General features: G+C 35.2%; 2 protein-coding genes across 4 annotated transcripts; both read right to left on the minus strand.

The window, feature by feature from the left end:
• Window positions 1-22,497: 22,497 nt before the first annotated feature.
• On the minus strand, window positions 22,498-79,910 carry AMK2 (adenosine monophosphate kinase). 3 transcript variants are annotated; one of them, XM_089821468.1, is made up of 7 exons: window positions 79,492-79,910; window positions 79,214-79,297; window positions 71,809-71,937; window positions 71,589-71,723; window positions 66,894-67,040; window positions 23,247-23,321; window positions 22,498-22,917 (listed from the first exon to the last, which is right to left on the minus strand). In XM_089821468.1, the coding sequence occupies exons 1-7, from the start codon at window positions 79,729-79,731 to the stop codon at window positions 22,804-22,806; spliced, it is 924 nt and encodes a 307-aa protein (XP_089677594.1). In that variant the 5' UTR covers window positions 79,732-79,910; the 3' UTR covers window positions 22,498-22,803. The 3 variants fall into 3 exon arrangements, with proteins under 3 accessions (XP_089677594.1, XP_089677596.1, XP_089677595.1); XM_089821470.1 differs by lacking the exons at window positions 22,498-22,917; window positions 23,247-23,321 and adding exons at window positions 24,390-24,755; window positions 24,941-25,154 and having other exon boundaries at window positions 79,492-79,862; XM_089821469.1 differs by lacking the exons at window positions 22,498-22,917; window positions 23,247-23,321 and adding an exon at window positions 24,390-25,154 and having other exon boundaries at window positions 79,492-79,862.
• On the minus strand, window positions 48,085-48,850 carry LOC149568573 (uncharacterized). The gene is made up of 2 exons (XM_089823414.1): window positions 48,599-48,850; window positions 48,085-48,465 (listed from the first exon to the last, which is right to left on the minus strand). The coding sequence occupies exons 1-2, from the start codon at window positions 48,848-48,850 to the stop codon at window positions 48,085-48,087; spliced, it is 633 nt and encodes a 210-aa protein (XP_089679540.1).
• Window positions 79,911-144,179: the final 64,269 nt, after the last annotated feature.

The following is a 144,179-nucleotide window of genomic DNA, read 5'->3' on the forward strand; positions in this document are numbered from 1 at the left end:
TCCATCCCTGCTCTAGCTTTGAAGTCATGATTGCCAATGGGGGCACTTTACCTTGTAAAGGGAAATGTCGCAATGTGCGTCTCTCTATTGGAGATTATAACATGCGCTCTGACATGTTTGCCTTACCCTTAGGTGGCTGTGATGTGGTTTTGGGTGCCCAATGGTTATGCACTCTTGGCCCCATTCTCTGGGATTTTGCTGAACTTTGGATGCAGTTTTCAGCCGAGGGGCACCAACACACTTTGAAAGGCTTACAACCAGGGTCTCTCAGCATCATCAGTTCACACCGTATGGAAAAACTTCTTAAGAAGAATTCACATGGTGTCATCGCTCAGCTCCATTCCATTCAGATGCAGCCATCAGCAGTCTCTAGCACTCCTGCCGATCTCCAACACATTTTGGACAAGTATTCTGGTGTATTTGCTGAACCTGTGGGATTACCTCCTTCTCGTCCAGAGGACCACCGTATTCAGCTCCTTCCTGGCAGTGTTCTGCCCAACATCAGGCCCTACCGCTACCCATTTCATCAGAAGACCGAAATCGAGATACTTGTCCGTGACTTACTGAAGCAAGGTATTATTCGCCCTAGTACCAGTTCCTTTTCTTCTCCAGTTCTGCTTGTTCGCAAAAAAGATGGGTCATGGCGACTCTGCATTGATTTTCGAGCACTTAATCATCTCACTATAAAGGACAAGTTTCCCATTCCAGTTGTTGATGAACTTCTTGATGAACTTCATGGGGCTCATTTTTTCTCCAAGTTAGATCTTCGTTCTGGGTATCATCAAATTCGGGTTAATGAGGAGGATATACCTAAAACTGCCTTCCGCACACATGATGGTCACTATGAATTTTTAGTCATGCCCTTTGGCCTCACGAATGCTCCTTCAACATTTCAGGCAGTGATGAATAACATATTTCGACCATACCTCCGAAAATTCATTCTGGTCTTCTTTGATGATATCCTCATATATAGCAAAACTTGGGCTGAGCATCTCCATCATCTGGAGCTTGTCTTGCAACTTCTTTCTGATCATCAACTCTGTGCAAAACTATCTAAATGTGTGTTTGGCCAGGAGGAAGTGGAGTATCTCGGGCATATTGTTGCACACCATGGAGTGCGGGTGGATCCTACAAAAATAGATGCCATGAAAACTTGGCCGCATCCTAAAACTCTCAAGAGCCTTCGGGGTTTTTTGGGGTTGACTGGCTACTACCGCAAGTTTGTCAAAGATTACGGGAAAATTGCAGCACCATTGACAGCTCTGTTAAAAAAGGATGCCTTCTCCTGGACCCCTGTTGTTGAGACTGCATTTGAACAACTAAAACAGGCTATGTGCAGTACACCTGTTCTCGCGATGCCAGATTTTTCCAAACCCTTCACTATTGAGAGTGATGCTTGCGGCAATGGATTGGGTGCTGTTCTCCTGCAAGATGACCATCCTATTGCGTTCACTAGCAAAGCCCTCTCTGGTAAGAATCTAGCCCTCTCTACTTATGAAAAAGAAATGATGGCTATTTTGCATGCTGTACAGAAGTGGCGGCCATACCTCTTAGGGAGTCATTTTTGCATCAGAACCGATCACCAAAGTCTGAAATACTTCCTGGAACAACGGGTATCCTCTCCTACACAACAGAAATGGGTCAGCAAACTCATGGGGTATGATTATGAGATCACCTACAAGAAGGGTAAGGAGAATATTGTGGCAGATGCTCTTTCTCGCACATTTGATAATCAAGCTTCCCTTTCCGCTATTTCTATGCCCATTCCCAATTGGTTAGCGTCTGTTCAGCAGGGCTATGACAGTGACTCTTCTTTATCTCAAATCATTCACCAGCTAGCCAATAATCCTTCTGCTATACCACATTACTCTTGGGATGGTGCTTCTCTTCGATACAAGGGTCGGCTAGTGCTTCCTCAGAACCCAGCTCTACATCAGGCTATTTTTTATGAACTCCATGCTTCTCCTTCAGTAGGGCACTCAGGCTTCCTCAAAACTTATGAGCACTCAGGAAGGAGAAACTTCTTTTGGAAAGGGATGAAACAGACGATTCAACAGATGGTGGCTGAATGTGATACTTGCCAACGCCATAAGGGTGAAACGACCCTCCTTCTTGGCTTGCTCGAACCATTGCCCATCCCTACACGGATTTGGACTGATATTTCTATGGATTTCATTGAAGGGCTTCCTAAATCCGGTGGCAAGACAGTGATCTTGGTTGTGGTTGATCGTCTCTCGAAATATAGTCATTTTTGTGCCCTCAGCCACCCCTATACTGCCTCCTCTGTTGCACAAGTCTTCATGGACCAGATATTTCGTCTTCATGGACTCCCTTCTTCCATTGTCTCTGATCGTGATGCAACTTTTACCAGTCATTTTTGGACTGAACTGTTTCAGAAAACTGGCACCAAACTGAAGATGAGTTCGGGCTATCACCCACAAACTGATGGTCAAACTGAAATTGTCAATAAATGCTTGGAAACTTATCTTCGTTGCTTCACTTCCGAACAACAACATCAGTGGGCCAAGTGGCTCCCTTTAGCTGAATGGTGGTACAATACCTCTTACCACACTGCCTCTAAAATGACTCCATATGAAGCAGTCTATGGTCAGGCACCTCCAGTGCTCCTTCCCTACACTCCCAACAACTCACCAGTCCAGGCAGTTGACATAGTTCTCCGCAGCAGGGATCAGATTCTTCGTACCTTACAGGATAATCTTCACATGGCCCGTAATCGGATGAAACAGCAAGCAGATCAACACCGTTCTGAGCGCTCATTTCAAGTTGGGGATATGGTTTTTCTTCGTCTACAGCCATACAAACAATCCTCCCTAAAGCTGAAAGGGCGTCATAAGCTGGCCCCAAAATTTTATGGGCCTTATAAGGTTCTGCAGAAGATTGGTTCAGTTGCTTATAAACTGGAACTTCCTCCTTCTTCCCGCATTCATCCAGTCTTTCATGTTTCTTGTCTAAAGAAAGTTCTGGGTACCACTGTCAGAGCACAAACTACTCTCCCTGAAATGGATACGGAAGGATCCATTATCCTGGAGCCGGTGGCAATCATTGACCAGCGCACTCGCCAGCTTCGCTCTCGCTCCATCTCTGAGGTCTTGATTCAGTGGCATGGCATGCAACCAGAGGATGCTACCTGGGAACCCCTTCTTCAGATTCAACAACAATTTCCACACCTTAAGCTTTGAGGACAAAGCTTTTTTCTAAGGGAGAAGGGATGTTAGGAACCTATGTGTTCCTTCTGTTTATTTTGTTAGAGTAGTGTTGTTGGACGCATATGCTTTGTAAGTCGTCCCGTGAGTATATTTTATGATCCCACATGCATAGGTAGTATTACTTTTCTAGATCGTACTCAGTATATAAGAATAGGTTGAGGCCCTTGATGGGCACGGACGAATTTATTGTATTGAGCTTGCTCAAAGGAGGTTACCCCCTCGAAGTGGTCTGCGATCAGTAGATTCATTCTGAGTTCTGCTATCACTTTGTATTCTGTTATTTCGAGCATTCTCACGATATTGCTATAAGGAGGTTCTTCACACCAAGAGAAAAAATTGTCACTTATTGGAGGTTGTGTGTGCTTCTTTGATAGAAGCCCATATGCCATTATCCTATTAGGGCGAAGCACTTACCTCTGCAGCATATTTGATCAACCGGGTACCCTCCAACACTATTGATTTCTAGACACCATCCCAAGCTCTCGCTGAGGTGGTTGTTGCTCTAGCTGTTCAAAATTTACCTCCTCACGTCTTTGGTTGTGTAGCTTTCGTACACCTCCATAAGCATCAGTGCAATAATTTATCTCCTCAAGCGTCGCGATGTGTCTTTCTAGGATATGCTGCTTATCAAAAGGGGTACCAATGCTATCATCCTCCAACCCAACGAATGTCTATTATGTTGGATGTAGTTTTTCATGAAGACTCGATGTATTTTTCCTTTGAGCTTGAACTTCAAGGGGAGTACTAGAAGGAAATTCAGACTCTAGACTATGATGGTCACATCTCTGAAGATGTGGATGTTCACGTCTCTGAAGATGTAGGTAGCTTGGACATCTCTGAAGATGTGGGTAGCTTGGACATCTCTGAAAAAGGGGAACTCTCTGAAACTATTAATCAAGAAGTAGGTGAAACTTTGGATCAAAGTAGTGATGAACACCTATAAACTGAAGCTGTGGGTCCACCTCCATCTGAGTCCCTCACACCAATCGCTTACCAAGGATGTTCTTGAACCATCTAGAAAACATCTACCTCAGTGTCTCACCAGAGGTATCCCTAAATCCACATATGAACCCGAACTTTCTAGTAAAGTTAAATATCCTATGAGTCATTATGTGTCTAACCATTGTTTGTCAGAATCAGATTAGTCATTTTTAAATCAATTATCTACTGTATCTATTCCTAACAATGTGCAGGAAGCCTTAGTTGATCCAAGGTGGAAAGCCGCTATGAATGAGGAGATGAAATCATTATAGGAAAATAATACCTGGGAACTTGTTGACCGTCCACCAGGAAAGAAACTAGTTGGATGTCAGTGGGTTTATACTGTTAAGTACAATGCATATGGTACAATTGAACGCTTTAAGGCGAGACTGGTAGCAAAAGGGTACACCCAAACCTATGGGATTGATTATATAGAGACATTTGCACCTATAGCTAAAATTAATATAGTACGAGTCTTGTTGTCTCCGACTGTGAACTTGGGTTGGCCATTACAACAGTTTGATGTGAAGAATGCCTTTCTACATGGAGTTGTCTAAAGAAGTCTACATGGAACTCCCACCCGATTGCATGATACCATAAATACATAGTCTGAAGGTTTGCAAATTAAAGAAGTCACTATATGGGTTGAAATAATCTTTGAGGACATGGTTGAAAAGATTCACAAAGTCAATGAAAGCCTTTGGTTACTATCAAAGCAATTCATACCATACTTTATTCATAAAGAATCAGCTGGGTAAGATCACTGCACTTATTGTGTATGTGGATGACATGATAGTTATAGGAAATGATCCTGAAGAAATGAGGGCTCTATAGGATCACTTGTTTAGAGAATTTGAAATGAAAGACCTCGATCCATTGAAATATTTCCTTGGGATTGAAGTATCTCGATCTGATAAAGGGATTTTTCTGTCTCAAAGAAAGTATGCCTTAGACTTGTCAGCATGTCAACCCGCTGATACACCCATGGAAGAAGGATTGAAGTTATGTATTGAGTCTAATCAGGTACCAGTTGACAAAGGTAGATTCTAGAGACTCGTAGGAAGATTGATGTACTTAACACACACAAGGCCAGACCTTGCCTATGCATTAAGTATTATTAGCTAGTTTATGCATAATCCTGGAGAGCAACATGTGAATGTAGTTATGCGCATTTTGAGGTATCTAAAGTTTGCTCTTGGAAAAGGAATTTTGTTCACTAAAAATGAGGATTATCAAAGTGTCGATGCATATACTGATGCTAACTGAGCTGGAACAATAGATGACAGGCGTTCTACTTCATGTTATTTCACCTTTGTAGGAAGTAATCTCGTTACATGGAGAAGCAAAAAATAGAATGTTGTTGCACGATCAAGTGCAGAGGCAGAATTTAGAGGTATGGCACTTGGAGAATGTGAAGTGTTGTGGCTAAGACTTCTCTTGAGAGATTTGGATTGTCCTCCTAGGCAGCCAATTCAACTATATTGTGACAATAAAACATGTGATGTTGCTCATAATCCGGTTCAACATGATCGTACAAAGCATGTGGAGGTAGACAGATTCTTTATTAAGGAGAAGTTGGATGAGAAGATTGTGGAGTTGCCTAAGATTTGATCAGAAGATCAGCTGGCCAATATTCTTACCAAAGTAGTTTCAAGTTGAGTGTTCTCGAAGTTTTTGGGCAAGTTGGGCATGCGGGATATCTATGCACCAACTTGAGGGAGAGTGTTGCAATATTGGATTGTTTCTAATATTGAACTGATTCTTTGAATTCTTTCCTAAATTGATTCTTTCCTTTTTTCTTGTAGTTGTTTCCTTTCTTGTAGCTTTATGTATTTGGCACACAACTATATATGTACCTGTACAGTTTTATGTAAATACATGAATGAAAAATATTTTTCTTGATTTCTGATTTTCAAGTCATTAAACATCGATTTTTATCTGGATGGAAGGCTGAGTTTGTGTATCAAAATTATTGATTAGAGAAATATAAGTCTGCTACCTTGTCATGAACAAAATTATGTGCTTAAATTAGCAACATTATCTAGGATTTATATAGTGAATTATTGGGAAATGACAAATACAAAATGAAAAATATTCTTCTTGATTTCTGATTTTCAAGTCATTAAACATCGATTTTTATCTGGATGGAAGACTGAGTTTGTTTATCGAAATTATTGATTAGAGAAATATAAGTCTGCTACCTTGTCATGAACAAAATTATGTGCGTAGATTAGCAACATTATTTATATCGTGAATTATTGAGGAAATGACAATACAATTCCTTGCTTCAATGACATTCCAAATTGGAGGCAATATATCTATTATTGTTTCTGATTTTGGTGAAAGAATTAATTTACCTTGGAAATCGCCTAAGACTGGAAGTTTAATTATTTCTTGAAAACTTCGGGTATCATTAAGATCGCCGATAAGGGAGTCTATATAAGTTACCGTCAAATATACTGGAAACATATGTATCGAAAAGAGACGATATAAATCGTGAAGTATAGAAATCAAATATAGTGGAAACATATGTATCGAAAAGAGACAATATAAATCGTGGAGTATAGAGATCAAATATAGTGGAAACATATGTATCGAAAAGAGACAATATAAATCGTGAAGTATAGAGGTTTGACTCTAATATTGATTAATCAGATACATTATTGAGTCGTGGGCCTAAGCTTTTTCTTTTACGGATCATATTCTAAAGTCTATTAATATTTTGAACGGCGTTTGTGGTGTGATCATATTGATGGCAATGGTAGTGAAGATTTAATATTGAAAACAACCAAATACTATTTTCACAAAGGCTTCACCAAACAATTCTTTTCTCAATGAGATGATTGGTGCAGAGAAGTTCGAGTGGGGAACTCGAATATAATACACCCGCAGGTGATTAATACCAGGTTTACATTGCCAGCGCATAGAGTAAGTACAAGTCAAAGGAATTTGAAAGAGAAAAGCTTCAACAAGTCATTTTAACAATATTGATGACCACTGTTTGACAAATCAATGTAGCCAAATCTTCTATATATGGAATAGCTTGAATGACAACAAGGATACAACTCGAACATTAGACTGGAGAATTAATGAAAACTCTCGGACTCAATATGAGAGTTGTTCGAAGACAAAGAGAAACAACTAGAGATAATTAAATCATGATACAAAACTGCAACTGCCATCGCACCAACATGAAAGAGATGTATACAAAACCTTGAACAAAAGAATATAAGAGATTAACATCATATTTGCAGAGAAGACTGCTCCCGAGCAAGAAGAGAAATGAGACCAAGGAAGAACAACCATATGAATTGCAAGGCCAGAATGATAATCACAGTCCATCATATCAGATGAATATCTGAGAGACTCAAGACAACACATCATATCAGATGAATATCTGAGAGACTCAAGATAATCACAGTCCAGTAAAATGAGCTCTCTCGACAATTATCAAACCAATAGTATCCGACTGTTATTCATTTTTGACATCTCTTTATACATACCGTATGGTGTTTCATATCTCTCAGAACAGAGTCGACTGTGTCTACAGAATTACCTTAGTGGATATAAACTTAGTTAGGTTCAACGAATAAGAGTGAGAATGATAATTATTTGCAATCACCAATTTAAGAGGCGGCAATCATAGGAAGATTTAACAAATAAATTAAGAATTCATACTTCTAATTGGCAGAGGCTACAGATGAAATAGATAGGCATTTTCAATTGGATGTCAGAATTGACAAGGAATCCATTTCTTGTTACCTGTAATTTGGAAAAGGCAGACATCATTGTGAAGACATTTGAGGATTAGATTGGTAAAGAATCTTTGAGAAGTCAACTTCCACATTGCATAATCAAGGTAGGTCAAACCAACTTCCATAGGATCTTTTTTTTTAACAGTTATGATAATTCGATTGCTGGCAATTCTACGTAGAGTTTTTCCAGTTTCAATTCAACTGTAGTATTGAACTTAAGTGTGTATATATATATATTTATTTATTTTATTGAACTGTAGTATTGACAATATACCTGAATTTGAACCTGGTGAATAATTGAAAACATGGTTTTCATTACAATTGTCTGATAAACTGCTCTAGAAGTTGTGGTTAAATTGGTGGGGAATTGATTCAGTTGCCAAGCATTTAGAGCAGGTTGCTATTCTATTATAGAAGAATACTTTAAACATCAGACCAGATCTTACTCGCCAATTGTTTGACAAATGCTTATGATTCAAAACGATTATCAAGGGGCAGCATATTACAATGGTTCAAATTTGCGTTATTGAAGGTTGGGAACTACAATCTAGAAAAACTAGAATGTTCAGACAACTATCAAAATTTATTCTCAAGGACAAGGAACAAATCCTTGAAAAATAACTCCTCGACATAGAAAGGAAATTTGCAGGTTTGTCTCAATCATAGTATAGACTACTGTATAATTTGGATGCAATTTAGAACTGTTTATCCACGATAAAACAACTAGACTCTAAAAGTAAGCAAGTGAACATCCTTCTTGTTCTGATTCCTTTGGTCAAATACTTATTGTTGAGACATCCCAATAGAGAGGTGAGACTTGCAATTACTGTATTATTCATGTTATGAGGATAACATCACCATATGATCCTTACAACAAGAAAGCTATGAAGGAGGTATTCCAATAGATCGTAGAAAGTTTTCAAAGATTGAATAATATCTATAATCCATCCTTTGGTAAGAGAGTCAACATTTTGGAAACATTTATAGAACTTAGAGCTTGTGTGATTAATATAAATCTTGGTTGTGAAGGTCTAATCCATGATATATTCCATTAGTTTTTGATTGCTACTAAAATGGACCACAAGCAAAATGTTTTATCTTTTATACAGTCTATTATGTCTTTGATCATTGAGGAAAGTAATGATGATTCACAACACTTCTTATCTACCATATTGGCTGATTTGAAACAAACACAGCACTTCTTATCTACCATATTGGCTGATTTGAAACAAACACATTTTACTTCCTTTGAAGCTTGTAGTTTCGTTAACAATGTTATCAAATGATGTGAACAAAAAATGAAGTCAACCTTGACAAGGGGCAAGGTTGAGGTTTATGGGAGAGAAAGGAAGGAAGATTTGTTTCAACTTATCAAGGGTCATGAACAGAAGGACAAAACTCATTCATATCGGCAGCTTGGCATTGATGAAGCTGATGGTATTATGAGGGATCACAAGACTCAAAAAAGATGCAATTATGGATCGACTACCTAGGAATTTGAAGGGGTCTCCTTGCATTTCGGCATTAGGTCTATTGGTTGATGACTTCAAGATTGATATCATGTCTATCAAGGAAGCCAATTGTATAGTAGCAATTGAGAGAAGACATGAGGATATTCATCTTTATGATGGTAATACCTTGGGCCAACACAATGTTGATTAGATGAAACATTGCAACTTACATTTTGAGATGGATGTTGACGCAATATTTGAGAGTCCATTATTTGAGTGGGATGGTGGAACACCTCTTGTAATTGATCAACAGTCCCAAATTGATACTGATTGCAGCTAGGATATGTCTACCTTAATACATTTGAGAGAGGGACATAATGTTGATTACAAATCAAATTTGGATAGAGACTGGGCTAGCAATAAGACCAAGAAGCATATAAGGAGAGAGGGTTGTGCAATTGCGTATCTATTGATTTATTTCTCTCCTCATACAAGTAAGACTCAACCACATTTATCCAGTGCCTATAGTTACTCCACCATCACAAATGTTGAGCATGATGATAGCACTTGGTTTGGTGCACTTCCCATTATGAAGGAGGAAGCCGAGTCTAGCAATGTTGCTAGATTGCTTCTTCAACACAAATTTCATTTTGGGATACTTGTTACAGGGGCAACTTTACGACAATTAAAATTTCTATATCACTCAGAGGGTGGATGACCTTTTTGTTTGTGGGACCCAAGAGGATCAGTGACATGGTCTGTATTGTTTTAGGGAACTTGTTGGCATAATGTTGAGCTCCCACCTTTATTTGAGTCTAGTGGTGCTTGTGTATCTCAATTGGATTGAGGTTCTCAGTTGGATCAAGGATTTTCTTGCATATGATAGGAGCACATGGAAGGTTGATTCGATAGATTATGCACATGGAGTGATCCAAGATTCTGGTATTAGTATGACTAGTGCATTACTATTGTGGGGAATTGATGAGTAGTTTTGCAATTCTAGACATGTTATTTGTATCAGAAATGTCCAATAGCTTGTTGGAGAAGCTTCCTTGAGATTGATATGGGATCTAGGCATTTTGGTTACACCATGCAGATATCAATTGCTAGAGGGCAAGCAATCTTTAGGGAGGGAGGAGTGTAATGTCCTCTTTTGCTAGCCTTTATTTCTAGATGAGTTGTGAGCCTTATTCACCATGATCATGCGGGCTATTCAGGATATTATAGAGTCAATTTGGGATTTGGCCCAAAGATTTCCAATTTTGGGCCAATTGTAGTTGTTTTGACAGGGTTTCCAAATACTTACTATTTATAGTAAGTCAATTGGGGTTCCTTTTTCCAACTTTTTAGTATTGGACTTTGAGTGTCTTGTCGAGAGCTTTCCAATAAGCTATTATACATGGCTTTGAGTTCAATAGGATATTTATTTTAATACTTGAAGATCAAATTATTTTAATAAAGTGACTTTTAAATAAATCTTTTATCGATCAAAAAATGACTTTTAAATAAAGGGGGAAATTAATAGTCACAAATATTAATTAGGTTATATTATTCTTGTGTGTTAAAAATGACTATAAAAAGGGAGTAGAGAATTAAAATGTAGAGATAGGCATGGGAATATGAGAAGTCAACCAGTTGTGCTTAAAAGAGGAAGAGGGAGCTTATTGACAATATGCCTAGTTATTGATTTTAGATTTCTTCTCTCTCTTGGAGATCTTTTGGAAAGCTACAACTTTTAGCAGGTGAGAGGATATAAACCCTCAAGCTTGGATAGTAGATGAAAACCCATTGTCGGTTGGAGACATCATGCAAGTATTTCACATTGTATTCTAGGTTTGTCTTTCCTGTTATCCAATCTTGACATAGTTTGATTTTGTTGAAGATTACAACATAATATTCATTGTAAAAGACAATATTTTCTACTGTCAATTTGTATTGTTGTTGGTTAATTAAAAGAGAATTACATGCTATTTTATCTGAAATACTATAGTGATACCTCTTACACTCCACAAGAGTCATGTCAATGTCTGTTTACCTAATAATCATCTTCAACAAATGTCTCCACTTTATCAATGTACATATAATGCTAATGAGAGACTAATCTACCCAAACCATTTTCCACCCTATCATATTTATTAATTGATTATTGTACTCCTTAATAGTACTTAGAATTGATCTAACATATATCATAATCTTCTCTACACATATCAACTTATATAAATGTTGAAAAGAAAAAAATCTTATATTCAATCATTTTCCTTTGTCAAGTGATCTTCCATTTATGTCATTCTTCCTTCCCTTTTTACCTTCTGTTTCGTTGAAGTTTATTTAGAGTGTTTTCAAATTGCTTTTCAAAAATATGTTTCTTTGAACTCATTATGTAATGATTAAAATAATATCTCCCAATACAATAAGTAGTACTTAGCAACACTTTTTTTTGAACCCGAGGTGTAATGCGGGAAACTTGAAAACAAAGACACGTTCATTTTATTAGTCCCTGCCTTATATAAGGTAGGGAACTAATATTTTTGTTTGACCCCCTCCAATTTGTTTTTTCCCAGCAAGCATGAAATTTCTAAAGGTTTTTCTAAAGTTTTAGATTGATTATTTTTAAATTTATTTATTAGAAGAGATAAAATCTTTTTTTTTGATTGGTCAAGTACTATTTTCCAGGGCATAAATTATATTTTTCTTGTTGAAAAATGTAGAGAAAATTCAGAGATAAGGATATAATTAATGCTCATGTCAGATTTTAGTTAATATTTTCGGAGACTGAACCATGTAACAAGGGTAAGACATGACTTACAAGATACCGATCATGCCTAGAATTTGACGGTCACCCTTGCTTGTCACATGAATTTCTTATGATGGTTTGATCATTTTAATGCTTTTCATTATACGTTTTATGAATAAAATTGATTGTCAAATTCATAGTTTAAATTAAACAAATATTTAAATATATTTTAAAAAATCTAAATATTTAATAATATATAATAAATATTTTGAAGAGATTAAATTGTTATGAATTTAAAATAATAGTTTTTTGTAATATTTTTATACAAACTATCAAATTAATTAAGCAAGTTTCCATGTTCATAACATGCTTTATTCTATCTTAATATTCTAAATTGTTATAAATAATATTAAAATTTTATAAAAATAAAAAAACATAATACTATCAAATAAAATATATATCATGCATATATATATATATAATTAAATAATATATTGTACTTGCTTATAATAAAATTTGACAATTTATTAGTAGATTTGAGTGTCATATTTATGGTTTTAGAAAAAAATAACTTTCCAATCTATACGGTCCATCAAATTTTCAGCCTATCATATACGGTTGAAAAGTTCAAAAATGACCAATATGACCATCAAATTTCAGGCCTAATACCGATGGAAGCAGAGATTAGCACAAACAAATAAGCGGTATTAAAACGAAGTTTCTGATCCTTCTCTCGGCCAACCATATCCTTACCATTGAGCGTATATTATTTTTGGCGAAAATATTAATAAAAGACATAGCAATGTTTGAGGCCTTTCAATCAATAAATTGTTCAATAATTGCTATTTTTTTAATAAAGTTTTTCATGTAACATTGATCTCTCAAAATTTAATGGAATCCAATTGTACTCTTCAATTGTCGCACAAGTTTATTATTTAAAAATAAAATATTATTAATTTTACTTTCAAGTATGAGATATTTAGATAATCTTTCAATTTATTTATTTCAACATCTATCTTCTTATTATTAAATTATTTACTTTAGCACCACTACGAGCAAGAAAAAATATATTTTTCTTTTAAATAATAAAAAATAATTTTCAATATAAATTTTATTTAATTTAAAGTTGGTTTGTAGTGTGTTGCACAGAAATATTAAACATTTTAAATAATTAAAGTTTCAATTAATTTTATGTGATATAAGTTCTAAAAAAATTACAATTTACATGCATAAATCTATTCTAATTTAATAATCAAAACATAATATAAGTGATAATAATGATAAAAAAAAAAAATATGATGAGATTAGTAAATCTAAATAAATTTAGTAATAGAAATTAGTTAAAGTAAAATACACATTATAAGAGAATGGAAAATTATAATTATAATTAAACATTGTATTATTTTTAAAAAAATTGCTATAAAGAATTCAATTATTAATTTCAACGTGTTGATTACTAAGCATTCATCCTCATCAAATTTTCTTAGTTTGTTTCTTCGTTCTTATATTCTTCATTCCCAAAAGATAGGGACTCTAGCTCCCAAAGAGCTCTTGTTTATGTAGTGTCAATTGAAATATTAGTATGTAAATCAAATATTCCGACTTCCTCTAAAATCTCAAGAGACATTCAATTATTATATGCAAGATGATACAATTGAATTTAAGATGAAAAGTTCACCTCTATTTTTTCTCAAACTTGGCTCGACTGCTGAAATGCAAGCGATTTTGGCAATGACAGACTAATCAATAGTGTACATAACTAACAAACCTTAAACCCTATGAAATTTAGAACAAAAATAGGGATAAGCATTCAAATGATTATAAAGACCCTTGTTTGACATATCAAAATTAGTTTCCCGATATTGTCAACCTAATATAAACAAGAGCTTTGAAAGAGCTACAGTCCCTACCTTTTGTAAGGAGAAGAAGATTGATTTTCATTTCCTTGGTTACAACGTAGTGATTGAATGTGAAAGAGGGAACATGAACCTTCACCGTTGCCACTGCCACCATGTGTAGCGATTCTCGATTTTAGAGAAAGATATGTGGTATGTGCCTGTCAAGGCATAGTTCAAAAGACATGACAAAATAGAAGAGTCTAGAGATAGGTAAATAATAGAAAACAAATCACCAAATTTGAAGAGTGTTGGTTTTCTATTGGAGGCTTTATATTGTAGACCTATTAGTCCGCAAAGTTAGAATATGCTAAGACATTGGTGCATGCTCATTTATATTATACAAAATATAATGTAGCATGATAGAATAAAAATTTCATATTAAATATTAGTGCTTCACCAAATGAGGTGCAATGGAATTATTATATCCATCATACTTGAGCCCACATGTTTCTTCTATGCATTCAGACTTTGTAGGCATATTGTCCTTCTAATTTACATTCTCTGTATTGAGAAATCTTGTCAAACAATTCAAATGCTTTCTATGCTCCATATTAGATGCATATATATACAAAAAATAATTAAGTACTTTGTCAAATAATTGATATGTAGTCGTGTTATATTTACTATTGCATATAAATCTTCCTGGAAAGATATTGTTGAACAATAATCATTCAACATTGTAAACTCTTTCCAATTTGCATTTATTTTCTCATCTTGCATATAATTTACAGCTCGTTCACTTTTCTAAAAATATTAAATTTTATTTACATATCAAAAAATATATTTAGCACCTAAAAAAATCATATATATTTAATAACACCCTAAAACATATTTCTCTCTATATTTTAAAATAGTGTTGCTAACAACTCAATATATTAAATTAACCAATCAATATTCATCAAAAAACTTTTAATAAAAATTATATTTTCAATATATTTAGAAGTAAAAGATTATAATATTTATCTTCAGATCATCTAAATAATTATTATAATAGAATATAACTATTTTAATATCATTTTAAATATAAATATATATTAATATATAATTATAACAATAATTCCATAGCTATTATTCTAAATAAAATTCTAAATTATAATTAACAACTTTAATATATGAAATTTAAATATAAATTTACATAAGGTTATAGACCTTGTCAATTTAAATTATATGCACTCAAGAACACCCCAAAAAACTATATTTGTGACAATGTTTCAAATATCAGATAGCTTAAGATCCATATGCATGTATGACATTTTGTAAACTTGTGTGAACATGGCACATTGCAGAGGAGGAAAATAAGGACTTGTGTGGTTGCTGAAGCCTCTCATTGATATTTTCATATCCTAAATCTCTAAGTGTAAATGCTCTGCAAATTTTCATTATTGCTCAGTATCTTAGTTCCATTTGGTGGAATCACTATGTGAATGCATTGATTTGGAAATATGCTTTTGGTGGGGTTACACATTATTGTGCATTTTTTAGCATGATTGATGACTAGCGTTCAGGGTACCAATTCACCATAATGCACGATTTTTCCCTTTTGGGTATGGTCTATGGAGGCTATGAATATCAATGGATACAAGGTGAAATGGGCAACGTGATCTTTGGTCCATAAGTTTGAAAAAGAGAAAAGGGGCATTTGGAATTTCAGCTGTGTAAGGTTTACACATGGACAATGAATTGCCTTCTGTAGAAATTGGGGCATTGACCAATACTAGCAATAAATTGATGGTCTTTGCAAGGGTTTTGATGATGGGAAAGGCCTTGACCAAAGGGATGTGTAAGTGGTTGTAAGCTCAAGTCATGTTCATGAAAGCTCTGCATCTTTTATGCCTTCTTCTAAGTTCCTCAAGAAGGTAGGTCTGGGATGTTTTGCCATTTGAAGTCCTTTCTTTGATGTTTTCTTGTTCTTGGCTAAGTATGAATAGTTGAGGCTTACCATATGCTAGTGCATTTATGCTATGAACTTGACCACAAAACCCTAACACAAAAAAATTAGCGAGAAATAAACAGAGCAAGACATTGTAGAAAATCATAGGAGAGGATTCTGGCAAACTGTTGTTAAAGATGTGAGAGAATGGATAGCAAACAATAGGTGGAATCGAAAGGAGTGGAGAATAGACAGAGGGTTGTAGGCGAGGGCATGCATTTTTTTATGAGGGGTTTGGTGCTGCAAATTGTGTTGCTAAAATGCGACAAAGGTTACAATGTTCTTAGGGCATAATTGATTGTGTTTTTACCCAGATTTTGTGTAGTTTCAAGGCGTACACATACTATTTCTGCACATATTTTCTTTAATCTGCATGGGTTGATTCTGTGAATTGTCTTCATTTACACCTACCAACTTACATTTTTTATCTGGAAGTTTCCAATTTGGGGAGCAATTAGAAAGGCTTGAATGCATAATCAAACAATGAAGGCATTCAACGTCTCCAAAGCATTGTCCCAACTGAAATCACTTTCAAGCTCTCATCTTTTCTAGATTGGATGATGCTTGATTTATTTTCACTGATAAAAAAATTGTAGAATCACAAGCTCCGCACAATAGCAGGCACATAGGGTTGTTGATCTCAGATCATGTTCTTCTTAACTTGTTAAGTTGTTGATACTCTGTTGCTTCTGTGATCTGTGTGTGAAAGTTAAAGTGTCCAGCTGAAAAGAATTGAAAGTCAGAAACTTTTTTTTCCTTGTTTTTGTTTTTTTCGTGAAAAAATCATTTTTACCTCTAGCATAATTGCTACCAGCAAATCATAAAAAAAGAATTCTTCATTAAAATTAATTAAAAAATAAACTTTGTTTTCAACCTTAGAAATTTATTAGCTTTGGTTGAAAAAATAAAATTAATGGTGATCACCACCAAAAACATTAGTACTCTGCCTTATACAAAGTAGGGACTAATAAACATTATTCACAACCTCTGTAGTGAAGTTGGTTATTCGACTAACTCAAAAGTGCCATCGAGTGAGTACATCTGTAGAATTTGTGGCACCAATAAATTTGAGGATGAGCAACATAATGTGAGAAATAACTTCATTGAACTTTGTTAGTTAGCTAGTCACATGAGTTCTTGGCATTAAGGAATCTAGACAACTTACTAAGAGACACTCTTTATTCCAGTGAAAAAATCTACCAAATTTGTACTATTGGAAAAGAGAATGGAAAACTTATTTACACTTGAAGATTTAAAAAGTGGACAAGATTTAGGAAGATTCTCTTAAAAAGTGCATCATTTACTTCTATGATTCCTCCCATTTTCCTAGCAGCTTCCAATTCTCTTTATGAACTTTTCTTATAAATTTTAGCACAAGATTGGACCATATGTACTCTTAGCAGCCTGTCAAGACCTCAAATAACATTTAGATCCTCTTAAGACATTACTAGAAAGCTCTATCTCATGGATCTCCAGTTCTTATGCTTAACAAATTTGTTTCTCCAAAAGGGATTGGTTTAAATATTCTGGTCATAGAAAAAACATAAATACTCTATGTATTTAACCAACCAAGTATCCAACTTCTTCCAGCTTCCTGAAACATAAATACTCTAGGTATTCAACTTACCAAGTATCTAACTACTTCCATTTGCCTATTTATCTGGACAGTGTAATAACTACCTTATAAAGTGGTCCATGTTTTATGAAAACTAACAATAAGTTTTTGAGTTTGATGGGCATGCCAATCAATTGTTTATTAGGTATGAATTGTCATTAGCAGTATTATATGTTGAATAGTGTCCATTAAAAAATTTGATTTGTTGGATAGGTAATAGGTCAAATAGTGTACTAATCTGGTATTTATAGGATGAGATTTTCATTATGAATGATGAATGAAGTGGGCTTCTGTTTTTTGTTTGGAATTTATAATTTGAATAATCTAAACTGATCGTTCTATGAAAATCCCCTGCAATATATAGAAATGTTGATTATTTAAAGGACTGATAACCTTATTTATATTATGCATTTATTTTGAAATGCAAAAGGTTGGCCTTGGTTTACATTTGAAACACAATATTTTCAATCTTCCCTTGACTAGCTAAATGCCATTTTTGAAATTCAAATTTCCACATTCCTCTTGGTATAGTGTGATAGATTATGATTCTTGGTTTCCATTTGAAACACAATACTTTCAATCTTCTCAATCTTGCCATTTTTGAAATTCAAATTTCTACATTCCTCTTGGTATAGTGTGATAGGTTATTATTTTCTTCAATCTCGAACTATATATCTTGCATGATATTATAAAAATAAATGACAATAGAGAGATTAGTGCTTCAAATTTATTGCTAAATAGGCAAAAAATTTGCAATGTTATTTGGGACAAGCATGGCAACAACACATATAGAAGGTGCGACAACTCTTGTGAAACAAAAATATTGAAATTTCAACCCAGCAGCCATTGGTTCAACACTATCCACCACTGCATTAGTCTATGACAAGCAATGATCACCAATTATGGCACAACATTTCTACAACAATCCTGATGTTGGTCTGACTCCAACCACCCCTTTTGACATGGGAAGTGGGTCTATGAATCCAACTGTTACTTTAAGATTGAGGACTGATCTTCAATGCAAGTACAATTCCAATTCAAAATAAATGCTATCTAATTTTGTGGTGCCTGTTCTCATGGCAGCTAAAAAACCCAATTTTACAATAGATCCTATTTTAGACACTTCTTAGCTCTTTCATTTCATTGGCAATGAATAGGATATTTAAATATTTTTCGTATTATTTCTTATAAGAGTTCAAATAGCAAGCATTGAAGAAAATCATGATATGCAGGAACTGACTTTCATTGATATAGTTAAATTCCAAGTTTTGATGATTATGTTGCATTCTTACGCAACATAAATGGGTCAACACCACCGATTCTCAATTACACCAGTTTTGTGTAAATTGAACACTTAGAGGGTTTTGATCTCAACATTCCTTCAATTACAGTGGCTACTTTGATTAATTCTTGTACCATTCAAAGGAGTTTTACCAACAATGAAAGCTACAAAGTTCTCTAGAGTGCACCATGGGGTGTATCCATTTTTATTATGCCATTGTCATTCAAAGCTGAATAGGGAGAGACAAAGAAGCTTATATTAATTCTTTGGCAACACTAATAGTACTAACCCAAGCTTTGGAAGAATTCTTTTAGTTGGGAATAATGGACACAATTTAGTAATTCATCTCTCAGTCATTACAAAGATTTTACATAACAGCTATAACTGATTGCATTTATTGGTTTGATTGATATGTTCATTCTAATTTCTCAAGCCTTTTGCTTTTTTCTCCTTTCCATGTTGATGCTGTACAGATCGATTTCTCTTCCATTTGGTCATATTATTTTGACTATAGCAACTTGTTGATGTATAAGCAATTTATATTGCAAAGGTATCTATTGTGTAATGTACGGATAAAAAAAGTAAATAATACACCATTTTTGCATCCAAATAGATACTATGGTTGACTCACAATATTCCAATATTGTAGGCTTTACGTTATGACCTACCAATATAGAAAATGAGAGAAGATATTCTTGTGAAAAGAGGACCATAGATAAAATTTAGTCTCCTCTTTGTTTCCTTCTTCCACAATGGTGCTGAGAAACTACAATTAAATCCTACAAGCCTAAGTGCTCCCTTAAAATAGCTTGGGGGGCATATGAAGAGAGTAGGTAAGTGAAATTATTAATAATCGGTAAGACTCAAATATTTATGTTAGACCTATAAAGGTAAATTTGTATTGTAGATTGTTAAAACACAAATCTTATATAATATTATTAAATAGTTTTTAAGTGGGCTATCACATTTATCAAATATTTTTGTTTTTTCATGCATGACTTAATTTTTTAAAGAAAATCTTAAAACATTGGTTTTTTTATAGAGTTATATGCATGAGCTCACACCAACCACATATATGAGCTTTAATAGAATAGGTTTGTAAGATATCTTATTCTACTATAGTAGAAAACCATTCACATTCATATTCATATTCATATTCCAATAACCTTCAAGATGTTTTGGCAATTAATGTGTGACCACATATTTCATCATTATAGAGAGAACACATAAGTGGAATTTAGATGCTCTTACTATGAGATTTAGGTATGTAAATGTCACATCTTCTAAAATGCATATTTAAAAGACTTCTTACATCTGGCAAGAAAATGTAGCATGAATGATATAGTGCACATCTAATACAAATTATTATTGTCATTTCTATTTTCATACATTCATGTCTTTCAAATTATGACAAGAAAAGGTACATCTAATGATTCCAATGCATCCATACATACAACTTCCAAGTTCTCCTATTAACATCATCCATGGTATATGAATAACAGTTCTTGATAGCTTCAATTGGGAACAACACAACTCATGTTGCACCTCAAAACATTGAGTTGCATGCTAGATAACTCAATTGCAATGCTAAGACTAGATACTTGTGCTTTGCTACTAACACTCTTGAATTGGCACTTGCACCTTACTGGCTCACTTCCAACAAGCTCACCTTGGATTTAATTCTACAAGAAACCTTGTAGCATACTCCTCAATTTTTGGATGCAACAATGTAACATAAATAAGAATATTGAAGAATTCAAATATACAACATACGGTGTTCAATCATGATGTGTACACCAAACATCCACAACACAAAGTCCACCTTATCAAGCACCATGTGTGTGGAGAAGACAACTTAAACCCTTAAATTAGAGGGAGCTTAATCCTCACCAACCATTAGAGTTCATGCCATGTCATGTTTATTTATTTTCGTATCTATTAGAAAATTATTACTTTATGAAGCATTTTTCTAAATTAGGGAAAAATATTTGTGCAAGTTTGCAAAATAATCATAATGCAAATATGAAAACATACCACAAGATTTGTACATTAGATATAATCTATAAAGCCCAACTTTCAAAAGAACCCATAGTTAATATATTATTCCCAATTACAACATTATTATAGACTTAATGTTGCTGTGAAAAGCTATGAAAGATCTAGTTTCTTTGATGCATCCTCCATGTGTTCAAGCATGCAACTACACACTCTATCCCATACTTCGTTGAATACAATGTCACACAATCCAACTATTCAATCATAACCACTAAACATGTTCTTACTTTTATGCGGTCAATAAGCCACAATATAATCAAATGGTAAGATAAAACCATATGCCTCAAAACCATAATTGCACAAAACTATTGAACCTAATAATCACTTTTTGGTACTACGTTTTCCCAATATTAGATACTTTTCCCATCTGCAACCCACACACATTATCCAATCAATGTTATTTACAACTTCATTCATGAACTGGAATACATATTTAATGTGACTAACACGCCTATTGAAGATGCATCATAAAAAGATTTCAAAAAGTTGCTTTCAATGGTCTACAACTGTGTTTGACACAACTATGCTAACCTTTACTAAAGTACTCCCCTGCCCCTAATAGAAAATAGATAATATTTGACTTTGGATTCTCTAATTATCATGGCAATAATTAGCTTTGTTTTTAATTTTTTTTCCCTAATAGGTACATTTAAGATTATTTGAAGAAGAAAGAATGAAACTTTGCAATATAATCAATTATCAAAGGCTTCCTTTTGAAGAAAATAATCTTCTTCTTCAAAATCCTCAATTTTCATCAATAATAGTTGAATAGGTTCACTATACTCAACAAGCCAAACTCATAGGCATGCTTGATAGCCTCTACAATAAATAATTATTCGCCTCTCATTTCATTGGTGACGTGAGGATATATATTCTCCGTGAAGAGTAATTAGTGACACTTCCTTTTATGTCATAAAGATTTGTTTATGCTTTCAAATTAAACACCTATCGGCGTATCCCTTGCACTTCTAATGGGTGCAAGCGCTAGTATATAAAACAATACAATAACGAATAGCTAGTCTCATCTAACGTTTATGTCTGATCAGTATACTATTTCTTTATTTCCCCTATTTGCCATGAATATCATATATTGTAGTAGTATTGATGGTCAATCGAGAAAGATAATGAATGTTAAATTGGCAATCTTTTAACGCTACACTTAATAAACAGACGGTCACGATGACCTAAATGACACAGGAAAATAAAAATATGAAAACATCATGCGTATTTGACTTCGGTATAAAGAACATCAAGTATTGTTATCATTATCCTCGGCAACAAAAAAACTACTGATCTTATGAGATCTAAAAATAGAGTTTAACGTTGCAGTATATATGTTTTAGAGTGCAGAAACATGAGTGGGTGCCAAATCAGAGAAATTGTTGGGATTCTTAGAGGCAACAATGTCTTTATTACCTTGGCAATATATCGATTCAGAAATTTGGTTCATTGAATGTGAAAACAAGAAAAATATATTTACAAGTATACAATTTTGCTGCACACTTAAGGTAAAGGTAAATACAATGATATGGCGCATGAGACCAATGCAAAGACGGATAAATGCTAATGTGATGGGCAACGTATAACATTGTTTGTTAGTTTTAGATTTTGACTGATTTTGATTGATCAATTACATAGATAAGAATCATATCCAGGCATTAATTTTGCTAAAATAAAGGGAATTTATTGGGAATTCCCAATTCAAAATTGTAAACATTTCACTCCTCTGGATTGTGCGATTCAGCTAGAATTGAGTAGAAAGAAAGCTCACATGACCTCACATCCGCGAATAAGCTAATTTTCTGGGTGCATTTTTTATTATTAACACGGTTATTGCTCAATGAAAACATGATAACAATGTTTTGATCACGTTCATCAGTTACCACTGAGAACGGATGTTGTTCTAGACTCTTTTTTCTGTTGAATGACTTCTGCTAATGCTTTATCAATCTCCTCAAACACTTGTTCTTTGGGACGATTCCCGTCAACCTACAAAATTAAAATGTTACAAACAAAAATATAGCTTTTGAAACCTCTTTGTAAAATTAATACTTGAAAAATTCTAGGCTCTCAACTGAAAAAAAGACGTAAATTGAATTTGACCTAAGACCTGACTAAGATCAAGGTTTAATGTGGTTAGTTCATAATTTACTATTTGGACTTTGGAGAATCCTACTAGTTGACTTTGGCTCAATAACTGCATGGGAGTTATATAGGGACAAATGTAAAGTTGTTTATCTGAGTTCATAACCCTAGCCAATCTGAGCATTTTAAAGTTGTAAGGGGAGAGAAAAGAACAGTACAGAAATAAACCATACCTTCATTGTGACATTTTCATAAATGGAAAGTACATCTTCCACATTTTTCTGATGTGTTCTCAAACGTAACTTTACCTGAAGCAATATAAAAAGAGGCCATGTTCAGCCAATGCCAAATCTAATCACATATGCATTTATGAGCAAAGCAGTAATGACCAAGAAAACAAACAAATACAAATTTTTCCTCCTGGAATAATGAAACTAAGAAAAACAATCAAATATGGATAATTACTAGCAGACAATATGTTCTTCAACTCCAGACAAATGCCTAAAGAGCTTGTTAACTATTCAAGACATCTAAGCACCTCCCCCATCTGATCTCAAACACATTAAGCTCTCATTGTTCCCAGGAGTAAGACCCAGTACTGGCATTGATATCAAACACTATTCAGGTGCAATCTTGAATTTCCTCAGTTATTTGTCAACAAACGTTGTATAGCTCACTATCAAGTCACTAGAGAATTCATTACTGTGTTGTTCAAGCAAATGAATTTGAATAGCATATGAAGTAGAAACAATGCAACAAGAAGTCTTATATAGTCTGAAATCTGTCGACCCTAAAAGGTAAGTTTCAAGTTTGTCTTCCATAATCACTAACCATACAAACATTTTTCCATTTCAAGGGATTGATAAAGAAAAAAATTAGTGGGGATAAAATTAGCTCATAACCTGGTTGTGAAATCAGATTGGACATCTGCTTGTGGTTTTGTTTCAGCTCATTCACTAGCGTATCCAACTGTTTCACAATACCCTGTATCTCAGATTCTCCAGCCTTAGGTGGAGAGGTACACCCTCTGCCTGTATAATATCTACCCGGAATGAATCCCGTATTACTATCCATGTCACTGAATCATTCTGATAACTGAGCCCAATTCTTGCAGGCTGGCAGAAAACTGCTCTGATACCACTGTAATAACCCTGACTAGATTATAACTTCAACAACTCCAATTTTTAAACAAAATTCACAAGTTTGGCATTTTGTCAAACACTTGTAGACATTCCCACTCTAAGCTATCTCCCTTTAACTATGGTGTTAATGTGACTTCCTTTGTGTTTTGATTTTTTATGCTTCCTTTGTTTTGGATTTTGAATATATATAATGACAAGAGAATGATAATGGTGAACAGATTTCTAATCAATCAGTTGAAAAACTAAAACTCTATTGCAATTTTATTTATAGGATTCCAATGAAAATTCTATATGAAAATTACAAAAATGGAACCTGTGAATCTCCTACATCAAATCGTTTTGCATAGTAATTCTTCAAAGCAGTTCTAGCAGTAGCTCATGTGTAGGCCTGAGATTACACGATTTAGCTATACTTATGAGCAGCCGCCTAAGATCCCAGATTGCAGCCTTAATTCAGACGTCAATAGTAGATAGAATGGACACCCAGAATCAGATGCAACAATATCCAAATGGAAGACATAAATTGCCCAATTAGGACACTGAAGTTCAGTCTGTCAGTCATCAATTAATCTGCTTCATGTGCCTTTAGAAAGTAAATACCTACAGCAGGGGTTCGACATTTAAATGCTGAAGAGCTTCATTCCAGATTGCAGCAAGAAATCATGCTAAACATGTGGGTATTTGAAGTGCCCAACAACACTAAGCAATCATGCCAAGACTAATGAACAATCACCCACGATAACTGAAGAATAAATTCCTGGCTGAAAGATAGAAATAGCGCTCACAATTAGATTCCACAGTCTTCAATTTACTTCACCTAATCGCCTTCCACAGTTACAGATAAACAATAGGGAAAGACGTCCTGATATGCAACTCAAGAAATACCCCAGCAACAGTGTGAAGTGGACACACAATTCCACAACCAATTTCTTCAACCTCAGCTCCCCAATTTGAAGATGTAGAATACTCATAGCTTTCAGCACCCAGAAGTCTTCCTAGCTACAGGAGAAACAGTAATGGAAGACAAAAATAAATCTCAAAATTGAATTCATAGTACCTCAGATATGAATTAGATGCTTCCTTAGAATCATAACCCTTATACTTCAGCAAGGGAAAAGAAATCAGAAAACTCTAAAAAACCTTCACAAAAACCAATAAAAAAAATATTATATCAATGCTTTTCCCTTCACAAAGAGCTCATATTTATAATCTCCAAATGCTCTTTTGTTTAAAAAATGTAACTTCACTTGTTTTTCTCCAACACAACATCACTTTATAACATTTGATACTTGGGTTTGGCATATAATTAATTAAATAAATGGCCCCTTCCAATGATGACCCAACCCACAATTTAAGTGAAATTATAAAGTTAAATTGTAACTCTATAATAAGCCATTTAATAACTTAATAATATTTTGGCCACTAAAAATATAATCACTCCCAAAATACTCATCATCTAAATATTACATCTGAAAGAGGAGCCAAACCTATTACTTCTACATGTGACCAAATGCACTTTTCAAAAATATAAAGGGGCCATCTCAATCAACACCCGACTTACCACAAATTGTAAGAACACAAAACTAAGGCCAAACAAAGTCTAATCTAATCCAAACGAAGATCAACTTGTAATATCTTAAATAGTGGAGAAGATAATACCCTCCCAAGCCAAGCCACTGCCTTAGAAGACCCTCTATCCACAATAATTAGCCTATGAGGATCACAATAATAAACTAATCTATGAAACTTTGATATTGACAAAAATGGGCACATTACAATCTGTCCTTCCCGAGATTTTTTGTCCTCAAGCAATTAGACAACACAATGAACTCCAATCTCCACCTAGATCCCAAATGAATAAGTATATGGCATCCCTATCAACATTGAACCAACTGTATGTCAATATCATCAAGACCATCAACATCGCCTGCAATATAGCACCCAGTATTTGTTTTGATGCTATAAAAGTCAGGCCATCACAAGAAGATAACTCCATAGGAGATCTCAGCATAATCTTCTTCCCTCTAGCCACCCATATAATATATATTGGACTGGAATCTTGATCATCACCAACAATTCCTAAAAAAAATGTAACTATAGGAGAACCATATGCACTCCTACCAACTGTATCAAAAATAGGTGTAGCCACGTCAAAATTTGTAGATACAAGAACATCACCAACTGTTGTAACAAAGAACTGAACCAAATTTACAACTGATGAAAACTAAGTCCAACTCCACTCAGGTAAGTGATCAACATCAATCTCAAATAGCGGATTGTCATAAGATAATGTTGCATCCATGTCAAACATAGGATTTTCCACAAAGTGAACCTCACCACTATGCTGATCTGAACTATAATATGACCCTTCCTCGACATCACTCACCTCATCATCAATGACATGTACAATCATCAGAAAACACATCAACAACCGCATTCATATCGCTAAACTCCTCCTTAGATGGCGCAATTGGCGCAAAAGTAGCTGCCGATATGGCTAAATCATTGCATGCTCCTACTCCCACTATTGTTGCATTGGCATTAGATGCATAATCTTGTCAACTCATGTCAACAATTGCATCATCCGACTCAATCTGACATGAATTCTCATCGTGCTTCACATCCACTGTGACCGACTCATGCGGTGTCTCATAAGAAATGTCCCGCACATTTGTAGCCACCACAGTATCATCACATTTTTTACTTTGAAGAAGTGATATCATGCTCTGCTCAAAACCTAGTTGTGAAATCAGATTGGACATCTATTTGTAGTTTTGTTTCAGCTCATTCACTAGCACATCCAACCATTTCACAATACCCCATATCTCAGAATCTCCAACCCTAAATAGAGAGGTACGCCCTCTGCATGTATAATATCTACTCGGAATGAATCTCCTATCACCATCCATGTCACTGAATCAATCTCATAATTGAGCCCAATTCTGGTAGGTAACCATTTTGATACCATTGTAATAACCCTAACTAGATTATAACTTCAATGTAATGTCCCCATTTTAGCAGTTGTCCAGTTGTGTGACCATTAGCTTTTTCTTTTCTTTTCTTTTATTTATCCCACATTGCTTGTGAAAAGTGGTCAACCCTATGAAGTAGGAATAAAAGGAGATCTTGTGGTTATTGTTAGGCAAGTTGGATATGAGAAGAAAATAGATGTGTGAGTTACAGATCTGTTTTGGGCATTACACGACGTCTATCCTCTCTTGTGACATTCTAGATGTCATTCCCTTGGGGTTTGGCCTTTGGAATTCATTGCTATCACTTTTATTAACAGACAGCGTGGGCGCATTTTCAACTATAGGCAGATTGGGTGTTCACTCATATCATTCTCACTCCTTGTTCGATACTTATGCCATTGTGGAGGGATGATTTTATGAAGGTCTTGGACTGATTGAAGGCAGTTTTTTACTCTAGCAGCACTGTAGTGCACCACTATTCATATTACTATAGTAGCAAGATGGGAAGTCATTATTGGAATATCATGTTATAATGCTGGAGTAATCAGTGAGTTTGCTATGTATTTAATTTTATTAGTTTGAAAACTAATATTATTTCAGCAGTAGTTCAATCTTTAGTTTGCATAAATTCCTTCTTGTTCATGTTATGTGGTTTCAAAATCTATGCAAAAACATTAAAATCTTTATCAGTAGTTGGTTCAGTTCTTGGGCATGTCTAGGGTACCCATTACAGTGGTATCAGAGCTATAAGTCCTACCATCCTATGGAGGTCTTATAGGGAATTTGGATCAATCGGATAGAGGGAAAAGTGTTTGACAAAATGTCAAGACACTAAAATCAGAAATTAAAAGAGCTAAGCATTTATGTTTGAGCATGCGACAGGGGCTTTATAATTTTCACAATACCAGAGCAAGACAAACTAAGAGTTCAGATTTGCAGAGTGAACAGTCTAGTTCATCCGTGCAGAGGGACATATAATCCAGTCATACAGGCACAAAGGAGATATTCTTTGAACAAGACAACAGTATGAGTGACTGAGATGACAGGAATACAGAACTAGGTGGAGGTAGGAATACCGGTCCAGATCAGTAGGAGGTAATGTTTAGACAGTTACTACGTACATTAGAGGAGGGGCAGCGTATGCAATAGGAGTAGAATAGGCGAATGGATATGATGTTGCAGTTAATGGCTAGACAGATGGGCGTCAATATTAGTCTAGGTGATGCCAACAATGGAAACAATAACAATGGGGGAAATGATAACAATAGGGGCAATGATAATAATGGAGGCTGAGGTAACAACAGTCTTGAGAATAACATTAATGGTAATAATGGACATGACAACAATGGAAATGAGGTTGATAACTTTAGATGCGTTGCACGCCCCAGCTTGAACAGCGAGCTCGAGATCTCTTCTAGCCACCTTCCCACCCAGGGATTTGGTTCAACCAGTAAACGAACTACAGATTACCAAGTTACAGGATCAGTTTAGGAGGGACTGGGAGGCTAGCCGACCAGAGTTTCAGGCGGACATTTCCCTTAGAGATTATATGGACTTGAGGATGAGACACATGCCTAGAGCAGGAGGGAGGAATCAAAACTTTGAGTTGAGAAAGAAAGTTGGAAAACTTTCTTTACCTTATTATGATGCTTCAGAAAAGATGACTACACGAGCTTGGGTGCAGAAGGTAGATACATACTTGCAGCTGAATCCTATGCCTGAGGAGGAGGCTATAAAGTACGCGGCTATTCATTTGGATGGATCAGCGCATGAGTGGTGGCACCATGGCATGATAACCTTGGGGCATAATTAGATCACATCTTACAAGGAGTTCACTAAGAAGCTCATCGAGAGATTTGATACCAGGGATCTCGAGTTACAGTTTAAGGAGTTGGCACAACTCAAGCAGTGGGGATCAGTTGAGACATATATTAGTGAATTTCAAAGGTTAGCTGTGTTGGTCATAGATATTTCAGAGAGGAGGTAGTAGTGTTGTTTATGGATGGACTCTTAGATCCCTTGAGGGGTTGGGGCAAGGGGCATGACCCAGCTACATTACACGAGGCTACTACGAAGGCTTGTGACTTAGCACCTTCTTTTAGGAGCAGATTTCAGCATAGGGATTCACATATGAAGAAGGACAAGGGGAATGACAAAAAAATCTTTTCAAAAGGATGCCAAGCCGAAAAGGGATAATAAGTTGGACAATGATAGCTTGAATGAGTTAAGGAGGAAGAAGCTATGTTTTCATTGCAGAGAGCATTGGGACTTATCTCATAGGTGTCCTCTTAAGGCTAAGGCAAATTAAATGGAGTATTTCTTAGTAGAGGAGTCACAATCAGAGAAGGAGGATTAGCACTCTAATTCAGATGAGGATAGCACTACAAAGGAGAGCAACATTCCTGAGGATGAGAAGTCATTGGCACGATTAACGGGGGCTCAGAAGGCAATCACATTTAAGGTTAGGGATACTATCTAGGGGCAGAAAGTGATCTCACTCATTGACACTAGGGCTACAAATAATTTCATAGATGCACAATTAGTAGCCAAGAGAGGTTTACAGAGCGACGAACATGCCAGGTTTAGAGTCATGGTAGCTAATGGTGACAAATTATTATGCACTCAGAAGATAACTAATCTTCACATCAGGTTTGGAGATGGCTATGAGTTGGAGGATGAGTTCTATGTAGTAGACATGGGAGACTATAATGTCATCCTTGGCATGACATGGATGGCCTCGCTAGTCAAGTTCAGACTCAACCTAGCAAAATTGAAGATGAGGTTTCAGCATGAGGGCAGAATTTTTGTACTTAGAGGACTTTCAAATGGGAGTTGCAGAGTAGCTCCCTAAGGAGAATGTAGAGACTTTTTCAGCATAATGACATAGAGTGGGCAGCAGAATGTTTCACTATGCCAACTTTACAAGAGCCACAGGTGAAGAGTCATCCACTAGATATCCAGGAGATACTTGACAGACACACTAAGGTATTTGGCGAGATTCCGTGTGGAGTTCCTCCTGACAAGGGGATAGAGCATGTTATTGAGCTCAAGGAGGGAGCCAAACCAATTATGATTACTCCCTATCGTCATCCTAAGAAGCACAAGGATGAGATAGAGAAGGCAATTAAGGAGTTGTTGGAGATGGGGCATATCAAACCTAGTAAGAGTCCCTTTGCTTCAGCAGTAGTATTGGTAAAGAAGAAGGATGGGACGATGCACACATGCATCAATTATAGGGCATTAAATAAGAAGACTATTAAGAACAAATATCCCATCCCATGGATAGATGAGCTGATTGATGAGCTGCATGGTGCATGCTTTTTTACGAAGATTGATTTACGGTCAGGGTATCATCAAATCAGGATGAGGGTGGAAGACATTGAGAAGATAGTTTTTCGGTGTCATTATGGCCACTTCGAGTTTTTGGTTATGCCATTTGGGCTAACCAATGCCCTTGCTACGTTCCAGAGTTGCATGAACCAGGTATTCAGGGGGCAGCTTAGGAGATTTGTCTTGATTTTCTTTGATGACATTTTGGTCTTCAGTAAGACTTGGGAGGAGCATTTACAACATCTTGAGATGGTGTTGTCCATTTTGGAGAAAGAGTCACTATATGCCAAGGAATCTAAGTGCGAGTTTGGGTTGACCAAGTTACTATACCTTGGTGTTACATCCCAATTTTTGACCTAGCTTGAAATATAGACGTTGAAGTTCACATGAAGTTAGTTGGTAGTTTAATTTGATATAATCTGGCGAAATGGTAAGATAGTTAGTCGTTATGATTTCAAGTGAAGATGACATGCTAGTTATTCGTTAATCGCGAATTCATGAAATTAAGATGAAAGGTTAACTAATATGATTATTTATAATTTATAATTTAGTTACAGAGAAATTCCTTGCAGGGAGCTTGTCGAAGGGGTGGAAGCATTGTCAGAAAAGAATTAGGCAGGGCATCACCATCATTGGACAAACAGGTAGAGGACCAAGCGATTTGTAACAGGACTCATCTCTAGAACTGCATGAGTTGTTAATAATTAATTAAATTTAATTAATTAAGTTTAAATATAAAACGTATTCTTAAAAGATTTTAAGAATCTTTCGTTGCATTATTTTTAATAATAATTTATACATGTGTATTTGAATATAAAAATATTTTGGCATCTTTATATGTTAATAAATTAATAGAGTGATGTTTTAAAAAGTACTTATAAGATTTTAATAAATTTTCGAATTATAATTATATTTATAAAACTTTTTCACCCCTTGTTCCAACGTTTCATATTTTCCAATCGATGGGAATTTCAATCGCATTTCAATCTTGTAACGGCAGAAGATGAAAAGCTGATCATTATCTTTTATATACTGCCTTGTCGTTTTCGAGAGGAGGTAACAACATTCCCGCCTGTTCATGCTTCCGCCATGGTCTCAAATATTTGTCTTTCTATAACCCAAGTTGGTGATAAATGAAAGTCTCTCAGCCGTAAGGTCAGATTTGATTGATTAAATATGTTGGCTTTGTCGCTTATGGGGGACATTGGATATCCGTCTCAGACTCTTCTTGCAACACGTTTACCACCCTGCGATACATTCATCACCCTGCTATACGTCTATTACCCTACTTAATCGCTGTGCATTTAACATCTGAACTTCCACGTTTTGCATATCTCTTGTCTTTTGTTCTAGCAGAACACTGAAGAAGCAAACACGCTAAGATACAATAACTCCTCTGTATAGCTGTAAGCCAATCGTATGGCATGTTATATATATCATAATGCCCAGTGAATGGTAAGATGTTCCCTGTCAATTCCGGGTAGGGAGGGCCTTTCTCGTTAAGAGATCATGTGGGGATATATATTGTGGTCCGAGGTTGGGTGGTAAAGCCCCTGGCAATGTTTCACCTCTCTCAAGATATCAGATATGCGTCAAACAGAGATAAGCCATGAAATCAATTGTCTATCGGAAACAAGTATTATCATTTTTGTTTATGAGAAGGTAAGATTAAATTGAGGTATTTCATTGTTATCATCATTTTACTTCATATAAATGAATATTGAATATAAGTAATTATCTAATTTTGAGAAATTGTCACAGATAGGCAATCGGAAGGAAAAGAAATTCGAAGCCCTAATTGATTGTGCGACAGCTGGAACCTTAATTGATATAGTGGTATTGGAAGCCCTAACTGAATCCGTGGAATCGGAAACCCTAGTTGAATCCGTGGTTGCAGAAGCCCTAAATTGAATTCGTCGTCGCAGAAACCCTAGATAAATCCGTTGTCGTAGAAGCCCTCAATTGAATCCGTGGTCACGGAAGCCCTAAGTGGTAAAGCAGTACCAAAAGCCCTAAATAAACCGATGGTAATTGATGCCCTAATTGGTAAGATGATATGTGATGCCCTAATTTAAGTTATAATGGTATTTAGTGATATTCATCAAATGATTTTTGAGATAGCAGTTGATTTGAGAAATTGTTATAGTATATTTGTGGACTAACCTGGGTGGTTGCAGAAGCATACTTAGATGAATTTCAGTCTCAGTTTTTCTGAGATATGTGATTTCAATTTCTGAAGTAATTTCATTAAAAAGTATTTCAAGTATTTAGTTAAGCAATTTTGTTTAACTAACTTTAACGGTAATCTTCTTCACATGAACATGAATGATGTAACTGCCTTCTTATGAAGTCGAAGTTAAAACTGTATTCTATGCTTATGATAGATGTTAAAATTAGACCCGGGAAAACCGGTTGTTACACTTGGGCATATCATCAGTGCAAATGGAGTTCGGCCAGATCTTGAAAAGATTAGAACTATTGTTGATTGGCCTACTCCTATGAACCTTACACAACTTAAGGGGTTCTTTGGTCTATGCGGGTTTTATAGGAGATTTGTTAAGGGATTTTCACAGATCGCTGCACCCTTGACAGACCTTACCAAGAAAGGGGCCTTCACATGGACATGGGCAGCTCAGAGAAGCTTTGATCATTTCAAGAAGGTGATGTCATCATGTCCAGTATTAGCTCTACCGGACTTCACAAAGCCATTTGAGCTTCATTGTGATGCATCAAGTGATGGGATTGGGGCAGTCTTGATGCCGGAGAAGCATCCCACTGTTTTTGAGAGTAGGAAGCTCCATGGAGTGGAAAGGAGCTATTCCATCTATGATCGAGAGATGTTGGCTATTATGCATGCATTGGCCAAGTTTCGATCCTACCTAGTTGGGGGGAAGTTTGTTATCAAGACTGATCACAACAACATCAAATACTTCATGAGCTAGTGTGACTTGAATGATAGACAATAGAAGTGGATTAGAAAGTTGCAGGCTTATGACTTTGAAATTGAGTTTGTCAAAGGTAAGAAGAATGTGGTCGCAAATGCTTTATCTAGGAGACCTCATATTTGTGCTCTAGCTAAGATTACAGGAGATTGGAGAAATAAGATTACAACAGAGTATGCGAGGGACACTTGGGCTTTTGGAGTGATTGCAGGCACAATACACGATGATCATTATGTGGTGATGGATGGATTGATCAAGTTCTAGGGTAGGATATACTTGATTCCTTCATCACAATTTAAGGAGGTATTATTGAAGGCATTTCATGATGCACCTACAGCTGGACATCCAGGGGTCTTTAAGACTTACACGCAGATCCGTGAGCGGTTCACATCGAAAGGGCTCAAGGATGATGTTCAGAAGCATGTCAGGGAGTGTGCAATTTGTCAATAGAATAAGGGAGAGCACACATATCCTGCAGGGTTGTTACAACCTTTACCCATTTCGGATAGGAAATGGGAAAGTATTTTGATGGACTTCATCACAGGGTTACCACAAGTACAGGGGAGAGATTGCATCTATGTGATAGTTGATCGGCTAATGAAGTTTTCTCACTTCTTTGCTATTCCATCCACCTACACAGCAATACAGGTGGCCGATCTTTTTTTTAGAGAGATATTCAGGTTACATGGGCTACCTAGTTTCATTATCAGCGATCGGGATAGTAAATTTATGAGTGCTTTTTGGCAGGAATTGTTTGGGTTGTGTGGTACAGATCTTACACCTAGCATTAGTCAACACAGGTGTCGATCTTTTCTTTAGAGAGATATTCAGGTTACATGGGCTACCTAGTTTCATTATCAGTGATCGGGATAGTAAACTTATGAGTGCTTTTTGGCAGGAATTGTTTGGGTTGTGTGGTATAGATTTTACACCTAGCACTAGTTATCATCCATAGACAGATGGGCAGACAGAGATTGTGAATAAATGGGTGGAAGGATATCTGAGGAACTATGTGACTGCACAACAGAGGCTTTGGGTCAAGTGGCTACATATGGGAGAGTACTGTTATAACACCACTTATAATATGTCCATCAAGATGACTCCATTCATGGCACTGTATGGTTATGAAGCACCTAGTTTCATGGATCTGGTTTTGGGGGATAGTAGAGTGCCCAAAGCAAAAAACTTCTTGTAGGATAGGATATTTTGAGGGTGCTCAAAGAGAAGTTGAAGCCTAGGTTTTATGGCCCCTACAGAGTGATTTGTAGGGTGGGCGAGGTTGCCTACAAGATTGAGCTTCTAGAGGGCAATTGGGTGCATAATGTGTTTCGTGTGTCGAGGCTTAAGAAAGCCATTGGTCAGAGAGCTGTGCCTTCTGCAGATTTGCCACCATTAGATGAGGAGGGGAAGCTCAAATTGACTCCTGAGGCTATTCTGGATACTAGGAAGAGGACTCTGCGAAATAGGGTGATTAAAAAATATTTAGTCAGATGGAGAGACCTGCCAGAGGAAGATGCTACTTGGGAGAGTGAGCAGGTGTTATAGCAAACAGGATTGAGATTGCTTGAGGACAAGCAATTACAAGGAGGGCGGATTGTAATGTCCCCATTTTAGCAGTTGTCTAGTTGTGTGACTATTAGCTTTTTCTTTTCTTTTCTTTTATTTATCCCACATTGCTTGTGAAAAGTGGTCGACCCTATGAAGTAGGAATAAAAGGAGAGCTTGTGGCTATTGTTAGGCAGGTTGGATATGAGAAGAAAATAGATGTGTGAGTTACAGATCTGTTTTGGGCATTAGAGGATGTCTATTCTCTCTTGTGACATTCTAGACGTCATTCCCTTGGGGTTTGGCCTTTGGAATTCATTGCTATCAGTTTCATTAACAGGCAGCATAGGTGCATTTCCAGCTACAGGCAGATTGGGTGTTCGCTCATATCATTCTCGCTCCTTGTCCGATACTTATGCCATTGTGGAGGGATGATTTTATGAGAGTCTTGGACTGATTGAAGGTAGTTTTTTATTGTAGCAGCACTATAGTGCGGCACTATTCATATTACTATAGCAGCAAGATGGGAAGTCATTACTAGAATATCATGTTATAATGCTGGACTAATTAGTGAGTTTGCTATGTATTTAATTTTATTAGTTTGAAAACTAATATTATTTCAGCAGTAGTTCAATCTTCAGTTTGCATAAATTCCTTCTTGTTCATGTCACGTGGTTTCAAAATCTATGCAAAAACATTAAAATCTTTATCAGCAGTTGGTTCAGTTCTTGGGCACGTCCAGGGTGCCCATTACATTCAACAACTCAAACTTTTAAACAAAATTCACAAGTTTGGCATTTTGTCAAACACTTGGCAGACACTCCCACTCTAAGCCATCTCCCTCTAACTATGGTGTTAATGTGACTTCCTTTGTGTTTCGATTTTTAATGCTTCCTTCGTTTTGGATTTTGAATTTATATAACGACAAGAGAATGGCAACGCTGAACCAATTTCTAATCAATCAATTTAGAAATTAAAACTCTATTGCAATTTTATTTATAAGATTCCAATGAAAATTATATATGAAAATTACAAATATGTAACCTGTGAATTTCCAATATCAAATCGTTTTGCACAATAATTCATCAATGAAGGTCTGGCTGTAGCTCATGTGCAGGCCTGAGATTACACGATTTAGCTATACTTATGAGTAGCAGTCTAAGATCCCACATTGCAGCCTTAAAACACCAATACTAGATTGAATGGACGCCGAGAATTAGATGCAACAATATCCAAATGGAAGACATAAATTGTCCACTTAGGGTACTGAATTCATAGTCTCAGTCATCAATTAATCTGATTGACGTGTCCTTAGAAAGTAAATACCTACAACAGGGGTTTGGCATTTAAGTGCTGAATAACTCCATTCAAGATTGCAGCAAGAAATCATGCTAAACAGGTGGGTATTTGGAGGGCCCAACAGCACTAAGCAATCACACCAAGACTTATGAACAATCACCCACAATAACTGAAAAAATAAATGCCCAGCTCAAAGATAGAAATCGCGCTCACAATTGGATTCTAGAATCTCCAATTTGCTTCACCTAATCGTCTTCCACAATAACAGATAAATAGTAGGGAAAGACATCCAGCTATGCAACTCAAGAAATATGCCAGCAGTAGTGTGAATTGGTCACACAATTCCAACACCAATTTCTTCAACCTCCTCTCCCCAATTTGAAGATGTAGAATACTAATAACTTTGAGCACCCAGAAGCCTTCCTAGCTACAAGGGAAACAGTAATGGAAGATAAAAATATATCTCAAAATTGAATTCATAAGACCTCAATTGTGAATTAGATGCATTCTCAAAATCATAACCCTTGTACTACAACAAGGGCTAAGAAACTAGAAAACTCAGAAAACCCTTCACAAAGACCAATAAAAAATAATATTCAATCGATGCTTTTTCCTTCACAAAGAGCTCATATTTATAATCTCCAAATGGCCTTTTGTTTCCAAAATGTAACTCCACTTACGAAGCTTCTCCAGCACATCACTTTATAATATTTAATACTTGGCTTAGGCATATAATTAACTAAATAAATGGCCCCTTCCAATGATGACTCAACCCAAAACTTAAGTGAAATTATGAAGTTAAATTATAACTTTATAATAAGCCATTTAATATTTAATAATATTTTGGCCACTAAAAATATAATAATAACTCCTAAAATACTCATCATTTAAATATGCCCGCTGAGCCACACATTATTTCTCCATGTGACCAAATGCACTTTCCAAAAATGGAAAGGGTCCATCTCAATCAACACCCGACTTACCACAATTATTAACTACACAAAACTAAGCCCAAATAAAGTCCCATATGATCCAAACGAAGACCAACTTAGGCATATAATAAATTAAATAAATGACCCCTTCCAATAATGACAACCCAAAACTTAAGTAATAAATTAAATAAATGACCCCTTCCAATGATGACTCAACCCAAAACTTTAGTGAAATTATAAAGTTAAATTATAACTCTATAATAAGCCATTTAATAATTTATTAATATTTTGGCCACTAAAACTATAACTCCCAAAATACTCATTAGCTAAACCATGTGACCAAATGCACTTTCCAAAAATGGAAAGGGTCCATCTCAATTAAAACCCGACTTCCCACAAATAGTAAGTACACAAAACTAAGCCCAAACAAAGTCCCATATGATCCAAACGAAGACCAACCTATAACTTCCTAGATTGTGGAGAAGATAAGACCCTCCCAAACCAAGCCACTACCTTAGAAGACCCTCTATCCACAAGAATTAGCCTACAAGGATCACAATAATAGGCTTATCCCTAGAACTCTGATACTGACAAAAATGGGGAAATTATAGTTTGCCCTCCCCGAGATTTCTTGTCCTCGAGCAATTCGGCAACATAGTGAACTCCAACCTCCACCCAGATCCCAAATGAAGAAGTACATGGCATCCTATCAGCACTGAACCAATTGTATGCCAATATCATTAGGACCATCAACATCGCTTGCAATATAACACCCAGTACTTGTGTTGATGCTGTAAAAGTCAAGACATCACCAGAAGATAACTTGATAGGAAATCTCAGCATACTCTTCTTCCCTGTAGCCACCCATATAATATATATTGAACTGGAATTCTGGTCATCACCAACAATTACTTAAAAAAATGTAACTATAGGAGAACCATATGCACTCGTTCCAACTATATCAACAATAGGTGTAGCTACGTCAAATTTTGTGGAGACAAGTACATCACCAAATCTGCAAATGGTGAAAACTGAGTCCAATCAGGTGAGTGATCAACATCAACCTCAAATAGCGGATTGTCATAAGGCAATGCTGCATCCATGTTGAACATAAGATTGTCCACAAAATGAACCTCACCACTGTGCTGATCTGAACTATAATATGACTCTTCCTCGACATCACTCACCTCATCATCAATGACATGTGTACTATCATCAAAACACACATCAACAACCGCATGCATATTGCTGAACTCCTCCATAGATGGCTCAACTGGCACAAAAGTAGCTGTCGATATGACTATATCATTGCATGCTCCTACTCCCACTATTGCTGCATCACCATCAAATGTATGATCCTGGGAACTCATGCTAGCAACTGCATCATCCAACTCAATCTAACATGAATTCTCATCACAACTCAATCTAACATGAATTCTCATCATACTCCACATCCACTATGAATGACTCATGCGGTGTCTTATAAGAAATGTCCTGCACATCTGTAGCCACCACGGTATCACCACATTTTTTTACTTCGAAGAAGCAATATCACACTCTGCTCAAAACCTGGTTGCAAAATCAGATTGGACATCCACTTGTGGTTTTTGTTTCAGCTCACTCACTAGCACATCCAAGTGTTTCACAATACCCCGTATCTCAGATTCTCCATCCCTAGCTGGAGAGGTATGCCCTCTATGTGTATAATATCTACCCAAATGAATCTCCTATCACCATCCATATCGCTGAATGAGAATCAATTTGATAACTGAGCTCAATTCCTGTAGGCTAACAGGAAACCGCTCTAATACCACTATAATAACCTTTACCAAATGCACTTTCCAAAAATAGAAAGGGTCCATCTCAATGAACACCCGACTTAACACAAGTAGTAAGTACACAAAACTAAGGCCAAACAAAGCCCAATTTGAGCCAAATGAAGACCAACTTGTAACTTACTGAATTGTGGAGAAGATAAGACCCTCCCAAGCCAAGCCATTGCCTTAGAAGACCCTCTATCCATAATAATTAGCCTACAAGGCTCACAATAATAGGCTAATCCCTGAAACCCTGTAATTGACAAAATGGGGACATTACATGTAGAAGGTGCTTCCAAATTGGTCTTGTGGCTGCACAATGTGGTAAAGATAAAATGATTAAGAAGGATTCTTGGTGGAAATAAGTTTCTCAACAACATTATATAATTGAGAAGAAGGGAGAGAAGCAAAGGAGTTCCTCTCATGTAGTGGTTGAGGCTCTAATGCATAAGCCTCAAGTGTCTTTTGTTTAGAAAAGAAAGCCGACAATGCCTAATGTTAGTACTGGACAGAACAAGAAAATGGTATTGATAACTCGAATGAGAGGGAGAAATGCAGACTAGTGGGAACTCAAAATGTGGAGATAGCTTTAATTACAAAAGATGATCAGGCCCAGGCAATGGCTTCATTCATGGAGGATGCTACAAGAGTTTCAAAAGATACACATTTGGATTGGTAAAAGAAGGCAGCCACATTAGAGGACAACTGGCACAAAGTGAAGGGGAGAAAGAAAGGAAACTACAGAAAGATTCTTTTGATATGGTCCACTAGTCCCATTCGAAGGGTGATGCCAAATAAAAAAATTCATTTGCATTATAGTTTAGAGGCTTTGTTATATTTGCGGTCTATCTATGGATCTTTCTTATGTACTTTGAGGAATGGTGGTACCCATGGTTGTTGCCATGCATGTTTCGGGCAATGTTTTTCCCAACTCAATAAAATGAATCAATTATTATTGTCAGGGAAAAGGGGGGGCGGACATTACATGTTATAAGTTCATGTAAGGTGACGATGTTAAGTATGATATGTTGGTTGACTTTTAACATTCCTGTCATTTCCCCTGGTTTGAAGCTTTAATTGCAAAAGTGATAAAGAAAGTCAATTAAGAATTTATTGAGAAAAAAAAAAATTTTAATAATAAATGACGATAAAAATATGAAATATAAAAACAAATGATACATAAAAAATAGCAATATAATTAATAGATTATATAATCTATTGGTTAACAATAGTATATAATTTTAACAATATATATATTTTTGATTGGTAATAGGTTTTTGTATTAAAATAAAATAAAAGCATTACATCTGTTTCAAATCCAAAAAACATCATTCCCTACCTTCCTACCTCCTTACCTTACTAATCCACCATACTAACTTAAAATCCTATACAAGCTTCGTATCGATAATATACTAACTAAAAAGCTTAAAATCCCTATTCTGAGCCGTTAATCATTATTACATATGCTAGGAGCCATACTGTATTAACAAAACCCAGCTCTACCGGCTTGTTGTTCGTTGCTACAACCTATCGTCACCCTTCCACTTTGGCCGCATCCAAAAAATCACCTGTATGCTGCTCCACCAACTAGTGGCCTCCTAAAATTGCTCTTTCTTCTATCACCTGGCTACCAGTCTCATTCACCTCCTGATCCAGACCATGACCCAAAACTGCTCCTAAGGTGTTGCGGAACATCACTCCAAGGCCGTAAGCCAACAATGCTCTCTACTCGTTCTACTCGTCCCAACTTGCGCACAACCCTCAACCACGCCTCCTGAGCCTTTCTATACATTGTAGGTTTATAAACCCTTGCTTTCCACCTCAAGAAGGCCACATATCCATAGCGACAGGCATCATCCTCATCCGCAAAGCACTCATTGATGTCTTGTCCTATTCCAGGAATCGACCATTCCATTGTTGATCCTAACCCATCCAACATGTCATTCGCAAACAATGCCTTTGTTACAGTCTCCACCTTGTAAGTGCTCTTGTTCAATTCTAGACCCCACGCTATGAATATAGAAACCACATCTAGGTTTGACCTCCTTTTAATCGGTCTCTCCTGAAATAGGTCCCCAATCACTCCTAAAGCAGCTGAAATCATTTCCTCTATCTTTATTTTCAATAATCCTTTCATCCTTTCCCAACCAACTGGCCCTCTGAAAGCCTTCATTTGCCTTTCTGAATCTATAGAGAAAGTTGCTTCCATCCTTTATGATTGCTTCGCTTCAGTTTGATACAAGTTATTCCTTACCTTTGCTTATTTATAAGTGCCTTCTCTTTTGCTTACCCTTCACTCAACCTTCACACGCTTCATCAGTCATTCTCCATTAAATCTCTACGATTACTTTTGTTGTCGAAAGCCACCTCTTGTACTATCCTTCATTTAGTAAATTCATAATTGCACTTTGTCGACACATCTCCCACCTTCTTAGAAGGGTGCATTAAACCTTTCGTCTTTAACCCTCACTATATCCCATACATAATTGATCCATCATTACATCACCAATATTAGGTAGTGAAATTGCATAATTAGCTAACTTATTAGCTTCCTGGTTTGCCTTTCTATAAGTGTGGCTAATATTAAAGTTGGTAAAGCTATCTAACATTACAATGATCTCTTCTATCTGGCTTTGTAAAAACCAACCATACAATCTTCTATTTTTCAACATGTTGACTATAATTTTTGAATCCCCTTCTAGATGAATATTGTTCACCTTCAACTTCACCCCTAGTTGCATCGTGAGAAGAGCTGCCTGTGCTTCCGCAACATTGTTAGTCCCGTTCGGCAACCTCTTTGTTGCTATAGCTAATACTTCTCCATTGCCCATTCTAGCAATTACCCCTACTCCCAAAACTCCTGGGTTCCCTTTAGAAACTTCATCAAAATTGAATTTCACCCAATCTTTATCCGGCGGTTCCCATACGACATTCTCCCTTCTTAATTTCTTGTCCACTCTCCTATTTCCATCTGATTCTTACCTTTGGCCAATATCTTTGTATTACGCTATCCCACGAAGAAAATAGTTTATTACTCTGCCCCCGAGAAGTAATAATTTGTAAGGTTTTGCCTATCGATCTATGGATTTGATCCTAGACTCTATCTACAGATTCCATCTTATCTTGAAAAATTCTCCTATTTCGCTCCTTCCACACCTTCCATATTACTATTGAAGGATTTATTATCCATAATTTTGAAAAGGTAGATTTTTTAGAGTCCCTTGGCCATCCTTGAAACATAGTCCATAACTTGTTAGGATGATCAGCTCTTGTAGACTTCCGTCATCATCCAGTTTGTTTTCCAACGCTATTCGAAGACTTGGAATCATGAATTCTGTGGGGACCACTGCTTCTTGTCCAAACATTAACCAATGTAAGTTGTCTCCTAATTTTGTGAGTCGTCAGGAGACGACTGTTTTTTTTTGGGGGGGATGGTGTTAGCCGACTGGATGGTTCCGACAGTATTTTGCATTCTGTAGCCGACGGTCCGGCGATGTTCCTGTAGCCGACGGTCCGGTGGTGTTTCTGTAACCGACGGTCCGGCGGTAAATAGTTTGTAACGGATAGAACAATTGTGGCCGACAGACCCCTTCAGGAAGGTTCGGCAGTAGTATTTATATCCCGTCTGGGATCATTGTAAATCATCATTCACTTACTATTGCGAATATTATGCTACTGTCCTACTGTTACTTTCTGTGTGCGTTCATTTACTTTACCTGTACGGTAAACACCCAAGGCCTTAGCCATAATAATAAAAAGAAAGGGCAAGAGAGAATCCCTTTGTCTGATACCGATATTAGTCTCAAAAAAACCTTGTGGACTACCATTGATCAAAATTGAGAGCCCTGGAGTAGAGATACAACTCCGAATCCATTTACACCATTCAGAATCAAAACCAAACCTGTGAAAAACCTGAAGTAGAAAGGTTCTATTAACATTATCATAAGCTTTCTTGATGTCCAGTTTGATTATCATGCCCTTTTCTCTAGCCAATTTAAGAGAGTGAATGGCTTCATGCACTACAATTAACCCTTCATAGATTGATCTTCCTGGAGCAAACCCACTTTAGAACACCTTTCAATCTATTTGCAATAACTTTGGCTAGGACATTGTATATTGTATTACAAAGGGCAATTGGTCTAAAATCCTCAAAGGATTACTTTGCACCTTTCTTTGGAATCAAAGATAAAAAAGTATTATTAAAGTCTTTGAACACAAAAACCCCCCTCCGAGATTCCTCCACCACCTCCCAGAGGTCCTTACCAATCACCTTCCATGTTTTTTGATAAAATAATGCTGCGAACCCATCTGGCCCTGGGAGTTTGTCACTTCCCATAATAAAAACAACCTTTTTAACCTCCTCCAACGAAATAGGTTTCATTAACATTTCATTTTGATCCTTATAAGTTTAGGAATTCCTTCCAACAAAACCTCAGTTTCATTTTGTACCTTATTGTCTTTAGCAAAAATATCTGAGAAGCCTATAACTTTATTAATTTCCTCTGACTTCTCCAGCAACCTGCCCTATCTGTGCAAGATAGTGAACTTGTTGACTGCTCTTCTCCCTTTTATTGAACTATGAAAAAACTTCATGTTTTTGTCACCCTCTCTTAGCCAAAGCTCACGAGATTTTTGTCTCCAAAAGGATTACTCTTTGTAACACCTCATTATACTTCTTTATCAAGCTCGCCTCAAGATTATAAAGGGATTCATCCATTCCCCCTTTCATAACAACCTCATTAACATCTGCCACTCTACCTCTAATAATCTGCTTTTCCTCAAAAATATTTTTAAAAACCACTCTATTACATATTTTCAATTGATCCTTTAGGAATTGAAGTTTCTTGAAAAAGATGAAGGCTAAATTCCCTGATCTTACTGGTGCATTACTCCACCAATTTTGAATTAAATCTACAAAACCCTCTTCCCTCAGCCACATTTTTTCAAACCTAAAAGGTGCCCTCTCCGGAGAGGAATCATTCCAAACATTAAGACAAACTAGAAAATGATCTGAACCACTTAAAGGCATCACATCTGCTTGGCATACCCATTTTGAATCATTCCATGCCCCCCAAGTAAAAATCTATCAATTCTGTCAGCTATATTTGTAAAGCCTTTATGGCAGTTTGTCCAAGTGAATTTACCATTATTTAAATCCACATCTAGCAAACCATTTACAGATACAAAATCTGTGAATTCCAAATGACTAAGACTACCCTTTCCTCCTAGTTTTTCCAGGGGTGATAAAATAGCATTAAAGTAACCACCTAAAAGAAACAGATTGTGATTAACAATTTTAAACTTATTAGCCAGAGTTGCCCATACCTGAGTTTTTAGCTCTTGCTTACAAGGTCCATACACATTGAAAGCAAAGAAACCTAGTTTGAGCTGCAAGGAATGCACTTTTACCATCTGCCAATTAGTATCTGAATCTATCAATTGCACACTAACAGAGGCCTCCTTCCATAAGATACATAGACCTCCTGAGGCTCAATTTGCCTCCACAAATAAGCTCCCCCACATTCTAAACTTTTTAGCAAAGGATTGTACACTTTCCCCACTAATTTTGTCTCTTGAAGAAAGATTAAGTTTGGTTGGGTTTGATCAAGACCACGTTTGATCAAACGCCTTTTGTCAGAGGCATTGTAGCCCCTGACATTCCACAAAAGGGTCTTCATTTCTTCTACGAAGAGGTATAGCCTCTTCCCGATCTCAGCAATTTGGACTGGTCTATTGCATTACCAGCTATAGCTAGTTTAACTTTTGTCGACTTAGGGCCTTTCTTCTTCTCCTTACAATTTGGTTTCTAAATGTCTAAGGGTGTTTGAGAGATAGTTTTGTTTTGATCGATACCTACTTGATCCTCCATTCCATATTCATCTTGATCATTATTCTCCTCATGAGAGTAACAATCTGACTCTGAGACTAAGCTATCCCCTCCACTATTTCTAACACTCTCCATGGCCAAATCCAAGTTTCTGATAGGAGAAATTTGAATGTCTTTAAATCCTTCTATGCAAACCTCCCTGTTACCTGGGGTAGAAGCATTGCTTATAGTAGTATCCATACTTGATTTAAGAATTGGTTTTTGTCCTCTATCCTCTTGGATACCTTCTAAGCTGGAGAGATTCTGAACCATTTCCTCCACTATATCAGGCACAAACCCAGACACCTTAAAGTATTCAAGAGTTCCATCTATAGCACTTGCTTTGAATCCTTCAAAGTCTACCTAGAGTAAAAGGTGTTGCCTTTACCACTTGTGTTGATCCTTGGGGATTAGCTATCTCTATCCCATCTTGCTATGGGCTTCCACTTGTTCCAATCCCTTCCTCTCCTACAACCTCCAAAATACTCTTTTTTGAAATCATTTCTTCTTCATAAGAAATAGACCAAAGAGGTATAATTGCCTTTTGTTCCTCAATACCTTTAACAATGTCAACACATAAGTTATCATCCAAGCCTTTTCCTTTTCGGCTATCAATACCTATACTTAAATCTTTTTTTGCACAATCCACTTCCAGTTTTAGCCTCCATTCCCCTAAATTGGTGCTCAACATTACGAAATCTGGAATCACATAACAATCTTGCATTCTAATCAGTATTCTTGTATACTAATAGAAGTGATTCGAGTCTACCATTTCCTCCCAACCAAGATAAGACCCAAAACAATCGCCTAGTTTCCTTAGAGTTTCTTCATCCTTAAACTCCCATGGTAAATTTTTTAGGTTTATCCAAACCATTACTTCCTTAACTTGTTCTAAATTAGGGTTGAAATTAGGACGCCAATCACAAATATACACACCTCTGCCATCTATCATGTAAGGCCCTCCTTTTAAGATATCGTCCTTTACTGGTTTTGACGGGTGTATAATCATCAAAAACTTGTTTGAGAGCAATTTCATGGTCAAATTTTGTCCCTAGTTTCATTCCATCCATGCCTGTAATTTTGTTGCAGCCAGCCATGGCCCCAACCATTTCATAAAGAAAGCTTGATTTTTTAAATTTACTCTCTGAATCTATCCATGCATGATTGTTTATAACTAATGTGTGCCTCTCTGGATGTCTTTGAAACTTGACTCAATAGCTACCTTTTCCAAAGGAGCATTTCTCTCTTCTTTCTCCAGAATTTCTGTTCGATATTTTGAAATTTGAAGTTGTTGGGCACTGGATAAAAGTAACAGCTTTGTAATCTACCAACCCTGTTGTGCTTTCCTTCCCTTCCATACCCGCTGAACCTCAATCCACTTGAAACACTTGTTTACCACATAAATTAATTAAGAATTGCACACAGATAATGAACACGAACTTGAACAACAAAACACTTCTCTTTATTATTCGCATATGCCAGAAGATTACATTATGCTTCCATGATAATATCTGATGATAAGATGAATACAATGCTTCCCGAAGGGGTTATAAATACTTTCCAAAGAACTTTCCCGAAGGAGTCCGTCAGCCAGATACATTATGTCTGCTACATAACAAAAACCTTTCCGAAGGGACCCATCGGCTGATACACAATTTCCTTCCCGAAGGGACCCGTCGGCTGATACAAAATTTCCTTCCCGAAGGGACCCGTCGACTGATACACAATTTCTACCAACGACATCATCCCCCCCAAAAAGAAAAGTCGTCTCCTGACGACTATTACAAAATCTCTGAGACAAATCAACAACCAAAATACATTGACTGACTAACTGGTCTTCGACATTGTCACCTTAGCCAATCTGACATCTGACCCTGATAGCCACCTGTGCCGCTTTCTGCCTTCCAATTCCGAGTACACTGAACCAAGTGTCGCTACACTGCCTCCAACTGGATGATCAGCTCCTCCCGAGCTCTCTACGCATCCACCAAGACAGCCTCACGGCCAACACCTACTCTCAGTGCCTCTGATACACAGACACTCCATGCCTGCCGCAGCTCCAAGTCTTTTCAACTGGTCAAACTCCCACGACTGATATCCGCAACGACTGGGGGTCCAGGGGGCAACACCCCTGGCGGGGTCGAGGGGCAGCACCCCTGCGGGGTCCTGGGCAGCGCCCCGAGTGCGCTCCCTGTCACAGTACAGGGCGGGGTCAAGGGGCAGCACCCCTCGCCGCCAAGACCAAATTAGCACTTCGCAACCCACACAGAAATGCACGAAACACACAAGAAAGAAAGTAGATTTTGAGAAACAAATTGGGAAGGGCACACATTTACAATCAGCAAACAAGTGATATAAGAAAGATACTCACACACTCAGCACTATATAAGTGGAAGACACAGTGGAAAGTTCCATATGAGGTAGACTCAAACAATATATCATCATACATAGCAGGAATGATATATATATAAATTCTGTGATCTTCAATATTGAGATGGCAGGAAAGATATTCACAAGCAATTGTGTATAGCATAGTGGAAAACATACAATAATATGATCACAGTTTCATACTAAAGGGAGTGTTGGCCATTTATTTCTTGAATTCTGATGTCCGTATTTATTATTGGAGCTGATTAATATATATTTTGAAGGAAGTTCAATCCATTAGATATTATCTGAATAATATTGCCAATATATCAAGTCAACAAATATTTGACTATGCTCTTGAAATTGTGCTGGGAAGGCGTCAATTGTCTTTTGTTGACTGTGTTGCCTGTAGATATCTATTTAGGAGTGGAAGACAGCAGAAATTTGCCACTGCACAATATCTTTGATCCTACAACCTAAGTTACCGATTCGGATGCGAATTCCGAAGCAGATTCCGGGAGCCGATGCAGGAGGAAACGTATATATATACACATATAATATATATAAATTATAATATTAACATATGCAAAGAAATGCAAGAAATATACAAAAACAAATCATTTGATAAATCATAATATGACTATGAATCTATGATACTTAACAGTTCATTGGAACCCTTTATCAAAATTCAAGATATTTCAAAATTCATATGATATTCATATATCAATATCAATATGTGCTTGTCCAACATTAGCGTTTAGTCTTGACTCTTAAACAATAAGTTCAAATAGGTCATGTTCAAGATTCCAACAAAATAAAATTTAAAAACATGGTAAATGATTGAAGTTTGAAGATTCAATCAATCAGAGTCTGACTCTGAATCATAGGGATTCGCAAGAAAATCCACATTCTCATTGTCATCTCCAACTACTGAAAGATCATTTGAACCAAGCGTGGTTCCACTTATGCTAGATGCACCACATGCCACACTATCATCATCACCGTCTCCAACTGTAACAAGATCATGAAGTGTTGCATCCAAATCTGCACACTCAGGGGCTACATCCCAAAGCTTTGTTGCCCCTTCCTTGTAATGATCATTCTTACGTGAAAAAAGACGCAAGTTGGTGTGGACAAAGACCAAGTCCTCAGCTTTCTTGGAGCCTAACCGGTTGCGCTTCACCGAATGGATAAAGGAGTATGTACTCCAATTCCTTTCAGCAACAGAAGAACTAGCAACCTATATAGTTGTCACAAAACATACAAAAGAAAAGCAAATTAATTTTATAGAATGTGTGAAACACTAAATTCTAGAATGCAAGTGTAAACATAAAATTTTAAAACAAATTTGCAAAACAAAATAAAAAACTTACTTGTGATAGGACTTTGATTGCAAGAGGTTGAAGATGCTTGAAAGGTTGACCATACATGTACCACCATGTGATAGCTCCCATTCTATTTTGGTCCTTTAGTGCAAATGGAGAATGCTTTAACCCCGAAGCAAACAACCCAAATTCTTCCCTCACTTTTTCATGCATTTCTTCTAGTGGGAAGAGTCTTGTAAGGGCTTTGTGGCACCCCTTAACAACCTCCTCATCCGCAAATGGTGCAACTCTACCTGGCATACCAACTATCTCCTCACTATAGTACCTACGAGATAAGGCATATGCAAGGAGGTGCAATGGGGTAGTCATCTTATTCCAGCAATGGTGGATAATTGCTTGCACTTGTTTGCATAAGGCTTCACATTGTGTGGGGTCACTCTCATGTGCTTATATAGAATGTTTTACCTTCTCAACCATGGTGTCCATGCCATCATACACATCCCCTAAGCAAGGTGTATCTGTATTAGCAAAACGGAGCATAGTCATGATGGGCTCGGTGAAATTCAATACATATGCCTGATGAGCCCACCAACTCTCATTCAAGATCAAATCCTTGATCCTTTGTGCTCTTTCTAAATTTGAGATCTTCCATACACCCCATTGATTATCGATGACCGTTTGACTTAATGCATCTTTTACCTTGAGGAGTCATCTCATAACAATTGTATGAGATGCAAAACAGGTCTCAGCAACCTAAGCAAGTTAACAATATGTCAATTGACAATATAATTATAAATTTTAATTGTTAACTAAATTACAAAACCATGAAACTTAGTAATTTAAAAAAATTAATTTACCTTCAGCAACTCCAATTTGGAGTATGTTCTAAAAATGGATTGTGACATGTGGTGGTTGGTCACAAACATCTGTATGTCCTCCCCCTCTTCATATATTTTCTTCACCCAATCTACTTCAGTGCCAATCCTTTGCATGATCAAGTTAAGGGAGTGAAAAGTGCATGGAGTCCAAAAAATATGGTCATACTGACTCTCAACTAAAGCACCCGCACCCTTGCAATTTTTGGCATTGTCAGTGACCACTTGTACCACGTTCTCACTACCCACCATCTCGATGGCCTCAATGAGAATTCTAGAAATGAATTCCGAATCCTTCACTTGCCCCTCACAATCAATAGCCTTCAAAAACATTGCCCCTTTGGGGGAAATTGCAATCACATTAATCAGTGACCGGTTTCTTGTATCCTTCCAACCATTTGACACAATAGTTAGACTCGAAGTTTTCCAAGATTTTTTGATTGGTTGAAGGTCTCTCTCTATATGTGCCTTCTCTTGTTGCAATAAAGTTGTATGCACCTTTTCATAGCTTGAGCTTGTGTAGTCAGCTGGTGATTCTTTGATTGCTGCCACCATTTCCTTCCAATATGGTGATCTCACCAATTTGAAAGAAAGCCCATTTGCATAGAGGCAACGTGCAATAGCTTCATCAGTGTGGTCTCTTGCCTCCATTTTAAATGCGGTGTGCAATGGGCCTCTTTTGCGGGTTGAAATTCCCATTTCTTCTTCATCCTCTCCTGGCATAGGTACCTGCAAGAATGGGTGTTGGGAGGATGCAATTGGTTCAGTGGGTTTTTGTGGCTTGCTCTTTGAGGAAGGACCTTGATAGTAGCTTTTTTTTTATCTATTGATCAATGCATCAGCAGCTTCTTGTTCTCTTACAAATGAAAGTATTTCTGCGCTAGTCATCTCAGTACCATTTTTGCCTTTGCACATTCCAAATCCTTTGCCAGCAGGGCCCATAAAATGAAGCTTCACTCGAGAATATGAGCTATTGAAAGGTTTTCCTTTGTTACTTTGACAATAATTGCACTTCCAATAGTATGAGCCACCTCTTGAAACTTGTGATATCCGTGTTGTATCTCTCCACAAAGGAGACCCTACATCAATTTTGAAATTATCAGTCCCTTCCCCTCCTTGGCCCCCCGCTGAACTTTGACTAGCACTACCACCGGTATCCATTCTTGCCTAGTTTTTTGCAACCTATTTTATAAGAAAATAAATAAATTTTAATTAGTTCCTAACAACTATGAACATCAATGATCATGCATACAAGTGGAAAGAAGTGAGAAAAACTACTAAAATAGATACCCAAAGTTGCTTCTACATATCTTTCAAAAAAAACTTTTAAAAAATCTTCAAGAACTTGAAAAAAATCATCAAAAACTCAAAAAAATTCATCTAAATATTCAAGAAAAGGATTGATCACTTACCTTGAATGGTTTAAACTTTTTTGAGAAAGCTATCTCTCCCTCCTCGATCAATCCTCTTCGAAAATGTTGAACTTAGCTTCACAATGAAGGAGTGGTTGTAAGTGCAAAAAAAGTTCTAAAATGACTCTTGTGAATGCTTCTATATTGACTTCTAGGGTCGTTTTAGGGTTTCATAGTGAAAAAAATTCTAAAAATGCTTTCCATCACATGTCTTAATGCAAGTTTAAGTGAAAAAAAAAAATTAAATTTTTTTTTTTGGGCTTAGTCGGCATTAGGCCCGCGGATGTGCCCGGATGCCCCGCGGGTGCTAGCTGGATGCGCATGGAAGCTTCCACACGCATCCGGCTGCCTGCGACTGGCTTTCGGCTAGCACCTGCAGCGCACCCGGCATTTGTCCGCCTCGAATGCGGAAGCCACCCCTGATGCCCATGAATTGGTATCTTAGCCTACAACTAATGCTGAAATTGTTATCTTAACGTGCAACTGGAATCATAAAGCTTGCAAACAATATCACACGATCAAAGCTCTATTTTAGACACAATAAACAGCAAAGGAAGGTCTTAGTTTCAAATCCCAATGGGAACATTATCAAGAGGTCTTTTGCAACTAAAATTATAGGAGATCTATCTCTGAAATCTTAAAAGTCCCAGAAGGGGACATTACAATCATGAGGATTTAGGAATATGGATGTAATCATGGTAATTTAATAACTAAGGTCACTTAATTTTCAAATTTTCATATTATAGCAATTCAAGACTTGTCAATCGATGTCATAAATTCATTTTTTGGATAGAGATTGAAATTTCCCAACCTTTGTTGTTAGACCCTATATATTGCTCAATAATTAGGTGGGTTGAGGCATTCAAGGTGAAAAGGTATAACGTGGAATGGGAAGCTACTAACCACTTATCAAGCACGGTATGGAGATGTTGAAATAGAAGGTGGGTATGGAGATGTGGAAATAGAAGGTGACTCTCAAATAGTTTTTGATGTAGTAAACAGAGGCAATTGGCTGCATTAGAACTTAAAGAAATCTTAAATGAAGTTGTGAGATGGAAGTTTGAATTCAATAGGATTATGATTGATAGGCCAACACTGGGACAAATAATAATAAAGAATTAATGATTTATAATAAAGTTTGGCTGGTCTATACGTGTCAATCCGAGAGCGTAAGCTTGCGAAAGGCATCCGAGCAATATGCTAACAAGGGATGATAGTTGCGAACTGAGTGTTTATGAATGCAACTACAACACACGAAATTGAATCTACAGGAAATCAAAATGGTTGCAGCGACAGGAACCGTTAGTTCTTGACGTTACAAAGATCAGAAAGAAAACTATCTTCCTGAAATAATAATGACAATAATCTATAGATAAAACAGTAATGAAATTATTTCTATATTATATTCTAATTACTAGATTGCTGATCTAAAATTACAAACTGATACAAACACTAAAATATGCTGTGATGATAATCTAAGCAAGAAATATAAATTCATACAAAATAGAATAACACATTAATGAAATACGTCACCGTGTTTCACCATGGAGTGGGCCCTTGCTCCTGGCTTGCACGGTGGATAGAGAAAATGCTATTTCTACGCTGTGATCATGCAAAAACAAATATTCTCATTTACTTCAAAATACTGATGTTCAGATCTGCGTTACACAGCCTTCTTCCTGCTGAAAACTATATTCTAATCTGCCTCCCACACCGTATCTCGCACTGCTTATATATACGCAACAAACTTAACAACTTATTAACAGCTCTGTTATTCATGCGATCTAAAGAATGGCTATTACATAGAACAATCTATAACAGAAATATGCGACTTGCAAAGAATAGATAACTTTGTTGTATCGGTTCAAAACAATATTGTCTTCATCCACCATTTTTGAGCCATGGTAGGTTCAGCTCGTTACGTAGCAATGATAATGGTCAGTTACGAGCCAAGGTTGCTGCCACGTATGAAGTCCTCCATCACCATACAAATAATGCCAAGAATAGGAAATTGTTTTCATCGTTCCAACAAAACTGTATTATTTGTGGTTGTTGATTCATGGTTTGAAATGGTTACTGCACAATGGAATTTGGTCCATGTGAGAACTCATATATGTTTTCTGGCACTCAGCTTCCTCACACATTCAGAATAATTAGAGTAAATAGCATTCGATGGGTTATCATTAAATGTGTCTAATCTCAGGTATGGAAAACAACATGTGGATTGAATTGGTGAGCTCCAAACTTCCTACTCCTCCATTCATCAGATAGGATACGAATCTGCTGATCCATTCATTGGCTCATCATTCCCTCTTGACATTTCTCGGTCCCAACAGTGATCCTTGTCAGTCATTGGTGGTTCTTCCTTATGTATGAGATATTCACAAGTTGATGGAGCTTTAGATTGGTGAAAGAGATACAGGAGGATACATAGTAGGCGATAGGAAAAACCATGGCATATTATAAACTTGTTTAAATAAATACAATTTCATCTGTTTATTCACATATTCTATCTAATAACTATATTAAATATTACTTATAAATATTCGATCATATGCAACATAAAAGGAGAAAATGGAATAGAAGATGGGGATTGAAATGCGCGTGAAGGTTTATGCGAAGGTTAAAATATAGTATAATTTGGGACATAAAATGCTCTCATCAATGATGGTATATGTTATAAGTCTCACAATAGAGTGGCAGATCAATTGGACTTTACACTGATTGAAGGTAAGGAGGTTAAAAATTGGAGTGGGTTGGAAACCATAGTTGAGGAAGATTGGCCACTATATGCTTTAGAGGCTTCCATAATTTTGATGTATATCGCTCAAATGTCCTAAAGCACAAAATATTAATTGTGCATTGCCTTGGATGTTTTAAAGGTGTCATGCATAGAGGTGGGATTACCTGTGACATTATTCTGGTGTGTGGTTTCTTGAATGTTCTATATGAAGCATTGACATTCTTCCTATAGGTTACTGCTATTACCTTGTGTGGTATTGTTGATTAATATGGCATGAGGGGAACCACCTGTGGACCCATTGCATTATGGTCTAGACACATTTCATCATCAAAGAAAAAATTTCAACTGTGGTGTTGAAGGAAATCTTGGTTTAGCTACGGCATTTTAGGGAAAGATGGTTTGGGGGATGATGGCCAGTTGTGCTTGAGCCCAATGATGTTGGCTAATTTCAAATTAAAGTTGAAGTTGAAAGTAATGACGAGGTCAAGGATTGTATACTACAAGTGCTATTTCTAGAGGAGGAAGAATGGGAGAAGGAAATAGAATGTCAGAGTGAAAAGTAGAAAATTTGGTATCCATAAATAGAAGGAGAGCTCTTTATAGGATGCTATGGATAAGATCATAATGATGCAGAAGCATCCAGATTACCTCTGTCTTAACAATTTTTGCCACACATAAAAACCCTCATTCTTGCTACTTTGTTTGCCTTAATCCTGTTTATATTCTATACTAAATGACTTTAAAGTCTAATACAGAATGGTAACATGGGGAAGATGGATGTGAAGAGAGGAAGGAACAAAATAATTAAAACTGTATGCGCTAATTAATAGTAAGTGGCAAGTAGTGAGATTAAAAGAAGACGGAGTCTTACAACTTTCTTATTTTAGCTTCTGTGATTATGACTGGCACATTTCCTTTAGCATCATCAATTTTCAAAGCTTTAATTCTCCATTCCTTGGTGGCTACAGCTATCAAAACTCCTAAATTAGAGATTTTTTTTGCTCTTATATGGTTGATGAAGATTTTCACCGGGATAGTGAGGTAAAGAAGAGTAAAATACGTTGATTCTAGAAGTACTCTAGGTTAGTTAGGTTCAGAGGGTAGTGTAGCTCTGGTTTCTGAAGGAGATTTACATATTAAAGTAAAAGAGTGAATGAGCCAGTTTATATTGGCACATATAGTACTGGGCATGTGTTAGCTAATACTAGAGGTTTCATTCTCTCAATTGTTGTGCCGGTTGCTTGATGACTCTAGCTGAATTGAGACCTGTATGTAGGATTCAGCTTTTAAGTGACGTACTAAAGCTCTCACCTCGTGAATGATGTCTAATAGTCATTTCTTTTGATGGATAGTGTTAATCAAGTAGATGCTAAGCCTGGTTTATGGTGAATTTTAAAGTTTGTCTAACATTAGTTTACTTTAAAAAAATGAATGGTTTGTATGTCAGAAGGCTGCCTGATTTTGACTGCCCTACATAAAGAAGCTATAAATTAACATCCGTCATATATTACAAACATTCCACGAATATTTGAGGATGGTAATCTAACATAAGGTGGTCCCATTTCACAATGGAACATTGATGTTAATATGCGGGTTTTCAATGGTACTACCGGAGGACTGTATGTTAACAAGGGCACTGGTGTGCATGAATGGTTCATTTGCTCCTTTGATGGAAATCACTCTAGTTTGCCAGGAATGGAATTTAGTACAGGATTTTAGAGCAGTGGATCATTGCCCCTTGAAACTGGACTATAATTGATCTATCTGTTGATTCTGTTCTTAAGGAGGTCAGAACAATATGTTGGTCTTTGGCTGCAAGAGGAAGATAATGTGGTGGTTTCTCTTGTTTGTTTCTCATTTCCTCAATACTGGTTAGTGCACTATATTTTGGTAAGAAGTGCATGTTTAAGCATCCTTAGTACAGTAAGGCTTTCTTTATTTTCTTTGTGTGGAAGGTTGGAAGGTTGTATTAATTTTGGATATTGTATATGCACTTATTGTGCTAGTTTTGACAGTGTGGGTGTAGTCTTATAGGCTATATATAAGTTTCAAATGATGGAATGATCATTGTATTAGTTAGAGTGGTTTGACTTTCTTCTACTGTTGACAGGTTCGGATCACATATACATATCCCCAAAAGTATAATTAAAACCATACAGACATTTTGCATTGATCTTATGCTAAACACAAGGAAACATTTTGAAATAAGCAACTTGAGGTAGCAGGTGTATAAAAGAAATTAAACTAGTATAAATATCAGAATCTAAGATCCCAATACACCTCCCACCTCCTATGCTGTTATCAACATATAAAATAATTATCATTATCACAATAAGATCATAAATGTTAACTGATATCAACCAGCAATATTACATAACAGAAAAGATAATACGAATGGTTGCCACTATGCAAAACAGACATGCGCTGCCACTAGAAAGAAGGAAATATGAGGGCTGCCAATGGAAAAGAAGCTAACTACAATAGGAGAGCTTGTTGATAACAAAGGGCTACGCTGCAGAAGCCTCAGAAATGATGGAAGGGAAGCATATTAAAACTCATGAGAGGTACATTGCCATCTGCTCATAGCTATGATATAATTGAAACCCAGATAAAAATATACTACAATTGTGGGTGGTTCTAAACTCAGCAAGAACTCATGAAACTTGTGGGAACTCATCAACTGGTTTCTTCAAATATATAAATTGTCTACAACTTGTGAATTAACAAACTGAAAAATCTTGCAAGTTTGCAAGTTTCTACCGAAGCCATTTGGATTCTGCAAGCCCATACAAGAAACTTGGTTGCCAAAACGAAAACCATAAACCATTGTTAAAACTGTCATTTTTTGTCATTTTTATTATAATCAGTTTGGATCTCAGCAGTGTGAATGGATTGCCAACTAATTAGGATAGTGATTTGAAGGATCTATTATTGATTGGAATTTGTTTGGACAGGAATTTGCTATGTTTCCTAAGTTTTTCTAGTTTGTATTTCAAAATTCAAATTCAAAAGAATCGAAACCTTGCTGGAATGCTGCTGAATCTGGCATTGTTTTTGTCAATGTCTAGATACTACAATGTGCAAAGCAAAGTGCTAATTAAAAGGACCCTGCATGGAAACATGACTCACTAGTGGTGATCAAGGACACAAAGACCTCTAATTATTATGTGTTTAATAAGATAGGAGTTATCGATCAACTGAAATGCTAACTTACTCAAACTACATTCTTGATGTCTAGTTGTGTATCCAAGTGCATGAAGATATATAACGAGAAACAAATTCCTTACTTTCTAGGTATGAGTAGAAGATAAACAAAAGGAAAATGACAAGACAAATGGTTGTATCAATGATGAATTCAGTGACCACCTGTGATTCATTGTGAGATTTTCTTCTTGGGAAGTTGATTTGGCATTCCTCCATTCACATTAAGGAGAGTTCATGCCATCTGAATTCTGCACGTAACTTCTCCATTCCTTGTGATGTTGTTGGAACACAACTTTCACTTGCAGGTATTGTGTGGAACAAGAAGCACCGTGATATAATGATGGCAGATGCAAAGTAAACAATGCAAATACTTTGTGCATTTATTATAGCTAATGTTTCAAGAGGTTGGGGAGAAGAACATAGTCTAAATTCTCATATGTAATGCAACTGCATATATATCTACATTGAGACTTATTTAGGAGACACATACCAATTTTTGCAGCCCTTGTTTAGTGGTTGAGGACACTGGGAAGATAGGTCATACTAAGGTGCTTAGCTTGATCATAGAGCATGTCAAAGGCAAGGAGCTTGCATGATCTAAAGGTGACATGAATTACCACAAACCTTATCATTTTGGCATTGCAATGGCACTACCTTTTCTCAAGGAGATATTTGTGAGCAATGTGTGATTGGCCTCTCCATATTCCAAAAGGTGAAAGGCCACGAGCATAGTGTTTGATGAGGTCTTTCTCAAGAGAGAAAGAGATGTTTAAGTAATAAACTTAAGATTCAGATGGAATATATATTATTAATTTTCTTCTCAAGTTTTTTAGTGTAGAACATTGATCCATTGGGTTGATGGGGATAAATGTTGCTGTGGGTAAATACAAGAAGGCAAAATGGTATTATTATGGTGGGAGAAAAGAGAAGTATGAATTCGTTTCGCAAATTATTGATCAAAATTTCAAAATGGACAAACCAAATCCACCAACCATTATAAGTCACAAGGTACTACTTGAGCTTTAAAAATAGCTCATTAGTCCTTTGGCAACATTTGAGTTCCTTTTAGATTACCAACTACCATCATACATTATAAAAGAGACCATTCATACTAATCACAAGCATTGGAACTTTTGTCAAATCTTAATAAGATACAACAAAAGCAACATGAAATATCCATCATACCTTCAATTGGAAAGTGTAGGACTAGAAAATGGGTTAGAACCTAGCATACTATGAGCAGCCACAAAACTCAATCAAAATACACTAAACCCTTCTAATCTACCATGAAAACCAATCAAAGCATAAAGGAAATCAAACAAACTAAAACTCCCTATTTAATTGTAGTTCTCATGTCCTTTCTTCTCCATTTGATGTAGCTCCAATTACCTATAATGCACACAATTGAAAGCAAAAGCCTATGATGAGATGATGCTATTGAGAGTACTAGAAGTGTGGTTCAAGCCTAATGGGTTCTAAGAGATGCTCTAAAGATATGGCTCTTAAGGATCGAAAATGGGAGCAAGATGGCTCAATTTATAGCCAAAGTGCAAGAGATAAGACATGAATGAGAGGATGGACACTTGTCGATTCAAATGTGCAACTTGGCTTGGCATGATATTCCTTAGAATATCTATGACAAATATGAGACAACATGCCAAATGTAAGATTCTATGACGCATGAAATTCAACATGGCTAAATGTGGATGAGAATCTATGATGTGCATATGACATCTCAAAGCCACTCGTCGACAAGAATCTATGACGAAGGTGGCTTATTATAGACATGCGTAAGGAATCAAATATGTCAAATATGACACAATAGCCAAGTGTAAATGGAAAATCTATGACGTAAGATGTCCATGTGTCAAGATTATGTGGAATATTTGAATTGAAAATTCATAATTCCACACAAATAGAAATCAGTAAAATGGAAATTACTAGTGGAAAATAGGACTTATGAAATTGAGAATTTCCATAGTTTGTGAAGATGAATCAATTAATTAATAAATATCAATTAATTGAGAATGTTGGTTAGCAAGAATAATTAGTAATTTGGGATGAAAACGATTGAAATGACATAGGATGAGATTATGGGTTATCTAATCTTACAGGGTAAATTAATAAATGATTGGCCAATTTGATTTGATAAATGCAGGATTAACCTTTTGATGAAATGTGATGATTGTGCAGATCGATTAGGATGACGGTGGGTAGATCAAAGCCATGATCAAATTAATTGATTGATTAGAATTGATTACATGCCAAGGACTAATGACATGGATTAAGAACATGTAATATTTAACAAACATTGTAAATGCTACGTGATCGAAATTGATTGATAAGATTGATCATAATAACATCAACGAACATTATCAATGTTATTAAAATGATTTGATGATGTCACAATCTGACACTGAGGGACTCAACAATGTCAATGATCGGATGAGGAGAATGATAGTTTGACCTAGCGCTGAGGTCATATTTGATAGGTTTGATAGGTTTCCAAGGCACTGAGAGACATGACAATGCCTAGGGTTGGACAGATGATGATAGTTTTGAGATGATTGGCATGTTTTGGGTTGATTAGGGCTGATTCCAGACGATTTTGGGTTGATTTAGGGTGATTCTGGGTTGGTTTGGGATGATTTCGGGTTCATTAGAAAGGATTTTGATGATGTTGAAATGGTTTGGAGTCAATTCTGTAAAGTTTGGGTAAAATGAGAACTGATTTTGAAATGATCTGTGATTGATGTGAAAGGGGATATGAATGATGAAGAATATTGTCAAACCATGCTCGAATGATAATCAAGTTGGCCAAAAAATCGGAATTAGTGAAATGAGAAAATGGGACATGTTAGTATGAAAATGTGATTAAACTGTAAACGTGAACCATTTTTGAGCGTCTATAGAAAGAATATCAAATAGAAAATAGTTAACTCTATGTCACAACTCCTCTATATGATTGATGCACAATTATGTGTCAATCCAAAACTTGGCCATAATTTTACTAACCCAATTTAAACTTGGAGGAAATCCATCAAGAATTGACTTCTAGTAAATCAATCCTAGATAGCTACTTGCAAGATGGACTCTTTATGATTTAGGACACTTTGTAAAGTTTCTACAAATTCTGAACAACCAAACAGATAGAATACCTTTGATGACTTGCTGAAGATGGTCTTGAATATATCAGACCTATATATGAAGTGTTACTTATAGTATAATAATTATTCTGCAAATGTTTTATATCTGCTACGAATCATAAAGGGTAGTAATGTTAAAGGAGCAGACCTTGTGTTTTCTGTGTGTACTTTATCCACATTATTAACCCTTTACTTATATGGCACCCAAGAGGCATGTTCTTAGAAAGGACATGACTCTTACCAAGTCGGCCCTAATATTAATTATGAATATCTTGCCAAGATCGGCGTCTCAAGTATAGATTAGTTAGTAAATATACTAACTAAAACAATGCAAATAGAACATTACAATATCTTTCCAAGGAGGATGCCGATTAGGTTTTATATAAGACATAAGAGGCCAATCCTTAAATAAGGATCTTCATGCTTTTTTTGATCTTGTATGATCTTCTGTTCAGATCAATATGATATCACAGTTACATAGAATTAACACTCCCTCTTAACTTGATAATCATACTGAGAGATAACATATCTAGCACCATCAGTTAAGATGAATAAGCATAGATTGATACTCTATATCTATCTGAATCTTCTAAGCATGTGGTATCATTGAATACATAATACTATGTCATATTACTATACCTGTGATATGACTTATCACTTATACTTGTGATAACAATATTGCAAGGAATGCAATATACAGGACAAAATCCAGAGAATGATTAAATTCTCTCTTTATCCAAGTTGTGACTCATAAACATAGAAATGTCTACATCACAACATGATCTTGAACTCATCCAGATCTGACAGTAGTTCTCTACTGTTCAATACATTATCTTAGAGATCGTCATCTTTCATAATGTATTTTATACAAGTGTTCATTATCTCAGAGATAGTCACCTCTTTAGATAATGAATACAAATGGTGAAGCCCATAACAGTCAATAGCCTGACAATAATAATTCTAACTCAAATTTATTTCATTAATAATTAAAGAATACAAATGTATTATGATTCAACCATACCAAGTCTTTTCCTGAAGTGATCTATCTTCACTCGAGAGAGAGAGGTTTGGTAAGAATATCTATTGTATGATTTGCAGTGCAAATGTATTCTAATTTTATAGTATTTCTGTCTACCATATCTCTTACATAATGGTAAGGAATTTCAATATGTTTGGACCTATCATGAAAAACTAGATTCATAGAAAGCTTGATGGAACTCTGATTATCACAATGCATAATAGTAGGATTCATGGGTTGACCAAATAATCCCACAAGTAACTTTCTAAGCCAAATTGCTTCTCAAGAGGCCATAGTTGCGGTAATATATTTAGCTTCTGTGGAACTCTGTGCTATTGATGCCTTCTTTCTGCATATCCAAGCTATCATCGTTGAGTCTAAACTGAAATAGCATCCTGAAGTGCTTTTCCTATTAGTAACACTTCCAACCCAATCTGAGTCTGTGTATCCATGCAAGTCCAAGTCAACTTTCTCATACTTGAGCCGAAGGTTAAGAGTGCCTTGTATGTATCTCATAATGTGTTTGACTCCAACTAGGTGAATCTCCCTTGGATAACATATAAACTGACTTAAGGCATTAACAACATAGAAAATATCAGGTCTTGTATTTACTAGGTACATAAGAGACCCAATCATTTGTCTGTAAAGAGTAGAATCTATGGAGGGTGATTCTGCAACTACTTCCTTAAGTTTGTGTAGATTAGTCTTCATTGGAGAAGTCATAGGTCTGTAGTTCCACATTCCAAATTCTCTTCAAGATGTCTAATGTATACTTTCCTTGATTAAGTATGATGCTGTCAGAATTCTACCATACTTCTAGCCCTAGGAAGTAATGAAGGAGTCCTAAATCTTTCATTTCAAATTCTCTTATTAGATCTTTCTTGCATTGATCTATAAGATGATCATCACCTGCTATTAGTAAATCATAAACATATAGTATCAAAATTATCATATCATTTTTATCCTTTTTGTAATAGAGATTTGGATCAGCTTCATTCTTGGAGAATCCTAAACTGGAGAGATACTTATCAATTCTTTCATACCATGCCCTTGGAGCTCGTTTAAGCCCATAGAGAGCTTTTTTGAGCCTGCAAACAAAGACTTTAGGGTTATGAGTTTCAATTCCTTCAAGTTGTTCCAAATATACCTCTTCTGTATCTTTCCATTCAGAAATGTTGTTTTCACATCCATCTGATGTACTTTCCATCCCTTCAATGTTGCAATAGCTAGGACTGCTCTTGCAGAGATGTATCTGGCAACTGGAGCAAAGATTTCTTCATAATCAATTCCCTCCTTCTGAGAGAATCCTCTGGCTACGAATTTGGCTTTATATTTTTCAATGCTACCGTTAGTAGCATGCTTGATTTTAAATATCCCCTTAGAAGAAACAACAGATTTTCCTTTAGGCCTTAGAACAATTTCCCAAAGATCATTCTTAATAATGGATTGGTATTCTTCCGTCATAGCATCCTTCCAAGCTATATGTTTAATAGCATCTGAAACATTGGTTGGTTCTGATTTAGATAAATCACTCATGTTTGTTGCACAACTAGAAAATCTTTTGGGTCTTTTGCTTTCTCTGAAGGTTCTAGATGGTTCAACGAAGTCTTGTGCTTCCTCTATAGTCTTAATAGCCCAAAGTGGTATTTTCTTAGGATTTTGAGTTTCCTCAAGATTAAGATTTTGAATTTCATCTTCAATTTCTTCAATGTTCTCCCTTTGAAACTCAGATTCATAATTTTCTTCAAAACTAGGTATACGTGCAGGATCTTTAGAACTAAGGGTCTTTTGAATGCTAAATCTTCTTCAAATATTACATCCCTACTAAGTTCAATGTTTTTCTGACCAGGTATGAAAACTCTATTTGCTTTAGATGTTTCATTATACCCAACAAAAATACCTTTCCTCCCGGAGGGTTCTAACTTAGTTCTCTTTTCTTTTGGAACATCTATGTATACTGGGCACCCAAATATCCTAAGATGGCTTATATTTGATTTAACCTTAGAAAAGATTTCTTTAGGAGTTTTATCTCTAAGGTGGGAGTGAGGACTCCTGTTTTGAATATAGACAACAATACATGAGGCTTCTGCCCAAAGATAATATTCTAAATTTTGATCAAATACCATAGCTCTTGTTGCTTGTATAATTGTTCTATTCTTCCTTTCAGCTACCCCATTTTGTTGTGGGTTATAAGGAACAATATACTCCCTCTTAATTCCTGCTTCTTTACAAAAATCTTTAAACAAATTTGAAGTATATTCCCCTCCACTATCAGTCCTAAGAGTTTTAATTTTGTATCCTGATAGGTTTTCAGTTAAGGTTTTGAATTCTTTGAATCTCTTAATGATTTCTTCTGATTCTTTACATTTTAAGAAGTAAATCCATATTTTCCTAGAGAAATCATCTATAAAAAGTATATAGTACCAGAGTCCTCCAAGAGAAGGAACAAGCATAGGTCCACATAAATCTGAGTGGACTAATTCCAAAACATTGTTAGTTTTTCTAGTGCTATCTTGAAATGGACTTTTGGTGTTCTTACCTAGAGCGCATCATTTGCATATGCTTGAATGATCTTTAGTCAACTTTGGTAAACCAGTAACCATCTTTTCCATAGTCGATAAGGCTTTGAAGTTTAGATGTCTTAACCTTCTATGTCACATTTCGTTTGTATTAGCAGCTTCATGAATTAAGGCTTGAATAGGTTCTATGTTTAATTCATACAAGTATCCCTTTCTTTGACCAATTGACCTTGATTTCTTAAATAAAGAGTTCTTAGATCAGGTCATTACTTTACCGTCCATGAATGCAACATTATGTCCATCATCTTCAAGTGTTGTAATAGAGATTAGATTCCTCTTTATTCCTGATACATAGAGTACTCTTTTGAGATGGAGAGAAATATTCGACTTTAGTTTCAAGGTGCAGTTCCCAATTCCTTTGACTAAATGATTGGAATTATCACCTACGGTAACTTCACCATTAACTTCTTTTGATATTAAGTCTAATACTTTTTTGTATCCTGTAATGTGTCGAGATGATCCACTATCAATTACCCATACTTTGCTTGATACTTCATTTGATAGTGCAGAATACAATACATGTTTCCCAGGATCATAGGTTTCTTCATTCCTAGTAACGTTTGTATAGTTTACTTGGTGCTTTGTATTCTTAGGGCAATTAGATCTATAGTGTCCAAATTTTTCACATTTGAAGCTTTTTTATTTTGAAAAATCTCTTTTAGATTTGTCATTTCTTTGATTACCCTTCTTCTTCTTGAAGTGCTTCTTCTTACCTTTATAGGAATTTTTGATGAGAACATGAAGTTCTTCATCTTCAGTTTTCATTTTTCCTCCTTTCTTAAGTTTCCTAGATTCTTCTTGAAGGCAATCTCCTTTAAGTCTATTGAAGTCTGGAAGATTGTCTCTAGCACTTACTCCTTGTGAGAATGTTTCCCATGAATCCGGTAACCCATCTATAGCCATAAGTGTTAGCTCTTTGTCGTCAATTATGGTCCCTATACTTGCAAGTTCATCTCTTAGACTAGCCACTCTTAGGAAGTATGAATTCATAGATTCTCCCTTCTTTATTTGTATATGATTTAGTTGCCTTTTTAGTGCAAGGGTTCTAGTTGCATTGTTAACCTCATATGCATTTAATAATGCATTCATCATATAAAATGTTGTTCGATGTTTCATTAGCATAGGTACTATTTCATTTTAAACTCCATCTAATATGGTTTGCATGGCTTTCTTGTTTCCTTTACTCCAGATAGTTTTATGAGGATCAGCATCAGGTTGCTTGGATTCTTTATCAACAAATTGTTTCACATCATTGTCTTCAAGAATCATCATAATTCTGAACTTCCAAGCAACAAAGGAATAAGGTCAAGAAGGAATGTCCTAAACTCTCAGCAACAGCAATGGAGCAGGCTAATTTCCCTGACATGGAATCATTTGAGACAATTAAGACCAAATTACATTCTTGGAGCAAGATATCTTCCATAATTGGTACCATGTGAGAAGGGTATGCTTCTGTGTTAGAAGGAGCAACTAGAGGATCTACTTCAGTTGACATCCGAGGATTTTGGTCATATTGGTTTAGAGGGAGTGGACCATGTTGAGATAGTTTCTCTAGTGATCGGGTATACTTCCATTTGGACCATAACTTATCTAGTTCTATCATGAGATGGAAGTTGCATAAGTGAGATATGATGATCGATTTCCTCTTTGATAAATTGTAGCAAGGACCATGATTCATGGGATGGAGTCCCATGTATGTAAGTTGGAAGAACCTTATGTTGAGACCTAGGTTGTGATATTCCTAGATAGATGGATGCAATGCCTTAGATCCTAGGTTGGACAATGATCTAAGGCATTGCCCATGGTTAAATGAGAACATCAAACAACATTGATTACACCAAGGTTGGAATTCTCTTCTATTCTAGGGTCTAGGGTTTCTAAGGCGAATGGTGTTCTTGCAAATATACTAGAGCTTTTTACACTTTTGTGGAAAAAACATGTGATCTCAGCACAGCACCGAGGGTTTGATAATTTTTCACAAAACCATGGAGTTGTTTTGCAGCAGCTTCTTTCAACAATTTTTGGCAAAATCATGGGTTTCAAAGTTTTTCCCTAATTTTTTATCAACAAAAATCATTTTTTTATAAGTTGATTACAGTTTTTGTGTATAATGGGAGGGTTGGCTTGGTCACCCAACTACTCAATTTGTTTTTGTTCTTGGCCATGTGAGGAAGTTCTGTAAAAAGTGGCTGGCTGATCAACCATGGAGGGTCTCAGTAGCAAGCTCATGTCATGGAGCATTTTGAAGAGGAGTCAGCCTTCTATGCATTTATGTCTCAAGCACTTGCAAATTATGTTAAGTCTCTTCAATGTTGTTAGTAGAATGACCATTAAGGGAGTAACCACTAAGGAAGTTTTAAAGTAATATTGTTAATAGTTATATTTAGTATAATGGGCATGTCTATAACTTTCTTTTAATTCAGTCACATAATTTTTAGCGACTTTATGCTCTTTAAGTTATTTAATTAGATTAATTAACTTTCTATTTTGTCTTTGGTTCTTGATCGTTTCCATTCTGTAAAGATCATCTTGTAATTATTTATTTAAGAAGTATTCATTTCCTTTGTTTACTATTGAATATCTCAATCAATTATCATTTAAATTTCAAAGCACTACACACTATTATGCTTTCACCCATGATCACACATTTGTGACTATAACTACCAATCTAATATTTTAATTGATTTACTATATTCAACATGAAATTATTGACATTTAATGAAATGGGTAAATAAGAACTAGTGGGGTATCATTTTGCCCTAATTTTTTTGTGTTAGTACTTGACCTCAAGAATTCCAGTAGTAACACTTTTGATGAAACCCTAGACATTTATATGGAAAAAGTTAGTAGTAGCAAGTTAGTTGGAGTCCCAAACAGTTAAGCTACATTAACCTAGCAAGACAACTAGTAGACCACATCAAGACATGCATGTTTATGGATGGATTTATTTAGTTTTATCCTAACAAGCCCCACTGAACTTGTTAAAATTAACATTGAAATATCTATATTATCGACAGATGCTGATAGAAGTTAATTTGACACTGACCATACAATGACATACATTTTCAACTCAGTCTTCTAATTTCCTATGCTGCAATCCAATGCCTTCAGAAGGTTAAACAATATATAGAGACTATTTAGAAACATACCAACTACAACAAATAGTTCAGATCCATTCAGCATAATGCATAGCAAATAGAATGCCTCTTATTAATTTGACTGATGTGAACTTGAAGTCACAAGAACTACTTAAACAGTTGTCAGTACAGAATAGTTTAAAATTAGCAAAGATCATACATAAAATATCTTTTTTCCAATGAAAATAATACTATCAAAGTCCTAGAGGAATAATATTAGAAAGCACACCTTCTCCTCTGTATCATCAAAACGTTGAGTCAACCTTCCTGCAATTTCATCTGTTTCTGGTGGAGAATACTTGAGATGGTAAATTTTTCCTGTAATGGGATCAAGCCTCCTTCCCACAACTCTATCAACAAGGATTTCTTCAGGGACCTGTACAAAAAGCATTGGGTATGATGTCCTTTGGTTTTGAAACAATCAGATGTTATTCTTTAAAAGAATTAAAGGCATTTGAATGATTCCCTTTCTTGAAACCTAATTTCTTAAAAAAAAAGATCAGAAATTAAACTTATTCAATCCACACAAACAGTACAGAAAACAGACAAAAAAATTGAGCCAAAATTGATCTGTTTATAGCAAAATTAATAGGGTAACTGCAAAATTCCAGAAGCCTGTATTTAGAAATATATGTTACGAAACATCCCTCAAAATCATAGGAGACTGACAGAAAAGATCCAAAAGTATTGAAAGACCTTAATGCTTCATGAAACACATAATACAAGGTGATCAAAGAAGGAAGAACCTTTGCAATAACATGCCATGTTCGCTTCACGTGACAACAGTGTTATAATATGTCACTCTAATATGTAGTGAGTCACTCTTTCATGAGAGGATTCATACAGATGACTGAAACGGTTAGGCAGATACTTAATCCGTAATATATTGCAAGCCTAACATCTTTGCAACAGACATTTTCATTGTGAAGTGACTCAAATAAAAATTCAGTCAAAATCAAATTCGACAAAAGAATCCAAATAAGGAAAGCTTCTCTGCAAAAAATACACAGAGTTGAATCCAAAAGAACTTTCATTGTAACTTCAATCAGTCTGACAGGGACTAATTTATCCTCACATTATTGAAATTTTACCATATCAAAAGTAGTATGCTCATCATATCTTTGTGGTAGTACATATTTTGAGTTTTTTACTGTTGTTAGTTTCCTTTGAGTTAAATTTGTCTAGACCTCTCAAGTTCTCAACAAATTTTAATTTCTAACTCCTTAGAAATGTTCTCCTACATTCTCTTCCTGTTATTCCAAAGCTATGTCAAGTGGAGTTGAAGGCAAATGACCCAAATATGCTTCAAAAGGTGACTAATTTGTTGAGAATGACCTGCCCTATAATAAAAAACACTCCAAGATTGAGGATGCTAATTCTTGTATCCTCTTATGAGTTGCATCGAGTTCATGTTTATCACCTGTACATGGTCATTTATCTGTGTGTGACAGGCAACACTCTTCTTGAGCCTTGTATCCTTGTGGACCAAAATTTTCCAACAAATTTGATGTCTCTACTTCAAACAATAGATTCAGAAAGCCCAAAGTACACCTATGCATTAGTAAAGAACACCTCTCAGCATCTTCTTTGCTTGATAATCTTTCTTGCAAAGAGCTAGCATTCACATTTTGCTAAAATCTAACTACTGCCACAAACAAATAATCCTACATTATCCTGAGATGCGTACCTGGGTTATCCTTCAGCCTCTCCATCCTAGGACATCCTGGGAACAGATGTCTAGGAGAATTCGACATTAATTATAGAGGCATTTTGACTGACTCTCAGAATAAAGATTTGGAATAAGAAATCTGCTAATCCTTATATTTTAAGATTCTATAATGTATAAGTACACGCCTTATCCATGTTTTCATATGAATATTCCAAATCTCACTACATATTTTGTTTTTCCCTATTTTTATATAGCTGTTCCCTTTGTCATGCACTAACTATCCCTTTTACAGATTAGCGGGATTCATGATCATACAGTTTACAATACAACCCTGGAACATTACCAGGTAAACATTCTATAATTATAACTCTCCTTTATCATAGAAACTAAGAAAAACCTCAAATTGGCGAAGATGTTGAGAAATTTAGCCTCATACTGAATTGAAGCAAATTCCATATGTAATATATGTTAATATATATATGTGTGTGTTGATGGATTTATGTTGATATCCGTATATATGCCATTCTAGGAATATCGCATGCTTGAGAGCATATTATGTTCCATAACAAATCCTCCCTAGCTAAGAGGGGGTGTTAAGATTATAGCTTCAGTTGGATTGTTTAATCTTAAGATACAATGTTGATATTATATATATATATATAAACTAGTAATGATTAATCAGAGAGACATGTCTCCCTCTTATATTTATAAGAGATTGGGATCTGCATTTGGAAAATACCTATAACAATGGCAGTGTGATTACATTTGTAAAAACCGATCCATGTTACTCAATGCAAGACAAGTTGAATTTCCAACAAATTGACTTTCAAATGAGCATGAATTAGAAGTAACAAATTAGATCTTCTTGAGATGACAACCTTATAAGCTAAAGTTGCTCAAAATTATAGGAGGGGAGATACTTGGACCAAGTAACCATGGGTCTTAGAAGGATCTAGCAGATAGGTTATATATTTTGTTAAGATACTACTAAGGTTGCTAGTGCATAACACCATTTCATGTCTCAGGTTTGCAGAATGTAGTGGGACAAAAAGGTTGAAAATTTCAAGATCCTTGCATTCCCTAGATGATAGAGGTTTTATTCTGATTCCAGACAGATATGAGAAGGAATTGAGATCAAAGGAGCTACCAAAATATCTCATTCAGTCAAAGGCTTTGTCATTGGACAATACCATGTGGGAAGGCCCGAAATATTGGAGAAACTGGCACTACAATTGCTTTAGGGAAAAGAAATGTGAAGAGGGAGAATTTTTACAATGCTGGAAGATAAACCACTTTAGCATTAGTTAATGATTCCTTTAGTGGTTGTCAGGAAGTCTGATGATTATTTATTGTTTATGCTGGGTTAATTAAATTTATGTTTATGTCAGTCAATTGTATGTTGTCATACAAGTTTTCCAAAAGCCAATTATACCACATTCAAAAGACAAAATAGGTAAAGTAGAATATTAGCTACAGAAAATAATTAGGTAGGACAGAATTGATTTATATTTCCAGGTGGACACTGGCCAAGTCCTGTGACCATACTGTGCTTTGGCAACCTTTTTCCTGGGTCAATGCCCACAACATTCTCAAATATTCTTCTCTTTTAGTTACCTGACTGACATTTCAATGATGCGACATCTATGTTTTTCAAAAAACTTCTAAGCAATTAAAACTTTCATAAGGTTTCTATTTTTTCCAGTTTAAGAATAAATAGGATGAAAATATACAAGCATTCAGAAGTCAGATATTCTGTCTTCAGTTCAAATTCACATGTTTTAATAACCAGAATTTACAGTCAACATCAGATATAGCACATCTATGGTTGGTCTCATAGAAGTGGTTTTTAATGTGCCAGGGATGTCCCCATGTGTGTGTACATTTACATACAGTAAAATACCCCTACTTGAGCACTGGCTGTTTTAGTCATGTTTTGAGGTGAATCTGCCAATTTTAATTAAAATTTTGGACTTCGTATCTCCAAAGACCTGCTTTTATGCCTTTTGGAATCCATTTCCTGGGCCCATCATCAACTTCTATTTGGGTGATCGAATAGCTACCATTAAGACTATCCCACATTAATTCTTGGATGGCTGCAATTTTTGTTGGAACATTAAGCTTTATCTATAAACTATAGTAGTTCAGTCCATGGTTGAAAAACTCACCAAAAACTCTTTTGACTCACAAGTACTCCCAAGATAAAATGTTAGGAAAAACTCGCCAACAAGTTTTTGAAAAAATCATGATGATTTTTTCCTATGAAACTTGCAAGTAAATGCAAAAACATCGCAAGTTTTGAATTAAAATCTTGTCCAAATTCATGTAATTTATTTTTGTCTGCTGTCCCTTGATCCCATTGGGGCATTGCCCCCAAATCCCCATGAGGAACACTACTTCTCAACCTCACTGGATCTCCACTCCCAATGGCTATTGCAATCTGTCAAAAAAAATTCTTTACATTGAGGGGTTGAGGGGAAAATAGGAAATCTTGAGTATGCCTACTTAAACCTTATTATTGCAGAACATGCCAAAAATCTCTTCAAATGAGGTAACTTCTACATTGGCATGGCTAATGGAAGTAACATTATAATTCATTTACAGTTCAATTTGTTTTTTGGTCAATAGTATGTATTAAATTCTAATTTTGATCTATATATCATGGAAAAAGGTAATATGCTAATCAAATTTATTATTACGAGTGTTTTTGAAGAATATATTTTTAACATTTGTGTATATAAAATGTTCAATAAAATTGCCAAGTTTTTGCCAAATCCAGAGTTTTGAATTTTTTGTGTCTGCCAAGCATTGTTGAGTCCGAATTTTCCAACTATGGTTCACTGAATCCCTCTATTTGCAGAGTTTCAGCACAATTTTAGTATTCACACAAACACAATCCCAGATCCTACATCAGCACCAGGTTTATTCTGATGGACTCATCGCAAGCAAAAAAAGGAATATGTTTCGCAGTCTTATCTAGGCCCAGCAGTTCAAATTACCAGAGACTGCATAGAGTTAGTAGAGAGATTACTATTGAATCAAAACAATATAATATTTAGATGCCACAATCTCATGGAATTACCTCAAAAATAATAAAATTTCAGAAGAGCTGTCTTGTGTTTCATCTGTGTATAAAGTTGCACAAAGGAGATCAATATCTCCAAAAGAATTATTGTCATATTAAAATGCAATCTATCTATACTAAAACTCATGCTGAATGCAAAGGGAGATTTTGAGTGTCTTTAGGAAATCAATTACATCTAATAGAACAAAGAGATGTGGCTTGATCCCAAAATTCTCAAGGGCTGCTGCTTGTGACAAGCTTCGGGGGTATCCATCTAACAGCCAGCCCTTCTCTTCTGCATCTTTCTGTGCCAATCGTTCCTTCACCATCTGTATCCGCATAGAATGAAGGAGAGCATTAATATCAAATTAAAAAAGAATAAGATTAATGCAAAAAAGATATAAGTAGATCTACCGTGCAAACAATTTCATCAGGAACTAAAGATCCTTTTTCCATGTACTCCTTGGCTCTTTTACCATTCTCTGTCCCTGCTGCAACTTCTGCTCTGAGCAAGTCTCCAGCAGAAATATGTACTAATCCATACTAGAAAATAATATTAGAAAACATTATTAATACATAAAGGAAATTAATAATAATAAAATACTATCAAGGAGATAACAGGATGGAAAAAATCATAGATAATCTACCCCACCAAATCAAGATAGAATTCACATATCCTGTTCTTCATTGTTTTGATCCTCATGTGCACAATCGGAGCTCAAGTCATTATTGACAGAAAATAGACTATTCAACTATTTGAAATCAATTATGGATTTCCAAACACTAAAGTTTAATACCATGTTTTGCAATATAGCTGACAATATAAATAATGCAAAACCTGAGTAAAACACCAATTGCAATCCATTTGTTAGTATATTCTGTACAAAATAATGCCAATTAAACAGTACCAACATTTACATTGAACGCTTAACAAAATCATTAATCTGAGCAGACTATGTAAGCAAAGTACTTACACACGCCATATCACCCATTTATCTATTAAACATATAAAAAAATTCTTACAAGTTTTTCCTGTTTTAAAGTCTTCTAGATCAGGACTTCAAGACTAGCACAACAGCAAGCTCATCTAATTTATGAAAAAAATCTAATTCTAAATAGTCTTGTTGTGTCATAAATCAAGGCAACCTCAATCCAGTAACAAGCATCAAAATATGAGAGGTGAGCATTGTGAAACTATGGATAATATCTATTTGCTAGTTTGGGTTTGAGTTTGATGATTGTTATTTCCTAGATTTTGAATGGCTGAACCTAGCCATCCTAGAAGTATAACATTGAACACTGCAACAACTCTTGGAGATCCCTCTTCTATGCATCAAAGTACTAGACTTCTTTCCTCTTCGATTAATTTCAGCTACATGGTCAAGTAGTTTAGCGAGACATCCCTAGGGGAATAAGCCATTCACACCCAAAATCATCTTTGTATCTTCCAATGCAAGATAAAAAATCATCTAGCATCTTAAATGCTCCTAAGGTGATGTCGCACTGTCATATCTTCTTAGCACAAGGAATGCTAAGGCCATGTGAAATAACGACATCGAATCCTTCAAATCTTTTTGTACCTAATCCTCTTTTGGATACCAAGTCCTTATTTAGCGAATTACAAATGGCTTCACTATCAAGCAACACTGTGACCTTTTGTACATATAAAACCCAACTAACATTAAATGGATGAAACTTAGGAGCACTTGAAAGTGAAGTGAGGGTTCTTTCTCTTCAACATCTACTTCTAGATCCTTTTCCTAACTCATCATTCGGAAGTAACTCCATGTAATGTACCTATGGAGTGCCAAGGAGTCCATGGCTCTTTACAATAAAAACACAATTTCTTCTTCCTAAGCTCAATTTTGGTGCCTTCTTGGTCGATACTCTTTGGAATGTCTTTTGGATGAGGAAATTCCTGCAAAATGGTTTCTTTTGCAGTGCTAAAGGTGGTTCCATGTACTAAAATTTTCTCTTAGCATAATAACCCTTCTATAATACCCCAAATACCAACTATTTTTTATTAAGTTTTCATTCCTTGTTTTCTCAAGTATTCATCTATTCATCAAATAGGATAGGCATCTAGCCCTCAAAAGGGTACAAAATGGCATCCATCTATCATATAGTATAAGAAACAAAATGCTCTCACCAAAGACTTAAACTGAGGGATGGTTTGTCACCTTGAGCTCCTAGAGACTACATTCCCCTAATGGAAATGCACCAAGGTTGCTACCTTTAGGAGTATATAGAAATAACTTAAATCCCATCTTGGAATTAGGCCTAAAGCCTTGAGGAGTCAAGTGAACCCATCAAAGATTCCTTCTAAGCATAAAAGTATATATTTTATCTTTTGACTTTATATTACAAATTTTTATCCCCGCCTCTCCACTAAAACATATTATCTTAATTTATTTGTCTTTATGAACACATCGCTTTCCAAAAACCCCATCCTTGGTCACCTACATATTAGGGACAACCTCATCCCTAGACTGCCTTCATACACCACTTGCAAACGGGATCAATGCCTATGCAGTTTTGTTTTCTAACTAGGTTTGATATAAATTGCATAGTGAGTACACAACTGTTTCTAGGGCCATTGTCCCAAACAATTCTCTACATTGGAAGCTCGTATATAAATTAGTCCATGGTGATCCCTTTTTTGTTTATGTAATTCCATCTAGGTCCTAGTCCCATGATCACATCACCCTTGACCCATGTATTTTGATAAAGGATCATAATATCCAATCAAAAATTAATTTTAATTAATTGCATACATCCAAGCCCTATTGAGGTTTTCTACTATTTCAGTAGTGGATTTAAAGTTCATTAAGAATTATCCTATTTTTCTATCTTTCGATTAAATCATGCATCTATCTTTCAATTGAGAGCTTGTAAGGAATCAAAGTGTTGCGAATAATTTATAGGGCCTAAAATTGTTACACCCTTGCTATGATTTAGGAATTTCATCTTTTCTTCCACATAGAAAAAATCTGATTTTTGCCCTAATTTTGATTTCCACACTTAGATGTCTGATGTTTGCACATTAGAATTTTTAATTTCGCAGTTCCTCTTCTCAAATGTGAGATAATTCACTTCCTTGGGCTTAATTATGATGCACTTCTCCTTTGACCTAATTCAATCCTTACTCCAAAATGTAGATGAGTTGTCTTAGGTTCTGATTTTCTTATTCTCTACTCAAATTTTCCCTTGCAGCGATCTGCTCTGCTTATGATTTGAATTCAAATTGTTTTGAATAGAGTAGGAGTTATGATTGTGATTTCTCATTCATATATTTCCAATTGGGGGTCACTCCTCCTGAGATTCAAGGCTGTCTCCATTTGGATTTTATGAACTTGCAGTTTTTATTTCAAATCTTTTAATGCCTTTCCTTTGAGCAGAATTTTGACATTTAGGTGGAAATGGTGTCTCAAGATGAGTGCATTTTAGATTTTTAAGCAGAAATTTCCTTGACAATCTAGGCGTAAATTTAGATTTTAGGTGGAAATTGATCACAAAGACCGGGCGGATTTTGCAATTTTATGTGGAAATAAGATTACTTGAGGTCAGGATTCCACATTTTAGGTGGAAATGAAGATTTAGGCTGAGTACAAATTGCACTTTTAGCTGGAAATGACCCTTTTTCAAGGTTAAAATTCCTGATTTTAGCTGGAAATGATCTGTTTATGGGGTGGATTTTAAAAATTCGGGTGGAAATTCACATTGTAACTTCAAAATTTTCAACTTGACATAAAATTCCTTGTTTCATTCTTCAAAATTTTGCATTTCCCTTTCTTAACTTTAGATCAAATCATCAGTTGCCTTACTTTATATTCATCTTTCATCATTTAGAAATTCCAACCTTATTTCCATTACCTTTAAATGTTTTTGGCTTTGAATTTCATCCTTATCTCAATGGTGCAAATTCCACCTTTAGGTGAAAATTAAGCATACCCAAGGTTGGGATTTAACCATTTAGGTGGAAATGGACTGCAAGAGAGTGTAGTTTTAGATTTCAGGCAGAAATTTTTCAAGTTTGTTGAGCTCAAATTCTCATTTTAGGTTGAAATCCACAAGAAAGGTGTGTGCACTTGCGAGTTATAGGTGGAAATCACTTCGACACTTCAAAAAAATTGTTTTGGACTTGGGATTTTTTTTCATTTTCCACCCCTTGGAATTTATATTGCAACAAGGAATCTCATTGCCTTATATCATTTTCTTAAAACTCCTTTTGGAATGCCCCATTTAAGAATTCATTTTCTCTTGGGAATTCAACTTGCCAACAAGAAGTTTTATCTCCCCTAGTCAATGAACTTTCCATTTCATTGTGCATCTCTAGGGTGGGATTTCTAGTTTCAGATAAAAATGAAGTTAAGCAGTCAAGCGTACATTAGAGTTTTAGGCGGAAACCACACACTTTCTCCTCTTTTCACTTGAGATTAACTTGAAAACTTGCATTTCTCACTAATGGCTTTAGGATCCCCTATCTTTACTTAGATTATAAGACTCTTGATTTCCACTTTAGCATTTCCCCTTTACATTTGAATTTAAATTGTGATTTCTACTTTGCATTTTCCAAATTTCATATTCCAAACCTTGGCCTAGAGGCACATTTTCTAAAGAAAATCCTCCTCAAACCTAGAAATTTGATCACAACCTAGGAATTGTAGACATGACAAACCCATTCCTTAAGTAGTTAGAAACTAGAAACACGGAAAAAGTTGCCAACCGAAGGCTACTAAGCTAAACGCTAAGCTAGAAAGCAAAAGAAAAGAGGGGGTCCCCATTTGCAATGGGTAACGTGTATTTACAATGCAATTCAAAACCTTTCTTAGGTTTGGGTAAAAGCTTTTCATCCACCATCTTTCAAGGACACTATCTAGCATGCAAGGAACATGGAGGTATTTACACAACATGCTATATTTCCTAGTTTCCACTGAGAAACTTCTCATAGAGTTTATTACGATTGGACAAGAAACCAAGTTTTACTAGACCAACTGGTGAGTTTTTTAAGTCACTTGGGGGCGCATGTCATGATTCAAGGGATGAGTTGACACAAAAGAGATCTTTCTTTGATTGTCATGACCCTTGGACATTGAGACATAAGTGTAGAAGTCGGGGCAAGGCCCTTTGGATTGAGGTCTTCAAGAAACCTAGTGATGATGAGTTGGACGAGACACAAGGTCTTCACAAGTACCATTAGCAAATGGATGGGAAGACAAATATAGATGAGCATCAAGATGATTTGGTGCAAATAGATGATGCAACTATCATTATAATGCCTTCAAAGCAAGGGGCAATATGCAAGGGACAATGAGTTGTTTTGATTGGTAATGAGGCCACCCACAACTTCACTGATTCGTCCTATGTGAATAAGTGTGGTGTGCAAGTTGAGAAGCATAGTGGCTTCCCAGTGTGGACAATAAGTGGCACAATGTTGTGTTGTATTAATAATCTTCCTTAATTGAGTATGAATTTGGTTAATTACACCCTTATCAATGAATTTTATGTGGTTGACTTTGATGATACCAATATTGTCTTGGCGTTCAGTAGTTTCATTCTATAACTCCATATATCACAAACTTACACTATTGAGTTTCACAACAGATGGTCAAAAGGTGGTATTACGAGGCTTATCTTCATATGCTCCAAGTGTAATTTAAGCCAAGAGGATGGAGAGAGCTTTTTGGCATTCAAAGGCCAAGCATCCATTGTAACATTTCATTTCAAATAGGTCTACTGATATAGGACAGCATGGATATTACGCTGACATACATGCTTGTTGGAAAGGCATAGTGTGTTGTTTTTGGATTTACCACATGGTCTACCACAAGATCCTAGTTTTAAGCATGTTATTGAGCTTATGGATACCAAGCCGGTTGTTGTGGATCCCTATCATCATCCTAAACAATTCAAGGTTCAGATTGAGAAGACTAATCGAGAGTTGCTAGATGTAGGATGTACATGGTCTAGGTTTAGCCCCTTCAATTCTTTTGATGTCTTGATGAGCATAGTACCATAAGATGTTGAATGTGGTTACCGCATTAGTGTTGTGAAAGTTTATAAAGTTTAATTTGGCGTTGAATTGTTTTTAAGGCCTATGGGATAACTAGTTATAACTGATTCACCCCCCAACTCCTCTGCCCCCCTCCCAAGTTATCTAACATGAGGTACATCCTAATAGATCTCATTGTACTCCTACCAATCACTCCTAACAAGGTAAACTCTCATAAAGAATATTTGTAGCTCCTAACATTGCAAACTTATTTACTTGAGTGAAGGGCTTGTGGGTGTCATCCCCATCATGGTTTTCTCCCTCTAGCCAAGGGTTTCCACGTATAAAAATCATTGTGTCATGTGTGATGATAGTGTGGATGTTTGATGTTATTTACTTTTATTGCATTATATCAACTACCTGTTATATGCTTTCGAAGTTGTTAAGGATAATTGTGTTAGTGGTTGAATTGGCAGGCTACTTGTTTGTACTGATTTCTCTAGACATTGCATATTTATATCAAAACATATCATATAAAACACACCCTTCAAAGAGGGAGCAATTAATAAAAGTGTTCAGCTCTCCTTTGGATTGATTGAAGTTGAACCTTGTTGACTGTTCCAAAATGAAGGAATCAATGAATGTTGGGAGTAGCAAATGAATAAGATCTTGATTTACATTCCTAGGGTAAGGCTCCTATTTCAAACATTACAAAAGGTCTAGTTAGTCCTTTTTATAAATAACATAACAAGTCTCCTTTAATACAAAACCATCACGAATAATCTCTTAAATTTGACCACATAACTTTCCACTGTCTCGTCTTCCTTTAATTGGGTTAGCTCTGTACAATGAGTTATTAGTATCAAAAGAACCTTTAAAGCATTTAAAACGTTTGAATAAAATTAAGTATGGAGTCATATCTTTAGGTAGAACAATTCATTTTCATTAAGCAAAGAGCATTTCAAATTAAACTACAACACTCACAGGGACGAATAACCCAACCAAAAAATGCCCTTTATACAGGTAGTTTCTGGGACTTGGAAACTTGGAAAACATCCCCCAAACACCCACCTAGGATGCCACTAGGTCACTTACTATATGGCACATGTCATTACATAATGATTGTAATCTTTAACTTTGTGGCAAATTAGTTTGCCTTTCTTGGGGCACTCAAAAAGACACTATATTACAGACGTTGCCTTGAAGATTGCAGTTCACCTTGAAATTGTGGATGCTAGTAAATTTCAGTCCGTATCAACAAAGCAACTAGGAGGCCCACAACAACAAAAAAATTGAAATGGAACGCTGTTTCTGAATAAGATGCGTGGCTGTGATCAAGTGCAGGCTGTCTTCCATCGATTTTCACACTTGTCCCATTCAGTTTCTTGAGTTGCTATATCTTTAGCCTCGGAGTGGAAAAGTAAAGAATGAACTCTGTTCAATATTCACCGAGAATGTGATATTGGCTAACTGTGCAGTAGCAAAATGAATTGTAAAGTGTTTTCTAGTGCCTGATTTTACCATAACCAGCGCTTCCCATTGAGATTGAGTTTAAAACTGGGCCTCCTGACCTTCTCACTCCACGTCCTCCCAGAACACTCTAAGGAATTTAATTTGGAAAAATCTAAGCGCAAACTCAGTTTGAATGCAAAAAAAGATATGCGCGCTCTAAATCAAAGGTTTAATCGGAAAGAATTTTTGAAAGCCTCATGAGTAATCGCTAAGCACGTTACAGCCTTATGGCAGAAAAAAGCTTTCTGCTCTGTCAATTTAACAAAGGAGGAAAACAAATGCATCCAAGTTGCAGGAAACGAGAGAAATGAATACCTTCTTCACAATGAGCTCACATTGAGTTCCTTTACCAGAGGCAGGTGCCCCGGATATCATGATCTTCGGTGCCTCAGATTTCCCCTGTTAAAGCATCATCAATCAGTTTGAAAAAAAGAAGAAAAAAATAAACCTTGAGTAAATTTTTAAAATGAATCATGGGAACTGTCTTCACAGAAAATGAAATTTACACATCTACACAGAAAAACGCAAAAAATGTGGATGTCTTGAATTAAACACTCCACAAGGGAAATTTAAACTTTAAAAAATATATTTACCGTCGCCATTGAAACCACAAGGGAATGTCGAGTTCCCCTCCTCTTTCTGCAAGAGACCTTAGCTCCTCTGTTAACTTTGGCATTTTCAATTCTTAGAACCTGGTCACGTAGAGATAAATCTCTGCCTGAATTTATCCGTGCTGAATCGACCCCGTGAGAGAATGAACAAAGAGGAGAGGACATTGAAGGAGTCCTCCCATTGGATTGAAAAGAAACTTTGGCTGTTGTCAAGCTCGCCATTGTGGACACTTTTACACTTGTTCAACACTCGGGGATTTCAGGAACGAAATCGGACGTACACTCGGTCGGACATGTGGCTATTGTTCGCAAAACTTTGTGTATATATACGCAATTTTGTTCCTTCCTTGAGTTTCATTAAAGCCAAAATCAAAAGATTCCCTCGAATAAATGGAAAAGCTCGTTTGAGAAAGATGTGAGTAGGACAAGATTCTTAACGTTCGATGGTGAAATATAATTTAGGTTTTCTTCCTATTCTCTTATTGGCTCGTGCATAGGGCACGTTAATGAAATGCTTTAGGTGTTAATTTTTTTCTTTTACTCGTCAAAGATTAAATTTTCCTTTAAAAAATATAATAGTTGATATTTAATATTTATTTTTCATAAGATAAAAATATAATTTTTCTGAATTCTCATTGTATTAAGCAAGTGGAAAAATCATTTTTCTAGATTAAAAATACACAATTTCTTAACATTGTAACTATAATTTTTTTTCCTAAAAGCTACATTCACACAAAATCCTAGAAGTTTCTTATCTTTATTTGCACTTAGACATTTTGAGCGCTTGAAGGACATGAATTTGGATGGTTGTTTCAAAAGTTTTCAGCACGTGCAAGGCATAAAGAGCAACCATCTCGCCTTTAACTTTCAAATTCATTCAGTGATTACAATTGTAGCCATGCCAAATAAACATTTGTTGGATTTGAAACGGCTCTGCTATTAGATAAATTCGACACTTATCTTTTATTTGTTAAATTTGAAACTTCTCTATTACCTGTTTATCAGAAAGGTATATATTGGTATGAATTTTCCATGTTTTATGGTTCATATTGCTTTGTAATAGTATGATCAAGGAGCGTTCTCTTCTCATAAAAAAACTAACAATTTCCCTTCTCATTCATCCTTACCCTTAACTAATATGATTTTGTTTTCAATTATTTATGTTGCACATAGCTCTTTTCTGTAAAAGACATCTACCTTTGTATTCTTACAGAAGGAAAAATGCTCTTATTTCTATTTAAAATATCCATTCACCAATCGTGATAATTAATTAAATTAAAGTATTTAACCTTTGAAAGCCCCTTACTCTCACGACCATTTTTAAAAAGTAGTACAACACTGTCATGGGAAGATAGTGTGCAGATGACTTTATGAAAGGTTATTCCATAGTGTGTCGATAGCTTCTAAAGGGTTATTCAAAACATACCTATCATTTTAGTTGTATCTCCACTTTTATTCCTACAAAGAGGTTATTAACATACCTCACAACACTCTACGGAATGTCTTCATTACCAATAGAAGCCCCTATAAGGGCTTTAATCTGTGAGAATTACCCAAGCATTGTAGCAATGGCAACATCTTAGTACCCAACTCCAATGTTGAAAATAACTGCAAGCTTCTCAAACATTGAATTGTTGCATCTTTCTTATTTTTGAAGTCAAATGGAATTATCTTAATTTTTAAAAAAAAATTCCATTCAATAGAAATAGTCTATGGATAGTAGCAAATTGGCAAAAAAGATAAATATAGAAGAGTAAAAAACCATATGTGAAGTAAAATACAATCATAGATATAAAATGAATACAACCTACTTAGTCCAATAATTTTCCTACACATTTTAGCATACTAAAAAAAATAGTCAGCACAAAACAAAGTCTGGAAAAGTCGTGAAAAGAAATATAAGAGACTTTGAGGTTATGAGCAATGTAAGAGATTTTAAACTTATGAGCATGGAGACGACTATATAGATGATATTATTTTACAAAATGAATAACAACGATGCCAAGAAAAGGAGACAAATTTAGTCACAATGAAAAAGGACAAGTTTTCATCAACCTAAGTCAACAACTGCAATAGTAGGATAAGTTGTTGATGAAGATCATAAATATGCTTTAAAAAGAAAAAGGAGATAATAGAGTACCATTGTATTGAGAAGAGATAAACACATTCACCTATAATGTATGGAGTAGTTATTTGAGAGGACAAAATAGAGAGAAGACAACCTCATGGAAAAGCACATAAGGAGGAACATTGATGGAGGTATAGAGGCAAGCAAGAAATTTAGCAGAACAAATTTTTTCCAGAAATTTGACCTTTCCTATGTCACTCTTGGATTAATAAATTGTTTAAGTAAGATAAGCATTATTTTAGTAAATCTTTTATAAACATAGTGTGCTAAATTTGTATTAAACTTTTGATTTTGTGGACCAAATATTATGCATCACAGAGTGCTTAGTGACTATAACAAGGAGGTTTGAAGCCCCACAATTCTTATTACTCAATGATCACCCTGGTTGTCAATACTTCATAATTTCATACCTAGATTGAGAGTGTCATTCTTTCATTCATGCTTCTTTTTCAGCCTCAGTTGACTTGTTGAAGCAAGTTAAATGTTGCTTCAACCTAGTTTTTCTTGTTCAAATAAACACAAATTGATGGTGTATCATCTTGGAGATATTCTTGGGTTAAAATAAATAACTCAACAACCAAAACCAAATTTAAAATCCAAAATCATATGAGTTGTGAATGGAAAATATAGAAAAGCATAGCCACTTGTTGATTCATTTATGCATCCAAAGCCTTGTAGAAACCCATTGCTCACAAAACCTATTTTTGAGAACAATGAGAAGATCCCTCTGTTGTTACAATATAGATAAGTTACTTTTTTTTTCCACAAAGTTCGAATAAGGATGTACCTGGTGTTATACCTTGCATACTCATCTATACTTTTTGTGAGCAAAAAGTTTGGTCCCCTCTTTTCTCTTTATGGCTTGCCTCATTTAAGGCGAGTCCCTTTGGTTTGTTTTAGTTTTTAGTTTTTGGTTCTTTCATCCTTGTTTAGGATGCTAGACTCGCTTGTGTGGAAGAAGGAAGTATGGATCCTTGGCTTTGTGCCAGGGTTCTTAGGCTAATAAGATGTGAGTTATAGACCTATCATGAACCCTTTTCCCTTGTGTCTTTCATGATAGGAAAGGGCTTCTATGGTCTCAAGTTGGACATGTGGCAATTTTTATTAATAAGGAATGAGTACAATTAATGTGCCTTTAATTATCATGATTAACAAGTTATATAAGACACCTAAAGGAGTTAATTGTCACTTTATTCAGTAATCACAATTATGCTCTACATGTAGAAGTTTTCTTTTTGGGTTTCCACCTCACTTGCATGCGATTGTTTAAAAGATTCTACAAGTGCTTTGGTGGGTTGTGTTGGTTCTCATTTGTGTTTGATGGGCTTGAGCACCATGGTGTCTTTGCAAATTAGTGTTTTAGGTTGGTGTTTGACCCTTCTCTTTTTCTTTTTACTTTGTTGCTCGTGTATATATGTTGCTTGTCTTCCTTTGTCCATTTTCTTTCTTCATCTTTGCTTTGCTCATTTCATGTGGTTCATCTCATTCTTTTGGGGCATTATTTTGCTACATTTTGTTTGGGTTTTTTTTGTTCATCGTGGGGAAGAGCATATCTAGCTCCACCCTCATTGTGTGTAGAAAAAATTAATATTTCTCCTCGAATGCTCTCAGTACCTTGAATTTTGATTACCTATGGAGGCTTACATTTTATGGTACAAGATGTATTCTGGCAAAGGAAGGTTTGTTTTGTTCTTTTGGTTTCTTTTCTAGGTTTTGTTGTTTGGTGGTGCAAGTTCATCTCTTCCAATTTTCTTGGGTGTTGGCCCTCTTAGGAGGGCAGTTTGCATCTTGGATGTCTTCTAGTGTCTATTTTTGTCTTAGGTTCTACATGGTCTTGGATCCCACAAGTTGAGTTGGCCTTCTTGGCTTGGCTAGAAGGTTGGAGGTATGCCTTCATGGGTGTCTAGTTGGTGGATTCAAGTCTAAAGTTAGAAGGTGAGATATGTTGTCATCATTAAAGTTGGGTGTAAGCTTAGGTTTGGTGGGTTACTAGTTACTTGTTGGCACTTAATTGGCAATCCTTTCATGGTTTTGGGTGATTGTAAGAGGTGATCGAGATGCATCACCCTCTCTTAAGCTGAGTGTCGTGTGCCATTCACAATAAATTATATGGTATTTTGAATTTAAATGGTTGTCACATCCAAGTATGCAACATTTATTGGTCTCATGTGTCATGCAAGTGAATGTTGAATAATATTCTTGTTAAAAGTATAAGGATAACTAAGTGTTGTAAGCCACTTTTTTCAGAGTTTTTGTCTGAGTGACACGATTTGGGATTTTGATGAAGAATAAGTAATGAGATTTTTTCATGTTTGAAACTAGTTATTTTGTGCTTATAAGTTTAAAAGTTGTAGGATCTCAGAGTTTGGGACCTCATTTTCCATGTCTGATGGGAGGTAGTTTTTCGGGCTTCTAAGGTATGGTTTCTGGATACCATCCTTTCTCTTTTACCAAAAGTGATTCTAGTTGTTTTTGACCCTTATGCTTTTCTGTCTTCACCCGTATAAAAAAATTCACCTTATAGAAAGATGAGAGAACACAAGGTCCCAGGAGACATAAATCTTAAACTTGATAAAGTAATATATATCAAAAGTCATGATATTAATGCATGTTTAGTCCTTACAGGTGCTAATGGATACTCACTTTAGAGGATCAATAAAGATGTTCGAGTATCAGAGTGGAATAAGAACCAGTATAAATTCCAAAAAATGGTTATTTCCTTATAAAATAGGCATCTCCAAGCAATGAAAAGAAGAAGATTCTCCAAAGGTTCCAGGCAAGTTGAGTCCTAAGATCCTAGTTGTGGAAGGACCAATTCCAAACATAGGACAAGAGGTGTCTAGGAACATCAAGATGGGAAGACAATTAGTTAACAAACGGAAGGGTGCTCATATGTTTGGGGCATCGCAACATGGAGTTCAAAATGTTTATCTTTTGGGATCATTGAGGCTTCCCCTTCTACATCCGATGCACTTCGCATTGTGATGTAGAATGATGCAAGATGAGGATCCCACTACAAATAAGATTTTCAGCATCAAGGGATCCTCTTGGTTTGAATCATTACCTACTCAGAAGGAGCTTTAGTTGCTTTTAGAAGCACCACAACTCGACAAGGTGAATTTTTGAGTCCAAAATTAATTCTTTCCCATGACATGATTAGGTGAGCTTGCATTTTGTAGTGGTCAATACTCAAAATTCTAGACCCAAAAGTTTTATCTACTCAAGTCTATCATTGACACAACGAGATGTGTTGGGGTTCCTTTTGAAGCCAATCATCTACCACTGTTATTCGTTGACAAACTTATAACTAACACAAGTGAGTAGCAAATAATGATAGTGAATTCCTTTTTGGCCTGCACATTTCTCTACATACTCAATGTATTTAAGGCTGTTAGAGAAGTGTAGTGCTCTTATTAACTAGTAGATGCCTTGAGGAAATAACCATCATAGATTTGATAGGAAAAGAATGGAAAGATAACCGTTTGGATTAGATTTCTCTCAGGAATTCCCCTCTTCTCTTTCCTTGTTTCTTTCTGCCCCTTTCATGGTTGTGATGTAAATTTATTTTATTCTATAGGTGTTCTTGCGTGAAGATAGCATTAGATAGTGGTAATTAAGGTGGCCTAGGTGAGTGAATTAGGGTTGGAAGTTATTTTCCTGGCCTAAATGTAAATACTTGTCTATAAATAGGAGAAAGACCATCTATTATAGGGTCAATAAAGTTGATAATTTTATCATCTATACTACGGTAACACCCTACTTCATCAAATAAAGAAATATCATCTTTTGGAAAATCTTTGTTTCACCCAATGCTTGCTAGTATTTATAAGTTGTGTTTTGAGTAAAGGGATCTTGGAGTGCTTTCTATAGGATTCATTTTCCTTTGAAAACTAAGATCTTTCTATTTGTTGCTATTATCTTCCTTGCCTTGGATAATACTAAATGACTTTCTTTACTTCGGTACCAATTTTATTTGCAACACTTATATGTGTTAGATTGATTGATTGGGCACATGTTTAAGTAGTCCTACCATTCAAGCATGTATTATTGATAATAATAGTGGAAAAAGTAGATCATAGATAGATTAAATCTCTAAATTTGCAGACTCTTTTACTTGCTTGTTATTTTCTTTCCTTATTTTTCCTGATTCTTTCTTGAGATATTTACCCAACTTTGTTTAGGGACCTAATTCTTGACCAAACACAAAGTAAAGTGATGAAGCTATTGTCCATCTTATTATAAATTAGACACCATCTCATCCAAATTTTCCTATTCTTACATGACTGAGACCCGATTTGTATGGAGCTTGGGAGTGGAAAGTTTTTGTTTCCCATTCTTTCAAGTGATATTGGTTGAACATCCTACTCTAGTGATAATTGTTACTATGTTGGTTGGACACAAACTAAAGTCCCCTCAATAGGTAAATGGTGCTAGAAGGAGGGCATACCAAATCCTTTTAGGCATTTTCCCTATGCATTTTGGTGATTTATGGTGTCATTCAATTCTATGTGGTGTAAAATTTGGCACAGGAATGTTTGATTTCACTAACTTGGCCACCTCTTGGTTTGAACTATAGGATCCTGATGGGTCTCAACCTAAATGGTCATTTAACACACACCTCAACCCCAGACTTTGAGTTGACTCAACTCCTTTTCTGTAACTCGCTTTTAGCCATTGCATTTGTTTGTTATCCCCACAAAAATTGTAGAGCTTAGAACTTCAGTCTAAAATAAGAAAAATAAACAAAAGAAGAAAGGTAGGACCTATCTACGTGTCAACCTATTACTACTCAAAGTGCACTTGTGTGCCAATCACGAACCAAGACAATGGCTATCCCACAACAACTCACATTTCTCAAGGCATAGTTGTTACCCCTGATAGCCTTCGCAATAATGCATACTAAGACATCCCACCCTGAGAAACTATGCCTAAAATTTGAACACTTGGATCCTCAGACAACAGAAGAACACATCTAGGCATTTAAGGATGTCCTAGTTATAAACACTATTGAACATGAAGACATATCCTACAACCTATTCCCAATGACCTTGGTCTCAGGATCAACTACAAACATAACTAAAAATTACATGCAAATATAACCAATATTAGAAAATAATAATTTGCATAGAAGAGAACACAAGACACAAAGATTTAACATGGTTCACCCAATCCCTGGGCTACATCCACCAACAACAAGTCTAATATTGTTATTATCTAGTGATTACAATATGTAATCCCTTACAAATTAATATGCAAGAAGCTATAATCTCATCATACATAATGAAATCCATAACCCTAAGCCATTTTATACAAGCTTTTGTCACTTACAAAATTAGGGTTAGAATAAGTCATCCAATAGAAAAATAATAGCCAATATCTTTTACAATAGTAGAGTCATTTTTGGCTTCGAGGTTTGCTGCCCCCAAAAAACCCCATGGGGGCATTGCCCCTCGACCCCACCTTGTACAATGATAGGGAGCGCACTTAGGGCACTGCCCCAAGACCCCTCATAGAAATTATCTGGGGGGAAACTATGTTGAATAAACCTCCGAGTCTGATTAGGCTCTGCATCACAAAAATCTCCCACTTGGAGACTAATTAGACTCCACAACAATAACCTCCCACTTGGAAATTGATCATAACACTGCTAAACATGTAGCTCCCACTAGAATATCAAACCATCATGGACTCTATTGTTCTTTTATTCTGTCCAATCTAGAAGACCAACTGAAGTTGAAGAAGAGTTCATCTTCTCCCTTGTTACTGCCTTGGTAAATATATCTATTGGATTATCATTTGTATGTATCTTCTCTAGCTTTAACTATCCATCATCCAAAACTGACCGAATGAAATGGTACCATAACTATATGTGTTTTTTCTTTGAATATAGAGAAAAATTATTGGCAAGATAAATGACACTCTAGTTATCTGTAAACAAATAATTATCCCTTTGTGGGTGTCCCAATTCTTCCATGAAGAACTGAAGCCATATTATCTCCTTGAGTGCCTCTATAACAACAACATACTCTACCTCTGTAGTGGATAAAGCATTAACCTTCTGCAATTGAGAAATCCAACTCACTATTGTCTCACCAACAATAAATACATAACCTGTAGTAGTCTACTTGGTATCAATATCCCCTGCCAAATCTGAGTCAACACAACCTTGTAAATTAATAGTAGAGCCCCCAAAATGTAAACACTTACAAGATTTTCCTCTCAAATATTTGAGAATCCATTTTCCCTCTTTTTATATTATTTTATTTTATTAAAAGATGTTGGTGAACCTTAATGTTATGATGAAGTTGTGCGGGTGGATACAAAGATTCGTGGAAGTCTGTAATGAGAGAAGAAATGGACTCCTTGTTAAAAAATTAGACATGGGACTTATGCAAGTTGTGTGCAGGTAAATGAGCTTTATAGAATAATTGGGTTTACAGGTTGAAAGAAGATGACGAAGGTAAGAAAAATTTAAAACTAGGTTAGTGGTAAAAGGATTTGCACAAAAAAAGGGCATTGATTTTGATGAGATGTTTTCTTATGCTATAAAAATGACTTCTATTTGTATTGTTTTAAGTATTGTGGCTATTAAAAATTGCGTTTGGAGTAGCTTGATGTTAAAACAACCTTTCATCATAGTGATTTGGATGAAGAGATATATATGGTATAGCCATAGGGATTTTAGGTCAAAGGTATGGGGAGAACTTAGTTTGTAGATTGAAGAAAAGTTTATATGGCTTGAAGCAAGCACCTTGGCAATGGTATCTTATATTTGACATTTTTATGAATGAGCATGGTTACACTCATTGTCATTTTGACCATTGTGTTTATTTTAAGAGGTTAGATGATGACAACTACATTATTTTATGTTTATATGTTGATGATATGCTTATAGCTAGGTCTAACATGGATCACATTAAGGGGTTAAAAGAACAGTTAGCACATTCATTTTCTATGAAGGATTTGGGGGCAAAAAAGAAAATCCTTGGTATGAAAATTTGCAAGAGATAGAAAGAATAGAAAAATTGACATTATCTCAGGTTGATTATATTGAGAAGGTGTTGCAACATTTCTCTATGGAGAATGCTAAAGCTGTCAGCACACCTTTACCTAGTCATTTGAAATTGGCTAAGGAGATGTGCCCAAAGACATAAGAAGAGGAGGCTAAAATGTCTAAGGTACCTTATGCTTCATCTGTGGGGAGCTTAATTTATGCCATGGTATGTACTAGGCCAGATATTACACATGCAGCGAGAGTTGTTAGCAGGTATATGAGTCATCCAAGGATTGAGCATCGAAACTTTTTGGAGGTCTACTTAGCCTTGTTGATTGTCTAACATTCACTGGGGTGTGTGGAATTTGTTTTTGTTGTTGTTGCAGAGCATGAGAAACTGCTAGAACATCATCTTTTGGAGTATCATGCAACACTACATAATCATTTTCTTTCTTCTCATGCTACTACAATATTTATTTGTACACCACTTTCTCATTGAATGTGACATCCCTGCTTCTTACAATTTTCAAAATCCCAAAGTCCATAACAAAATTCATCAATGCTATATCCAAAAAAATACATTTCTTTGACTTATCCTCTAGCTTGGTTCTATTTTTAGAGTCAATATATGAAAATGCTTCACAACTAAAGGTTTTAAGAAAAGAATAACTCACATTCTTACGAGTCAATGTTTCCTCTGGAATACCACAACCAAAAGGAGTAATAGAATATACAATAATATTGATAGCCTCAATCTACACGTTTAAGGGCAACCCAACATGCAACCTCATGTGTCATGCACGATCCATTATTGTCTTGTTCATGTGTTCAACCACTCCATTTTCCTATGGAGTCCTTGGAACAATTTTATGTCTATGAATACCAGTAGTGGAGAAATAATCTTCAACTTCATTATTACAATACTCACCACCATTATTAGATCTAAGACATTTTAGCTTCTTACCAATCTCATTTTCAAACAAGCATTTCCATTTCTTAAAAGTTACAAACACATCTAATTTTTGTGATATTGCTATCATGATTTAACTGTGTGATTTTGAGTCAAAATCATTGACCCACGTTTCATGAGTAGTGATTCAACATGAATCCATCTCTCATGAGAATAAATAGAACACTTAACACTCATTGGATCTAGGTGATGCTCATAGGAGTGAAGCACTACTCCAGCCTAAGTGTGCTTAACTATAGAGTTTCCTCCATGGTTAAACCCAAAGCTTGCAACATCTAATTTTTGTCTAAGAAAATAAACCCATAATTTTCTAGTTGCATCATCAATAAATGTAATATAATAATGAAAGCCACCAAGGGAAGATACCTGAGCTGGTCCCCATACTTTTGTATGCATAAGCCCTAATTTCTCATTTTTCTTTTCCTTCCCACTCTTCCTAAAACTCACTCTCTTTTATTTTCCATACACACAACTTTCATAGAAATCCATATTGACACATGTTAGACTTGATAAAACTTTCTTTGAATGAAGTAATTTATTACCTTTCTCACTCATGTACCCAAGTCTGTTGTGCCATAGCACTCTATCAGAATCTACAACAACTGTTTATTCTCTCTGCTCAATTATAGCAATTATTCTTGAACATTCATTTTTCTTTGAAACAATTAAAGTAGAAGGAATAGTATGACCTATACAAAGATATAAGGTGCCTACTTTCACACCTTTTTCTACTACAAGGGAAACTTTTGAAACCTTCCAATTTTTATCATCAAAAGTAACTGTATAGCCCTCATCACCTAGTTGCCCTTCTAAAAGTAAATTCCTATTTAGCCTTGGAACATGTCTTACCTCATGTAGTAGCCAATGATTCCCATTCTGTAACCTAGTCTTAACTTTTCTCTTTCTAGCAATTTGACAAGATCCATTATCCCACAAATAAACAAGCCAAAAATCTCCTTGGACATAATCAATAAAATAACCTCTATGGGATGTAGCATGAAATGAAGCCCTAGAATCTAAAACCCAAGAATTATCAACACTTTCTAAAGAAAGAAGCAAAACATCCTCTTTGGTTATGTTACTTACCATATTTTCCTCCTTGTCCCTTCTAGATTATCTCCTTCATTGTTCTTTCAAGTCCAAAAATCTTTCTTCTTATGCCCTAGTTTACCATAGTACTAGTAATCTCTTGGTCCTCCAGATTGAGATCTCTTCCCCTTTGATTTTCCTCTTGATTTCCCATGATTTATAAAATTAATTCCTCTCTCAGTCGATCTACTTCTTCTTTGTACGTTCAAAGAACTTTTTGATGTAGATCCACCTAAGGTTTTCTTGTGAGTTTCCTTACTAAGAATAACATCAATCAAATCATCAAATTTTAGGGTATTAGATCTAGAAATGAAATTATTCACAACAATTACTGAGTCATTCCAATTTTTAGGCAAAGAACACAAAATCAAGAGAGCCCTAATTTTTTTATCAAATTAACATTCAAAGAAGATAAATGACTAGTAACCCTATTAAACTCATTCAAATGATCTGCAATAGATCCACCTTCTTCCATCTTCATATTAAATAAACGCTTCATAAGAAATACTTGCTTTTTCCTTCTAATGGCTGCCATAAATCCCTCTGATAAGGAAAGTCCTCTATTTTCATTATCCATAACTGAAACTTTTTCCCATTAAACTTCTAAACCTTTAGCTTACCCTCATCTACCATCCCTCTCGTGAGACTCCCACTCAACTATGATACCTTCCTATAGATGTTAGATTAAAAAAAATGATGACAACTTGGGCTAAAAAAACAACGACAATTTGACTCTGATACCACTTGTTAGGATCAACCACAGACATAAATAACAATTACATATAAATATAACCAATATTAGAAAATAATAAATCCAATAGAAGAGAATACAAGATACAATGATTTAACATGGTTCAGGGCTACATCCACTATCAACAAGTCAAATATTATTATTATCCAATGATTACAATTCGCAATCCCTTACAGCTCAATATCGTTACAAGAAGCTATAATCTCATCATACATAATGGAATCCCTAGCCCTAAGCCATTTTATACAAGATTTTTCCACTTAGAAAATTAGGGTTAGAATAAGTCATCCAATAGAAAAATAGCAGCTGGTGCCTTTTACAATAGTAGAGTCATTTTTGGTTTTGGGGGTGCTACCCCTAAAAACCCTCGTGGGGACGTTACCCCTCGACCCCACCCTATAATGCAATAGGGAGCACACTTGCAGCACTACCCCAAGACCCCTTTTTGGGGGCACTACTTCCAAACCCCTGTAGAAATAATCTAGGGGGAAACTACACTGAATAAACCTCTGAGTCTGATTAGGCTCCACATCACAACACCTAGGTCCTAATGAACTTAATTGGTACCTTAATATCCTTAGAAATTTCATAAGTGGATGGGTCAACATGGAGAGGACCTTCTCCTCAGCCTTTCAATTCCAAATATACCCTATTTTGTGCCATCACCAATTTATTGGAATCTAGAAAGATCCAAATGAACTTTTTCCTACTTTTAATAATCAGTTTTAACATGCCCTTTGGAAATTTTTGGATGCCTTTGCATCGACTCTAGAACTCACCCTGAGGACTTACTTAGATACTATAGAATGAGTTGTATCACTACACATTATATGAACTATACATCAAGGAGATTAGGATACCTTGGCCAAAGTTTATGTCCTAGCCTTGGAAGTGTTCATCCAACTTATTGAATGCTTGATAGACTAGTCACAACAAAGTTCACCATGTCATCCTCATTTCAAAGGATCCCCTCACTTGGGTAGTTATAATATAATCCCTGTAGTGGGACTTCAGGCCTATCTGACCTCCCACTATACTTATTCCCTGCAGGTAGCCCTTCTTTTGACTTCTGAGTATTCTCATTAGACTCAATGAATGGTACCTCAGGCAGCCAAGACTATACTTCCTACTATGCCCACCCTAGGTTGTATCATTATATGAAGTCCCTTTCTTTCTTTCAACAAGTCCAAGTGGACAGAATCATGTTGCTCCTATTGCTTTCATAGGCATGTAGGTGCAATCTTCACAACTACCTAATTAAGTCACACGTCTTGCAGCTGGCACATAATCCTTCTAGAGGATAGTTACTGGTATGACTAATGATATGAGCCAACTAAAATTAGATAAGGTTTCCATGACCAATGAAAAAGTTGGTACCTCATAGTAGGGGAAAATATTCTCTAGACAAAGAAGTTCCTATAAGTCTGGTCCTTGAAGTGCTAACAATGGAAACTATAATTAATGGTTGGGTAACTTACAATGGAATAACACACCAAATAATGAGGATGGCCCTCCAAGCCAACTCGACCATAAGGGGAATGCAAGACCTAGTCATTTTTCCCATCTAGTAAAATTTCAGCCTTTGACATATTGGTGTCGATTACATGATACTAGGTTGCACTCAGAGGTCGCATGTGCCACCCTAGAGAAGATAATTTAAATATCTCATTGCGATTAACAAGCTCAATCTAAACAAAGATTTCTAGAGGCTTCAACATAAAATTTTAATTATACCTTTGTTTGTGAGACCATCCTTTACAAAGAAGATGAATAGGATGAGGAGGAACTCATTATCTAGGAATTCTTTGATGACTCCATCCCTACTTATGAGGTGAAAGCTTTTTCCATTTCATGACCTCCTTATAATATAAGGAGCTAATTTAACAAGGGCCCTTTCATCTATTCCTCCATACCCAATAGTGCATCTATTCCTCTAGACCCTCGTACTAACATAAATCCATCTCCTCCCAAGGGACCAACGCCGCAACCTCATGATTTTGTGATGAAGGGCTTGAGGTCCTCAGGGGTGTAGTTTTACATTAGGAGGGTAATGCAAAGCACTAACACCACTATATCCTTTATGGACATTTTTTTGAGCCACCTTGAGTAGTGAAAGGTCCTCATACAACAACTTGACAACCTATAAATGTGCCCTATTGCCACAAAGAATGTAAATTTCAACAATGCCAACATGACCATTTCTAGGGAAACATAGAGGATCCTCCCTTCCTACTACACCTAAAGATTTATGGAAAAAATTTGCACAATTTCCTGGTTAACTCTAGAGCTTTTGGTAATGTTGTGCCTTTATCCATATGTAATAAGGTTAGATTGGTCTCCACACCATCTAAAGGTGCAATAGCACAACTTGGCAAAACCACTGTCAAAATGGTAGGCAAGCCAAAGAACATTCAAATATAAATCATCTAAGAACCTTAGGTGTCTAGTGTTATTGATATCCAAGTTGTAGACATCCTTGAAACCTATGGGATGATACTAAGTAAAAATGAGTCAAAGCCTCTCAATGGTTACATCTCTATAGAATGTTCTCACTAATGGCTTCACTAGAGAGGGGAGGCAAATCAAATCAAGGTTGATAGTGAACCCAAATGAAATAGGCCCTGACTAGTTATGATAAGGAGAGTGGAGTAGCTTATACTCAAATTACACCTGGCCTTTATTGAGCCATGGATACTTTGACCCTAGTTTTCATTCCAGGAGGGGCGTTCCTCAACGAGGACCCAATCATCTCATAGAGGATTCAAAACCTCATTATCCAGTTGAAACACAACATCAATAGTCAAGGTGATTATGCCTCCCTATCTAGCCTCCTCTCTAATTCATGGTGTTAAAATCATTGAGAGGGAAATTCTAAGTTAAAATGTGAGCCTTGTGTTAACTTACCTTCCATTTGCCTCTTGAGTCACATCAAGAAAGAGTGGCAAGATGAGATCTATGTATCAGATGACCCTCCAACAATTATATCCGAAGGACTAACCATTGAGGGACCCAATATGTTGTTTCCTTTGGAGGTAACTTTGACCCTTGTATCCCCCAATTTGGAGGAAACGTTAGAATCTCCTCCATCTTACCAAGTCCTATCCTCTACCCTTCTTTTGAAACCTTTACCTATATATGCATTCCTATGGACCCTGAAGTTGAATGGATCCCAGACCAATGATGGATTTGGTGTGAGGGTTGAGTTAATTAACCTAGTTATAAGATCTTTCCTCACTTCTTATCAATTACAATTTGGATGCACAAACAATGTAGCCAAGTATGAAGCTTTGGTCTTAGGCCTCCTATTTTCTTTACCGAAATGAATTAGCTACCTCTGGGCTTTGGGGGATTTAGTTTTCATTATCAAATAGGTTTGGAGTTAGTATATGTGTCATGAAAAATGACTGACAACTTACCACAACCAGGTTTGGAGCCTAATCAAGGACTTTGATGCGTTTGACATTGAAGTCATCTTACAAAAATGCAATTGCATCCTAGATGCCCTTTCTGTGTCCATTAGTACCCTTGAGCTAATGGCTAATTCTTGCCTGTAACACTTATTAATAGAAATGATAGAAAATATTTCTATTTTGGACAATGTTAAACACTTCCAATTCTTTGAATATGTCTAACATATTCTTGCCTTCTTGGCCAATAATGGCATATTTGAACACCAAAAATGAAAATATAGGACAGAAAAAAATTTGGGAGAGATCCTTGACCTCCCCATGAAAACCATCCCAAATGGGATGATAGCCCTTGAACACATTTTTGAGTTGGATTATTGGGTCAAAGATAGGCCTCGTCCCTCCATTGAGGGAGGGAAATATAAAAAAGTCAACCTTAGAATAGACACCAAGGAGAAAATTATTTTTTATTGGAACCTCCTCCCTTGAGGAAAAGGTAAAGATTCTCATGGTCTTCTAAGAATATATTGACATTATCTCATGGAGTTATCAAGACTTGAAAACCTATGATTCATCTATGATGATCATTACTGTACCCCTCAAACTAGGCAACAAACCATTTAGGTAGACACAAAGTCCCCTGAATCCCTTAATAGATCCCTTTCTCTATTTGGAGCTTCAAAAACTACTATCCATAAAGATAATCTTTTTCATTTGGCATACCATGTGGGTAGCTAATCTGGTCTTGGTTTAGAAGAAGAGTGGAGAAATTAGATTATGTGTAGACTTTTGGAACTTGAATAAGGTATAAATAAAAAATAAATACACTTTTCCTTCCATTGAAAAAGTACTATAGATTGCAAACAATGCACAAATTATGTCCTTCTTTGATGGTTATTCAGGTTACAATCAGATCATGGTTGAATATAAAGATTGGCTCAAGACCACATTCACTACTAAATGGGGGCCATTTTCCTATAAAATATTTGGGTTAATCAACATCAAGGCTATATTTTATAAAAAGAAATGGACAATACCTTTGAGGGATTGGTTAACAAATGCATAATAGTCTACATGGATGATTTGATGATTTTCTCTAGGGACAGGCATGATCACCCCATCCACCTTACCAAAATTTGTCGAAGATGTCACTAATTTGGTATCTCCTTGAACCTTAAGAAATGCATATTTGGGGTCACAAAAGGAAATCTATTAGGACATATCATCTCTAAGAAGGGTATTAGCATTGACCCTGAGAGAATGGAGACTCTATTAAACTTGAAGGTGCATGGAAAAAAGAGGAAATGAGATATTTCTTCAGGAAGATTAACATTGTTCGATTTTCATCATGGAATTTGTAGAAGTCATAAAACCACTCAATGACATGATGAAAAAGGATGAAAAAATCAAGTGGATCCTAGAGGCAAAGCACACCTTCACCCAGATAAAATGGACTTTAACGGAAGCTTCAATCTTGGATAGCCCTGACTATGATCTCCCATTCTATAATTGTTCATTCACCTCTTCCCACTCTATGGATTTTGTATTAACCTAAAAAGTTGAAGGGGATGAGAGAACAATTACTTTCATGAGATCACACTTCAATAATTCCAAAATACAGTATTCTACCCTTGAAAAACAAGCATTTGTCCTTGTTTGGACAAAAAATATTGGCACTACATTCTCTAGAGTAAATTATAAGTAATCATGCTAGACCAAGTGGTCAAATCATTACTAATGCAAGTGAACTTACTGAGAGAAGAGGGAAGTGGATGACAATCCTTTAGGAATATGACTTGAAAATGCAACTCATGTGGATAGTCTATAGACAAGGATTATCAAAATCCATGGCCTCCACAAACCTATAGATTGAATGCCAGACTTACACTGTGGAGTCTCTAACTCAAGAGCCATTGTAACGGATTTGGTGCACCTTTTGTTGCATAACAAATGTCCAAAGGGTCTACTAGCTCATAAATTATTGTGTGCTTTGATTGAAAAGTACACATTTCATATTAAGGGAAGAGCCTTTTTCGATTAGAAACATTGAAGGTATATACCTCATATGCCTTGATTAGTAGCATGCTAAAAGAATAATTGATGAGTTCTATGGATAGTTCAGGATAAGGCATGGCTCTGTCGATGTAAGAACTCACCAGATCCTCATGATAGAATATTATTGGTTATTCTTATTCAAAGATGTTCACATACATGTGAGAAAATGCCACACATGTCAAACTGCTGGTTCTTTAGAGTGGACTCTTACAATGCCCCTTCAACTAGTTTTTGAGGATAGACCCTTCACTCAATAGGCATTTGATTTTGTCAGAGAAATAAATCCCAATTTGTCTATTGAACACTGGTATGTGTTAACAACAATTTATTATAACACCCAATGGTTTGAGGACATTCCATGTTGTTGTGGTTTCACAATGCATGCCCCATTTCTCTTAGAAATGGGGACCCCCTAGGAAATTTTTGCTTTCCCAAACCCCTCCTCTAGGGTTTAAGTCATTTTTGGAACTTTACCTAGAGTCTGGGTCAAGCCAAAGCCCTTCATTCAAAAAACCCAGTTATCAAAATTGAGGAATTTTGGAGATAAAGGTGATTTATGTGTGAAGGAGTGCACTAGCACACCTAGTGCATATGTGCACCTCTCCTAGGTATGCTAGCGTACTAAATGAACTAGTGCACATGCACTTTCCTTTGGAGGTGTGCACCTATGTAGGTGCACACATCCAAAGGGTGTGCATGACCCTAGGTCTGTAAATACTTGGGGCCATCACCCTCACCTTCACTCATTATCTCCTTTAAAGCATTGACAGGTGCACTAGAGCTCTCTAACCTATATACACAACACTAAGTCAACAAAATAAAGGTGTACATATGTGCACCTATCCAAGGTGCGTATGTGCAAACCTTTATTCACAAACCTAAAACAAACTTAAGAAAAACCCCTATGTAAAGGTACTTACATGGGCACACCTTTCGAAAACAAAACACCTAAAAACATAGGTGATGGTGTACAGATATGCACCTTGGCAAGGTTCACATGTGCACACTATTGCTCTCCCCTTAACACTAGACTGTATAAGGGTGCACATGTGCTCACCCTTAACCCTGTAAAATTACTTAGCCCCCAATCTAAGCACATGAAAAGATGTATGTGTGCAGTAGTGCACATGTGCATGTGACCACTCCATAAGGGTGTACGCCTACACAAGTGTGCCACTACGCACTCAATAACCTTTTAGAGGTTATTTAGCGTACCTAGCATACCTATCAAGGTGTGGAAGGTGTGCTAAACTACATATCAGAGATAAAAAAGGGGGTTTTGAGTGATTTTTTAGGGTTCTAGTATTTTGAGTCTGATTGTTTGGTAATTAGGGTTTGGTAGGGGTTGAATTTCAACTTTTTGGACTAATGTGTTTATTTTGTTTTGTGCAGATAAAATGGCTTCCTCCTCATCCTCACTCATAGAGAAGATTGCTCCAAAACTAGTTGTCTTCAATTTTTAAGGTGCACCAAAGAAATCATGCTTCCAAGATGGACATTCAGAAATCATAGATACATAATTGGGACATATAGATTGAAACACATTCCTAGCACTTTTCAACAAGCCTAAGGAGAGGTCCCCAATGGTATCAACACTTATCAAATTTGGCTTGGTTAATGCGGCCTAGTGCAATATTCAAAGCTTGTCATGGCCTTGGCAAAGAACTATGTGTCATCAGAAAGAGTTGTGAAGAGCATAATAGGGGAGATAGTCCTTGACTTAAGACTTAGGAACATTGAGAAAGTCTTCCATATTCTAAGAGTGGATCAATATGTTAAGATTGTTTATCATCAAGTAGAAAGATGGTATATGTATAATGAGTAGAAGGCTACAAAAATCATACAATCGTCATTCTTAATTGATAAAACATCAGTGGGAAGAAGAGAAAGCAAGGTAGACATGACTAGAGGATACATGAAGAATGATATTGGATACTCTATTGTACTTCTGAGCATGGTTATGGGTCTACCAACAGCTGGGCACCTAAACATTTGGATGATACACTTCATCGAGACCATTAGAACAACTAAACTGCTAATTGATTGGGCTACAATACTAAGTGAAAACCTAGATGAGCAACTAGTATGAGTAAAGGTTGACCCTAAGTTTTATATGACATCATACTTGGTGTATTTATTGGTGGCAAGGACTATTGACTATCCAAAACTATTCAAGAGGGGAAAAATACAAGATGTTAATGCTTGGCCTTATGTGGTATTCCCCCAACTGGTAAAAAATAAGCTCTTAGATCAGAGCAAAGAATGCAGAATAGTGAATGATGCCTTCATTTTTGCAATCATCCAGTTCATTGAGGGTGATTATGCCAAGAGGATGTCAGTAGAGGTAGCAACAAGGATTGCAAAGATAAGTGCCTACTACATCGATTTCAAGACATTCACCTACTTAATGGTAGTAGCTACAACTATGAATTTAAAGAAACTCCTGAGATATCCATCAAATAGGCTCATTTTACTGGAGATTGTGAGATAACTCACATAAGGATATGACAGAGTGAGGGAATAACATAAGACTTGGGTATGGCCCATCACTATAGGTCCATTTGAAGTTAAGTAGAAACAAAATATCATGACCTTTGACGTAGAATGGGATCAATATCCCTTGGAGGACTACAACTCCCCTCATCCATATTTTGACAATATTGGTAGAGTTCAACATTTGGTAGGAAAACAATTTGTGCATGAAGATGCAATAGAAGATCATTGGATGAACGTGATAGATGACTATGATATTTAGATCAGGGATTATTGTAGGAATACTCTATATCTAGCAGGAAGCACCTTGAAGATAAAGATCCTACTAAAGGCTATCCAACAAGACACTCAAGAGGTCTTGGATCCCTTGTAAAATCATGACAAGATATTTGATAGGCCAATCATGAATGCAAAGGTTGACAGGGAAGAGAATATAGATATCAATCATAGGGTGAGACATATAATCCAATTGACAAGAGATTGGATCAAGAAGCCCTTTAAGCTGGACCTAGTTCCTTAGAGTGTGATCTTTCAGGCCACAACATGCCCAATTAAGGGTAAAGGTGCAAAAGTAATAGTACCAACTTTCCCTGTGCAATCTCCAATCAGGCTTGAAATGATATATAAGCATGGCTAGGAAGTTGGTTAATTTAGGGTGGACAAAGGAAAAAATAAGAGGAAAAGAGATTATCCCAAGAAAGTTGAGCTCAAAGTTGAAGAACCTTAACATCAAGAGGAAGCTCAAGCACTTGAGAACCAAGAGCCTCAAAATGAACAAATAGCTCAAGCTCTAGATATTCCATAAGTGACTCCACCAGAACAAGAATAGAAACAAAAACTAGAACAAGAAGAACATGAGGTGTCACCACCTATACAAGAGGAAGAAGCCTCTTGCTCAACTGCTAAGAAAGCTAAGGTTAGACTTACAGTCAGAAGGACTAGAAGGCAAAAGATACAAAGAAAGTTTATACCTATTCCTCTAGTCCTGGAAACCATCACTGAGGCAGATGAAGAGGATGAAGAAGACAATCTCTAGTTGAATCAAAGGACATGTTTGGCAAGGGATACCCAATAAGAGAGAAGGAGAAGCTCCACCATTATGCTACCATCTATTCTCAGACAACCTATTGAGGTTATGACTTTAGAGGATGAGCAACAATATTGGATGGATTAGCAAGAGGTACAGGGAACAAATATTTTTCAACATATCTAATTTTGACTTTATGCTAGTAGGAACTAAAATGGTGGGTGATAAAATATGATATACAACCACGAACCAACCTTTAGGAGAGGATTGGAATCAAATGCCACCTCTACCACAAGGATCTTTGGGTACCTCACTACCATCATTTTAGGATTTTTCATTTTTGGACAAAGGGTTAGCCGCTCCTCTCCCTCCTATCATTGAAGAAGAGAGAGAGGTGTGTGAAGAAAAGCCAAAATAGAGACCAACTAATGGAGTATCCTAGGAAGGACATATACTTGAAGAACCTTAGAAAAATTCTTAGGATATAGAGGTGATACTTTAGATACAAAAGATATAGGGACACTAGATGTAGATCTATCTCTGAAGGAGAAGAATCTAGAAAGGAGGGATAAGGGAAAAGGGCCTATTGGGAAAACCTCCTCTTCAACCAAATACTTGTCTCCTTTGGGCACTGTACTAGCCTAGTTGAGGAGGGAAGTTATGGTCTGACAAAAGTGATAGCTAAACTTGAATGAAGAAGAGAGTATGGATGTGCTAGTAGAAGTCATCAAGAGGCCTGAGCCACCTACGGGTGATGCACAACAATTGACCTTCATAATGAATAATAGAGATTAGGACCTACTTTCTCACATATTCATTCCTCCTCCACATGCTAAGACTGAAGATTTGAATCCTAAGGACTATCATATTACCAAGTCCTATTAGGAAAGCCTACATTAGATACAACTAAAGTAATGATACCTATGAGCATCAAGGAGGTGTTTAGGCATTTTGATGAAAATGAGAATGAATTAATAAAGTTGTGCAAGGAGAATGAGCTAATGAGAGGATATCTGCATGGAATTTTAGGTCCATTGGATCAAGATACCTAGAGGTTATGTTGGGACTCAAAATCGCCTTCTCGATTCGAGTACTATTCCAAGCTTTTGAGCCCTTTAAAGCTCATTTAATGCATGTGTACCCAATTGTTTGTTTGAGGTCTAAGAGGTGTTTAATGTTTCTAACACCTTGAATTCAACATATCCACTTTTTCCATGAAGATAAATTACCATTCTGAGTCATTCTATAAAGTTTCGTTTTGAGCAATGTTCAAATTTGCATTTTTGCCTAAGTGTCAAACAACGACAGGAGGCCTAGTTTGCAATTGAATATCTTGCATGCAGTTATGTTTCATGACTCACCACTTTGGGAATGTTTAATATGCATATCAAAGAGCATATGTTTTAGATTTCAAGCCATTTTGACATATTTTGACTAGGTTTTGGATCTCTCAAAGTCAATTGTTTATTGTTGTCATGTTGATGCTAATTGTTCAGAATTTTGGGAGGCCCTGTTTGATTAGTTATAAATTTGACCAATTGATAGAAATGAAAAAATTCCTTTTGCATTACATTCTAGAGGTTAGGGACTTGTTATGTTTCATATTGGAGCTTATGACGAATCTGTTTGATTAGTTTTCGAATGTGATTCTAAATGCAATTTGTAAGTTTTACTGGTGTCATAAAGTGCAGATTGATCGGTACCCCTCTTTGGGATGTTATAACTCTAAATCTATGATAGGTGAGACCAAATGGATCATAACATTATGTTCTAATCTAAAAATTCTTTAACTGTGTCAGTTTGTAAGTCTTGACAAATTCGTTTGCACACTTTCCCAGGTTCATTTTGTTTGTGAAAATCGCTTTTTCTACCAGTGTTCCTAGTTTTGCAAATTTAGGTAGCTCACTTTGACCTCTTTCCAAATGCGGCCAGTTATTTGTCATGAGCCCTAATCACATATTTATACTCTCCTCATGATAGTGAACCAATGCCCCAATTTTCGTGCCCCCAAGTGTTAGTTTGACCTATTTAGAAGCCAAAATTGAATGCACTTTCTTGTTTTCTGACATGTTTGCTTGAAGGCAGTTTTCAGAAGGAAACTTTGATGGTCAATATATTTTGACCCCAAAGTCATCATGAGATGAGATCTGATAGGGTAAGAGAATGTGGGATAGAGAATCAACATGTCAATTTTTGGGCCGTAGTTGTTCGATTCGATCAATTTTTAAAACCAGTCAAAGGACCCCTTGGCACAAAATTGGTGGTTTGCAAAAAAGGGTAAAGTGAGTTTTTAACTGATGCAATTGAGATGGATTTTGATTGTAGTCAATGAAAAGTTATTGATTAGTCAATTTGGGGAGTCAAGTGTTTCAATTTGAATTTTTTTTTAACTAGACCCACCTTGGGGCCCTACTTATTTCAACAGATTGATCATTGCGGAATTGGAAAGGTTAAAAAGAAGTTATAATGGTTGTAATCCTTACAAATCCCTTAGTCTACACCTTGAAAGAGTCATGGTGTGCTTTGAAAGGCTATTACTTGTGAAATAGTCATTGAAGAGAATCAATGGAAAGTATTTGTGATAGTAATGAGGTTGCCCCAAACAAATATATCACAGATTAGGAATGGATAAAGAAGTTGCGGGTGTCTTTTAGGAATGTAAATTTGTACTCATTATGAATCCAAGAATTTGGGGTTTGATGACTATGAAGATGGCCAAGAATTTTATGCACAAATGTTAATGATCCATGTCAGATCATTAAGCATGAGCATGGTAGTTTCCAAGAATAAGTAATACTAGGTCTAAGCATGAGGTAAGACACGAGTTCCCATCATGGCCTTAGTAGTGATGGTTTTTTCTCTATTTAGAAAATGTGTTTATGATGAGCATCAAAGTACCAACCCAATCACTTCTTGGGAATGCAAATATTGAAAAATAGAGGAAGAAGCAAATGCCCAGGCGGTAAACTTGGTGTCAAATGTGAGATAACATAATTTATAAGAAAATAGAGCAAGCCAAGATAGAGCCGATTCTAGATGACCTTGATTTAGTAGATTTTAGATGCATAGAGAGGGGGTAGGCACCTGTCAGTTGAGCTTAATAGTAGCGGGATCCATTTGGATTCACCCTTCCACTCACTAGGCCACCTCGGGCTCAGTTTGATTCCCTCCTTCTACTCAAAGAATAGAGGCATGATAGAGTAGTGTTCCCCAAATTTCCCTTCTTATTCTGAAATAGTGATGGACAAGTAATGTGGATGTCGAAGTTAGTAGGAACTGCAGTCAATGCTAGTGAGAGTTAGAGCTATTGATAGTCCAAGGTAAGGTGTGATTTAGGGAGGATCCCAAATGAATCACTATGACTTTTGAAACAAGCCTTGTGTGATATGAAAGAAGCTTCTATATGTCTTATGCAGAGTTACGCCTGAGCCATGAGTTGAAGTAGCTCAAAAAGAAGGTCGTTGGAAGGAAATGATGTAACTGCCAATCAATACAAAATTCCCTATGTCATGTGGTGAGGTTCTATCTCTTCAACAAGTTGGTAGCCTTGTGAGTGCCAAGAATTGTAGATAGTTGTTTTGGTAGAAAAATTGCAGATCACACTTGGAATGATGTGTAACTTTGATGCAAGAGAGTATCATGAATTGGAGAGGGAAAGATCATAGAGAAAATAGAAGAAAAGGTTAAAACATTAGTCCCACATTGACACCGTAGGGGTCTTCATTTGTATTTAAAAGACCAAGCATTCACCTTTTAAGTGTCTTAAAGACATAATGGTTTTGAAAGATGAAGCTTCATATGGTAGGCCCAGGCTAGTTTGGCAGCTTAAGTCAAATTTTGAACAAAATTGTTGACATGGCATGCTGATGTTGAAATATGAATGAACCTAATAGTGATACATGGTGGATAATTCTAGGTTTGGCATAGATTCCAAGGTAATGATGTGGTGAATGGTGACACATGGCGCAAGGTTGCTATATCACTAGTGACATGGTGGTGCTAAGATGACATAGCGATAGGTTGTCACATGGTAGAACCGATGACATTGTAGTGATGATGTGGCATATATTACGAGGTAGATAATAGAGCGATGACATGGATGAAGGTGCCAAATGTCATGACATCACTATGTCATGATGATGTGGCAAGGTGTTGAGGTGTCATGTGACATAGCAATGCAATTAGAGGCCGCTACGTGGCACCTAGGTGGCAAACTTGTTCAGAGGATGCTGACGAGGTGGTACAGACCTATAATAGACTAACATGTAGCAGAGGGGTAGTAAGGCAGGATGATGTGTTAGATGATGGTGCAAAAGGCCAACCAATTAGAGTGTGACATGTGTCACAACTTGGTCAAATAGGTTTGACCTAGATGAAAAATGGTGGAAAATTTCAAAAGTGAAAAAATTAAATATTTTATTATTTTCTCCTTTTGAAATCACATGCAGAAGTATTTTTTAAAAAAGTTGATATTGTAACCTATAGTTTAAACTTTAGGATAAAATCAAATACTTTGAAACAAATGTAGACCTCAGAGCCATGACAAGAGCCTATTTTTCATTTTGAGATTTTGGGCATCTCTGATGTGCCAATATAACACTATTATATATTGCTAGAACTGAGAGAGAATGAAATTTCCATTTTTGGAGTTTTTTTTTTTTTTTGCATTGGAAGCCACTGGTTCAAGTTATGCAAGGTTTTGTCTCAGATACCATTTTTCAGATTTATTCAATTAGGGCAATTCATATTTGATTTTCAATGGAATGGTGAACTAGATGAACATAAGAGGAAATAAGAATGCAGTTAGGGTCTGATTTTGTCACTCCAAGTCAGTTTGATGAAGGTATTATCAACATTTTAGATGTCTTGGAAAAATAAGGGTTTTCATCATTTAGATGAGATATTTCCAAGTTTGTTATAGAAAATGATGAGAATCATATCAGATTTTGGTTGTAGAAAGATGAGAGATGAATTGCAACAATAGGGAATGAAGATTCAAGTGGACTCATATCACTTCTAGATCAAATCCAGGATTACATTCTTTTTCTACATCTCCCTCTTTCTCATACATTGAAGGGTCTGAATTTTTGGAGAAAGTTTCTCATGACTGTGATACCATTCTCTTCAGCATATTTCTCTTGTATGAACAATAGTAGTTAAGCTAATATAGATAGTTCTAATCTATTTAGTAGTTTTAGGAGTTATTTACATGCATCTTTAATGTATAGTTTCAAAGAAATGAATACAAATGAGCAAGAATCTCCTTAGTTTCATTCAAATTCTCATCTTCTATCTTTGTAATCTACAATGTTGTGTGGTTTAGGGACAAAGAACTTAGACCCATTTGCATCCCCTTAAGGTTGTATGTCTAATATGTTTTTCTATTGGAATAAAGAGCCAAGTAAATGCTTGATATATTTGACAGGGTTGCTGGTTATTTGCGAAGGATATTTTATGAGAATGAGGTCTTTATAAACATCCATGTTTGATTCACAAAGTGATAAGATATATCTAATATTTTGATGTATGGATATGTCACTAGTATCATAGATGTATGTGTGTGATTCATGGAATTGGCCAATGGATAAGGCACTGATCAGCTATAGGATTAACTTGTTCTTACTGCTGCATATTTAGGGAATTGCTGAAATAAATTTTAATCAATCATCCATTTCCCTTTCTATTTAAGAGCTGAAAGGATGCCCTCACTTAGCTTATCAATTTATTAGGTCATGTTATTAACTATTTCATGTCTATGATCTTTGCATAAGTATATAAGATGTAAGGGTTTTAATTTTCTTTGTTTTAGATTCAGTTGTATGCTTTTTGGAACATTGGTACCATATGAAGAATCTATAGGTCCACCTACCTAGGTTTTGTAGAGCCTAAAGTAGAAGAAAGGTCCAACCTTATAGTTGGCCTAGTGTCTGAAAGGATATGTTGCAAATGGGAAGTAGCTACCCCTAGATGTATTTTGTTCTCATCAGGGTAATTCAAAATCATGATGTTTCAAAACACCAATATGTTACTCTCATTGCGGCACTAGAAAGGAGATATAAGGGGAGTGTCCAAGTTGATTTATTTTTGGGAGCATGTCAATAATGGTGTGACAATTTTGAGAAGAAAGGTGTAGAGATAATATAGGCTAATTTGAACCTGCTGCATAATGTTCATTATAATGTGAAGAAATTGGTATCTATAGTAGATGAGAATTTCGGGCTTATGAATGAGGTACATACCTAGGGAAAAGACCTTCAAGCACTCCAACCAATAAAGGGTCAAAGGTATCGTACACTCATAGAAGTGTATACAATAGATAAGATTGATAAACTTGAGGATTGGATTGAAAAGATAGCTACTGGAAATAAGATCATGGAAGAACTTCATGAAGATATTTAGAAGTTAAAAGGCCGGTCTCAACAGAAATTTTTGGATGCAGATAGGTATCATGATGCTATTTCCCTTGAGATTTTTGAAGATGAGTCAAAGATGAAGCTCAAGTCAGTGCAAGAAGTAGTTGAACAATTCCAAATAACTTTTGAGGATGCTTTTTCTGATGAAGATATTAGGAAAGCATCAAAGACTGAAGAGGTACTATTGAAACTTGATGGTAGACTTGACGATTTTGTGGAAACTCGAATGGATATTAGTAACTATTGGAAAATAGTTAGGCATAAATATGAGGCATTAGATTTATTGGAAGCTTCCCAAGTGATGGATGTTATAGAGAAGTTCAAGAGTAAACATTTAGACATCACTTTAGTATAAAGGGGAAGAAAACCCAGAAGTTAGAAATTTAGTTTTGACACTTGGGAGAATTTTGGATTTTTGAACCTGCCACAAAGGTGTGCTACTCCAAAGGTGCACAAGGTGTGCTTCTCCAAAGGTGCACTACTTCAAAGGTGCATCAAATTTTTTGAAGAAGTCAGAGGTGCACCAAGAGTTAACTAGCAATTTGAAATTTAGAGCTTTCCATGCACCGAAAACACATTTTGATGGCATTTTAACTCCTAGAAACATTCAGAGAAGGCCAAGCTTCCAGTGAATCCCAGATCCTCTTACAACTTCCTTCTTCTTATCTACAATTTTAAATTTTTTTTTTTTAAAGACATGTAAAGGCTCATGCACCCATTAATTTATATAAACAAGGGCATAGTCTTATTTAGCACCATTTAGAGAGTCAGTTTCTACATAATTAGATTGGTTTTATTAGTTTTAAGCATATATTTACATGAAGAGATCTCTCACTCTCAACATAATTTGAGGAGATGATTTCTTCTAAATTGAGGAATGTAACATGTATTATGGGTTGTGATTTTGATGCAATAATATATGCTTTTGGTGCTCTCATTCTGAGTGTAGTTATTCTTGCAGGAGTGTGTTATTTTTGTGGATTCTTGTTCATGATAATAATGGAGCCAATTATTATTTTTTGTTTATTTGATTGTGCGATATTTTAGTTCTAGTGTTTTTCATGTGTTGACGAATTCTACTGACGTATAGAGTTGGAGAAGAGATCGCCCTATTGTTCCTACATAGCTTCTTGTCTCACATGAGCATGCTTTCTATGGGCTTGCAATTTGATAAGAGGTGAAACATCTTTTAGTTTTACTAAATTCCCATTGGCAATTGCATCAGTGGATTTGAGGAAGTGCTACTCCTACTTTCATTGGTTTCCTATATGATCTTTTTAATGATTTAACTCACAAATGTGTTGTTACTGTGGTTTATATCCGTTAGGAATTTCCCTTTCATGTTATTTTCTTTCATCTCACATTACCTTATGTTCATTATTTGCTTTGCTAACCCTTGGTTAAATTAGGAATTCATGTAGTTGCATTGTTAGATTGCTTTCATTAAAAAAATAGAAAATACCAGAAAACATATCTCTTTTTGTGGTTAATTTTGAAACAACAAGCATATTGATCATCTTATTTGAAATTGGTTCAAACCAGCAAAGGCCTCCCTATGAACAAATACATTTATCTTCAATTGAGCAGATTCAAGTAGGTCACAAGATCACCTAAAACCTTGGAGTTGATCCCATATCATCTTTTCAAGAGAGGAGTTTGAAAGGATTCCTCCTATTAAGCATCGTGCAAAATGATAGATCAAGACATGCAAAAACAAAATAGTAGATGTACTAATCTAATTCATCAAGGAGAACATTGCTACCAAATTTTGGATGCATTTTTCTCTCATATGTGACAATGGCACAACGTTTGCCTCCACCAATCTCTTAGAGTGGCTTACAAGAGGAACATTACCTCAAAATATTTGAGTACTTATTATCCACAAGGTAACGGAGTGGAAAAATGGACCAGTAAGAACCTCCTAGAGGTTATCACACAACTTCTAGAGAGAAATCCTTAGGTCTAACATCACAAACCTATGTTAGCCCTTTGAGAAGATTGCATTCAAACTAACAAATCCTTGGGAACTTCTTCATTCTACATAGTGGACAACTAGAATCCAATATTCCCCATCAATCAATAGATTCTAGTCGTACAATTCATGTGGGAGTTTGATGTGAGGGAAAATATTTTGGAAACTTGCCTCCTTAATCTTGTTCATCCTTAAGAACAAAGGGATGAAACCCTTGAACATTTTACTAAGAACCAAATAGTGGTCAAATGGTGGTTTTACAAAAGATATCAATACAAGCTCTTTCAAATTTTGGACCTAGTCTTCCTTTGGGACAAGGCCCATCGAAAGAAGAGAAAACCAAAAAAGTTCCAGTGGCTCTAGCTTGTTCCTTATTAGATCTCAGAGATTTGTGGGGCTAATACCTACCATCTTAGTTTTCTAACTAGAGAGGCTACCATGTTTCCCGTCAATAGAAGTTCCTCAAACATTACTTTGAGTGAGGAGATGGGATAAGGGTGTCCATTCCCCTTTTTTGTTGTACCACATGCATAGTTTCTTTCAAATGTTACTCTGGTGTGCCTCCCATCCACCTTGTAAATTCTTTTTTCTTCTTCCTTTTTCCTTTTATTTGTTTACCCTTGTAAATAGTGTGGTTAGGTCTTGGTTTAGTTTTGTTCTTTTGAAGGGCTTAGTTTCTTGTTCCTCCAAAAAGGCAGGTATGCTTTGCATCACAATGTGTAACTTAATGAAAATATTTTCTATGGAATTCAAGTGCTCATTTGTTTTCTTTTAATTTAAATCTCTCTCACCCTATTTTTGTAAGTTGAAAATTGCAAGAGTAAACTTCGAAAATAACCAACCTTCATTGAGTCTAGACAACTTTGCTGCTTCCTCAAGCCTATCCAATGACCAAATAAGTTTGCAAGAAAAAAGAGAAGATAATAATCATAATAATAATATAATGAATAGATTGATCATGCTCAAACTTGATAAAACTAAAATGCTAATTAATATCTCAGGAAATTGGATTGTGAAAGAAGTACCCCCACATGAAAATATTACATTTTCTTATTCTGGGAAAAGAAGTATTGTGTCCATGTCTTGGAAATATAAAATAAGAGATAAAGGAAAGAGATCCTCAATTTCCAAAATTGCACAATATCCAATAAAATTTGATTAAGGAAAAATCTTGAGCGATCTTAGTTTCTCTATTTTATTTAGAAATTAAATGATATACCCTCGTTCAAAGGACATACTTCATGTATTAACATCAATAAGTTCATCAATTATGGTGATTTAGGATGTCTAAACTTGGAGTTCATACTTGAAAGGATATGCTTCACAAAGATAAGGTATTAGTGTGATTAAACGATAAGCTCTAGAGATCTCAAATGCAAGACATTTTCCTAGTTGAGTCACTATTTGTTATATCTTGCATACCTATACCTACTTTTTGTGAGGAAAAAGTTGGGTCCCCTCTTTTCACTTTCTGTCTTGCCTCATTTGAGGCAAGTCCCTTTGGTTTATTTTTGTTTTTCTTTTTAGATTCCCACATCCCTGTTTGGGATGTTGATCTCCTTTTTGGGGAAGAAGGAAGTAAGGATCCTCAAATCAATGCAACTGATCTAAGGCTAATAAGATGTGAGTTTCAGATCTGTGATGGACTCTTTGCCTCATGTCTTTCATGGTAGGAAAAGGAACTATATGGTCTTAATTTGGACACATGGCAAGGTTTATTAATGATGAATAAATAAAATTAATGCACATTTAATCATCATGAAATGTATGATATTTAAGACACCTAAAGGTGTTAATTATCACTTTATTCAGTAATTGCATTTGTATTTTTTAAGTGGAAGTTTTCTTTTTTTGTGTTTCCATCTCACTAGTGTGCAATCATTTCAAAAAATTTCAAGCACTTTGGTGGGTTGCGCTAGTTCTAGTTGTATTTGGATAATGATGAGTCCAATCACCATAGTGTTTTTATAAGTTAGTAGTTCAAGTTGGTGTTTGATCCTTCTCTTTTGCTTTCTACTTTGTTTCTTGTGTCTTTATCTTTCTCATCTTCATCTTTCCTTTTTCTTTCTTTTTCTTTGTTGTTCTTATTTCATGAGGTTTATTTCATCCTTTTGGGGCATTGTTTTGCTAGTTTTTGTTTAGCTTTTTGCTTATTTTCATTATTTGTTTGTTGTGGGGTAGAGATTTTTTGGCTCCACTGTTGTAATGCGTAATTTTTTTAAACATTTATCCTATCAAATTCTCTTGTTACCTTGAGTTTTGGTCTCTTATGGTGGCTTACACTCACAGTGTATGATGTATTTTTCTAGAGGAAGGTTTGCTTTATTCTGTTGGTTTATTTTCTAGGTTTTGTTGTTTGCTAGGTCAAGTTTGTCTCTTCCAATTTTCTTGGGTGTTGGCTCTTTTAGGAGGGAATTTTTCATCTTAGGCATCTTTTGGTATCTATTTTTTTCCTTGGTTTTGCATGGAGTTGGATTCTGTAGGTTGAGTTGGTCTTCTTAGCTCAGCGAGAAGGTTCGAGGCATGCCTTCATGGCTGTATGGTTGTTGGCTTCAACTCTAAAAGTTAGAAGGTGGGATGTGTTGTCATCAAAAAAATTATATGTGTGACCTTAGTTTTGGTGGTTTAGTGGTGGCTTTTTGGCACTACATTGGCAACCCTTTCATGGTCTTGGGTGATTATAAGAGGTGTTTCTTACCTTTGATCACTCACTGAGTTGCATCACTATATCTTGGGCTAAGTGTCGTGTGTCATTTACAATAAATTGGCTAGTATTTCAAATTCAAATAGTTGTCACATCCAAGGTACATGGAATTTTTTGGTTCCATGTTTCACACAGGTGAATATTGAATAATAGTCTTATCAATAGTATAAGGACAACTCAATACTGTAAGCCACATTGCCAAAGATTTTGTTAATATAATTTAGGATTTGGATGAAGAATAAATAATGGGATATTTTTCAAGTTTGAAACTACCAATCTTATGCCCAAAAGTTTGAATTTTACAAGTTCTTAGAGTTCGAGACCTCATTTTCCATGTCTAATGGGAGGTAGTTTTGACACTTCTAAGGTATCGTTTTCGGATACCATCCTTTGCCTTTTACCAAAAGTGATTCCTCTTTCTTTTTTCCCTTGGATTTTTATGTCTTCTCCCACATAGAATATTCATCTTACAGAAAGAAAAGAGAACATAAGGTCTCAATAACCATTAATCTTAAGCCTAATAAATTAATATATATCAAAACTCATGTTATTAATGCATGTCTAGTCCTTGTAGATGTTAATGGATGTTGGATTCATAAGATCAACAAATATATTCTAGTATTTGAGTGGGATAGGAATCACTATAAGTTTTAGAAGATGGTTATTGCCTTGTAAAATAGACATCTCCAAGAAAATGCAAGAAGATGATTCCCCAAAGGTTCTAGGCCAACTGAGTCTTGAGATCCAATTGTGGAAGGACTAGTTGCCAACATAGGATGAGAGAAATCTAGGAAAATCAAGTGGGAAGGTGATTAGTCAACAAAAGGAAGGGTGGTCATATGTTTAGGACATTGCAAGATGGAGTCCAAAATATTTATCTTATGGGAATGATAAGGCTTCCCCTTTTATATTTGATGCACCTTGCACCATGATGTATAATGATGTATGACAAGGACCCCACTATAAGCAATATTTTCAACACTGGGGGAACCTCTTGGTTTGATTCATTGCATGTTTAGAAGGAGCTTCATTTGTTTTCAAAAGTGCCACAACTCGACAAGGTGAAGTTCTGGTTCCAGGATTCCTTCTTTTCCATGACCCCATTGGGTGAGCTTGTATTATGTGGTGGTCAATACTGAACATTCTAGACCCACAAATTTTATGTACTTGAGTCTGTCTTTGAAACAACATTATGTGTGTAGATTCCTTCCAAAGTTGACCATTTATTGTCATTGTTGGCTGACATAATTAATTAATGACACAAGTGAGAAGAAAATAATGGCAATTAATTCTTTTTTTGCATGCACATTTCCCCATGTGCATGATGCATTTAAGTTTATCAGAGAAGTGGAGTTCTCTTATTAATTAGTGGGCATCTCAAGGAGAGAACTGGTAGAGATTCGATAGCAAAAGCATGTAAAGATCAACATTTGGATTAGATTTCCCTTAGGAATTCCTATCTTCCCTTTGCCCACTTATTTAAGCCCCTTTCATGGTATAGTAGTAGATAGTGGTAATTAAGGTGATAAGTGAGTGAATTAGGGTTGTAAGTTATTTTCCCACCCTAAAAATAAATATTTATCTATAAATAAGAGAAAATTTATCTATTCTAGGGTTATTAAAGTTGATGATTTTATTGCCCATACTACTGTAACACACTACTATATGAATGAAAGCAATATCATCTTTTGGAAAATCTTTGTTTTACCTAGTACATATTGCTATTTATAATCAAGTTTTTGAGTAAATGGATCTTAGAGTTCTTTCTTTGGGATTCATTTTCCTTTAAAAATAGTGAGATCTTTCTATTTTGTTTCTATTATCTTCCTTGGCTTGGATACAACTAAATGACTCTATTTACTTTAGTATAAGTTTCATTTGCATCACTTATATGTGTTAGATTGATTGATTGAGCACATTTTTAAGTAGTCCTACCATTCAAGCATGTATTTTTCATAATAATAATGGAAAAATTAGACTATAGGTAGATTAAATCTCATACTTTGTAGACTCTTTTTCTTTATTATTATTTTCTTTCCTCATTTTCCCTAGTTCTTTCTTGCAATATTCACCCAACCATATTCATTGATCCAATGCTTGACAAAACATGAAAGAAGATGAAGCTATTGCCTTCCTTATTATAAATCACTCACCTTCTAATCCAACTTTTCCTATTCTTGCATGATGAAGATATAGTCTACATGGAGCTTGGAAGTGGCAAGTTTTTGCTTCCCATTCTTTCAGGAAATATTGTCCAAATTATCTAGTCTAGTGACAATTTTTACTTTGTTGGTTAGATGTGAAAAAAAGTCCCCTCAACATCTGACAATGTTATTTATTGAGGCATTTCTCAATACCTACAAAGCACAAGAGGAAATGTGAGTCAAACTATGACAATATTTCTTTGTCTCCTCCACTGACTATATACAACTTCTTCTCCTTTCCTCCTATTTTTTCCCAACCAAAATTATCAACGGTGACCTCAATTGTACATTGAATAAAACTATAAAAATATCAAACATTAAATTAAGCTTCCTAAAAAAAATCAGCAAAGAGAGCCCCATCTATTATTTTAACCAATCCTTTTGATAAGAATAAATTTGTCTAACATTACCACTTTCCATATATTATTTTAAAACAAAATAGCTGTCTCCACATGACAACACATAACTATGTTTTTCCTAGCATTTAACACATCTTTAAGTGTATGCAAAATGTGGAAGCACAACTAAGGCATGTGGGTTTTAGAGTATTGTACACCAAGATAATTAAATAATAAATAAATTAAATTTTTTTGGGATATGAAGCCCAACTACCACATGACTTGTATTTGAAGAACTTTGTATAAATTCCTATGTGTAGTCTATGTATATGATGTCAAATATTTTATTAATAATAAAGTCATTCCCTTTTGCAATGTAGACATGGGAAAGTTTTGTCAAACCACGATAAATTTTGTGTTTTGTGTTTCATCTTCTTTGTCATGTTGAATTCCATTTGTTTTCTTGTTTTAATATTTACAATTGCTATGAGAGCCACAATAAGGCTAGAGAAGAGATGGAAGAAGGTGAAGTTGATTCTATCATCAATGAGTTTTTTATCAATTTAGAAAGATATGTGTATGTAAAAGTTAAAAAGGAACATCATGTATGCTAATGGGATGGTTGGAAAAAAGAAGAAGGATTCACTAGAAGAAGATGTATGTGATGAGATTATTTCATTTTGTGATATTGATGTAGATATGGATTTTATTCTGAAAAATAGATGGCTTTGTAATACAAGTTACATACTTATTTTCCCCATGCAAAAGGTAGAAAGAGTCTCTACATTTAAGAATAAAGAAATTTTACTGAATGTGTCTGATGTAGAGTTGGTCTCCAAGTTGAGGGGAACACATTTTAAAATAGGATATAGAGCACATAAAATTAGAAAAACATTGAGAGAGGAGGCCTACATACTAGCCAAGTAAAGGGTCAAGAAGTCCATCTTGGAGACAAGGAGTTATCAAGTTGAAGAAAGGATGGAAAGGTGGAGATTGTGAGATTATGATTTATCAGATTAACATGGATGGTGATGAAATGGTTAACTATGCAAACCATAGAGAGAATCATGCTCTCATTATCCCTTGAAATCTTCAAGAAGGAGAAGATGAATAGTCTATAAATGCAAGTGAGACAAAGTATTCTTCTCATCAAGAGCTGATCTATGTGCTAGAAAAGAATGTATTGCTCTTGTTTTCTCTATAGGTGAAAGAATACCTTCAAATCAAGAAATTGATCATGTCATAGAAATTCAAAGAGGCTGAAAACCTTGTTTTTTAAGTGGTGAAAAAGGATCTCCAATTGAAGATAATGTTAGTGCCCCTACAGATATCTTAATGACAATTTAAAACTACCAAAGCAAGCTTGATGATATCCCTAGAGCCTCCAACTCTTCATCACAGACAACACCATAGAATCATGTCATTAGCGAAAACACCTAGCATGACACAATTGATGTATCGAGTCTATTCAATGCCAAAGTGACATGCATGAACACGGGACAAATATTTGTGCAATGATCACTTGAAATAATGTAGATTTTGGGAAAAGTCACAGGGTTGTAGTTGGAATGGAAGACTCCCTGTCATAGAATACAATAGAGAAAAGAAGTTTATATTATGAAGTGAGTGCAATGTTATGGTCTTAGTCCTAGAATGATGATGTTATGATGAGACTGGTGTTTAATTTGTGAGGCTTTTGGTATTGTTGCAACACATGTACCTAAGAAGGCTCTACAATTTTTTTTATAGTGAGTATGTTTTCACATCTTCTCATTGTATGACTAAAACATTGGGGAACTTTGTCCAAGATATATTTTTGGCTATAGTAAGAATTCATAAGGAGAATCATAGAGAAATATTTGGTTGGAGTCTTCTCATCTAGAGTATATTTTGGCTTTGTATGTCAATTACAAGAACCACAGAGTGTGTGTCTGAACAACACAACAACAATGAGTTGGGGGCGATAGCCAGTGATCATGGGATAGTAGTAAATATGGACAAAGAAACCTAGCCATATATGAAGTAGAAGATCAAATCAGATTTAAACAAGAAAATTGGTTAGCTAGGAAACATTCAGCTTGTAGAAGTTGATGAATTGATAAACATGGAACACTATTATAGTGGAAAAATTGGAAAGGATATTTGAATAATTCCAGGGAACAATATAATATCTAGCAATTTTGAAGTTGGGTATTGGAATCAAATAATGGTGATCTTATAGGTATTTTATTTTATGTCAAAGAGAAGAAGAGTACAAGAATAGGAGATCAAAAATAAGAGATCATGTTGTGGATGGAGAAAAAGTATGTTTGAATCAATAAAATATAGCACTTTTTAGTATAGGTTGATGGGAAAGTTTGTGCCTAAGTTTTTCATAAGTGAAGATATAAGTTTGAAATTGGAAGAAGGGGATGTTACACTACATAGCTATACTGATTGGAATTCACAAGGGTGGGGGTGGGTTGAGGGGGGGAGTGGAGGGGTGGATTATTGGGGGTATGAAGTATGATGACCATATGATAGTTTATTTCCCCTTCTTTGTATTCAAATAACTCTTTATAAATGATTGTGTGCAAATGTATGTATATGATATGAGATATTCGATTGATAATAAAAGTTATTCCCCATTGGAGTGTGAACATAGGTAGGTTTTTCCAAACCAAGATAATACTGAGTTTTTTGTTTCATCTTCTTTGTTTTCTTTAATTTCGTTTCTTTGCTCATTTTAATATTTACAAAAATACTATCATTGTCACTTTTATATTTTTTGATTTTTTGAATTTTAGTTTGAAAAATTCCTTTTTATCTATCACATTTGAGAGTACTAAACTTGAGTATTTACAAAATACTCCAAAACCCTTCTCGTAAATAAATAAAATGGTATAATATAATAAGATAATAAGCCACTTAAAATCCTTGCTCAAGGAAATACAACTTACTACCAAATTACTATGGCTCAACAAATGAATATAATAAAGCATACAATTTTACTTCTATGCAAGTATAGATAACAATAGTTTTTTTTATAAGTAAGAGGAAAAACCAATAGTTATATAGAAACAAAGATACAACCCAACTCATGGGGCACTAAGAGGACAAAGTTGGGCATTAGTCCCTTAGTATTTCCACATGAAATCCTGATGAATCCAAAATTTCATACACCTTCTAAAAAGATCTTCTTTAAAGTATGATCAGAATAGCCAAACACGTAGTCTAGTTGTTCTCATACATTCTTTCTCTACAAACTTGAAAAAAAATAACCACAACCACCAAGAAATTTCGATGATACTAGTAAGGAAGTTAGAAAAGTTACATGAGAAAGGAGAATTAATAAATGACAAAGAAAATAAAACATAGATACAATAAAATCTTAAATAAAGATGCTTATCCAACAAAATGAATTTATTACAAATTATAGAAGGCAAATGAAACCTTCTGAATTGGGCAGTCAATACATAGATAAAAAACATTTCCAAAGGGAAGTCAAAGGGAAGGAAAGTTCTAATTAAGATAGATGGATATAGACCCTAGACATAAGATTATTACAAACTTTATCATGATAGTGGGGAGATTAGAGGAGAATTTAATCCTTAGTCATGTAAGATGAGACTAGAAGATCCCCCTCCTCTGAAGATCCTTTGTTCTCAGGTATAGATAAGTCTAAACACTTCAGGATAGCCTGAGTGTCATTTTCCCAAGATCCAATCCTTTCCTCTTCCACATATTCCAATCCCTTTCTCGAGACCTTTAGACATAAATGAAGCAGAGAAGAAAATTGACATTTCTATGTATTATAGGAAGCCATTCTATAACTCTAGCAAGATCAATGGAAGAGCATAGTAAACTTTAACCCCCTCCAAGAAAGATATACAATATTGGCGAATATTTCATTATTTTGAAAAATAAAATAATTTTTATTAGTGAATCTCTCAAAATTTTAATTAAAAATATTATTTATATTGACAATTATTTGTAATCATATTTTTTATGTAGAAAATGTTTGGTGAATCTCAATAAGAAGTTCATTAATCACTTTGGTAAATACTTCCATTTTAAAATAGAATACTTACTGAAAATTACTCGGCTATATGTAGAAATGGGTTTGAGGGACATAATATAATATTTAGCTGGTATTCTTTTTAAAATAACATATAATAATCCTCATTGTATTGTGTAAGATAAATGTAATGATATTTTTAATTCTAATAGGAACCATAATTTCTTCGAGGCCATTGATTTCTATTTTAATCAACAATCCAAAGGAAATCTGAGCCCCCACAAGCATAAAAAATCAAACTTGAACATTTCTTTTACCTCATGGAATATTATGAGGATCATTAGATTATATTTTAAATCACTAGTGAAAACTAAATATTGGTGATATATCCCTAAAGTAACTAATAATTATGATAATTATTGTGACTTAATTTTAATTTCTCCAATAATATATAATATTTATGTGAATCAAATCTAATCGTGTATCAAATATTATGGCGAATCTTTGAGTTTATAATTTTTAATAAAATATATTATTGGATGATTTTAAAAAAATTTAGAATTGAACTTTATAAAAGTGTGGTGATTTAGATTACATTAAATCTTAAATCATTATCCAAAATTTTCTTATTTGTTTCCAAAATTAACCAATTGGCGAGTATTAGCCACTAAAATTTACCTTGCGGAAGAGATAATAGGATATAACCTACGTACCTCGAGGATGCATCCCTGGCAAAAAACCCTAAGTTTTTGAGATGGGGATGTCCTTGCAATAGGGGGATAGGTATGGGACATTCCCCCACCATTCCAAAATTGCCCTGAAAACCAAGGGACATTTTTGGTATGCATGGATTGCTAGGAAAAAAATAGGGGGAAGACTAGCTGTCCTAGGTATAGAAAGGGGACATCCAAACATCCCCCAACTATACTGGGGATGACCAATTTCCCTTATTTGTTTCATGCAAAAAATAAAAAATTCAACCAAAAAATATAAAAATAATGCCTCACATTTGGTCACCTAGGTGGGCCCCACCCCTCCAAATGCCCTAAAAGGTTAAAAGAGACCACATTTTGATTGTTTTGTTATTTGCTTGGTTTTTCTAGTGAAGTTGTAGTGTGTTGCACCTAGTTGGGGTTTTCATTTTGCAAGAAGAGGAGGTTATTTTTTAGCTTCCAAGAGCTTGAGCAAGGGTTTGAGCTTCCATTTTGTGCACCAAGTAAGTATGGAACTCTTTATGCTTCCATTTTCCATTTTAAAAATAGATTTGAAGCTTAAAAAGTTTGATTTTGGAAAAAAAAAAATTGTTTCAACTCATGTTCTATTGCATAGTTAAATCTCAAAGCAAAGCACAATGAACAATAGTGGGAGTACTAGTAGAAGTGGTGACAAGGAAGAAAATATGGCCGGGGGTGATGTTGCTAGTAGTGGGACTAGGAAAAGGGCTGATCCTAAATATGATTTGTTTAAATGCCCTTCCACTATCATGAAGGATTTTGCAAAGGGTCATTTCAATAGGAAAAAACCTCTTCTCCAATATGTCATACCTAGGCCAAAAGATAAAAAGAATTCAGGAGGGACTAGGGTGTGGGATTGCCATGTTTGTCTTGATGATTTTAGGGGCAACTATACAAGGGTGAAGTCACACATTTTAGTTATTGTATTCCATGGAGTCAAAGATTTTCCTAACTTGACTGATGAACATAGATTAGAATGCCAAAGATTAAATGGAGGGGCAAAATTTGACAGTGACATTGCCATCTATTTTGTCACAATCATCTAAGAATATGCCAACCACCATTGGTACTAGTGGCAGACCTACTGAGTCTAGAGGGAAGAGAAAGATGAGTAGTGGTGAGAAGGGCTTGGTGGAAAGTATGTTTAATGCATAGGAAAAGGAAAAATGTGAGGCATCCATTGGTAGATTCCTTGTTGCTAATGCTATCCCATGTTATGCAACTCATTCCACCTATTTTAAACAAATGGTGAAAGATATATTGAATATGAATCCCTCATTTGCACCCCCTGTTGAACATAAACTATGAACCACCATCCTAGATGAAGAGTACTCAAGGTTTTCTTTGTTGTTTTAGGATATGAAATACACTTAGGTTAGGATGGGCTTCTTTATTGTGATGGATGGGTGGACGAATGTTAGACATCGATCACTCATAAATGTCATTGTCACATCTCCTACTAGTTCTTATTTTTTGAAAGCCATAGATTGTTCAGGAAAGAAGAAGGATGTAGAATTCTAGTTCACCATTTTGAGAGATGCCATAGAGGAGGTTGGGTCAGCTAGTATAGTATAGGTTATCATATATTCTAGACCTCTATACAAATTGGTTAGTTTGATGATAGAGGGTACTTATAAGAACATCTTTTGGAACCCTTGTTCATGCATTGAAGGATATAAGGAAGATTAAATGGGTAAAATAGGTGGTGTTAGAAGCTAGAGAAGTGAAAATTTGTATATGCAACCACCACACTTCACTTACTCTATTAGGTCCTTCTCTAAGAAGGAGTTCCTCAAATCAACTAAGACAAGGTATGTCAATTTTAATTATAGTTTACTTTTAGTTTTCTTTAAGTTTATTTTTAATCTAGGCTTCGGCCACTTACGGATTTAAAAAAAGTTCTAATTTTGGCGTAATTATATTTAATTAATTTAATAATTTAAACAAGATTTTTATTTTAATAATAAACTCTAAATAAAATTATTAGTTAAATTAATAAATATATTATTAAAGATGTCTTGTGATTTAATAAAAGAGAGAAAGAATAAATTTAATAAAGTTTATTTTAATTAAAATGCAAAAAGTTTGCACATGAAATGAAAATAAAATAAAATAATAAAGAAAAGGGTTTGTGTAATTATAAAACTGAAACCCTAAAGGGAGAAGGCTCTTTATTAAGAAATTAGAGCTCATTTCTCCACACACAAGTTTGGAGGAGCAAATTTTTGAGAAAGAGGATTATCAAAAAGATGAGAATTTCTTGCGAGCTCTGAGCATTTGTCTAGTTAGCAATAGATCAAGGTAGGATCTTATTGAGTTTTGCACATTAATTGTCTCTTTGAAATCTCTCTGTCTTCTCCGTGTTTGTATGGATCTATTTTCAAAATTTAATTATTGTTGAAACCCTTGTGTTAAAATTTAATGTTCTTTGAAAATTTCCATAAAGATTGGAAACCCTTGTTTGAGAAATTTTGTGATTCATAATTGGTTTGATTGGATTTAGGATGGGGTTTGGAAAAGAATACTAGTACTTAAATTTATCAAATTTGATTATTTGTATTTGTTTTCCTATTTTATCTATACTGCTAGATTTGTAAAAAAATTTATATATATTAATAAAAATTACCACAATAATTATTTACTGTGACAATTTTTATGACAAACTGAGATTTCATATTTATTTAAAAAGTTGAAACCATGTTCAAATTTGGGGGTCATGTTTTATTTCATAAAATATATTTTAGAAAAAGAGGGAGATCGGGGGCCATAATCTCGCCTATCCCCCTTGATGCTAATAGCAGTTGTAGCTACTATGACAATCGAGGCTACCTAAGCAATCGGAGTTACTATTAGTAGCAAGGCCATTGACCTTTAAAAGGTAAGATATGCGATTTAGTTTTTTAATTTTTTAATTTTATATCTAATAAAATATTTATTAAATAAACTTTTATATATAGTTTAATTAAATTAGTCTAATTAATTAGTAATATTATTATTTATTATTATTATTATTAATTATATTATTAAATTAATAATTATTATTATTATAATTTAATAATAATATATTTTTTAATAATAGTTATTAAAAGAATTAGTTTTATAGTTATCAGTAAGTTGTGTTATTTTAAAAATTAAAGAAATTATTTTAATGAAGTTTGGATTTTATCATGTGATAGTTCATATATATATATATATATATATATATATATATATATATATAATGGGTTTTTATATTTAGATAATTTTAAGGAATTTATTGGGTCTTTTGATATTCTTGTGGACTCAAAAACCTTAGCAAATGTGATACTAGAAAAATGAAAAGTTGAACCTTGTTTTAAATCAAATCTTATGTTTTAAAAAAAAATCAAAATAAATTATGAAAACTACACTTGTTTTGATGTACATTTTACTTTGTGTTGGGTTTGGGGTTGAGTTAGTAGGTTGACCAATTTTGGATGTTTACCAGAGGCTTGCCCGGGTTTTTGATTTGTGATGATGTTATGGTTATTATTTGTTCACAATCTTGTATTTCTAACCATTGTGATGTATCCATGTATTTCTATGATGAGTTTGGATCAATTTCTTGTTAGTGCTTTCTAGTTGCTTGTATAGAACTAAGGTGAATGATGTGATTTTTCTTGCTATAACCCTTGAGTTTTGATCAGTTTTCTTTTGGTGCTTTCCAGTTGCTTGCAGAGGAGTAAGGTGAATATTGTGATTTATCTTTGGGTTCTTTCCAGTTGCTTATATAGGACAAAGGTGAAAATTTTAATTTTATGTCTTGTACTTTTTATGAGCTTAGGGTGGGTTATCTATGTGTATGTTGGAAAGTGGCTTGCAATGGAGGCTAGAGCCCTAAAAAGGTTTCCTTAGGTAACCCATTGTAAGTTGTCTTAATAAGTGATAATATTTCATTAAAAGGGTTTAAAATGAAATAATAAGTCAATGTTTTTCCTCGCCCATGCCTTGAGTGCTAGTATAGGCTAGGATGGGAGTAAAGAGGATGCTTGGTTACAACTCTGCTTGATTAGTATGCCTTGTCTGTATGAAAGGATATTGATGCCACATAGAGACACAAGGGGGCCATAGTCCAAAGAGGCTTCCAAGATAACCTTAGATTTGGCTCATGCGATGAGACTTGCCCACTTATATAGTAGATTTCCTATGTGTCTTTATTGCCTCTAGGTTTAGATGTTATTTGTGTCTTGATACCCTTTGAGATATATTGCTATCAGGATTTCCTTGACCTAGATGTTGGTTATGACTATTGGATTTTTTATTCATATGGGACTTGAGATTGTTCCTTCAGCATGGTGGGAGTGGGCCATTTAGGTTCCACAAGGTTGGGTGGTAGTTTTTCTTATACCATTGAGATCCGACAACTAGATGTTGTTGTTGGATATTCTTGTGCAATTATTCCTTTTATTCTGATCTCATGTTTATGTTGTATTGTACTTGATTATCATAAATCTTATGAGATGATTGTAATTTATTCATGATGTATATTCTTTGATCTTTTCATACCTTGTGACTTGTACAATGGATGATTATGCATTCTAGTTATGTCAAGTTTCATCCTATGTAATTGTATAATTATGTAATTGGATTTGTACTTGTGATTATTCTATGATGTAGATTTTTTGTGTATCAAATTTAGTATTAATAAAACTTATATATTTGATTCAATGTCATGGAACCCTTAAGAGATGTAATATTTTTATGGATTATTTGTATGTAAGTGAGTTATTGTGTCCACTATGTTATAGCTTGTTGTTTTAATCTTTAAAAAAAATGTTTGGAAAACTTAATGAAACTTTAGGTTAATTTCATTTGGGTTCCTTGGTGGGGCATTATAGGTATTGTAGAATCAAGGATGCCTTCACAAATGGATGGATCTATACTTGTCATTTTAGATATTGAATGAGTGTATGCTTGATAGCATCAATATAGAAGGAGAAAGAAGAAGAGTGGATGTATGGTTTTTATTGATTTCTTGAGTTTTCCTATTCTTAGAAATCATGGAATATAATTTTTCATTAGTGAGAGAAGATTACCTTTCTTGAATAGATTGTTAATAAATAAAGACTTAGAGATCCTAGATTGGGTGCTTACATTCAAATATTGCATCGACCACTTTAATTGTACAAATTAAATTGATTGAGATATTTAATTCTTTCATGTTAATTAGCTTCTATTTAGTTGATCTCACAAGTTCTTGAGATTAAGATGTGTTCTCAAAATGAGAGACGAGATTTGGGCCTTTATACAAATTTCAAGATTCAATTTGATTCTAGGTCAACCACATATTTGGGAATTGGAATAAAATCATGTTGTTAGGAACCAAACCAAATTTAGGGATTAAAACCCAAGAAAAGGTCAACTTGGTTGACCTAGTCCAAGATAAGCTAAATGTGGTCTAGGACAAGGTCAAACTAGCCAACCTCGTCTTGCTAATTTATCCTCAAAATTTGTTGAGATCTAGAGGAGTTTGAAACAATGCAAAGAGAGAAATTGTAAGTTGTTGGGATCAAGAATTACAATTATTTATACCTAAAAATCATTAAAATGGTATTGAATAGGTCCAAAAGACTCCAATTATTGGTGATAATTTTTTAGGATGGTACATTTAGCCCCTAGTTTAGTGTGCTTATGAGACAAATGCATGCTCATAGTAAATAGATCAAATTCCTAGAATGATCTCATCAAGGTCAAGGAGACAAAAAAAAATCAAGCCCTTAAGTAACTTCAATATTTATCAAATTGAAAAATAACATAAGAGAGGAAAGAAGACTGTGTTATTACTAGCCTAATAACTAGAGTTTATATTAATATGAAGCATACAAAATAAAACACCATAAAAGATATAATCGAATGGTGTAGATAGAGATGTTATTCTAGTTAAATAAACTAACCCAAATTAATCCTTAAGGAAAGTGTATCTAATAAGTGATCTTAAAAAGGATGATCAATCCTAAGGAAAGACAATATTACTTAGAGATCAAAGAGATGAGGAGAACTAACCTAAGGATCCAAAAGTCACTCATTCAAATGACCAAATGTAAAAAGGGATAGTTAGTTTAAGGATCCATTAAAAGATAACATCAACACTCTATGTGTGTGTGTGGTGTGCACTCAAAATGCAAAACATAGAGAAAAGTATAATACCCCATGTTATAGTGATTATAGACAACTAAGTGGTAATAATGGATTTAACTGAGCATGTAAACATCCACAAGAAATATTTTTACTATTAAATGAACCAAAGTAAGGAAAAATTAATATAAATGAGCACATTAAAAAAGAGAGCATAAAAGGGATCTACCAACTTTGAGGTCAGTATGATTATATGATAATATATGAAATATTATATCAAAATGAAATGTCACCAACCCATAAAGGTAGTAGAACTATAAGAAAAATGAAAGAAAAAGCATGTAAAAGTTATGAAGAAGAGTCTTTCTAAGTTGACATCATACATGCCAAAAATAATAGGTATCTACCATTTCGCATCATCCCAATCAGACAAAACAAAGGCACATTTACTAATAGTGGAACATGCACAAAATAACATGTAAAAACATATATAAGAATTGAGATGCAAATATAATATTTTTGATGAAATTTTGATTCCTTTATCACCTTCCACCAATGAAGCAGCAAGGTTCATTTATATAAATGTCCACAAACCATATCACATCTAGATGATTGCATGTAAAGAACATTACAATGAAAAAACACACAAAAGGAGATATTCAAGCATATCTCTCGGACCCTCATCTTGGTCTACAAGGTTTAGGGAAGGTGGAAAACTTGAAAGAAAAGAAACATCAAGCATGAAAAATGAAACAATGGCCAATTCCAAAAAAGAACCATATTGTGAAGATAAACCATTGTTTATCACTTGGAGTGATGGATAATTGTTGTTAGAGCATAGATGGTAAATCATGATCAATATAAATATTTTCATATGTGTCATTAGAATCACTAGCTTTAATATCATTGTTAGTATGAAGAATATCATCATCAAGAAAAATTTCTTTGCTTAATTAAATGTACTAGAATCTAAAAAATGAATAGACTTGTCATATTGCTTTTCTATTTTATCTTTTTAAAATGCATTTCATTTGTTGCCTCAAGAATGGTTTCTTCAAAGGGAAGAGAAGCATGAGTAGGTTTATAGGGTGAAGAAATATTTGGAGAAGTAAATTAGTAGGCTCTAATGTAATGCCTACAATGTCTTCATGAGTGTGAAAAATGCATTTGGTTTTGCTAGATATTTGTATTAGGTCAAGATCAATCAATATTAGGCCATTTCCTTCTATATGAGGAAGAATGGAAGGAACTACACTAGGTTCAGATATACCTTGGGGATAATGTTTATAAGTTATAGGAGATATAATAGAAGCATATATAGGAGATGTAGGTGTAATAGGAGAAATACTACATCTAGGGGAAAAAGATGGAACATAATTGGGATTAATAAGCTCATAAATATTTTGGATCTTGTAGGCTTGATAAATAAAAAGAAAGGTTAGGATGGGTTTGAGTTGGTTAAGGCATAGAAGGCTAAAAATAATAATTGGGTCTTGATGAATTAAGGTTGATAAAGGGTATGGTTAACAATTATGATTTATCCATATGAGTAAAATTAAGACATTTATAAATAGGAGAATCCATGAAATTCTTGGAGGTAAGCCAATGAAGACCAAGTTTGAGTTGAAAATGATCAAAAGTTGAGATGATTATGAAGGTAACATTCACAATGTTTTAGATTAAGGTAAAAATAGGTTTTGAGGGGACCCAAAAACCCTTACAACTAGCATAAGATAAAACAATAAAAGTACCCAGGTTTAACAAGGACCTAGAACCTAAAAATAAATGATCAAAGTATAAAACTAAGTTCTACAAGGACCTAGAACATAACCAAGTATCAGTTAAAAAAAATGGGAAAAAACATAAATAGAAAAAATAGGACCAATAACCCAACTAGCAACCAGAGCCCACATCTAAGCTAACTCTTTGATCACTTTAGCTAATTCCTTACCATCCACCATAGTTCCTTGCAGGATGTCAGCCTCCATAGCTAAACTTGGTGCAACCACACCAAGTTTCTTTGTGCTCTACTTATTTATCTTACTAGGAGCACCAAAAAAATTCACTACTGTAGGGGATATGATTTCCTCATTAATTCTTTTTCCAATGCTCATTGCATTTGCACATAAACTCAAGGTTACCATGTCCATTCTTTGACCGCTATCCTTAACCAGTTGGTGCAACTCCATTTCATAGGCTTTTAACTTCTCTAGGATATTACCCACCTTGTTCTCCAACTGAATTCTCATAGTTCTTTCTTTGTCTAGATCATTTTGGAGTTCCGCCATCTTTTTCTTGAGATTAATGATCTATTATAGAGCCAAGAATCAACCTAGAGAGAGACATCAACTTTCAATTTAGCCTTATGGAGGAAATAAAACTTGACCACATTATTGTGATCTTCACTAGCCTTGTCATCACACATTTTCTCCAGGTTAATAGTCACATCCTAGGTACCATCTAGCTTTAACTAATTATCTTTGTTTAAACCCTCTTGAGCAGTATTATTCTTTTGGTTCTCCTTGTTTGCATTTTGCTCTTTAATCACAAGGGTATTCACCTCAACATTCTTTTCCTTTTCTAAGTTCATCAGGAGCTTAACATCATTAAAATAACTCTAGGTAGGCCCTTCACTTTGAGTCATGAATTCTTTATCCTCATTCTAGCTCGAGGGTTCAAATTGTGACTTAGTCACCATTTTCTTTTCATTATTGCTTTTCCCATCATCCTTACCAAAGAGACTCCTTGACTACTAGAATACCCATCCAAGTTGGAATTAAGATCACCGGTTTTCATTTCACCCTCATCTTCTTTGTTTCTCTCAGACTCCATGGCTTCCTCATTATCTTTCTGAGTATTATCAACCTAAATTTCCTTCTTTTTACCCTTAATATCACTACAACCTATAGATCCTTAAAATCATCCCAAACACTATATTAATTTATTTAATATTTCCTTTGACATTATAATTAATTAATTATGAATTAATTATATTTTTCATATTCTTTTACTTATTTAATTAAATTTATTTAAATAAATAGGTCATTTCTCTAATATATTTAAATTTAATTTAAATACATCCCCTGTAATGTATTAAATTTATTTAATGCATAGTGCTTTGTAAAATCCTCTTTTAAATAAATCTCAATTTATTTAATTCCTTCCACTTTATTAAATTTTTTAACCCTATGATTAAGTTAAATCCTATTTAATTTAATCCTAATCCCATCCTAAAACCTAGTCTACACCCATCACTCTCATGCTTCTAAGCCTACCCATTAATTATTCCCACTTAATTAATCCTAAACATCTTTCTAAACACATCTCAGTCCCTAAGTGTTTGGTCACACATGTGTGAGAAACTCAAGATCCAAGAAAGATTCTATTTTATTATTTTATTCAAAGCCTCTTACAACTCTTACACACTTGTCCCCCTTTCCTTTCTCCAAGATTGCTCATATGTGTGAGCAAACCTTGAGTCATCCTTCTCACCAAAAAGGCTTATGTTGACCTTTGCATGGCTTTTCCTCTTAGCCCATGTGTCTCCCTTGTGGCACCTATGTGGATGCCACATAGATGCCACCTCCCCAAGGCCTCTCTCAAACCTATAAATAGAGCCCTTGTCTCAAGCATTTCTCATTTCCTCCATATGCATTGTTATCATGCTAGTTTAAGTGTAGAGCTTTTTAATGATTACTACTAACCCTTTAATAGATGTTAGATTTCTTGCATTTGTGCTTTCATGTTTATGATATAATTGCACTCAATTTTATTTCTTGCATCCATTTCCATTATCCATTGAGTGCTCTCAAGAATGGTTGCTTCCATAGCCATCTCTTGAAGCATTCATTCATGATTTAGCTTAGTTGCATATTTATCATTTCATATCATTTATCAAATCATGGGATTCCATAGTTGTGTTTGAGGAGAGCACATCCAGATCCCTCATTCTTAAGCACACCAACAAGGCCTCTTATGGGTGCCCTTGTTGAGCTACTTTGAGGTTTCATGGGGATTCTAATTATTTGGTTGCATAGTTTTAAAACTCAAGTCTAACATTAGTTGTATTTTTATTTTTTTTAGATCTTTGATATGCACATGTACAACTAACATTTTCTTATTTACATGTGCTCTTGATAGGTTAGATTTTCTTGCATACACAACCCTACTTAGTTTTCACATTCTAGCTTTTAATTTTTTTAGCACTCATTTTGTCAAGAGGCTCTTTCCCAAGAGATTTCCTCTTCTTTTCTACTACGGGTGAGAGTTTTACTGCATTTTTTCTACAATAATCTTCAATTAAAAAACTAAGACCTTCATGAAGAATAGGCCTAGTCTCTTTCTTTCTATAAGCCTACGGGCTATTTAGCAGAGAAAAGTTCACATAAAAGGGAAAAGATAACCTATCCTTGTACCAAAAATGGTTCAAGAAAACAAAATGGAATTTATGAACTCTTTTTGATCTACCATCTAGAATAAAATACTCACAAACACAATATAAAACATCTTGCTAAATTACCTTAACCTGATCCAGGATATAGAAATCCCCATCCTTCACAAGCTTTTGTTCCTCCTCTTCATTTTTGGGGAAATTTTTGAATGTTGCATTCCATATATTGGTTTCCTTTTTAAAATTTTCACCCTCCATGGGAAGACCAATAATCTCAGCAATGAACTCCTCCATCAGGTTTGTTGTGACTCCATGAAGAGTAACCCTCTCTGTAGACCAATTCTTAAAGAAGTAATATGTAACATGAGGTTTAAAGTTGTGTAACTTCTCAATATATGCAATCACCTTTTTCGTTTGGACTATTTCCCACACTGTGTATTTAGCTTTCCATTCTTTACATCTAAAAGGCTCCTACTTCCTTGGCTCACCACCCATGATGCACCCAACTCTGATAATTCTACAAAAAATGGTAACAATCACAAAAGATGAGTTATCTTTTAACTCAAACAAGATTTTTCCCTAGAATATGTGCCCTGTTCTATTGGTAATTTATGAAAAGGTACTCCCTCAAGAAACAATAATACTCCATATTAAAGCCACCACTTTCCATATTAATCCTAAAAATCTCACATAATCTTTCCTTTGATTGCATTAGTCATGTCATAATTAATGATCTCCATTTACTCCCTTTCCTTTCTCAAGTTCTCGCTCCATGTCAACTTACTATCTGCATTCACTATTTTATTAGCAATCTAGTTAGCCACTTTATTATCATCTCAGTAATTATGAGATATTATGACATTGTCAAATTTATTAATCAATTTTTTAATATCCAGGATACTCCCTTCAATATTCCACATCATCAAAGTCTCATTATTCAACATATTGATTATATTTAAGGAATCCCCTTCCAGACATAATTTTTATTAACCAGTTTCCACTACCATTCTAACATTATAAAGAGCAGCAATTATCTTTCCTTTATGGCTAGTTGAGTGACCAATAGGGATCGCCATACCATCCACCACTATGCTATAATGGTCCCTTAGTACTCCAGCACACCTAACTCTTCCATGATTTCTTTAGCTAATCCATCAAAGTTAGCCTTCAACCATCCCATAGGAGGGAAATTCCATATTACACACTCTCTATTCTCATTGTGTTTCATTTTATTTCCTATTATTTTAAGGCATTTACATATGTTCACATCATCAACTCTTTTATTCTGAGATATAAATTTTTCTTTGATAGCCCTAAGAATGGTTCGGCCCACCACCCACTCAAGAGTTTCTTTATTTCCAAAAATTTTGTTGTTCCTTTCTTTCTAGATACCCCAACATAGATGAGGAAGAGAGATATTCCATAGGAATCAAATATTAGAGTTTTTGATAGGACATTTCCAATTTTGAAAACATTCTACAAGATTACTAGGCTGAACCCACAATATATTCCAGTACTAGACAAGGAATTCGCAAACATTCTAGCTGAAAATGCAGTTGATGAAAAGGTGATCAATATCTTCAATTTCCATCTTACATAAACTGCATCTATTCACTATATAAATACCCCTTTTTTGTAGATTATCTATAGTTAAAATTTTATTTTGAAGACTAGTCCAAAAGATAATATTAATTTTATGAATAAGACCTTTCACCCAATCTTTGGCCCATGACGGGGGAGTCCTTTATATCAGATCTAAATACAGAAGATACCTTGAAAGTTGTACTAGATTCTAATCCCCAACCCATAGTATCCTCATGTCAAGATAAAGATTAAAGGAATTGAGAGAAATCAAAATACTATTAAAATGTGGCAAACCCCTACAATATTCACCCGACTATTATTTCTCCAATAGTTTTCCACAAAAACTCCAAAAACCTATTTTCATCTTTCTATAGGAGTGTTGTCATTAAAGTCATCCAACAATGGATGATCCAATAACCACACATATTCCCATAACCTAAACTTGCTTCCATTCCCAAATTTCCATTTACAACCTTTGTTCAAAATATGTACTTTAGTACCTTGAACCACACCCTAAATGGTAGAGGAATTAGAGATATTTGGGTAAGATGGAAAATCATAAATCAATGAAAAAGTATAAATATACTTATATTTCTAGATAGAACTCCATTTCTTATCATCTTGATACACTCTCCATCATTTTTTAGCCAAAAGGGCTTTATTCATACTTCTTATAGATCTAATACACAGACCACCTCAACCCTAGGTTTACAAACCTTCTCTCAAGATATCAGGTCCAATCTCTTTCTTTCTTCAATACCTAACCATAAAAAGTTCCTTTGAATTTTATCAATAGCATTGGCAAATTTAGCTAGAATTTTGAAAAGACTAAGAGCATACGTAGGGAGATTTTTAAGACAAGCCTTCAATAAAATCACTTTACTTGCTTGACTCATCATATTTCCTTTCCATCCAACTAATTTTTTATTGAATTTATCCACAAGATCCTCCCAAAAAGATTCAAAAGGACTAAACTCCAATGGGAGACCAAGGTAAGTACTAGTAAAGGATCCTATAGTATAGCTTAAAAATATGCAATTTTTCATCACCTATGAACATGAGTGTTAATAAAAAATAGAGAACTCTTATCCCAGTTGACCAATTTCCCAATGACTAAAGAATATAAGTTAAGAGCCTTTTTAAGACTCCTAGCCTCCCTAACTGATAACTTAACCATAAAAATAATATCATCCACATTTTCATGGGAACATGATAGAGGTTGGGAAATTGTTCTAACACCTTGAATTTCCCCTTTCAAAACAAGCCTACCAATATACCTACCCAAACAATCAACTATAATAGTGAAAATATTATGAGAAATAGGATCACCTTGTCTCAAACCCCTTGAAGGTTTGAAAAAATCACCCATTGACTATGATAGCCAAAGAAGAGGTAGTAACAAGATGCATAATAATCTTGATACATTGTTCACTAAAACCAAAGTTTTGTAAAACCTTTTGGAGAAAATTATAGTCAACTCTATCATATGCTTTTTTATATCCACCTTCATCACAAAACCTTGAGAGTTAGATAGAGATAAAGAATGAATTTTTTCATGAACAATAATAATAGAATTCATAATTTTCCTTCCAGGAATGAAGTCATTCTATTGGTCAAAAATCAAATTAGGAAGGATAGTCAACGAATATTGGCTTAGAACTTTAGAAATAATTTTGTAGATAGAATTACATAGGCTAATAGGCATAAAATGTTTAGGGGAATCATCACCATGCTTCTTAATTGGAATAATACAAAAAAGTAGAATTGATCTCCTTAAGCATTCTTTTAGCCCCAAAGAATTATTTTATTGCATCACACACATCTTTACCAAAAATTTCCCAGAGTTTCTAGAAGAAAAACATTGGAAAACCATCCAAACCAAGGGATTTATCTCCTTCAAAGGAACCTACTCCTTTATAAAGTTCATCCCTAGAAGGAATAGCTATCATCATTCTTTTCTTCTCATTAGTAAAAACTTGAGTAATAGTTTCAAAGAGCTCCATCTAATTAGAGTCATCCACATTTGGGTCAATAGAGAGGAGAGATGAGAAATAGGTCATCATCTCTCTAGTGATTTTTTTGTTTTCATTAGTAATTTTATCCCTTCCCTTGGTAAGGCTAGAAATTTGATTCTTAGCCCTATGCTTCATAGTAGTAAGAAGATTTTTTTTTTTTCATTTCAATCACCTTCCTCAAGCTAGTTAGACCTATATCTCTTCCTCCAAAAGGTTTCTTCTTTAGAAATAATATCATGGTACTTTTCGATCTTTTCATTCTCTTCCTTTACCAACTCCTCTAAGTAACAATCAGACTAGATTCTCTCTTCGATATTTTGTAACTCCATTTTCAAATTAGATTTACTTTCAAAAATATCACCAAATGATCTCTTGTTCCACTCTTTAACCCTTCTTTCACATTCTTTAGTTTATTGGCTAGATGGATTCCTCCAAGTTTTCAAAATAGGGATAAATTTTGGATGCTAAATCCACATTTTCTCAAACCTAAAAGAGAAGTTCTTTCATATTTGAGTAGGCTTAACTTTGAAAATAAGCAGGAAGTGATTAGAAGCAATCTTCTAAATAGTAGAAAAGGCATAAACAAAATCATGGGTCCAATCTAGAGATGTAAGGACTCTATCCAGAAGGGCTTGAATACAATCATCTCCCATTCTTTTATTGCTCCAAGCAAAATCAATTCCTTGGGGGTCAATATCCATTAATCTCTCTCTAAAATCCATAAGATCTAGTCTTTCTTTCAATTGATTTGGATTACCTCCTATATTCTAAATTCTTAAGCTTAGATAAAGAGTTAGAAAACTTTTTTCTCACACAATTATTGTTAGGAGCATATATCTTAACCAAATATCAATAGGGTCCTAGAGTTAAATTCTAGATCTTGACAGTAATAAAATGCTAATTGGCATCCATCAAATTTCTAGAGAATATTGAGTTCTTCCACATGATAAAGGTGCCTCCTGAGTGTTAGAGTAAATAATTAATTTATTAATTATTTATTCTATTTACTTAAGCTTACTTAGGTTAATGCATTTATTTAATACTTAGTATTTAATGCATGTTGTGGTTATTTGTTGACAACATGGGAGTTTGTTCCCTTCTAACATGTTCCACCTTTTGTGGATATGTGCTGAGTTGTCTTCTACCACCTTCCAGCTTGTTCTACAAGCTTCCATGAGCTCTTTATAAGCGGGCTCTCTCTTTGTATTTTCAACAACACATCACATTACTTCTCATTGTAAATACAGTTTCATTGTGTTTGCATTCTTGTGGTCTCTCATGTTCGTTTAGGGTTTTTCCCTTGCTCCATGCTCTTCCTCTCTTTGGCTTCTCTTTGACAGGTTTTCGCATGCAGGTGATCTTGGGCATCTTCGGAGTTGGCTTTCCTCAACTCCAACATGGTATCAGAGACTTCTTGTGGCTGCTTTGTTGAAGAATTTTGAAGCCATGATTTGAAGTCACAAACCCTAGTTTGTTTGTGCATTTTTTCTTCAAATCAGGGGATTAGCAATTTTTTGGAGCACATTGGGACCAAATGGACATCACCATTAGATCCAGAAGGCCGTTTATAGTTAGGATTCATATAAAGCTTGTCGATTTTGGAGACAGAGCTCTAGAAGGAAATTTTTTTTTGGTTGCAGGCCCCTGCCGTACGGTCGTACGAACGATTTTCATTCAAAAAAATTAAAAAAAATAAATTTTCGAGCCACACCACCGCAGCAGTGCTCGCGCGCCACCGCGGGGCCGCCTGCGGTCCACTCATCCAGCGGCGCCTCCTGTTCTCTCCTCCTCGACAGCTGTCGTCGGTGGGCCACCCACCGGCCGCCGTAGCTGGGTGGTGCCTCCGTCTGCGCCATCTGCTCTGTTGTCTGCTCTACCTTCGAATGACTCCTCCACTTCTCGCATTCGCTCGATAGGTGTCTGCCCGATCAGCGCACAGTCAGCAGGACATCTCAACGCCTCGCCACCCAATTTGAGCGTGACATGTGGCAGGTGTGCCACGTGGCACATTGCCACGTGGCCCTACCATGTCATCATCCATACATGCCACATGGCACTCTTTTTTTTGACGACGGCCTCCAAGCCATCAAATTTAATCGCATGACTTGCTGACATCAACGCTGTGTCATCAGACCCTGCCTTGCACCTCTCCTGATTCTATTTTGAGCCTACTTGTGGTTTTTTGGCCATAACTTTTGCATACAGAGGTATTTTTCTGATCCAAAAGAAGCACCAAAAAGCTGGTTCTAAGATGGAGACTTTGGTGTAGATATTTTTAGGTTTTGATGCACTTTTATTGCCTATTTTTTTAGTCAAAGTTTGAAGTCCTATTTTTGACTCCGGCATGCATATCTTTTGCATCCCATGCCTATTTTTTGAAAACTTTATATTTTTGGAAAGCTGGTTCTGTGTACTTTTCAGAAATGTAGTCCTTTTTCTTAGTTTTTGGCCTCTACTCTTTCTATCATAGTTTTGGCATTTTTGCTATATGGTGGATATCTTGAGTGTTTTAGGCCCGAGGATCATTTTCCTGGCATGGATTCTCTTGTTTTAGGCTGTACTTTCTTTTGTTGTAGCTTGTTTTTAGTTATGATCATTATAGCTATCATTTTGGAGCACTTTTTTGTATCGCATTGAGATAAAGTGTCACTTTTGCATTTCGGGGATCATGAACGTTGTTTTGAGTCAGTTGTACATGCACTATTTTCATAAAGCACCATGGGGGGGATCTTTGTTTGCTGTTTTAGGCATTCTCCCTTTGTCAAGTGAGTGTCCCTTCCATGACATTAGCCCCATGCAGAGTCCGTTTGACTGTGTGTTTATAGGTGTCTGTACCTCTTTTCCTCTCTCGTCATTCTTGGTTCGTTTGCAGGAGACTTTGGCCCACCTTCTTAGTTGCCTATCATCACACCCCATCTGCATTAAGGGGGGATTATGCTGTTGTTCTAATGCATCCATGGTTTGATGGTTTGATAGTGTGAACTATGTATTCAATGGTTGATCCTATGTACAAGGCGATTGCAGTGGTTGGCTACCTATGCATTTCGGTGAGATGGATCATCTACCATATAGACATGCTCAGTTCATGCCTTCTTCTTCCATGGAGGTTCTTCTTATTAGCAATTTGATAGATTTGTAGCTTCTTCATGCTTCAGTGATGCTACTTCTTCATGATCACTTCTTGTTCCTGTTTTAGGGGACAATTTCCCTAGCTGGAGACTTCTTCAGTTCTTCACTAGGTTCTTACCTCTTTTTGGGGGAGGGTTTTTCCCACATGGTTTTCTCTCTTTCCTCATTTATAGAGGTTTCATTTTGTTGCATTGTACATGGGTACCTAACATGGCCTTGTTGTTGGGACCCATTCTGCATTTCATCTTAGTTTTGTGAGCTTAAGGCATTTCCCTAAGTTGCACTTAAGGGGGGGCGTTAGAGTAAATAATTAATTTATTAATTATTTATTCTATTTACTTAAGCTTACTTAGGTTAATGCATTTTTTTAATACTTGGTATTTAGCGCATGTTGTGGTTAGTTGTTGACAACATGAGAGTTTGTTCCCTTCTAGCATGTTCCACCTTTTGTGGATATGTGCTGAGTTGTCTTCTACCACCTTCCAGCTTGTTCTACAAGCTTCCATGAGCTCTTTATAAGCGGGCTCTCTCTTTGTATTTTCAACAACACATCACATTACTTCTCATTGTAAATACATTTTCATTGTGTTTGCATTCTTGTGGTCTCTCATGTTCGTTTAGGGTTTTTCCCTTGCTCCATGCTCTTCCTCTCTTTGGCTTCTCTTTGATAGGTTTTCGCATGCAGGTGATCTTGGGCATCTTCGGAGTTGGCTTTCCTCAACTCCAACACTGAGGCTCCTTCAGAACTACTAGGTAGAAGACCATAACTATTAAAAGATTTTAAACTTTCAGCTTTTCCTTCTCCATTTTTTGTTTCTTGGATCACTGTGATATCAGGTTTGTGATCTTGGACAAAGTTTCTAACTACATGTATTTTATGGATGTTATTCATTCCCCTTATATTCCAGGATATAATATTCATTATCTTTTAGGGCTAAAATCTAAAATGGTAGCTTTCTTTCTATCATCTATATTCTACATACTTTCTATTTCTCTCTTGTTTTTGGTATTCTTTCTACCTATTTTTCTTAGGGATCCAACATTCAGCTTTAATTTTGGGGACACCATCTCTAATTTACTCCTTTGAGTAGTTACTCCTGATGACAAGATAATTGAGGTCAATTTATTTTTAGTCTTCTTTCTTTGTCTCATCTTCTATTTTGATTCATCCTTTCCAGCCTTTTTTTATTTATGGTTAGGAAATCAAGGTTCAAGAAGAATTGATGAAATCTCTTCAAATAGAGGTTCTAAATGAGGGAAATCTCCTCCATCAAGGGAATCCTCCACACAGTTATTCAAAATATCTTGTAGATCTCCTTTTTCTTCCTCTTGGATTTCTCCTTCCTCAAACTCTCCTTGTTCATCCTCACTTCCCAAATCCTCATCCTTATTTTGATAAATAACTATCTAGTTCTGTAGCATTTCTGATTCCTCACATTCTTGTAGGGAGGATGAAAGAATTTCCTCTTCATCCCTTATCTTACTTCCTTCATCATCCTACTTCCCCTTCTTATCATCTTTTGGCTATTTACTAGGAATGTCTTCTATTTATTTTTCTTTAGGTAATAACTCTCATGTTTTTACTTTAGGTTTCCATACCTTTTTTGGAGCCTTCTTTTCCATTGTCACCATTTTTTTCTTGGTTTTTAGTTTCAGTTGATAATTTTTTTCCTAGTGACCTATCTTCTCACAGAAAAACTAGCATTAGGAAGATCTTCAAAAATAATCTCTTGTACCCATTTTCCCAATTTTGACTTGATCTCCACCTTCTGAGGTAGATCCTTCATATGTGAAACTTTAACATAGATCCTAGAAAACATAAGTTTAGCTCTAGATGTAGTGATATTGTCAATATAAACAAGTTCTCCAAAGGACCCAACTATCCCTATAAAAATATCTTCATGCCAAAAATTTAGAGGGAGTCTCAGGAGTCTTACCTAAATAGGAGTAGTGAGAAAGAATGCATTTAAAAGCTCCATATTAGGTTCTTATTTTTTTATCATTAGGGAATTGTTGCCAAATAGCCATGGTACACCACATAAAACCATATTCATATCCTCCTTGCATGTAAATAAAAAGGATAAAAAACCTTTTGACATTATAGTAATATCAACCTAACCTCGAAGAGCCCATTTCCTTTTAACCATATTTCTTAGGGATTCAATATCTAGGTGGGCTCCCAAAAATTTCCCAACTAGGGTTAAATCCATTGAAGAAATAGAAAAGTCAACTATTGGGCCTAGAACATAAATTTGGAACTCACCTTTTTGTTAATCTCAGATTGGTTTTGACATGTGAGTTTCTATACACTTAAGTCATTTACTTAGTTCATGCTGAACAAGTAACATATGTTGAGCACAACATATAAGTTAGAGCATTCTAAGTAAATAGTGAGTGTTGAGTCACTCATATGCCAAGTCACTCAAGTGCCAAGTAGATAGTATGTGTCAAGTGATTTAGGAGCTAAGCAAATAGTACATGCCGAGTCATTCATATGTCGAGTGACAGCATTGAAGTCACAATATGTGTTGAGCACCAGGGACTTCAGATGCTAAGTAACACAGTTTTGTCATTGTTGTTTGTATTAGCACAAACTACTATGCAAATCATTTTTGGGCCGACTTAAGGATTGAATTATGATATTTTGGTGATAAGGATGAATCTTAATTGGGAATCCCTATATATTACATGCACCCAATCAGGTAAAGGGAAGGTTTATGCAGCAATATGGCTGAATCATAGTCATTGATTCATACCTAAACCTAAGTCACCTAGGTCTTCTTAAGGAGAAAAAATACTAAAACTTCTTATGTGAAGAGAGGGAATGAATGAATGATCAAGGAGAGTTTTGCATGTGCAAACTAGGACATTCATGGTGAACAAGGCATTATGATGTCAATTGAATTGTGGAATCAGTTAAAGGAGAATAGAGGAAGAAAATAGTGAACAATAGAGAGACATTTGATCAAGAAGGATCAATTACACAACAAAATAGAGGTGATCTATGATCAAGCATTAGAGTGCTAATCGCAGGATCATTGTTGAGACATTCTAATAGGTGAATTAGTTAAAGTCTTAACAGAGTAGTCCTAATAGGCTATATCAAAATCCTCTAACAAGGTGCTTACTTAATTGCGAGTTTAAGTCCTTTAACTAGGCACACTGCTAATATGGTGTTGAGATCCTTTAAATCTTTGAGTATGCATGGTCTTGGTTTTGCATTCATGGGCCTAATGACCTTATTTGTTGCACTTATGGAAGTGACCCACATTCTTCTACTTAACATTCTAATTTACAATCTTGCTCCTACACACATTAGCAGTATGTCCTTTCTTACGACAATTATGACATGTAGGTTTTGAGTTCTTACCTATGTTACTTCTTTCTTTAGCATGTATCCCAGTCTAGATGTATCATTGTTCGATCTAGGAGAGCTCATCAATTGTTCAAAGTACTTGATAACTTCATTTGGTTTGTTGAAAATTTCATCAAACTCCTTTTCCCTTTTTAGATCATTGCTCAACTATTAAATCTACAACTTTAGTGTTGTTATCTCAATGTCTTTACTATTTATTTCATAATTAGAAATCATGAGTTGATTCATTGTTTCCAATTGCATGTGAGTAATTCTATTTACTTATGATGATTTCTCTTCTAGTCTGCTAGTCAAAAATCTTTTGTCATCTTCAACCATGACTTTGTCTTCCATAGTTTTTTTTCTCTATTTTTTCACCTCACATAGTAATATGGCTTTTAATTCTTGCTCTATTTTGAGATTTCAGATCTCTTCAGCTAGGGTTCCATTCTTTTCCATTAGATATGCAACTGTTGCATCAAATTCATTAGAATTTTCATTTGCAAATAGCTTAGTAGTGTCCATCTCTTATATTGTGTGTCATTCTCCTCAATAGAAAATTCCTTACTTCTTCTCAATGATTTCTTTATATCATCTCTTGCTTCATTCAACTGATGTAGAATGAGTTGTATTTCAATGTCTTGGATCTAAATAAATTTTCCCAACTTGTAGACTTCCATTTCCAAGATCTTTCCTCACATCTGTTAGGCTTCTCTTTTAGATAACTCAGCTCTAATACCAATTTTTGGAATTAAAATAGGAAACATAAACTCTAAGAGAGGGGGTGAATTAATTTTTTAAACGTTCTTTTTGTAATTCCAACACTTTTTCCTAACATGATTTTGAAGTAATAGAGGGAAAGTTTGATCAACTTTACCAAGAAATAAAATGGAACCATGGAAAGAATAAAGGAAACTATTACATGTTTGGATAATAACATCAAGTATATAATATAAATCATGTTAATATTATCTACTAAAATAGTGTTCTTTAGTTACAATATCCATAAGGAAATCATGGTAATGAAGGTTGTTAAACTTTGTAAAGCTATAGAGGGGACTGCCAAGTGCTTAATTTTTTAAAGTAGAGTCAACGGTAATGTAAGGTTGAGATTGAGGCTTAGGATTTAAAGGTAATGCAAGGATAAGATGGAGGTTTAGATTTTACTTAATCAACTTCCTTGACAACATGATTGGATTCATTAATTTGTCATTATACTCAATGCAAGAAGTAAGCTATATGGGTAAGATCAATGATATTTGAGTGAATAAAATGAATAAGGTTTGGTGTTTATTTGTATATTTTTGTTAGGAAGTTCCATATATTTGTTTCCTCGACCATTATCAGCTTCAACAAATATAGAATTAGAATTAATAAGATTCTGGCTAACAATTTTCAAGTTATACTATCTTTAAATAAAAGCAATTGTTTTGAAATCTTTTGGCCCTCCTTAGAATAATTTTGGTCCCTTCTTCTTCTTCCTATATTGCTTGAATATCTAGGTAATATCTAATTTATATGCATGAGCTTTGTAGGTTCTATTTAATTACCTTTTTGACCATATATTTTGATCATTTCATCATTTATCACTTCTTTGTACACTCTCCTTGAGACCTCAAGATAGCCTCAAGTATATGCTGACCTAATCAATCTATACCTAGAGGATTTTTGGTCTAAGGAAAAAAAATTTCTTAGTTGTTTAATTAGATTTATTTTATTCCCCAAATGACTCACTTAATTTTTTTATCTTAAAAAATAGTTCATAAGGGAGATTGGGCATTTCATTTTCACATCAAAATGAATTATACACAAACTCACATGAGATATAGAAAAAGAATTGTTCAAGAATTCCACAAGCATTCATCAAGATTTTACATTTCCTTCATGCATCAAGCTCCTTCCATCAGGGTGGTAGTAGAGTTTTGATTTAAAGGAGGAGATATTCCATTCACTCATTCAAATTCTTCCATTATTCACCAAGATAGATCAACAACATTCAAATTGATGAGGTTTTCACTTACATGTTTTCCTTTTCATTTTTGTACTGAGTCAAGGCTATTATATTAACATACTTAATTGCGTACTAAATATGATTACATGTACAATGATAATTACATTCCTTATTGTTAGATTTAGTTCTACTCCTTTCTATCATTTCCTTTATATATATATATATATATATATATATATATATATATATATCTATATATAGACACACATATACATACATACATATAGATGTATATATACATGTATATGTATATATACATAAAATATATACACATGTATATATACATATATTGGTGCACGAGAACCTAGTCAAAGCCCTCATTTTGGTTTCAAGTTGGATTTTTGGCATGTACTTATGAGTGGGAAATGTGAGCCTCTATGATTCACACACACTTCAACATGATCCTTATCTAAAGAATCATCCTGAAATGAATGTGGGATTGTTCATCAAAAATGTCCAATAGGTCAATCTATTGCCTCCTAACTAGAATAATTTTGTTAATCACTCTTAGATTAAGAAGCTAGCAAATGGACATCTAGAATGAATGATTTTATCTAAGCTAGATGATATGCAATATTAAGCTAGATGCATGCAAGTAAATCTAAGAACATAAATAAAAAATTAGTCTACATGTATGCATGATTAATCTATATGAGATTGCAAATATGAGAGTATTTAGCTAAGAAAGCAGGAAAAATGAGTAATTATTTCAACATAAGTTCAATATAATTCAATTTCTACCTCTAAAATGAGGAATTGAGGTTTCTTTGAATAGAATCCGAGAACTTGATCAATGATTGAGATCAAATTGAATGAACGGTCAAGATCTAAAGAAGATTCAATTAGAATAGAAAGTTTCCTTATGAAAAGGAAGTCAGTTGATTGCTTTTGAGTGGAATAAGGAGTTAATTGATTTAATTCCTTTTCTAATTTTAGTCAACTCAGAGTTTCCATTTCTAAACTAAAGAGAGGATTTGGAGAATATATTTAATTTAATAAAATTGAATATGACCTCATAAATAGATTCTTAATTAATTGAATAATTAAACTCAATAATTAAAATGAGGATATATTAAATAAAATAAAATAAATTTAATTCCTTAATGTGTGTTAAAGAAAAAGAGGTAAATTTAATTTAATTAAAGTGCTAGGAATCATAATTGAATTGAATTAACTAATAGGTTTACCTTTGCTAATTCAATTAGACTTAGGAATTAAATAAAGTATGTAACTAATGTAGATTAGGGATATTCTGCATTTGACACTTAGGTCAAGTAGCGATTACTAGGATCAAGACTACCTAGTAAAATAGGACCTAAGATTGATTAAATAGACCAGAATTGGTTTAGCATGGCAATGTGCCAATTTTGGGGTATTACATTTGCCCCTCACTGAATGAATGTGTGAGTAGCACATTTGATTCAAAGAAACTAGAAGTATGAAGCATAGATCAAGAAATGAGATTGGTTCTAAAATTGATGATACAGAGACCAATTGATAAGCTTTTTAAGGTTATCCCTAGAATGAAGTTTAACCTTAGGGAATCTAGATAGAACACCTAGATTGAGATTGATAAGCTTTTTAAGGTTATCTTTAGAACAAAGCTTAACCTTAAGGAATCTAGATAGAACACCTAGATACCGAAATTGATGAAACAAAGATTGTCAAACTTAATGAAATTGTTCCCAAAATGAGACTCAATTCTCAGGACTCGGGGTTAGATAGTCCTGATACTTGTACATTAGAAGATGACAAGATTAATCATGACTCATAGAATTATCCCCAAAGCAAGGCTTAATCCTTAGTAGTAAGGGTTAGACTATCTTGATACCTATCCATTAAATAGTCATTGAAAGCAAGATCTTAGAATTATCCTCAGAATGAAGCTTAATTCTAAAAAAAATTTAGGATTATCTCTAGAACAAAGCTTAATCCTTAGCAAGAATTTGGAATTATATCCAAAATAGAGCTTAATCCCCCAGAGTCTAGATATAACACTTGAATATTGGTCCATAAAAAGAGATAACAAGACCTATCATGAGTCATATAATCATCCCTAGAATGAGGCTTAATCCTCAAGAGTCATGGTTAGATTGTCTCGATACCTATCCATTGAACTCTAACAAGAATTGTTAGATGATTGATCAGCTGATCAAAATATGAGATGGATGACATATGATGCCAGATGGAGGGGAACACGATTACCTAAGTGATGAGATGCCTCAAGTGATGAGAACATAAGATTTAGATTAAGTTGAAGCCAGTTTTGAAAGATTCAATGATGTAATCATCATGCCCCCTTGGGAGCAAAATCAAAAGATGACACACCAGAACAATGATGCAAAGCAGTATATTGAGAGATAATGAAGAAATACAAGATTCAAAAAAATGTAGAAGAGATTAGAGGGATCTAAAGAAATTTTTAAGTTGATTCAAAGTGGTTTCAAGGTCAAAAGACCAATTTTGACCATAGTTGACCATAGTTGACTTTTTCTAGAAATTTTTGAAAATTTGAAGAAAATGTGATTTGAAAATATTCTAAGATTCACAAAGTATTAGAAATATGGATTGAGCATTCGATCACGTCAGTCTCAAAATTTTAAAATGTGATTTTGAGTTGTTTGAGTGTGTCAAATTTTGAATTTGATCCCGAAAATGAGTTCAGAGCAGCTAGATTAGCTAAGGGGGTGATTAATTGATCACTTGTGTAGTTAAGATGAAACATGATACATTGAAGAAACCAACAACCTCTCATGCTGAAAGATACAACTAAAGTAGTGATCAACATATGCTCTTATTAAAGTGGAGTATGCAATG

Source organism: Cupressus sempervirens, chromosome 3 (genome assembly GCF_028749045.1).
Source record: "Cupressus sempervirens isolate cs-2001-9-10 chromosome 3, ASM2874904v1, whole genome shotgun sequence".
In the NCBI taxonomy this organism is placed as follows: Eukaryota; Viridiplantae; Streptophyta; class Pinopsida; order Cupressales; family Cupressaceae; genus Cupressus; species Cupressus sempervirens.

Bases quoted from the DNA above. Each gene is read 5' to 3' on its own strand.
- LOC149568573 (XM_089823414.1), bottom strand. From the start codon at position 48,850: ATGCCAGGTAGAGTTGCACCATTTGCGGATGAGGAGGTTGTTAAGGGG. The intron at 48,466-48,598 runs GTAAGTTTTTTA...ACAACTATATAG, and splicing joins CAATCAAAGTCCTATCACAA to GTTGCTAGTTCTTCTGTTGC.
- AMK2 (XM_089821468.1), bottom strand. From the start codon at position 79,731: ATGGCGAGCTTGACAACAGCCAAAGTTTCTTTTCAATCCAATGGGAGG. The intron at 71,938-79,213 runs GTATTCATTTCT...ATTATTTTCTAG, and splicing joins GTGAGCTCATTGTGAAGAAG to TATGGATTAGTACATATTTC. The intron at 67,041-71,588 runs GTAATTGATTTC...CTTTTTGTACAG, and splicing joins ATCTCTTTGTTCTATTAGAT to GTCCCTGAAGAAATCCTTGT.